We start from the raw sequence: 144,179 nt of genomic DNA on the forward strand, positions 1-144,179 counted from the left end.
GTGAGAGAAAAATAAACAGTATTACTACATACTGAATGGAGTGTAAATTGGCACCATGACTATGAAGAATAATTTTGCAATATCCTTCAAGATGATAGATACAAATATACTTTCACCCAGCAATTCACCTCTGGGAATTTAGCCAACAAATAGCTCTCATATGTGCAAATAGCACATATTATTATGGCAAAATTATTCATGGTAGCTTTATTTGTAATTGTGAAAGACTGGAAACAATCCAAATGTTCAACAATAGAAGTTTGGTTACAATGTTTTCAGTTACTGTTTCTTTTTTTAAATAATGGGAAAATATTGTAGAGCTATTTAGAAAGAGAAATATAGTGGCTTGAACTGTCCTCTACGACAGAGTAGAGCAAGTTACAGAACCATTTGTGTAAAAAAAAAAGGAAGGAAACAAATATATTGATTTTTGTTTTTTTGCTTGTTTATGCATAAAATATTTTTGAAAGGATACCCAAATACCTTAGTTAGCTGGGGTTGCCATAACAAAGTACCATAGCCTAGGTGTTTTAAACAACAAAAATTAATCTTTTCACAGTTCTGGAGGCTGGAAGTCCAAAATCAGGGTGCCAGTATGTCGGGGTCTGTTGAGGGAGAGAGAGTATGAAAGCTCTTCAGTGTCTCTCTTTTTTTTTTTTTTTTTTTTTTTTTTTTATGAGATGGAGCCTAGGTCTGTCACCCAGGCTGGAGTGCAGTAGCACGATCGTGGCTCACTGCAATCTCCGTCTCTCAGGTTCAAGCAACTCTCCTGCCTCAGCCTCCTGAGTAGCTGGGATTACAGGCGTGTGCCACCACACCCGGCCATTCTTTTGGTATTTTTATTAGAGTCGGGGTTTCGCCATGTTGGCCAGGCTAGTCTGGAACTCCTGACCTCAGTGATCCACCTGCCTCGGCCTCCCAAAGTGCTGGGATTATAGGCGTGAGCCACTGTACCCGACCCAGTGTCCCTTCTTCCAAGGGTACTAATCCCATCATGAGGGTCTCACCCTCATCAACTCATCCAAACCTAATTACCACCCGAAGCCTTCATCTCCAAACACCATCACATCGTGAATTAGGGCTTCAACATATTAATTTGATGAGGACACAATTCAGTCCACAGTACCAAGAATTTGATCATAGTAGTTGCTGCTGGGCCCAGAGAGGAAAGCAAGATGTAGGAGAATAGGATTGGAAAGGTGATTTTTCATTGCTTGCTCTTTGTACCTCTGTAATTCTCTGTTTATCTGATATCAACCAAGTGTCCAACAATTCAATTCAGTTCTGACCCTCTGGGTTACCGACCACATGTTCTTGGACTCTCAATAGAAAGTGACATGAGTCTGAAAGAGTTTTTCCAGATAAGACATCACTGGAGGTTATGGCCAGACACGAAGGCAGCATGAGATGGAGAGACATCAGGGTAGGCTATGCAGGTTGAAGGGTAGGCTGTGCAGGTTGAAGGGTAGGGTGTGCAGGTTGAAGGGTAGGCTATGCAGGTTGAAGGGTAGGCGATGCAGGTTGAAGGGTAGGGTATGTAGGTTGAAGGGTAGGCTATGCAGGTTGAAGGGTAGGCTATGCAGGTTGAAGGGTAGGCTATGCAGGTTGAAGGGTAGGCTATGCAGGTTGAAGGGTAGGCTATGCAGGTTGAAGGGTAGGTATGCAGGTTGAAGGGTAGGCTGTGGTGCAGGTTGAAGGGTAGGCTGTGCAGGTTGAAGGGTAGGCTGTGCAGGTTGAAGGGTAGGTATATGCAGGTTGAAGGGTAGGTATGCAGGTTGAAGGGTAGGTATGCAGGTTGAAGGGTAGGGTATGCAGGTTGAAGGGTAGGGTATGCAGGTTGAAGGGTGAGGTGTGCAGGTTGAAGGGTAGGTGTATGCAGGTTGAGAAGGGTAGAATTATGCAGAGTTAGAGAAAGGTAGAGTATACAGAGTTGAAAGGTAGGGTATACAGGTTGAGAGGAGTAGGTATGCGAGTTGAAGGGTAAGGGTATGCAGGTTGAAGGGTAGGGTATGCAGGTTGAAGGGTAGGTATGCAGGTTGAAGGGTAGGGTATGCAGGTTGAAGGGTAGGTATGCAGGTTGAAGGGTAGGCTATGCAGGTTGAAGGGTAGGGTATGCAGGGTTGAAGGGGTGGGGTATGCAGGTTGAAGGGTAGGCTATGCAGGTTGAAGGGTAGGTATGCAGGAGGTTGAAGGGTAGGCTATGCAGGTTGAAGGGTAGGTATGCAGGTTGAAGGGTAGGCTGTGCAGGTTGAAGGGTAGGGTATGCAGGTTGAAGGGTAGGGTATGCAGGTTGAAGGGTAGGCTATGCAGGTTGAAGGGTAGGTGCAGGTTGAAGGGTAGGCTATGCAGGTTGAAGGGTAGGCTATGCAGGTTGAAGGGTAGGGTATGCAGGTTGAAGGGTAGAAGGGTATGCAGGTTGAAGGGTAGGGTATGCAGGTTGAAGGGTAGGGTATGCAGGTCAGCATTATCTGCTCAGGATGGTTTTCTTGAGTAATGGACCACCTGGTGGTCTGAGCAGCAGCAACAAGGCTGTAATCAATTGTCCAGCATTCCTTCCCAGGTGGGACACTCTACAACTTTGGTTTGATATGTAGATTTCCTAAGGGCAATTCCTAATTCTTTAAGTAAAAGGCATAAACATTATGAAGGAGGAGCCACGTCTCATTCCTATTCTATCTCATATATACTTAGGGTTAGTGTCAGATTCCATAAGTTAAAGGACTCAGCCCCACAAAACCGCCCCCACTTCAGATGCTGGTCTTAAGTCATGGGCCACTCATATTTTTTTTTTTTTTTTTTTTTTTTTTTGAGACAGAGTCTCTCTCTGTCGCCCATGCAGTGGCACGATCTTGGCTCACTGCAACCTCCGCTTCCTGGGTTCAAGCGATTTGTTTGCCTCAGACTCCTGAGTAGCTGGAATTACAGGCGCGCACCACCATGCCCGGCTAATTTTTGCATTTTTAGTAGAGACAGGGTTTCACCATATTAGCCAGGCTGGCCTTGAACTCCTGACCTTGTGATCCACCCATCTCAGCCTCCCAAAGCGCTGGTATTACAGGTGTGAGCCACCGTGCCCAGCCCCATATTTCTGACTAGCTGTAGATTGGTGATTGCCATGAATCCCTCCTCAGTTTGAGTATTTCGCTAGAATGTCCCCCAGAACTCAAGAAATCATTTTACTTATGTTTATCAGTTTATTATAAAGGACACAAGTGAACAGCCAGAGGAAGAGGTACGGAGCGTAGAACCCCGAAGAGTCCCAAGAGCAGAGGCTTCTGTCCTATGAAGTTGGAGCCAGCCACCCTCCCAGCACGGGCTGGATGTGTTCACCAGCCCATGAGCTCTCCAAACCCTGTTGTTAAGGGGTTTATATGGAGTTTCTTACATAGGCATGATTGATTAAATCACTGGCCAATGGTGATCCGATTCCATTTCCAGCCCCTTTTCCCTTTCCAGAGGTTGGAGGGTGAAGGTTCCAATAATCTACTCAAGGCTTGGTCTTTCAGGAGAAGAACCTCTATCTTCAGGCTATCTGAGGTCCTCCAGGAGTCACTTTATTAGCATAAACTCAGGTACAGTTGAAAGGGGCTTGTTATGAACAGTAAAAGATGCTCCTATTTTCTCTATCATGCAGGAAACTCCAAGGGTTTTAGGAGCTCTGTATCGTGAACCAGGGACAAAGACTCAGTATATATTTTCTATTATATTTTACCACAGTGCTAATGAAAAGGGGTCCTGAGCCAGACCCAAGGAGAGGGTTCTTGAATCTCATGAAAGAAAGAATTCAAAGTGAATCCATAGAGTGAAGTAAAAGCAAGTTTATTAAGATAGTAAAGGAATAAAAGAATGGCTACTCCATAGGCAGAGCAACCCTTGTGGATGCTGGTTGCCCACTTTAATGGTTATTTCTTGATTATATGCTAAATAAGGGATGAATTATTCATGAGTTTTTGGGGAAAGGGGTGGGCAATTCCTGGAACTGAGGATTCTTCCCTCTTTTGGACCATATATGGTAACTTCCTGATGTTGCTATGGCATTTATAAACTGTTATGACACTAGTGGGAGTGTCTTTTAGCTTGCTAATGCATTATAATTAGTGTATAATGAGCAGTGAGGATAACTAGAGGTCACTTTCATTGCCATCTTGGTTTTGGTGGGATGTGGCCGGCCTCTTTACCACATTATTTTATCAGCAAGGTCTTTGTGACCTGTACCTTGTGCCGCCCTTCTATGTCACCCTGTGACTAAGAATGACTAACCTCCTGGAAATGCAGCCCAGTAGGTCTCAGCTTTATTTTAACCAGCCCCTATTTGAGATGGAGTTGCTCTGGTTTGTATACCTCTGACAATAGTACCTTTTGAATTTTGACCTATGTATACAAACACACACACACACACACACAAGTATTAATACTGAGTAATACTGAGGGTCGGGGGAATGCTCAGACAGAGTTACCCAAGTTCGCATAATTTGCCATGGTGAGAGTTGGACCTCAGGTTTCCTTACTTCTGTCTGAAGGTTTTTTTCCAATATGCTGTGATTACTTTCTCATCTCTTTGAAGACGTTTACTGCTTTCATGACTGAGTATTCTGGTTTTTAATATTTGAAGGTGAATCCTTTAGATTTAGGGGCATGGGGGCCACTTGTGGGAGGTCAATGATGTTTCCTCACATATTAATGCAACTTTTCTCCAATATTCCATGCAAGATATAGTATATAGAGAGGCAACCATGTGTATAATGCAAATTGAGAAAGACTTGGAAACTGTCCCATCCAAAAGTACTCATCTATTAATCTGCTCAAAGAAATGTGAAAGAAAACTTAGAAGAAATCCTACTACTGTGTAGTATCTCTTAAGTAAAATGCAAATATTTCTAGGAGAGGTACTCTTGAAATGGGAGAATTCCCTGGCTACCCTTACAGGACATGCAACAGGGCTATTGCTCATGTGTTGGGTCACCACACACTCAAACCCCTAACAGGAGGGGGAGCACACAGAGGGGCAGGCACAGGAGCTAGGGCAAGTGCTTTGAGGCTCCGGCCCCATGGCAGCATCTGGGGTGGGTGCCTGTGACTCCCAAAGCCCAAGTGGGCATGGCATGTGTTATGGTGTGCTCTTTTAGCTTTGCTGTCCACAGATGGCTTAAGTGTTAACCAGTTCAGTGGATCTTCTGCCTTTTCGCAAGGGCAGAGGGCCAGTGTGACAGCTTTCTGTATCCCAAGCTCTTGTCCAACATCCCGGAAGAATCAGGTCACACACGGACTTGAAGGGTAGTGAATGTGGGGGTTTTACTGGGTGGTGGAGGTGGCTCTCAGTGGGATGCATGGGGAGCTAGAAGGGGGATGGAGTGGGAAGATGATCTTCCCTTGGAGTTCAGATGCTCTTTCTCTTCTCTGCCACACCATTCTGCTGTTCTTCTGCTCTTCTGTTCATCTTCTCATTTCCTTGTCTGCTCATCTGCTTCTGGAGCCTGAGGTCTGTTATATGGGTACAGGATAGGGGGGTCAAAAGACAACTTCTGGGACATGAAAACAGGAATGCCTGTTCCCATTTAGGGCCTCGAGTAGCTAGGCTTGAGGATGGAGCCTTTGCTGGGAAACCATCCTCTTCTACCTAGTATCTCTCCATCTCCTGACTATATCACTATTACACTGTCAACAACTATTATTAACTACTGAAAAAATGAATTTAACAGATTCCTGCCTCCAGGTCAGATTCTAAGAGCAGGCTTCTACAGAAATGGGACAAGCGGTTGATGAAGGGTCAAATTCTGTAAAATATTTTAAGAGATTTATTTTGAGCCAACTTTGAGTGACCATAGCCTATGAAAGAGCCCTCAAGAGGGCCTGAGAACATGTGCCCGAGATGATTAGGCTGCAGCTTGGTTTTATACATTTTAAGGAGATATGAGACTTCAATCAAATTCATTTAAGAAATGCATTGGAGGCTGGGTGCTGTGGTTCATGCTTGTAATCCCAGAACTTTGGGAGGCTGAGGTGGGTGGATCACCTGAGGTCAGGAGTTCGAGACCAGCCTGGCCAAATGGTGAAACCCTCTCTACTAAAAATACAAAAATTAGCTGGGTATGGTGGTGTTGCCTGTAATCCTCGTTCCTCGGGAGGCTGAAGCACAAGAATCGCTTGAACCCAGGAGACAGAGGTTGCAGTGAGCCGAGATTGCACCACTGCACACTCCAGCCTGGGTGACAACGTGAGACTCTGTCTCAAAAAAAAAAAAAAAAAAAAGAAAAGAAAAGAAAAGAAAAGAAAGAAAGAAAGAAATACATTGGTTTGGTCCTGAAAGGTAGGACAACTTGAAGCAGGTGAAGCAGGGGTTTCCAGCTTACAAGTAGATTTTAAAATTTTCTGGTTGGCAATTGGTTGAGTTTATCTAAAGACCCGAGATCAATAGAAAGGAATGTTTGGATTAAGATAACAAGTTGTGGAGGCCAAATTTCTTATTGGCAGAGGAAGCCTTCAGGTAGTAGGCTTCAGAGAGAATAGGTTGTAAAATGTTTCTTATGAGACTTAAAGTCTGTGTTGATGTTAATGCTGGAGAGGTATAATGAGGCATGTCCAACCACCACTGCCCATCATGGCCTGAAACAGTCTTTCAGGTTAAATTTTAAAAGAGCCCAGGCTGAGGAGGAAGTCCATTCAGGTGGTTGGGGCGTCTTGGAATTTTATTTTTGGTTTACAAAGGGATAAAAAATTTTGATTTAAAAAACAAAACACCTGAGTGTGGGCTCAGTGGCTGAATCCTATAATCTCAGCATTTTGGGAGGCCAAGGTGGGAGGGTCACTTGAGGTCAGCAGTTTGAGACCAGCCTGTCAACCATAGGGAGATCTTGTCTCCACACGCGCGCACACAACACACACACACACACACACAAAATCTGAGGATCTTCGTTTTTTTTTTCTTCAAAGACAGGCTCTTACTATGTTACCCAGGTTGGATTTGAACTTCTGGACTCAAGGGATCATCCCATTTCAGCCTTCCAAATAGATGAGACTAAGGCATGTGCCACCACATGCATTCTCTCAGTTTTGCCATCTGTAAAATGAGTGAGCTGGACTAGTGTGTCCTCAGATTTCCTTCCTTCCGAGCTCTGTTCTGGCTAAATGATTTTTCAAATCCCTTATCTCACTTGCATCCCGTGGAAAACCTGGGGAGGGCGGAAGGGCAGGGGAGATTATTTTTCTTACTTGTCAGATGAGGAAGCCAAGATTCAAGAGGTCCATGATCACCAGCTATCTTAATCCATTTGAGCTGTTATGACAAAATGCCACAGACTTGAGTCACTCATAAAAAATCAATTTATTTCTCACAGTTCTTGAAACTAAAAGAATTCAAAGATCAAGGCGGCAGCTGATGAGTTCTCAGTTCCTCTGCTTCCAAGAAGGGGCCTCGGGGCAGCATCCTACGGAGGGGATGAATGCTGTCCCCTCACATGGTGGAAGGGAAAAGAACAAAAAAGGACTGAGTGTTACATGGAAGCCTCAGGGCTTTGATCCCATTCACAAAACATAATCACCTCTTAGATGCCACACTTCTTAATATTATCACATGAACCATTACGTTTCAACACATGAATTTTGGAGGAAATCACTCAAACCATAGCACCAGGCAAGGAGCCTGTTTAGCACGGGCACTGAACTCCAAGTTTAGTGGCCTTTCCACTGTATCATACTCATTCATTCATTTTTTGACTACAAGGTGCTGGGGATGCAAAACCAGAAAGATAAGCCTCCTGCCCTCTGGGGGCTGACACGGGCTGGAGAAAATGAATGCTTAGAGAACCTCATGGTCAGCTTCCTGCTGGAAAGAGAGATAGAGGAAGGACAGAGAGTATCCGGGACAGAGCAAGTTTCCTGGGAGACGCCCATCACTGAAGCTGAACGAGGAAGGATGAATAGGTGTTTGGTATAAAGAAAGGGAGAGCCTGCGCTCTCAGGAGACAATACTTCATCCTTAAGTGGGATACTTAGGGTGCCATGTCAGTCGTCTGTGGTGGACTGCGAGACAGAAATTTTTGGGTAGAGGGGTTTTTCAACCCTTTTCGGATAAGATTGTTTGTCACTACCCTGTTAACATCTGTGTCAGATTTTCAGGGTCATAGGCGCCTTCTAACTTGCTGTTCTGCCATCCCCTATGCGGTCTTTATACAAGAGCTACATTGTGAAAGATTGAAGCTGGCAGACAAGTAACAGGCCATGCCGTAATTACTACTTTGGGTGGTTTATAGTTGGTTTCACTTCCCAGATTATGAAGGGGGATTAGCATTCCTCTTCAGATTGTCAAAAGACTCAGTAACTCACTCAAGTTTCAAAGGCAAAACACAAGAGCAAATTTTCATCACCACTTTAAAAAAAAATGTATTGTGGATACTGCCTGGGCTGAGGGCTCCCTGGAGCAGGGACACGTTGCTTCCAGGTAGCATCAGTGCACCACATTCTGCAACTCTCTGCTTCAAACCCCAGCCCCTTAAGAAATACATTTTGGAAGCACAGCTGGAAAAATTTCTCTGTTGCCTTTCTCAGCCCTGCTCCTTATTTTTTGATAGCTTTGGTCAGTGTCACTGCGAGAAGCAGCTGTCTGGAAGATGTTGCTACTCTTCAGCTCACTCACAGACCTGTACACACACACACACACCTTGCACCTCCCTACTGATGCTGGCAGAACCCGTCTTCTGCTACATTCTTTGGATTTCTAACGCCAACATGTTATAGCATTCAAGGTTCCTAGGCCAAAATTGTATCCATTTCTTGTTTTTTGAAAGAGACTGATAGTAGCTATTCTAGGTCTTACGCACATTCTACAGATCTCCTGTTTTTCTTTTATGCTAAGAGGAAAACATTTCATTCACTGGGACCTTTCTTAATTTGCTACATTTGTTTAGGAACCAATCCTTTCCAAACTGCTCCAGGTAGAGCCCTCAGCAGATGTGCACGTGAAACGCATCAGAGAAAGACTGTGCTGTCCACGGTAAGAGGAAAACATGCATCATTTTGGACGAGTGGAGAGGAAAGAAAAAGAGGAAAAGAGCGAGGAGGAAAGAAAAAAGCTGGAAAGGTCAGACTGAGTCCGGAATTGGTGGGTTCTTGGTCTCGCTGGCTTCAAGAACAAAGCTGCCGACACTTGCAGTGAGTGTTACAGTTCTTAAACATGGTGTGTCCGGAGTTTGTGCCTTCTGATGTTCGGATGTGTTTCCAGTTTATTCCTTCGGATGGGTTTGTGGTCTCCCTCGCTTAAGGAGTGAAGCCGCAGGCCTTCACAGTGTTACAACTCTTAAGGTAGCACATCTGGAGGTCTTTCTTCCTGTTCCTCTTGTCCAGAATTGTTCATTCCCACTCATTTCTACAGGTGGGTTCGTGCTCTCCCTGGCCTCAGAAGCGAAGCTATAGACCTTCCTGGTGAGTGTTACAGCTCACACAATCTGCGTAGACCCAAAGACTGAAAGAACAAAGCACCCAGGCTGCCCAAGGTGACCCCAGAGAGTTGCCACTGCCTGGTTTGGGCAGCCTGCTTTTATTCCCTTATCTGGCCCCACCCACATCCTGCTGATTGGTCTGTTTTACAGAGAGCTGATTGGTCCATTTTGACAGAGTGCTGACTGGTGCATTTACAATCCCTGAGCTAGACAGAGAGTGCTGATTGGTGCATTTACAATCCTCTAGCTAGACATAAAAGTTCTCCAAGTCCCCACTAGATTAGCTAGACACAGAGCACTGATTGGTGCATTTACAAACCTTGAGCTAGACACAGGGTGCTGATTGGTGTGTTTACAATCCCTTAGCTAGACATAAAGGTTCTCCAAGTCTCCACTGGACTCAGGAGCCCAGCTGGCTTCACCTAGTGGATCCTCACCAGGGCCATGGGTGGAGCTGTCTGCCAGTACCGGGGCCCCGGCCGGCACTCTTCAGTCCTTGGGCGGTCGATGGAACTGGGCGCTGCAGTTCAGGGGATGGCGCTCGTAGGGGAGGCTTGGGCTGCTTAGGAGCCCACAGTGGTCGGGGAGGCTCGGGCATGGCAGGCTGCAGGTCCCGAGCCCTGCTCCGCGGGGAGGCAGCTGAGGCCCCGGGAGAATTTGAGCTCAGTGCCGGCAGGCCGGCACTGCTGGGGGACCCGGTGCACCCTCTGCAGCTGCTAGCCCGGGTGCTAAGCCCCTCACTGCATGGGGCCCACGGCGCAGGCCGGCCGCTCCCAGTGCAGGGCCGCGGAGCCCATGCCCACCCTGAACTCGCACTGGCCCTCCAGCTCTGGTGCACAGCCCAGGTTCCTGACCGCACCTCTCCCTCCACACCTCCCTGCAAGTAGAGGGAGCCGGCTCTGGTCTCGGCCAGCCCAGAGAGGGGCTCCCACAGTGCTGTGGTGGGTCGAAGGGCTCCTCAACCACTGCCAGAGTGGATGCCAAGGCTGAGGAGGCGCCGAGAGTGAGGGCTGCTAGCATGTTGTCACCTCTCAAGACCAACATCCTCGCAGACACTCAAGCTTGTAACCTCCTCTCCCCTCCTCACATTTATTTGCCCACCCCAGGGAGTAGGTTCCCAAAGCCTGTCATTCTTCGCCAACATTGAATGAAGCCCTTTATTCTGTGTCTACTATCATCTCTTTAACCTGGATGCTGAATACTAACCTCCCAGAGGATCTTTCTGCCATCAGCTTCTCCACCCTCCTCCACCCTCTGCCACACCCCCATTATCAGACCAGTCTTCTGACAACACCACTCTGGACAAAACCTTCAGTAGCTCCCCACTGCTCAATAGTCTTGGCCTAGAATTCAAAGCTCCCCTTGTTGTGGCCCCAACTTTATTGAGCACTTATCACAAGCCAGGTACTCTGTTAAAAGCATTTAAATGTAATTTGTCCATCCAGAATCCCTTTCCAGGAATGTACTTTCTCCCCCACTTCCTCTCCCACTCTCTGAAGTGTTGTGCTGCTATTGATGAGAGATAAGCATATGATGCAGGCCAGCCAGTGAGAGCATTTCACAGCCTGGCCACAGGCCAGCCAATCTGAGCATTCTACCCTGTGCCACCCCACCGCCACTCTCAGCTTGCTTGCTTTCTTTCTCTCTCTTTTTTTTTTTTTTTTTTTTTTTTTTGAGATGGAGTCTCGCTCTATCACCCAGGTTGGAGTGCAGTGGTACTGTCGTGGCTCACTGAAACCTCTGCTTCCTGGGTTCAAGCTAGTCTCCTGTCCCAGCCTCCCAAGGAGCTGAGATTACAGTCACGTGCCACCACGTCCGGTTAATTTTTGTATTTTTAATGGAGACGGGGTTTTGCCATGTTGGTCAGGCTGGCCTCCAACTACTTACCTCAGGTGATCTGCCTGCCTCAGCCTCTCAAAGTGCTGGGATTACAGGCGTGAGCCACTGTGCCCGGCCCCATCCTTAGCTTTCTGAAATATGTGTAGGTGTGGTGGAGAGGGGGCTTCTGTCTTCTGGGTTTGAAATCTACACAGAGAAGCAGAGAGGAGAAGTGAAGGAGAATGAGAGAGAAAGGGAGACCTGATCACATTGTCTCTCTGGATCCCATGGCGCGTGGGGCTTGCTCTACCTCTGTACTTTACCCAGAGTAAGTCAAAAATGTCCCTTGTTTTCTTCAGCCTGTTTGAGTTAGGTTTGCTGTTACTTGCAACTGAAGCCATGAAAAAAGTGTCAGGGGTGAGCGACGACTATCTGGCCGGTGGCAGGGAGGTAAAAGAATTTACTAAGACAGGCCAGGCGCGGTCGCTCAGGCCTGTAATCCCAACACTGTAGGAGGCTGAGGCGGGCAGATCACCTGAGGTTGGGAGTTCACGACCAGCCTGACCAACATGGAGAAACCCTGTCTCTTCTAAAAATACAAAATTAGCCAGACATAGTGGCGCATGCCTGTAATCACAGCTACTCAGGAGGCTGAGGCAGGAGAATCGCTTGAACCCGGGAGGCAGAGGTTGCTGTGAGCCAAGATCGCAGCATTGCACTCCAGCCTGGGCAACAAGAGTGAAACTCTGTCTTAAGACAGTTGTAGGTAGAAAAAGGCAGATTCATTAGACAAAGTATGAAAATACCTTTCAAGGAAGCAATGGGCAGGCTCAGCAGAAGAGGCATTGACTGCAAGGAAACAAAGGCTTGCTGGACGTTTTATAGGACGGTTCTGGGGCTACAGAGTGCCGCACTCAGTACTGATTAACGCCAAGATTGCAGGGAGCTAACTTGGATTTTTTCGTATCAGTGGAAGATCTGGTGATAGCTGGGTGTAGGAAGATTGTGAGTTATTTGTGCAGCAGGGCTGTGCTGGAGCATATACAAAGGCAGACTTGTAGCTTATCTGCTTCTTTTTGCTTTCCCCTGCTCCCACCAGCCTGACTCCCTTTCCCTAATTAGGACGCCAGAGAGAGCACTTAAGAGGGCCTATGTCATTTGATCCTCATGACCACCATGAGGCAAGACTGTTAGTTCACCATTTAGATGGGGAAGGGACACCTGAGTGATAAGCCAGTGCCCAAGGTCTCACAGTTTTTAAGTGGTAGAGACAGAATTTACAGCCAGGCCTATGACTCTGAGGCTGCTCTCTTAATGATGAGTTCCAAGGCCTTCCAGGAAAATGTACCCGGTATTTCCTGTGTGCCGGGCACTAGGCTAAGTGCCACACACTTGTCCTCTCCTCATCTGCTGCTGTTCCCAGAGTGTTCCACACACCCCTCAAAGAGGCCCTAGGTTTTCCCACATCTGCATCTTTACCTGGAACATGCTCTTTGCCCCACCTCTGTCTGGCAATATTTACTTATCTTTCCAATCTTGGATCAAATGTCGAATCTTTCTGGAAGTCTCCAATACCACACTCAGAAGCAAGTACTTCCTACCTGGAGTCTTAAGGCGTTTGATTTGACCCCCAAGCCAGTCAGCTGCCTTTAAGCGCTGATGACACAGGAACTGGTAGGCATTTCTTAGGGAGAGTGGGGAACTGACAGTCTGAAGTTACCAGATTTAGGTTTTAGTTATTTTGATGGCATCTTGGCAAAACACCACACTTTTCAATAACAAGAAATGCCACTGTCATGGAATGGGCAGTGGCTTTGGGGTAAGACAGGGCTGGGTTTGAATCTGACTCTGCAACTCTAGAGCTTGGGTGACATTAAAAAGATTACCCATTCTCTCTGAGTCTCATTTTTCTTGTCTGAATATGAGGATGAGAGCAGTGTTGATCTTAGAGAGTTGAGAGAAGTCAATGGGATAATGAATGCTAAGGGCTTAGCACAGTGTCTGGTGCCATGTATATATGTTTTTATGTAAGGGATTACATCTTAAACTCATTTTTGCCCCTGCATGCAGAGCAGATGCAGGTAACACACATATTATTAAATGAAGGACCAAATCTTTTGAATATCCCTCCTTTAAACCTTCTCCTAGTCTTTGATAGCAACTGGCCACCTGTAGTTGCTTAAAGAAGCTGAAGAGAATTGGAAGCAGCAGGATAGAAGAGAGGTAGAGGGAAATGGGAGTCAGAAAATAAACATCCTTTTAAGACAGGCCATCATGCCGGGCACTGTGGCTCACGCCTGTAATCCCAGGACTTTGGGAGGCCGAGGCGGGCTGATCATGAGGTCAGGAGATCGAGACCATCCTGGCTAACATGGTGAAACCCTGTCTCTACTAAAAATACAAAAAAATTAGCCAGGCGTGGTGGTAGGCGCCTCTAGTCCCAGCTACTCGGGAGGCTGAGGCAGGAGAATGGCGTGAACCCGGGAGGCGGAGCTTGCAGTGAGCTGAGATTGCACCACTGCACTCCAGCCTGGGTGACAAAGCAAGACTCCATCTCGGAAAAAAAAAAAAAAAAAAAAAAAGGCCATCATAAGAGCAGTGCAGGTGTTCCAGCAAGGCAAAAACCAGGATTAATTTTGTTCCTTAGATGACCCACTTCATTCCTTCCTTTGTCTTTTCTCGGAGGACACTGGGTGAGATGACCAATGACATGGGCTGCATTGTTCCTTTTGGAATTATGCAGCGTTCCCAGTTCAATCTTCCTCATAAGTGGGCGTGAGGCAGTGGTGCAGTGGTGGTGCTGCCATGGTGGTAACAGCAGCTGCCCAGCAGCTTCCTGACCTCTGGGTTGAAACTCTGGAGGTGTGACCTTGAAACCAATACTCATGTTATGACCCCTGACTTCTCCTCCAGTCCTTCCAACAATGTTGAAAGCATACAATTATCTTTCTGATATCCCTTTCTGCTTGAAATACTTAGAGGGGTTTCTGTTTCCACCACTTAGCTCTGATTTATACACATAGCATATAGAAACAAGCATATTAAACATTAGTTTTAAATTGGGCACAGTCACACTCCTATATTCCCAGCTACTCAGGAGGCTAATGTGGGAGGATTGCTTGAGGCCAGGAGTTTGAGGCTGCAGCAAGCTATGATTGCACTGTTACCGGTGGAAGACATCAGAGTTACTGGTGGTGAATCTGTACAGGTCTGCAGCAACCTCAGTTCTTGCTTTTTCAGAAGAAAGAATTCAACCGAGGAGCATAAGGCAGAAAAAGAAACTGAGGCAAGTTTCAGAGCAGTTTATTAAAAAAGGCTTATTTTTTTAAAAAAGACTTTAGAATAGGAAAGAAAGGAAAATTCACTTAGACCCAAGCAGGCACCTGAACGTTAAGTGCAGTGTTGAACCTTGATCCTAGGACTTTACAGGCTGGTCCCTTTCCCGTGATTCTTCCCTCAGAGTGGGCTGCCCGCATGCACAGTGCCCTCCTTATCCTTGGGAGGTGAGCATTCGCAGTGTTTAGGAAGTTGTACACATGCCCATCTGAGGCTTTCTTCCCTTTTCTGGTGGAGTGCCCTCAGAAGGTTATCCTTTGCCATTTTGTCTCTCTCCTTTTTTTTTTCTTTTTTTTTTTTGTGAGACGGAGTTTCACTCTTGTTGCCTAGGCTGGAGTACAGTGGTGTGCTCTCGGCTCACCATAACCTCTGCCTCCCGGGTTCGAGTGGTTCTCCTGCCTCAGCCTCCCGAGTAGCTGGAATTACAGGCATGTGCCACCATGCCCGGCTGATTTTGTATTCTTTTTTGGTAGAGGTGGGCTTTCTCCATGTTGGTCAGGCTGGTCTTGAACTCCCAACCTCAGGTGATCCACCCGCCTTGGCCTCCCAAAGTGCTGAGATTACAGGTGTGAGCCACCACGCCCGGCCTCCATTTTGTCTCTTAATGCACATGCCCAGGAAGTTGTGTCTTCCTAGTGCCTGCATTCAGTTAACGCTTCAGTGCAACAGGTGTGGGCCATCAGGAAATGCCTTCTCCCTGGTGCGGGCTGCCAACGTATCACTTTTAGAGAGGCAATGTGATCATTGCCAAAACATCACCTGACATTCCTAGCGGGTGGGGGAAGAGCCCTCTCCAGCCCCACTCATGCTTGTCTAACTACCTGTAACAGCGCTACTTGCACTCCAGCAGCCCGAGTGACAGAGTGAGACTCCATCTTTTTTAAAAAAAGAATTTTTACAATGTGAGTCAATTTATTTAGAAAATTACAGAGATATGACAGTTACGAAGATGGTCATCAGTGGTGGGATGCTGAAGTGTGGGAAACACTGGTCATATTTCATAATCATAACCAGGTAGGCATTATCGTTACTTTCAAGAGAAAGCGAGGTTAAATGAATCCCTCAGGATTCCATAGCTGTTAGGTAGTGTTTCTGACTCCACAGCTCACTTTCTGAAGCTGGAGAAAGGAGTTGGAACTTGATTTGGTTGTCATCAGAGACCAAACATCAAGTGGCACTGTAACTGCGTCCTGAAGAATGAGTAGGATTTATCCAGTGAGGTGGGGAGGGATTTCCAGGCTGACATGGATAAAGGTGTGGTGGTGTGAGTGGGCACCCTGCGTCTTGGGAACTGATGGAGCCCTGCAATTCTAGAGCAGAGGAGTTGCATGGAAACGTGACTGGAGGTGATACCTGAAAGGTGAGCAGGAATCTAGTCCTGGGAGTCCTTCAAAGCTGTGACGAGGAGATGACACAATTTCTGAAAGCCAAAGAGCCATGGAAGGATGTTAGACAGGGTGACCTATTTGCATGGGAATCTTAGAGAGGTTACTTCATCCCGTGGAGAGCTAGGGCTTAGGATCTAAGCTGATGAGGGAGGGGTGGGCTGAGGAGCCTGTAGGTGTGTGATAAGAACTGAAACTATTTCCCTCCACACAGCTGGCTTTCTACATTGACATCATTTTACTATTTTCCTGTCTTCATTAACATGACTTTACTATTCCAGGAAACTCTTGCCCAGAAAGATATAAGTTACAAATACCTTGTGGTTCATTTCAAGAACTTCCCAAACTCATTTAGATGAATATCAAATGGTTAAGCTTTTCAGTGTAAAACAACAGTTTACTCCCCAGAATCTTTTGAACCCCTTGCCTCAAAATCCCCACCTCACTATGTCCTCCAATCCTAAACTCATATCAAGATCCGTATCAAACCTCATTCCAGCCCCTCCATTGAAATACCTGCCGGGAACCAGACTCCAAAACCTCATCTCCCTTCGTCCTCTGCTTTCTAAACACTGTTAAGACTCTGGCAAGGTTGCTTTCCCTTACTGCTGTGAGACTTGGCTTTATCAAGTAGTAGTAAAACCGCCTTTGCAAAAATTATGACAGTGAGAGAAATCTGATACAGCTGGCGTCATCTTGCTTCTAAAGCCTCACAAGCTGATCCCCTTTGTTAACTTTAAAACAGAGAAAATAACAACCTCTTCCCAAAACTAATCTCCTTGCCCAGGAACTGAAACTGTCTTCGTAAGACTCCTGAAAGTCCCCAAGGTTAGGATTATGGGAGGGGCCTGAATTCTGCTAAAATGTAGGCGTAAATGATTACCAGCTATTGTTTCTTAGCTTGCTTTTCTATAAACTCTTACAGCCCAAGGTCACGTAGCTGGAGGGCACAAGATTTGTAACTTCCCCAATCCCAATTGCTCCTACAGATAACATCATTATTGTCAAAACCTAAAATTGATCTTTGAGGTATTTTTCAGACTTTTGTATTCTGGCAACCAACTGACTCCACCTGGACCCGTGACTCATACCAAGGAACATGACACCCACACAGAAACTCCCATCCAGAAACTAACTCAGCATGCGAAGACACTTTGGACGCTCCTATATTTCATTCCCAATCAATCAGCAGGCCCATTTTAATCATTATTTCTTGATTATATGCCAAACAAAGGGTGGATTATTCATACCGTCCCTTTTTAGACCACCTAGGGTAAATTCCTGACATTGCCACAGTATTCATAAACCATTTTGGCACTGGTGGGAGTGTAGCAGTGAGGATGACTAAAGGTCACTCCCATTGCCATCTTGGTTTTGGTGGGTTTTAGCTGGCTTCTTTACTGTTTTATAAGCAAGGTCTTTATGACTTGTATCTTGTGCTGACTTCCTGTCTCATCCTATGACTTAGAATGCCTAACTGACTGGGACTCCAACCCAGCAGTTCTCAGCCTTATTTTACCCAGCCCCTACTCAAGGTGGAGTTGCTCTGGCTCAAATATCTCTAACATTTTCCCACTTCCTTTTATAAGAGAACCCTTAGTCCTAAGGGTTACAGAGGGATGAAGATCCATCTTCTGTAACTTCATGCTGAATAGGTGCGATGATATTTCTGCCTAACTATTATTAGGGTCTCTTGTATTGGGGGTAGAGAGGAGCTCAGTCAGAAAGGATTGGTATGGCGAGGGTCATTTATAGTCTTTAAGTTCTGACAAAAGGTGATATCCAGAAGATTAATAAGTGTCCAGTTTAAGAGAACATTGTGTAAACTTATCCTGCATTCCTACACATAAGATACAACAGCAATATATTCCACAAGAGTAAAGCTAAATAAGCAATATTATACCAAGTAAATGAAATAAGAAGCCTTTCTATGAACTGGGCAACTGTTGAAACCAAGCTGATATGATATGGGGTTGCTAGATGATTCCAGTATGTGTCCAGAATTAGAGTATTGTTCAAGAATTTTACATTACTCATCCTTCTTGTTTCTTCTGAGCAGCAGCCAGAGATCTCTAGTTGGTTCACAGAAATACGTAGAGTTAATCTAGATTGTAGGGAAAAAAAACCCCTCAAAAACAACTGATGGTGCTAGAATCTAATAACAGGTGTACCATAGTTCTTGAAACATATTTTTTTCTCACTCCAGTCTCTCACTTTTACTAAAGGCAAATCATGGTATGACTGATTTACTTTATTATACTTGGCCTGATTATTTGTATAAAGTATAGCAAGAATAATTATTTTTCACATAGGCTTTTAAAGTTGGCTTTGTTCTATAAGGAATCTCACGTAAGATTTCTTTTTAAAGCTGAGCCCAGCCATGGGTTTGTACCCTCAAATACCTATGATTTGGGTAAATTCCTCTCCTCTTGAGGTCCCAAGATAATCTGGGGCTCTGAGGCCTGTCAGAAAGTGACATTCTTTCCTTACCACAGATCGGGAACCCTATACAGGGGCTGTGTAGACAAGGTATGGAACCCTATACAGGGGCTGTGTAGACAAGGTATGAGGTCAGTTTTCCCAAGGGGCTTTTATTGACTCTCTAAGTCAAGTTTGATTCCTTAAAGAAAAGCATGCCATTCCAGTCAAAACCTCAGTAAAATAAACAGTTTCTCTAATTGTGCCCTGTTACAAATGAAAATAGATGTTTATTGTACTTCTGCAAATAACTATATTAACATAAACTAAGAATACTTACAATCTTCAAATTCTAGAGAAATCAGGTAGAAAGAAACAAATGTGCTCCAAATTTTGTTCACAGGAGTATACTTTACTCAATTGTTAAAAGCTGTAAATAGCTCAAAGGAAAAGTTTTCTTGACTCGGAAACACAAAACAAAGAATCAGCAATTTTTAAAGCAAAAAGTCAAAAATGATTCCAGTCTTCTGTTCGTTCATTCTATTCAGTTAACTCCTGTTCTGCTTGATATTCATGAACATTTCAGCTTCTCATGGGTTTTTTTCCTCTATTGTAATGTCACGATCTCCAAAGTTACCAGAAAACCTACATTTAGGAACATCTTTTAGAATTCTATAGTTGATTATAAACCACCTTCTGAAGAAATTAAAACAAGACAGCAGTTGTCTGTGAATGACAAAAAGTCTTAGGACAGCCACAGTCATAAACACAATTGAGGCCAGGCGCGGTGGCTCATGCCTGTAATCCCAGCAGTTTGGGAGGCCGAGGTGGGTGGATCAGTTGAGGTCAGGATTTTGAGAGCAGCTTGGCCAACCTGGTGAAACCCCGTCTCTATTAAAAATACAGAATTAGCCGGGTGTGGTGGCATGTACCTGTAATCCCAGTTATTCAGGAGGCTGGGGCAGGAGAATCACTTGAACCTGAGAGGCAGAGGTTGCAGTGCCAAGATCACACCATTGCATTCCAGCCTGGGCAACAGAGCAAGACTCTGTCTCCAAAAAACAAAACAAAACAAAAACAAAAACAAAAAACCATGATTGACAAAGAAATTTGTTACCTCTGTGACACACAATAATTTAACATAACAGTTATTACTGATAATGTACACTAAGTTCTACCAGAATTATAGGAGTTTCACATAACTTTTGAACACATACCAGTAAGATATTTATACAAATACAGCCCAAAGAAAGTCAAACATTATTCATATTTGACAATGCTTCCTGTATACTTTTTATGCCAAATAAGCCAAATTATGTTATTTTTGGACTTTAGGAAACCTAATATCTTAAAAGATTAATTAGGTCAGAAAAAGACATAATTTATAATTTTTGTTAAAGAGCAGATCAGTGCTCTAACAAAAACCTGTTGTGCTTTTATTCCAATATCCAATTTATGGAAAAACTAAATATTATTCGTTTAACTTTAGCCAATATGTTCACACACATAATTTCTTTTGCAAGACCAATTTTTCACAAATATTCCAAAGAGTCAAAGAAGCAGTTCATTACCTTAAAGCATTTAGCAAACCTAATATCTGACCTGCCTAATTTAGACCAAATGTCTATATTTTTGAAGATATTTTTATTTTACCAATAATCTTCAAAACCATTTTTATTTCTCAAAGATTACTCAAGTCATGTGAACTAAAAGGCATCACGCTTTTTACTTTTCTGACAAAATATTTGCTACCTAGTTATTATACACCAAAGTTTTCTCATAATGGGAAGTAATTTTTAATACCCCCAAAAGTAAAAAATGTCAGGTAATGCAATGCAAAACAGTACAAAGCCTTAGGTTTTGAGAGGAATCTATCCACTTTTTAATTCCTGAGGTTCCATGAGGAAAACAGGTTTTTCCCAAAGCGGGATCTGTGGCTCCTCCTATGTTTTCCCCGAGGATTTCCAGACTGTTAGAGCTTGAATACACTGACTTAACCACAGTGCTCTTTTAAAAAGTCTTTTTAAATCTCGTATTACCAGACTTTAGCCAGGCCAAATGGCCAAGATTCCTGGCTTTTGAACTTTATCAAAAGCAACCTCACGGGTGAAACCAACAAGTCTTAACTAAAGTTATGGCTTAATCACGAGTCTATGAGGTATTTTCAAAGAGGTAGTCAGCAGTTTTTACAAGATCTAGAATCTCCAATGGTAGCTGAAAGAAAGGAAGATTCAAGAAGGGAAACCAGAAGTTGTACATGGAGGGGAAGAGAATCAACAAATGTTAAAGGTCATGCAGAAATCAAACCAGAAAGGAGTCATCCCTTAAGCTGGAACTGAACCCAGGCCATCGTTGTAAAATGGCAGAGACCAAGAGAAAGTACGGTCACATGGTTACAAGGTCACGCTCCCAAGGACATGAAACAAGATGAGAGGGAAACTTTATCCAGTTTTTTTTTTTTTTTGGTTTCAGAGGCCTGCAGCAAAATTTGTAACTGACAGGTTTGCTGGGTCATCTTGAATAGTGGGTTTATAGGGGTCCTAGGCTTGCATTCTGTCCTAGGGTACCCATCTTTATGACAGAACAATACAGAAAGACACACAAAGCACACCAGATTTGCTACAGTGTAAGATTACCTCACAGATCCTTTTTCCCATTAATCAACACTTTAGAGAAGATAACAGAGATTTTCACCATTCATTCAATCAGTTTGCACAGCAAGAGAGAGGGGTCAGAAGTCTGACTGGTAAGAAATTCTTACCATTTTGCCAGCATGCCAGGCTTCTGGGTTCCCTTTCCCTGAGTGGCCCTAGTGACCTGGCTTGCTGCACCGTAGCCCTGGGGGCCAACCCTCAACACAAAGGAAAACTATCTTTTTCCATTCCGGCGGGAGCAAAATACATGTGACAAAACACAGACATCAGCCACTCTGCTTAGCACCCAATATCAAACTGGCAAGGCTCAGACTTTACCCCAGTTGGCCCCATAATTGTTAATCCAACCTCCAACGAGGAGTTTCAACTTGTGGTCTCTGGGAGTAAGATGGTAGCCCTGGGTAACAGAAAAGATAAGAAAGAGAAAGAAGAGAAAAGGAGTAAAGCATTGTCTGCGGTAGGGTGGGGAAGGTGAAGAGCTCAGAGAGGTCAGAGAAAAACCCACCTATCCCAGCGATGCTGAATCAAAAGTTCAGTTTGTCAGTCACAAAAGGATCTTTTCCAGCAGTTTCACCACCTCTCAGGTTTCCCCCTTTAGGGAGGAAAAAGTTCCCCATGTCCCATGATCCTGTACATGAGTAATTCTGTCACCCACAGCCATAAGCAAAGAGTGCAAGGCACACTAATCCAAAGAAGTAGCAGTTAACATCCTGCAATGCCAAACCTGTTCTTAGCAGAGAGGGACTTTGTCAAGACAGGCCTCCAACTCCCTAAATTTTAGGAAGGACTCTATCTTCCTACGTTGGGCCTTGAACCCAGGTTTGGTCAAGCATCCTTGCCTTTTATTAAGAGGGGCCTTTAAACCTCTCTGTCTGAGGAGAGACTCTAACTCCTCTAAGTTGGGCCTCTAACTCAATCCCATCCTTTACCCGGGTATTCCACCACTTACCTATAGTTAACCAGTCAGTGCTAGTCTATTTCCTTTGGGTCAAGGGTCTCTCAGCAGAGTCTCTTCATGGCTCTCCAGAAAGATGTTACTGGAAAAGGGTCCTGATTCAGACTCCAAGAGAGGGTTATTGGATCTTGTGCAAGAAAGAATTCAAGGTGAGTCTATAGAGTAAAGTGAAAGTAAGTATATAAAGAAAGTAAAGGAATAAAAGAATGGCTACTCCATTGGCAGAGCAGCCCCAAGGGTTGCTGGTTACCCATTTTTATGGTTATTTCTTGATTATAACCTAACAAGAGGTGGATTATTCCTGCCTCCCCCTTTCAGACCATATAGGGTAACTTCCTGACATCACCATAGCATTTGTAAACTGTCATGGCGCTGGTGGGAGCGTAGCAGTGAGGATAACCAGAGGTCACACTCATGGCCATCTTGGTTTTGGTGGGTTTTAGCTGGCTTCTTTATTGCAATCTGTTTTATCAGGAAGGTCTTTATGACCTGTATCTTGTGCCAATCTCCTGTCTCATCCTGCAAATTAGAATGCCTAACCAGCTGGGAATGCAGCCCAGCAGGTCTCAGCCTTCTTTTGCCCAGCTCCTATTCAAAATGGAGTTGCTCTGTTTCAAACACCTCAGACAATTTTGTTTATTTTTTGTAGAGATGGGGTCTCATTATGCTGCTCAGGCTGGTCTCAAACTCCCAGGCTCAAGTGATCCTCCTGCCTTGGTCTCCCAAAGTGCTGAGATTACAGGTGTGAACCACCATGCCCAGCTAATTAAACCGTTTATTTGCTGCAACACCTCATGTTCTTAGTGCATTAGCTCTTCTGGACAGTGGGCGAGACGAACACATTAGGTTGTTACAGTTTGGGTGGTATTTTCTGGGATCTGGACCTGGAGAATCTACTCAGTCAGAGGAGGGAGCCAGCTGTGGTGGCATCAGCACCTGTAAGTCCCAGCTACTTAGAAGGCTGAAGCAGGAGGATCACTTGAGCTCACGAGTTTGAGTCCAGCCTGGGCAACATAGTGAGACCCTGTCTCTAACTTTATGAAAAGAGAGACAGAGAGAGGAAATAGGGGAAGAAGAGCCAGGGAGAAGAAATGCAGGGGATGGCTGGATGTGGTGGCTCACTCCTGTTATCCCAGCACTTTGGGAGGCTGAGGTGGGCGGATCACGAGGTCGGAAGTTTGAGACCAGCCTAGCCAGCATGATTAAACCCCGTGTCTACTAAAGATACAAAAAAAATTAGCCGGGTGTGGCGCATGCCTGTAATCCCAGCTACTTGGGAGGATGAGGCAGGAGAATTGCTTGAACCCAGGAGGCGGAGGTTGCAGTGAGCCAGGATTGTGCCATTGCACTCTGGCGACAGGGTAAGACTCCATCTCAAAAAAAAAAAAAAAAAAAAAAAAAGAAATACAGGGGACATCAACATTCAAAGGCAGTAGGGGAGTCAAGGTAATTTTTCGACAGAGAATCCAACGTTAGCCTAAATTTCATCTAGATTCACAGGCCCTGAAAAGCAGGACTTTGGAATTTGGAACCAGGAGCCCTCAGCTGGGTAGAACACAGTGGGTGCTAGGTAGGGGTGAGGGTGGCAATTAGAAACCAACCCCAGCCTGGCGCATGGTAGGACAGAGGTGATGGGGTGTCTGGAATTGGAGAGAAGTGTGGGAAGCAGAGAGAGAGGGTGCTGAGACAAACTGGACTCTGGAATTTCCCCAGGCAGGCTCTGACTGGGCTCTCCTGAGGAGAGAGTTCAACTTGGTAGCTGGAGCAGGCTCCCTGGGCCAAGGGGAGGACAGGGTGGGGCAGAGCCTATGAGAATGGCTGCAAGACTCTTACTGCAAGAACTCAGTGAGCTGCCATCCTCCCCCTCCCCCACCACACAAACTCCCCTTTCCACTTTGTTGGTGATTTCTTAGCTCTGGACGCTTCGGGTGCATTTATAGCTAACCTTATAATCGAATGCATACTTGTCATTTTATAAGTATAGCTCTGGGTTACTCTTTGCCCATCAATTAACTCAATTATGGTGTTTGCTGTCTGTCCTCTTTCTACTTTCTGGATACCTAGTATGGACCTAGATGTGGTTCCCGGGACACTTTGAATAGAAAGGCCAGGCTGAGATGAGGTTTGGGCCTGGAGGCCCCTTGGACGACAGGACATCAGAACATTTACTCACATGCCAGGGAGTCTAAGTCACCCAACTGAACAACTACGCCTTCCAGATTTAGAAGAACGCACATACATAGTTTCCTCTCAGGCCCCTGCTTTCTCCCCTCCCTCTCCCCCCACCTCCCTTCCACTCACTGGCAGAAATATATCCACCCCGTATTGTGTTAAGATGACTGTATTGTATTTCTAAAGGGCAAGTGTGTTGTTGATAGGCCTTCCTTTAGGAAGCCAAAAGGCTTGCCTGAGTGGTGGGTGGGGTTAGAGCCAGGCGCCCAGTCTTCTTCCATTCATGTGTGGAGAAACTGCTTTTAGGAAATTGCTTACATTTTGTTTTATTATTTCCTATGCTTGGACTATGTCCATTCATTCATTTATTCAACATGTATTTATTGAGCACCTACTATATGTCAAAATGCCTACTCTCGTGGAGCTTGTATTTGAGAGTAATGATATCAGAATGCACATATCATATATGTATTATATATGCATGTATTACATATATATATATAATTAGGTCGAAAAAAAACAAAACCAGGTGGCATGGTAAGGGGCTAGAAAGTGATGAGGACTGATATTTTAGGAGGAGCAGAGAACAGTGACCTGATTGAAGTGAGGAAATAAGCCATGTGGCTCTCCAGGACCAGAAGTTTCAGGCAGAGGAATAGCATGTGTAAAATTCAGAGACTAGAGAGGAAGGTGTTTACTGTGTTTGCTGTCTTTGAGGATGGGCAAGGATGCCAGTGTGGCTGGAGTGGAGCAGGAGTTGAGAAAGAGTGGTAGGGAGGTGGGTCAGAGAAGCAGCCAGAGCCATGGCCGGACTTTGCATTTTGTTCTGAGCATGATAGGAAGCAGCTGAGCAAGGCAGGGACTTGATCTGGATTCTATTTCTGATGAGCACTTTCCTGCTATGTGGGGTGAGGGAGGAAGCAAGGAGAGCAGCTGGGAGAGACAGAGTGTAATAGAATCAGGGTCTATTATAAAGGAAGAGCAACCAGAATTTTCTAATGGAAAAGGATATGAAGTGTGAAAGCAAAAGAGGAGTAGTAAAAGACACCAAGGGTTTTGACCTGAGCAACTCAGGGACAGGGGTGTCATTTACTTAGATGGGAAGTGCTGAAGATGTGTGGTGGAGATGCCGAGAAGGTGGAAGTGTTAACAAGTCTAGAGTGCTGGGGTGAGGTCAGGTTGGACATGTAAATCTGGGGGTCATCAATGTATGTTTTGAAAGCCATTAAGATTGTCTGTAAAGAACCAGATGGTAAGTGTTTTAGGCATTGTCCCAACCACTCAACTCTGCCGTTATAATATGAAAGCAGCCATAGACAATATGTGAATGAATGATCGTGACCATGTTCCAATAAAACTTTATTTTAGAAAGCAGATAGTGGGCCAGATTTGGCCCATAGGCTATAGTTTGCCAACTGTTAGACAAGGTGGTATTACCTAGGTAAATTTTAAAAAGAAAAGAGAAGAACTCAGAGCCTTGGGGCACCCAACACTTAGAAATTGGGAAGAGGAGAGGGATCTAAGGGAATGAGATATAGCAAGCAGCAAGGGAACAGGCAAATTAAGAGATTGGGGTGGCATGGGAGATGTCAGATATTTCAAGAAGGACAAACCAATATTATGGTGCCAATAAACATTGTGAAATACTACATTGAAATGGACAAAAAAATGGAGTGTTCTGTCTAGTATACCTTCAGGGTTATATTCATCTTTCATTGCTTTTGATCTATTTTACAGCTTTGTGAGTTATAGAAAACTGACAATAATGCAAATGATTCTTGTCTATGAAAACAATTACATCTGGTTGAATGCAATTACTTGCACTGGTAGAATTGGTAGAATGCAATTGCCCTGTGAATAAACCCGTTTTGCATCTGTAATCATGTGATGCTTAACCACAAGGATATGTTCTAAGATGTGTGGTATTGTTAGGCAATTTTGTCATTGTGCAAACATCATACGGTGTGCTTACACAAACCCAGATGGTATAGACCACTACACACCAGGCTGTAGGATAGCGCCTATTGCTTCGAGGCTGCAAACCTGAACAGCATGTTACTGAACTGAATACTGTAGGCAATTGGAACACAATGGTGAGTATTTCTGCATCTAAACATATCTAAATATTAAAAAGGCACAGTAAAAATACAGTAAAAAAGATTTGAAATGCTACATGTATGGAGTGCACTTACTTTGAATGGAGTTTACAGGACTGGAAGTTGCCCTGGGGGAGCCAGTGAGTAAGTGATAGTAAATGTGAAGGTTTAGGACATTATTGTACCTGATGGTAGATTTTATAGATACTGTACACCTATGCTACACTAAATATATTTAACACATTTTTCTTTCTTCAATAATAAATTAACCTTAGATTACTGTAGCATTTTAATCCCATGAACTTTTAAATTTTAACAATCTTGTTGACTCTTTTCTAATAATATTTAGCTTAATACACAAACACATTGTACAGCTATACAAAAAAATTTTGTTATATCCTTATTCTATAAACTTTTAACATTTTTAAATTACTTTTTTTTACTTTTTAAACTTTTTTGTTAAAAATGAAGACAGAAACACATACATTAGCCTAGGCTACACAGGGTAAGGTATATTAATATAACTGCCTTCCACCTCTACTCCTTGTCCCACTGGAAGGTCTTCAGGGGCAATAAGATCCATAGGGCTGTCATTTCCTATGACAACAATGCCATCTTCTGGAGCACCTCCTGAAGCACTTGTCTTAGGCTGTTTTACAGCTAAATTTTTTTTTTTTTTTTTTTTTTTTTTTTTGAGTTTCACTCTTGTTGCCCAGGCTGGAGTGCAATGGCATGATCTTGGCTCACCACAGCCTCTGCCTTCCGGTTTCAAGCGATTCTCCTGCCTCAGCCTCCTGAGTAGCTGGGATTATAGGCACCCGCCACCATGCCTGGTTAGTTTTGTATTTTTTGTAGAGACGGGATTTCTCCACGTTGGTTAGGCTGGTCTCGAACTCCCAACCTCAGGTTATCCGCCCGCCTCAGCCTCCCAAAGTGTTGGGATTACAGGCATGAGCCACCGCATCTGGCCTACAGCTAACTTTTTGCACTCTAAAATAATGATGAAGGTACAGTATAGTAAATACATAAACTAGTAATACAGTTGTTTATGATCATTATCAAGTCCTATGCACTGTACATAATTGTATGTGCTATGCTTTTATACAACTGGCAGTACGGTAGATTTGTTTACACCAGCATCACCACAAATGCACTGCGTAATGCATTGCGCTATGATGTTAGGACAGCTATGATGTTACGAGGCAACAGGAATTTTTCAGCTCCCTTATACCCTATGGGAATACCAACATATATGGGGTCCGTTGTTGACCAAAATGTTGCTTTGCAATGTGTGACTGTATTAGTAAACTTATAAAGCTTTCCTTATTGCTTTTGTGTGTGAGGTTCATGAACTTCTTTAAACTGGTTGTAACATCTTACTGGTTCCCTCATTAGCGAGTAATATAAAATCATTTACATGTGTTCATTTTATATTTGTATGTAAGTCATGATTTTACTTTTTGAAATTATTATTTGACAGTGGAGATTGAGTAAAAGAAATATTAAGAATTCACAATTAAAATTGGCAACATGTAGATCATGGTGACTTTGATAAGAGCTATTTTGGAGTAGGAAGTGAAAGACTGATTGGAACAAATTGTATAAAGCTATAATAAAGACACACGGGCACAGGGGTAAATAAATAGACCAATGGAACAGAGTTAGAGATCCCAGAATAAACCCACACATAAATAGAAACTTTATAGATGGCAGAGTTGGTAATGCAGGAAAAGGATGGAGTCGTCAATAAATGGTGCTGGTGCAATTTGTCATCTATATGAGAAAAAAACAAAACTGAATCTCTACCTTGAACAAATCAATCTGTTCCAGTGAATTTAAGACTTTGATATGGTTTGAATCTGTGTCCTCGCCCAAATCTCATGTCAAATTGTAATCCCCAATGTTGGAGGTGGGGGCTGGTGGGAGATGACTGATCATGGAGGGGGATTTTTCATGAATAGTTTAGCACCAACCTCTTGCTGCTGTTCCCCATGTGAGTGAGTTTGGCTTTTAAGTTTTTCTAAGGTATATCTCCAGGAGTTGTTGTGGTATAGGATATGCATATAACACAGCAACTCCTGGAGCTATGCCTTAGAAAAACTCACAAATATGTACAGAGGGACAGTTTATAGCAGTGTTGCTGTTGTAAAATTTTGGCTATAACCTGCCTATCCATTAATAAGAAAATGGTGAAGTGAATTGTGGTTTACTGGGACAATGGAATATTATGTAGTAATGAAAAACAAAGGATTAGAGCTGCATGTATCAATATGGATGAATTTCACAAACAGATGTTCAAGAGAAAGAGCAAGTTGCACAATACATGTTCATACCTAGTTTTCAGTGTGCAGATCTCGCATATTTTTTGTCAGATTTATCCCTAAGTATATTTTTAGTGCTATTGAAAATGGTATTTTAGGCTGGGCCTGGTGGCTCATGCCTGTAATCCCAGCATGGCTTTGGGAGGCTGAGACAGGAAGATTGCTTGAGCCTAGGAGTTCAAGATCTGCCTAGGCAGCATAGCGATACCTCCTCTCTACAAAAAAAATAAAAATAGCCAGGCACAGTGGATCATGTCTATAATCCTATCATTTAGGGAGGCAGAGGTGGGGGTACAGCTTAAGCCCAGGAGTTTGAGACCTGCTTGGGCAATAGAGCGAGACCATGTTCTCTACAAAAAGGGGGAAAAAAGACAAAATAAATAAAAATTTACAAAATTAGCTGGGCATGGTGGTGCATGCCTGAAGTCACAGATACTCAGGAGGCTGAGGTGGGAGGATCACTTGAGCCCAGGAGGTTGAGGCTGCAGTGGGCTATGATCACTCCACTGCAGTCCAGACTGGACAACACAATAAGACCCTATCTCAAAAAAAAAGAAGAAAACAGTGTTTAAAACATTCCAATTTCTAATTGTTCCTTACTAGTATATTGAAATACAGCATACTGTTGTATATTAATCTCATATCCTGCAACTTTGCTAAAATCACTTATTCTAGTAGCTATTAAAAATAGATTCCATCAGATTTTCTCTATATATGACCATGTCATCTGTGAATAAATACAGTTGTATTTCTTCCTTTTCAATTTGAATGCCTTTTTTCCCACCTAATGCTCTGGTTAGAACCCCCCATACAAAGCTGAATAGAAGTAGTGAGAACAGACAACCTTGTCTAATTCCCAAACTTAGGGAGAAAACATAGTCTTTCACATGATGTATACTGTTAGCTGTGGGTTGTTTTTTGGAGATGCCCCTTATGAGATGGATATAATTCCCTTATATTCTTAGGTTGTTCAGTGTTTTTATTATGAAAAGGTGTTGGCTTCTCTCAAATGTGTTTTTTGCATTGATTGGGATGATCATGTTTTTTCATATGGTCTGTTAGTATGGTAAATTATATTGCTTGATTTTCGGATATTAAATCACTCTTTCCTTCTTGTGATAAATCTCATGTGTTCATGATGTACTGTCCTTTTAAAATATAAAGAGACATCCAATTTGCTAAAATTTTGTTAAGAATTATTGTATCTATGTTCATATAGGTATATTGGTGTATAGTTTTCTTGCCTTGTAAGGTCTTTACCTGGTTTTGATATCAGAGTAATGCTGGACCATTCAGTGATTTGGGAGGTATCCCCTCCTCTTCAATTTCCTTGAACAGTTTGTGCAGAATCAATATTATTTCTACCTTAAATGTCTGACTCTGGGGTTTTCTTTCTTTTCTTTTTCTTTTTTCTTTTTTTTTTGAGGCAGGGTCTCACTCTGTCACCCAGGCTGGAGTGCAGTGGCCCAATCATGGCTCACTGAAGCCTCGACCTTCCAGGCTCAAGCAATCCTCCCACCTCAGCCTCCCAAGTAGCTAGGATAACAGGCATGCACCACGATGCCTGGCAAGATGTTTTGTATTTTTTATGGAGATGAGGTTTTACCATGTTGCCCAGGCTGGTCTCAAACTCCTTGGCTTAAGCGATCCTCCTGCCTCAGCCTCGTAAAGTGTGAGCCACTGCATGTGGCCAATCCTGGGGTTTTCTTTGTGGAAACATGTGTTAGTTTGTTTGCATTGCTATAAAGGAATACCAGAGACTGGATAATTTATAAAGAAAGGAGATTTATTTGGCTCATGGTTCTGCAGGCTGTACAGGAAGCATAGTGCCAGCATCTACTTCTGGTGAGGGCCTCAGGAAGCTTCCAGTCATGGCAGAAGATGAAGCGATGCCTGAGTCACATGGTGAGAGAAGGAACAAGAGAGAAAGAGCAGGAAGTTCCAGACTCTTTCAAACAACCAGATCTTGTGTGAACTCATAACTGAGAATTCACTCATTACTGGGGAGGATGGCACCAAGACATTCATGAAGGATCCATGATCCAAACACCTCCCACCAGGCCCCACCTCCAACACTGGGGGCTGCATTTCAACACGAGATTTGGAGACGACAAACATCCAAACCATATCATAAAGTTTTTAATTGCATATTCAATTTCTTTAATAGATGTAGGCCTATTTCTTCCTGAGTGTTGTTAGATTGTATTTTTCAAGGGATTTGTCCATTTTATCCATATCGTGCCATTTCTATCTGGTGTAATTAGAATAGTGTTCATATCAAAATTCAGTTTCTCCATATCTTTTCCAGGTAACTCTCCCTTTGGTGCTTTGAAGCAATAGGGCATCTTGACTGGCTGCCATGGCCCCCACCTTTCCTCCTAGGCTCAGCCCTTGACAAAAGTACTCCTCACTACTCTCTCATCTTCCCCCCACCTTGTATCCCTCTAGCATTCCTCACCTGAAGAACTCAGGCTTTCTTAAGTCTCTTTAGTTAGCAGGAAACTACCTAATTTAAAAACCTGGTCAGGTGCGGTGGCTCACGCCTGTAATCCCAGCACTTTGGGAGGCCAAGGGGGGCGGATCACCTGAGGTCAGGAGTTTGGGACTAGCCTGACCGACATGGATAATCCCCGTCTCTACTAAAAAAATACAAAATGAGCCGGGAGTTTTGAGGCATGACTGTAATCCCAGCTACTTGGGAGGCTGAGGCAGGAGAATCGCTTGAACCCAGGGGGCGGAGGTTGTGGTGAGCCGAGATCGCGCCATTGCATACCAGCCTAGGCAACAAGAGCGAAACTCTGTCCAAAAAAAAAAAAAAAAAAAAAAACCTCTCCAAGCTGTTTATTACTTAAGGGTTTAGTCCTTCCAAGAGTATTTATGTTTCAGAAGAGAATGTCTAGACAGGATTGTGCATAACAAAAGTAAGTCCATTTTTAATGGTGTTATTGTAGGCTCTGTGACAAGTAGGGGAGGGAAGCACTTTGGGAAAAGGACCCTCCTCTTTTTAAAATACTATTCAAGTACAAGTTTGCTCTTATTACTCTTCTGCTTTAAGACTGTCTACAGGGAGTTCCCTTTGTCCTTTGGTCAAAGTAAAATGTTTGACACAGCCTTGCAAGATCCTGCCTCTTCTCCAGCCATCAGACCCAGTCTCACTGCTCTGCTCTGCTGGAGCTCTGTCCTGGCCCTCAAACTGTTGGATTTCTCTGAGAAAGTGATAGTGTGCTCAGATTTTAAGGATGAGATGGAGAAGTTCAAAGAGAGGGCATTTGCTATGGAACTGAGGCTACCAAAGTGACAAAGAGAATGCATCCCGATAGTGGCCTTATAAAGTGGAGTAGCACACTGACAGTGCGACCAGTGACTGCCAGGCTGACTAGAGAAGGCAACTCTCGCTGTGGATATAGTTGGAAACTGGCTTTTCTGCTTCAGCGCTGTGGACCAGCCATTGGCCTTTCTTCCCTAAAGTTCATTCACCTGATACCTTCCAGAAGGAAGGCCACCCCCTGCCTGGGTTGGCCATGTGCCAAACCCCTGCCCACTCCAAAGTGTGGCTTGGAATGATGTGATCTGCTTATTAAAAATCAGATTGCAGGAGGCCAAGGCGGTCGGATCACGAGGTCAGGAGATCGAGACCATCCTGGCTAACACGGTGAAACCCATTTCTACTAAAAATATAAAAAATTAGCCGGGCATGGTGGCGGGTGCCTGTAGTCCCAGCTACTTGGGAGGCTGAGGCAGGAGAATGGCCTGAACCCGGGAGGTGGAGCTTGCAGTGAACCGAGATCGCACCACAGCACTCCAGCCTGAGCAACAGAGCCAGACTCTGTCTCAAAAAAAAAAAAAAAAAAAGAAAAGAAAAATCAGATTCCTGTGCCCCAGGCAAACTGACTCATCAGGGGTGGAGTCTAGAAATAAATTTACATTTATTTATTTTTTATTTTTGTATAGACTAGGTGTCACTATATGATGGTCTCAAACTCCTTGGCTCCAGCAATCCTCCCCCTTCGGCCTCCCAAAGCACTGGGATTACAGGCCTGAGCCACCGCGCCAGCCTAATTGTACTTTTTTTTTTTTTTTTTTTTGAGACAGAGTTTCACTCTTGTTGCCCAGGCTGGAGTGCAATGGCAAGATCCTGGCTTACCGCAACCGCCGCCTCCCGGGTTCAAGCGATTCTCCTGCCTTAGCCTCCCGAGTAGCAGGGATTACAGGCATGCGCCACCATGCCCGGCTAATTTTGTATTTTTAGTAGAGAAGGGCTTTCTCCATGTGGGTCAGGCTGGTCTTGAACTCCCGACCTCAGGTGATCCGCCCGCCTCGGCCTCCCAAAGTGCTGGGATTACAGGTGTGAGCCAGTGCGCCGGGCCTTAAATGTACCTTTTAAACCAAGTTCTGCGGTAGATTCTCAGGCATGAAAATTTGAGAACCATGTTTGTGAGGGGCGTCATGCGGAAGGCCATATATTCTTGCAGCCAGTAGACTGAACCCGGACCTTGCATCCCCACCCTGGGCTCTCTCTCAGTGACAACTTTTCCCAGGTGTCGGGGCTTCCCTCCAGCGTGACGACCCCACGGATACGGTGCCAAGAGCCAGGCTGGCGGCTGGGCGGGCGGGAGAGCGGCGGGGCTGGGGGCGCGGGCACCATACGACCGCGGGCTCCGGGACCACAGCGCGCCGGGGAGGAGGCCGAGGCGGCGGGAAAAAGCCGAAGATACTTGAGGGGACGGAGGGACCAAGCGACGGAGGGAGGAACAGAGTACAGCCTCGCGCTCGTACCGAGCACTGGGACGCGCGGGGAGCGCAGGAGGCCGGGCGGGGAGGTTCGGGGCGGGGCGTGCTACCCGCAGCCCCCGGAGCTCGGCTAACTCTGCGCCCAGTGCACGGCAGCACCATGGGGTCCCGCCACTTCGAGTGGATTTATGACCACGTGGGGCACTTCGGCAGGTAGGGGGCGGGGTGGGGAGGGGGCGCCACGCGGGAGGCGGCGCCAAGGGGTCTGTTTCTTTCGGTTGCGGCAGGGTTCTCGCGCGGCGCTCGCGATCCGAAAACATCTCCACTCCCTCCTTCCCCCGCGCAGTCCGGACACAGGCGTCCAGACGCCGGCCCCGAGCTGGGCTTGTCCCCTAGGACTCTGGCAGCGGGGCCTGGCATGGTGATCAGAGGCGCCGGGCTCGCTCGGGGTGCACCTGTTGCCAGGCAGGTGGGACCTGGGTGCTCTCCGCAGCAGCCGATGCTGGAGGCCCCCCAGGGGCCAGATCGCACGCTTAGGGGGTGCCTGTGCCTGGCGGCCCGTTTCTCTAATCCCTTTTCTCACTTCCCGAGACGGCTGCTGCCCCCTTCTGCCCCGCGCCGCCGTAGGGCCTCCCTCTGTGCCTGGCAGGTATTCCCCAGGGACAACCGTTAGTCAGAGTTGGTTGCCGTTTATTAAAACCTAATATGTGCCAGGTACACTGTACCGAGAGCTTACACACAGTTCTTCATTTGATGTTCACCAGGACCCTGCAAAGGAGGTGTTCAAATCCCTATTTTAGTGATTGGGAAACTGAAGCTGGCGGGGTCAAGGACTCATAGCCAACGCATGGTGGAACCACGTTTTACCTCCGTACACCCTCTTTTCATTTGTCAAATGGATTTAAAATTTTTTAAATTATTCATTCGTGCGTTCATTTATGGACAGAGCTCCTTTATCTGACTCAAGAGTGCTTTGAGAAGAGAGGTAGCCAGGTGGGGGGCCATGCAGCGTGAAGGCCGGAGATTTGGAGCTGCGTCTGAATCCTGGCCTGCTACTTACCTCTGATACGATTCTGGAGATACTTTGTGTCTCAGTTTCCTATCCAGAAAATGGGAATTAGGCTTAGCGAAGAGATGATGTGGTGCTGTACTTCAAGGTGGAAGGTTGTATGCGTTTTGGTTTTGATTCCCAGTGTCTGCAAAAAAGAGCTGTTAGGACAGAGGAAAGGGGCAAGAAGCCCCAGCTGTTCCCTGCTTCCTTCTGCTTGCATCATTGAACGCTGTCTTGTGCCTGGCTTGGTCATAAGCCGTTGGTACGTGTTACTTCCTTTAATTTTCACTACAGCCTGATAAGGTTGGTAGTATCACCCTCTTTTCACAGATGAGAAAAACAAGGTTTCTGCCTAAGCATAAATCTAATACTAGCAGGGCAGAATTGGATGCCATTGGATGCCCATCACCTCCACAGCCCACACTCTCAACCACGATGCACTCCTGAGCACGGTTAGGTGACGGCCCCTCGGCTGGGCCAAGCTCTTTATGTATGATCTCATTTCATCCTTTTGGAAGCAGAATAGCACAGAGGTTAAAAGATCAGTTTTAAGGCTGGATGTCTGAGTTCCCATTCTGGCACTACCACACATTAACTATATGGTCTTGAGCATATTATTGACCACTTTCTTATCCGTAAAATGAGGCTAATAATAGCAGTACAAATGTTTTCAAATAGGAGTAGTGAAAATGTGTATATGAGGACTCCGCATGCAGTTTCTCATCCTCACAGTAACTCAATGAGGTAGGTGGTACTAACACCTTAGGTCCCCTGTGTTTTTTAGGGATTAGCTGAGATAATTATATTAGCTCGCGTTTGACTAAGGTACCCTATCAAACAGATTCCTCAACTGGAAGTTTATAACTCTCCAGTTGAACTGCCCACAGCAGGATCTGTGCCACAAGGCCATTCAGGGGCCCTGACAGGTGGGGCAGCTCTGCCATCCATGGCATGGGGCTCCCTGTCTGTGCCTGGAGCAGCTGCTCATCCATAGTGACAGCTCACTATGGTGAAGAGGGGCCAAATGGGTTTGAGGAGACAGCTCTTAGCTGGCCACCATAATGTATGCAAAAGTCTTATTATTCAGTAAGTTCTCAATAAGTCATGGCTATTATTGTTACCTGAGTTCCCATATTGGTGGTCAGGGTTGACTTGTGAAAGCAGCTTACAGGAGGGAAAAGGGTAACAAACCAATGCTTATACAGTAGAAGGTGGAAACAGTGTGACTGTAACACAGTACCCCATTTTTCTCAGATATTTGTTCTAATTGGTCTCTATTTTTATAAACAGAAAAGAAAGTTATTGTGATGGTTATTTAGTCCTCTTTTTAAGGGAACCTAGTGAAAGTGTTAAGTAGAGCAGTGGTCTCCAACCTTTTTAGCACCAGGGACCCGTTTTGTGGAAGACATTTTTTCCACAGACCTGTGGTGGGGTCAGGGGGATGGTTTCAGGATGAAACTGCTTCACCTCAGATCATCAGGCATTAGATTCTCACAAGGAGCTCTCAGCCTAGATCCCTTGCATGTGCAGTTCACAATGGGGTTCACGCTCCTGTGAGAATCTAATGCCGCGGCTGATCTGACAGGAGGTCGAACTTAGGAGATAATGCTCCCTGGTCACTGCTCACCTCCTGCTGTGTGGCCCAATTTCTGCGTGGACCAGTACTGGTCTACGGCCCGGGGCTTGGGGACCCCTAAAGTAGACAACCCTGATTACCTCTCATTTCTCATTGATCATTTCTTGAATAAGGAAGCACTATTCTAGTCACCTTGAAAAGGGGGAAAACAGGCCAGGCGCGGTGGCTCATGCCTGTAATCCCAGCACTTTGGGAGGCCGAGGTGGGCGGATCATGAGGTCAGGAGATTGAGACCATCCTGGCTAACACGGTGAAACCCCATCTCTACTAAAAATACAAAATATTAGCCAGGTGTGGTGGCGGGCGCCTGTAGTCTCAGCTACTTGGGAGGCTGAGGCAGGAGAATGGCGTGAACCCAGGAGGCAGAGCTTGCAGTGAGCCGAGATCGCGCCACTGCACTCCAGCCTGGGCAAGAAAGCGAGACTCTGTCTCAAAAAAAAAGAAAAAAAAAAAAGGTGGGGGGGAAACAGGATACCTGAGAAGAACTAAAATACCATTCCAGGATTTCTCCTGAAACCATATTGTAGTTCCATAAACTTCACAGCTGAAGCTCCATATGGAAAGAAATTGAGGAGACTGAGATTTAGGCACCTGTGTTGGGAGGACCTGAACCGGGATCCCTGAGTTAGCTGTCCTGGGATAAGAGAAGTGATGGTTTAAAAGTTTAGAGTTGGAATATGGAACCTGTGGCAGACCTTCATGGATGGACAGAGGTAGAGTTTTGTCTTTTGTTTTTTGTTTTTTTTTCCAGTATGTAGTTTTTCTGGCTCTTTTTGGACTTCAGCATATGAACATCATAACATCTACCATTTATATACAGCTATGGTGTGCCATACAGTGCTTTCCAGGTGTTAACTCATTTCATTCCCACAAAGCCCATTGTTCAAATGAGGAAACTGAGGCACAGAAAGGATAAGGATCTTGCTCATGGTCCCTGGTGGTAAGTAACAGGGCCAAGATCAAACCTTGGCAGTCTGGCTCCAGAATCCATGCTCTTAACCACGATAGGCTCCACCAGTTATGCTTTTATGTGGAATGATATAATCTAGGACTGAAAGCAATTTTCTTCATCGGTCACCCAGATTGCATGGGCCCATTGCCTGGGGCTTCTGGCCACCCTTGCTCTCCCTCGCCTCTGGGTTTTCTGCCGATTGTGTTTGTGTGATTCTTTTTCCACTCATATGTCGTATCTATAAGCCTGTTGTCCTGGTGGACCCCTAGGTTGGGTACATGCATGACACCTCTGAGGGCCAAGAACCTTTGTAAAGGAGAGAGTGATGTGTTAGAATGCTAGATGCCTAAGGACATGGGGTTTGCTTTTTCAAGAAGTTATTCTTGCAACAGGGAAAGGGAAATTTGAATTGAAGGAGTGCTTAGGACCTTTCTAGCACATGGAAAGTGTGTTTATGTGAACTAGCATGGCTTGATTGGGGGCCACTTCGTGGTTGTTTTTGGGGTATAAGATATGAGAGTGAGAGAGGCAGGAGGTAAGCTTACAGTCATCTCCATGAGTGTTTTTGTATGTCATACTGCAGAGTTTGGGTATCAGAAGATTACTTTGCAGTGCAGAGGGTGGATTGGAGGGGCAGCAAGTGGGGCAAGGGGGCCAGTGAAGACTTAGATAAGAGCCCAGGTGAGAGAGAAAGAGGGTCTGGACAGTGGGAGTGTGGGCAGGGAGAACCAGAGGGTTTTAGCAGGCGGAGTTGATGGGACCTCTTGGCCCTAAGGCATGAAGGAGAAGTGAAAGGGACCACATGCCCCTCCTAGCCCACCCCATGCCCCATGCCCAGGATTTCTAGTTTGTGTGGGTGATGGTACGCTAAACTCAGAAAGTTACCTTCCAGGTGGGGCAGGCCTAGATACTGAGCTCAGTTTGAGATTGGTTTACCTTGCGTTCCTTGTGGGAATTCCAGGCAGAGGCATCCAGTGGGAAGTTGGGTAGATAATCTGTTGCTCAGGGAAAATGCCCCCTTGTCAATATGGATCAGCTGGCCATCCAGGGCTGCAGTCCGGCTGGCCAGTGCCTTGTGGACAGATTAGGCATGCCTTGGCACCTGTTCCAGCTGTGCCTCAGCAGGGGCGTTGCTGAATACTTTTCCCTCTCCCTGGGCCCTGTAGATAGAAAACTTTTAAATTGATATATTGCATATGTGCAGAAAAGTGTGCACCATAATCTACAACCTGATGAGCTGTCATACAGTGAACACACCCACGTTACCCCCGCCGAAATTATCTCCTCTTATGCCTTCTCCCGAGCTGTACTCCATCCCTGTCCCCCAAGCTCACTACTCTCCTTACATCAACCATACTAAATGTTACATAACTGGGGTAAAAAGCACGTGCCCTTTGGCTTCTTTTGTTCCACACTGTGTTTGTGAGATCCACCCATATTGTGTGTCACAGTAGTTAGTCGATTTTCATAGCTACCTAGTATTTAATGGCAAGAATATTTCACGGTTCATTCATTTACTGTCAACAGACATTTAGACTGTCTCCAGGTTGGGCTTGTTATGAGTTGCCTTTCTCGCATTTGTCTTTTAGGGTACGGTTATGTGTCGCTTAACGACAGAGATACTTCTGAGAAGTTCATCATTAGGTGATTTTGTTGCGCTGCAAACATCACAGACTATATTTACACAAACCTGGATGGTACAGCCTGCTACACACTTAGGCTCTATGGTATAGCCCACTGCTCCTAGACTACAAACCTGTACAGCATGTTATTGTACTGAATACTGTAGGCAATTGTAACACGACGGGAAGTATTTGTGTACCTAAACATGGAAAGGGTATAGTAAAAATATGGTATTAAAATTATAATCTTGTGGGACTACTGTGGCATATGTGGTTCATCGTTGACTGAAACGTCGTTTTGTGGTGTGGGGCTCTACTTGTGTGTGCATTTCGCTGGGTATATACCTAGGAGATGATGTCACAGGTGGTGCATGTGGTCAGCTGCCAGATAGTTTTGCAAAGTGCTTATAAGAAATGTCACCCTCATAGGCTATTTATTGGTTTTTCAGTTGCTCCACAACAATTGTCCAGTATTTTGAATGTCAAACCTTGTATCAGTACATAGTTTAACCAGAAAAGTAGATATCCTGGGGCAATGTTTTCATCTGTATCAGCATCTCCTAGGAAGCTTCTTAAGCTTGTAGAGGCCTTGACTCCACCTTAGACCTCCTGAATCACGATTGCTAAGAGGGGGGCAGAAAAGACAAATCCTCGCTTCAGAGGCCTGCCAGGGTGGGTGCTGTGTTGGGGTGTGTGTGTGTGTGTGTATGTGTGTGTGCAGAAGAGAAAAAGAGACAAAGAGAGGAGAGGGGAAGAGAGAGAGAATAGTTCTGGTGATGACTGTGGGGGTCAGCTATCTGAGGAAGAAAAAACTGAGGCCAGAAAGGTAGCAACAAACTGAAGAAGCTGGTAGGATCTGAAGACTGGACGTCTGAATGGTGCTGGAAATGGGGTCAGTGGGAAGGACGGGGGGAGTAAGAGGGTGGGAGGTCATAGTCAGAACGTGAGCTTTTCAGTGGTGGAGCTGCTCCAGGTGGTGAGACTAGTTAGGGAACAAACTCAAATGCCTCAGGTAAACTTTAGGCAAATTATACATGCTGCTGTTTGCAGGGGCTGTGTTGTCATTTGCTGAGTTGAAATTTCAGGGATGGGAGTCAAAGAATATAAATATGTGCGTCATACATACATGATTTATGTTCTATTTCCAGTCATATTCATATGGGATTGTTATTATAGGATGCTCCTTAGGCCCTCAACAAAATTTAGTTTCAAGAGGCCCTGATTTTCATGCCTCTTATTGCCATGGTGTCTAGTGGGTAGATGGTGGTCCATGATGAGCCACACTGTAATGATCTGGATGGGGTGATTCTCAGACTAGGAATGCTCCTTTAGTTAAAAACTACATGCTACCCTTTCCCTCTGGGATGTCCTAGGAGTATCTATACTTTTGTCATACTTTCACCATAATTTCTTTAACCAGTCTCCTGCCAATGGACATTTCAGTTTTCTATGTTTTGCAGTTATAGACAGTGCTGAAAATGAAATTTATAAATTCACTTTGGGATAGTTGATATCTTTGTGATGTTGACTACTGGTTACTTTTAGGGAAGTCAAGTTTTATTATTATCAAAAGCAGACAGTAACACCCATTAGTGTAATGTCTTTTAGCAAAGCAGAGACACCTAGGTGCTTGATTTTACAAAAAATTAGTGCATATGAACTGTTTTCTTAGGCAAGATTAGTTTTCCATTTTATTTACGTCAGCGATTCACTAAGCAAAGATTTTTTTTGTCTGTACAGTTCAGCTAGCTCACAAACTCTGATGTATGTTGAGATGATTAAATGAGATAATGAGTGTGAACATGCTTTAAAGTATGATCCAATGTAAGGTGTTAGTATTTATTTATTTATCTTCGAGACAGGGTCTCTCTCTGTTGCCCAGACTAGAGTGCAGTGGCGCGATCTTGACTCACTGCAACCTATGCTTCCAGGTTCCAGTGATTCTCCTGCCTCAGCCTCCTGAGTAGCTGGGACTGCAGTCATCCACCACCATGCCTGGCTAATTTTTGTATTTATAGTAGAGATGGGGTTTCACCATATTGGCCAGGCTGGTCTTGAAATCCTGACCTCAAGTGATCCACCCTCCTCAGCCTCCCAAAGTGCTGAGATTATAAGCATGAGCCACTGCGCCCGGCCTGAGATTAGCATTACAGAATAAGCACAGTGACCAAGACAATGCTGAATAAGCTGCTATGTACAGCACAGGCAGGTGTGAACAGAGTAGAGTGGAGAGGAGAGAATTGACTTCTGCTGTGTAAGATGAGGCCCATCTACAATCTGTGCAATAGAAGCAGACTGGACTGCACTGTAAGGTCAAGGAGTCTCTTAAGAGAGCCATTTTTATTGACTGGAAGATGCTTCCTGAGAAAATGCCAGGGAAGGAAGAAACACCTCCTGAATGGACAAGCCTGCTTCCCAAGGGCAGGAGACCCATCAGCCATGACAGGTGCTCACCCCCATGAGGCCACAGGCAATATAGCAACCCCAAGGCTCTGTGGTGACATGGCAACCAGTGCAGGGGCTGGGGACGAGGGATTCCAGCCTGGAGGTGTGAGGGTCAGCACCACTCATCTTCAAGCCAAGATGTTAGTCTGTGGGGTCTTTTGAGCAAGAGCAACACAAGCCTGTCTTCTCAGCCTACTCTTCCTGCCCAACCCCTCTGTCTACGATGGACTGAGGCTGATTTCTTTTTTTCTTTCTTTCTTTTTTATTTTTATTTTTATTTTTTTGAGACAGAGCCTTGCTCACTCACCCAGGCTGGAGTGCAATGATGCGATTTTGGCTCACTGAAACCTCTGCCTCCCAGATTCAAGCAATTTTCTTGTCTCAGCCTCCTGAGTAGCTGGGACTACAGGCACGTGCCACTATGCCTGGCTAGTTTTTGGTGTTTTTAGTGGAGACAGGGTTTCAGCATGTTGGCCAGGCTTGTCTCGAACTCCTGTCCTCAGGTGATCCACCTGCCTTGGCCTCCCAAAGTGCTGGGATTACAGGCATGAACCACCATGCCCGGCCTGATTTCTGATCATTTTACTGCTGGCAGGGACGTGTTAATATTTCCTGGAAAAAACAGAGCTAGCTCCCATTAGCCCATCAAGCACTGGGGCTCCAAGCTCTTCTCTTGGCTGCTCATCCCAAAGAGACCCTAAGAATAGGAATTAGTGTGTTCTCTCTCATCCTGGAGCTAGAAGAACACTACTTACTTCCCACCTGCATTTTGCTTTGTATTTTTCTTTTGTGGACTAGCTAGCTACCAGGGCCAGTGTCACAGATAGAGTTCAGTTTTGAAACTGTGGCCAACATGACCGGCCTGTGGTGTCCTGATAGCCACAAGGCTTGAAATTAATTCCATTCAACCTATTATTTATCTACATGAGGTTCTATGATAAGTGAGGAGTGGTGGCTACATGCCAGCCTGGGTTATCTGTGAGGACTTGGAGAGGTCACTAGGTTGCGATAGTCTCCAAAGCAGGGTGTGTTCACCAGTGGGGGGTAGAGATGATCCCTTGGAGTGCCACCAAAAAAACACCCATTTTATATATGAATGTGTGTATAAAAGTCAATACGTACAAATGGAAGTTTATATTTCCATATACATAATATGTTAATTTAGCATTATATGAATATGTGTGTGTACATATGTTCACTTTATATGTCGACATGCACATCTGTGCGCACACACACTTTTAAAAATTTAACTGATGGGACACCCAGGCTAAATTTTTGGATACACTGGCCTATTGAACATCTCTCTTTACCAGGGTACTGAGCATGAGTCAATTTCAGCGCTGTTCATTTTCAGCCCAAGGTATTCTCTAGCATGCTATAGCCACTGCACTACTGTGTGCTACGGGAGATACGAAAGTGACTGAACCACAGTTTCTGCTCTGATGAGACTTTAGCTCAACCTTTTGTAGGACTTCTGTTGTTGGTTTGGTAGAGAAATAGAAAACATTCACCTGGTGTTCTCTAAAAAAATCAACATAAATAACAGAACGGTACTTCAGCTGCATATTGTGTTCATAGAAGAGAAGGAACAATGGGGACTAGAAAATGCATAAATGAGTGAGAATGGGAAAGGGGGAAGCAAGTAAAAAGACAGGACTGAGAGAAGCTGTCAGTAAAGGATAAAGAGACTGAAAATCGGTATTTAGGTTAGAGGGAAAAAAAAAACGTGGAGAGAGAGGAGTATGAGAGGAACAGGCTAGACCAGTAGGTCTCAAAACGTGAGAGTTCTTGTAGGTCTTTGAAGTCTGCAAGGGCAAAACTTTTTCCTAGCAATACTAAGATATTAGCTGTCTTTTAAAAAACTCTCATTCTCTCATGAAAGTACAGCAGAGTTTTCCAGAGACTAGGTGATGTGTAATAACACATCAGATTGAATGCAGACACATACATGAGAAACCAGCTGTCTTCTATTAATGCAAGTGTTAACTGTGGAACAGTGCCACTCTTCTTACTAATTTTGTTTCATTTTGTTTGGAACACTATAACTATATGTTATTTAATGTTAATATCTAGTGAATTTATTAAATTTAATGAATTACTAAGCATTTAAAAATTTCTCCATTTCCAGCCCTTTTTCTTTTGCCTTAGGAATTGCATTTATTTTTATTTTTGTTATTTTATTTCATTTTAGATTCAAGGGTACATGTGTGGGTTTGTTAAATGGGTATATTGTGTAATGGTGTGGTCTGGACTTCTAGTGAACCCATCATCCAAATAGTGACCATTGTACCCAATAGGTAATTTTTCAACCCTCATCCCTGTTCCCTCTCTTTCTTCTTTTGGAATCCCCAGTATCTATTATTTCCGTCTTTATGTCTATGTGTACCTATGGTTTAGCTCCCACTTATAAGTGAGAACATGTGATATTTAGTTTTCTGTTTCTGAGTTATTTCACGTAGAATAGTCGTTTCCAGCTCCATCCATGTTACTGCAAAGGATGTGATTTCATTCTTTTTTATGGCTGCATAGTGTTCCATGGTGTGTATATATGCCACATTTTCTTTATCCAGTTAACCATTGATGGACACTTAGGTTGATTCTTTGACTTTGTAATTGTGAATAATGCTGTGATAAACAGACAAGGGCAGGGATCTTTTTGATATAATGATTTCTTTTCCTTTGGGTAAATAACCAGTAATGGGATTGCTGTATCAAATGGTAGTTCTATTTTTGGTTGTTCAAGAAATCTTGATAATGTTTTCCATAGGGGTTGTACTAATTTATATTCCTGCTAAGAGTGTATAAGTGTTCCCTTTTCTCCACAGCCTCACCAATATCTGTTATTTTTGACATTTTAATAATAACTATTCTGAATGGTACGAGATGATATCTCATTGTGGCTTTAATTTGCATTTCTTTCATGATTAGTGATACTGAGCATTTTTTTCCTGTTTGTTGGCTGCTTGTATGTCTTCTTTTGGAAAGTGTCTGTTTATGTCCTTTGCCCACTTTTTAATAGGGTTATTATTATTTTTTGTATTAATTTGTTTGAGTTCCTTATGGATTCTGGATATTAGCTCTTTGTTGGATGCATAGTTTGGTTTGCAAATATTTTTCCCATTCTGTAGTTATATACTCTATCGATTGTTTCTTTTGCTATGCAGAAGCTTTTTAGTTGAATTAATTCCCATTTGTCTATTTTTGGTTTTGTTGCATTTGCCTTTGAGGACTTGGTCATAAATTCTTTGCCTCAGCTAATGTCCCGAAGAGTTTTTCCTAGGTTTTCTTCTAGTGCTTTTAGAGTGTCAGGTCTTACATTTAGGCCTTTAATTCAACCTTAGTTAATTTTTGTACATGATGAGAGATAGGTATCCAGTTTCATTCTTCTGCATGCAGCTAGCCAGTTTTCCCAGCACCATTTATTGAATAGGGAGTCCTTTTCCCATTGCTTATTTTTGTTGATTGTGTTGATGGTCAGTTGCTTGTAGGCGTGTGGCTCTATTTATGGATTCTCTATTTTGTTCCATCTGCCTGTGTGTCTATTTGTGAACCAGTTCCATGCTGGTTGGTTACTATAGCCTTGTAGTATAGTTTGAAGTCAGATAATGTGATGCCTCTGGCCTGGCTCTCTTTGCCTAGGATTGCTGTGGCTATTTGGGCTCTTTTGTGGTTCCATGTGAATTTTAGAATAGTTTTTTCTAATTCTGTTAAAAACAATGCTGATTCTATAGGAATTGCATTGAATTTGTAGATTGCCTTGGGCAGTATGGTCATTTAAATGATATCGATTCTTCTTTTTTTTTTTTTTTTTTTTTTTGAGACAGAGTCTTGCTCTGTCACCCAGGCTGGAGTGCAGTGGTGCGATCTCCGTTCACTGCAACCTCCGCCTCCCAGGTTCAAGCAATTCTCCTGCCTCAGCCTCCCGAGTAGCTGGGACTACAGGCGCCTGCCAACATACCCGGCTAATTTTTTGTAATTTTAGTGGAGACGGGGTTTCACCATGTTAGCCAGGATGGTCTCAATCTCCTGACCTCGTGAGCCACCTGCCTCGGCCTCCCAAAGTGTTGGGATTACAGGCATGAGCCACCGCGCCTGGCCCGATTCTTCTAATCCATGAGCATGGGATGTTTTTCCATTTTTTGTGTCACTTCTGATTTCTTTCATTAGTGTTTTGTAGTTCTCCTTTTAGAGGTCTTTTACTTCTTTGGTTAAGTGTATTCCTAGGTATTTTGTGTGTTTGTGTGGCTATAATAAATGGGATTGACTTTTTGATGTAGTTTGCAGCTTGAGTGTTGTGTAGAAATGCAACTGATTTTTGTACATTAATTTTGTTTGTTGAAACTTTACTGAAGTTGTTTATCAAGTCTAGGAGTCTTTTGGAGGAATCTTTGGGATTTTTCTAGGTATAAGATCATGTTGTCAGGGAACAGAGATAATTTCACTTTTTTTTTTTCAATTTGGATACCTTTTGTTTCTTTCTCTTACCTAATTGCTATGTTTAGGGTTTCTAGTGCTATGCTATTTAGGAGCTGTGAGAGCGAAATCCTTCTCTTGTTCTAGTTCTTAAGAGGAATGCATTTTACTTTTCCCCATTCAGTATGATGTTGGCTATGGGTTTGTTATATACAGCTCTTATTATTTGGAGGTATGTTCCTTTGATGCCTAGTTTGTTGAGTTTTTTTTTTTTTTTTTATCATGAAGTGATGTTGGATTTTATCAAATGCTGTTTCTGCATCTATTGAGATGACCTTGTCTTTTGTTTTAAATTTTGTTTATGTGGTGAATCACATTTATTGACTTGCATATGTTGAACCATCTTGGCATCCGTAAAATAAAACCCACCTGATTGTGATGGATTATCATTCTGATGTGCTGTTGGATTCAGTTTGTTAGTATTTTGTTGAGGATTTTTGTATCTATGTTCATCAGAGATATTGGCCTGTAGTTTTCTTCTTTTTGTTGTGTTCTTATCAGATTTTGGTATCATTATGATACTGGTTTCATAGAATGATTTATGGAGGAATTCCTCTTCCTTAATTTTCTGGAGTGGTTTCAATAATATTGGTTTCAGCTCTTCTTTGTACATCTGATAAAATTCAGCTGTGAATCCATCTGGTCCTGGGCTCTTTTCTTGTCATAGTTGTTATATTTTTTTTGTTACTGATTCAGTTTCATTACTCGTTATTGGTCTGTTCAGAATTTCTATTTCTCTTGAGGGGTTGTATGCTTCCAGGAATTTATTCACGTACTCTGGGTTTTCTAGTGTGTGCACTTAGAGATGTTCATAGTAGTCTCTGATGATCCTTTGTGTTTCTGTGTTATCAGTTGTAATGTTACTTTTATCATTTCTGATTGTGCTTATCTGAATCTTCTCTTTTTCTTTGTTAATCTAGCTAGCCATCTAACAGTTTTGTTTATCTTTTCAGAGAACCAACTTTGTGTTTTGTTGATCCTTTGTATGATTTTTTTGGTTTCAATTTAACTGAGATCAAATCTGCTCTGATCTTTGTTATTCTTTTCTTCTGCTAGTTTCATGTTTGGTTTGTTCTTGATTTTCTAGTTCCTTGAGGTGTGGCATTAGCTTGTTAATTTGAGATCTGTCTTTTTGATTTAAGCAATTAATGCTATAAGCTTTCCTCTTAGCACTGCTTTTGCTATATCCCAGAGGTTTTGGTATGTTGTGTCTGTTTTCATTCATTTCAAAACATTTTTTAAATTTCTGCCTTTATTTTATGGTTAACCCAAAAGTCATTCAAGAGTGAGTTGTTTAATTTCCAGGTACTTCTGTGGTTTTGAGGGTTCCTCTTGGTATTGATTTCTAATTTTATTCCACTGTGGTCCAGGAAGATCCTGATGTGATTTTGACCTTTTCTTTTCTTTTCTTTTTTTTTTTTTTGCATTTATTGAGACTTGCTTTGTGGGCAAGCATATGGTGAATTTTAGAGAATGTTTTATGCACAGATGAGAAAAATATATATTCTGTGGTTGTTGGATGGAATGTTCTGTAGGCGTCTCTTAGTCCATTTGGTCAAGTTTGCATAATCAAAGCAACAGATCAAGCTCAATGATCTGTCATCATTGACAGCTTATTCGTGTCAATATGGTATTGAAGTTCCTTTTATATGACTCTTTTATATGACTGTCTATCTCTTTTTGTAAGTCTAGTAGTATTTGTTTTATAAATCTGGGTGCTCTGATACTGGGTGCATATATATTTAGGATAGTTAAATCTTTTTGTTGAATTAGATCCTGTATCATTAGATAATGCTATTCTTTGTCTTTTTAACTGTTGTTACTTTAGAGACTGTTTTATCTCATATAAAAAGAGCAACTCCTGCTCCTTCTTGTTTTCTATTTGCATGACACATCTTTTTACACCCCTTTACTTTAGGCTATGGGTATCTTTACATATTAGGTGGTCTCTTGTAGGTAGCAGATTGTTGGGTCTTTTTTAAAAAAAAATCCATTTTGCTAAACTATATCCTCTAAGTGGAACATTGAGGCTGTTTACATTTAAGGTTAATAATAATATGTGAGGTTTTGTTCCCGTCAGAGTTTTGTTAGCTAGTTGCTCTGTAGTCTCAATTGTGTAATTGCTTTATGGGATCTGTGAACTTTGTACTTATATGTGATTTTATGGTGGCAAGTATTGTCCTTTCATTTCCATGGTTATAACTTCTTTAAGCATTTCTTATAGAACTGGTCAAGTGGTGATTAATTCCCTTAGAGTTTGCTTGTCTGGGAAATACTTTATTTCTCCTTGCTTTGTGAGGCTTATTTGGCAGGATAAAACATTTTTGGCAGGCTTTTTTTTTTTTTTTTTCTTTAAGAAAGCTAAAAATAGGCCCCCTAGGCCCGCAATCTGTTCTGGCTTGTAAGATTTCCACTGAGAAGTCTCATTAGTCTGATAGGATTTCTTTTATGGGTGATCTGATGCTTCCCTCCAGATGCCTTTAAGATTTTTTGCTTTAGCATTAAACTTGGATAGTATGATGACTCTATGCCTTGGTGACATTCATCTTTTATAGCATCTCCCAGATATTCTCTGAATTTCTTGCATCTTAATGTCTACTTCTATAGCAAGATTAGGGAAATTTTCCTGAATTATTCTCTTAAATATAATTGCTTACTTTTTCTTCTTCTCTCTCAGGATTACATATAAATCATACATTTGGTCCCTTTACATAATTGCATATTTCTCAAAGACTTTGTTCATTAAAAGAATTCTTTTTTCTGTATTTTTGTTTTACTTGTTTAAACAGAAAGAGTGGTCTTCAAGCTCTGAAATTATCTTTTCTGCTTGGTCTAGTCTTTTACTATAGTTAAAGTTTAATATATCTATTTTATCTTTCATATCCTAAGTTTTTGGGGGTTGATTTTCAACTTTCTTTTGCATCTCAGTGAACTTTCTTACAATCCATATTTTGAATCCTTTATCTGTCATTTCAGAATTTTCATTTTAGTCAGGATCCATTGCTAGAGAGCTAGTGTGATCCTTTGGAGGTGTCAAAACACTTTGTCTTTTTGGATAGCCAGAGTTTTTATGCTGATTCCTTCTCATCTGAAGGAGCTTGGTATAGTTTGGTTCTGTGTTCCACCTAAATCTCATCTTTTAACTCCCATAATTCCCACGTGTTGCGGGAGGCACATGGTGGGAGATGACTGAATCATGGGGGCAGGTATTTCCCGTGCTGTTCTTATGATAGTAAATGTGTCTCACAAGATCTGATAGTTTTAAAAACGGGAGTTTCTTTGCACAAACTCTCTCTTTGCCTGCTGTCATCCACATAAGATGTGACTTGCTCCTCCTTGCCTTCTGCCATGATTGTGAGACCTCCCCAGCCTTGTGGAACTGTAAGTCGAATAAACCTCTTTCTTTTGTAAATTGCCCAGTCTTGGTATGTCTCTATCAACAGTGTGAAAATGGACAAATATTGAGCTGTTGCTTCCTATTTTTTAATTTGCCAACAGTTGAATGAGACTTTTAAAGTTTGTATTCTTTTTTCCCTTGAGAGTGTGGCTGTAGTATATATTGTGTATGATTGTTTGGCTTTGTTTCTGGGGGCTTTCAGGGGACCAAGGGTCTCTATGGGTTCCTTGGTTATGGATATCATTTGTGTGGTTGCTTTCCCAGATACTGCTTGTTGTAGTGATGTGTAGGGTGTATGAGCTGACACAGTATCTTCTGTAGGGCTAGGAGTGTGGAGGTCTCAAGAAGCTTATCTCATATACTAGCACTGCACTCTTCTGACAGCAGGTTTTTTGTTTGATGATGCAGTTCAGTCTCTAGTCCAGTAAGTGTCGCTTAAGGGTAAGAAGAGCTAGCTCACCCTCAGGTCATCTGATGGTGAGTGGAAACCCCTGCCTTGATGGGTGTGCTGAGGTCTCAGGGGTAGGGGCCAGCAGGGGGCTGCACCAGTTCCTCATCCTGGGCAGGCAGGAACATGATTCACTACCTATCATGCCCCTTTCACAGCACTTGTAGCCCTCAGTTCATATAAACACTGTCCTTTGGCTCCTGGCCACTCCTGAGGTCTGTGAGAATGTTTCTATTGTGGCTACCACCAAAATGGCCTTGGGTCAGAGCCTCTTTTCCCAGTCCAGAACAGTCAGCTCTGTGACTTGTCTGTCCTCTATTGCAGGGACATTGCTACTTTGTGTAGGGAGCAGGAGATGGGCCCTGTTTTTTCTGAAAGATGAGGCAGTACCACCTCACTTTCAGTGGGGATGCAGCCACTGTGAAAAGTGCTAGAAAGCCTTTCTTCAATTGCGTGAGTGCCAGCTCCCAGCAGGGAAAGCTTCTGCTGCATCTACAACAGTGAATGGGTGGAGTAGGAAATAGTCCCCTCTCCATGTCCCTTCCAAGCTACTACTACTGCCCCTTTCAGAAATTGGTGCTGTGCCTGCATTTCCTTTGTCCCAAGGTGGGCTGTGCTCCCTGCTCCCCTAGAAGCAACCTGCACTGAGGGCTAGATTTCTGGGGTTCCTGCAGCTCCCCGGGTCCTGCCAGTCCCCCATGGTTGCCAAAGTCAGAGTGATTGTGGGGTATGTTTCTGGGGTATCTGGTGATACAACATCACAAAGGCTGAGGTTGCTTGGGCAGGGCAGTGGCTCAGAACAGGTGCACAACCAGTATGGTGCCCACCATCTCAGTTCAGGCCTGAGGGGAGTGCCAGCACACCTGCCTGAGTTGGTCACCTGGTATTCTATTCTCAGGAAGTTCCCAAATCACCACTGACAGCATTGCCCAGGGTCACGAAGGCAGACGGGGCTCTCCCACAATTTGGTATTCAGCAGTTTGTTATGGGGGTGAGGTGAGAAGGGATGCACACCTATTTACCCTTTCTGTAAGACTCCAGGCTCCTCAGGGGTCAGTCTGTTTCTTTCTGTTTTCCTTTTCTCTGCCCCAGCTTCTAACTTTGGGCTCTCTGGAAAACCCTGGCTCTCTTTCCTCCTCTCCTTCTCCATTTTAATTTCTAATACATAAATGGAGATAAATATGATTCACATAAAGAAAGGCCTTTTGGAATCTTCAAAATTTGTAAAAACATAGAGGCTCCTGAGACCAAAAAGTGTGGGAACTGCTGAGCTGAGGGATAGTCAGAAGCATCTTCCAGTGAGAGGGAGCATCAGGATGCAGTGGGGTGGGCAGGTCTGCAAAGGAAGAAGGGTGATGGAGATTGCATGTGTCAGTGGTGCAATTTGACCTCAGTTTGATCTGACAGGACCTATCTCCTACCTTCTATTTTAATGGTTTTTTGGGAATGTTGGTGATTGCCTGAACTGATTCCGTTTTCAATCTAAATAATTAAGTTACCTGTTCAAAGGTCTGCTATGCTTCTTAATTTCAGGGGTTGGAATTTTGTGGGGTAATCCAAATTTTATCTGTTCTATCCTGTTGTCCTGTGGGCATAATTGTCCTTATGAGGCAATTTTTTATTTCAGAAAATATGTCGCTGTTGGTTTGAGTCTATACATTTGGAGACTGTATTTTTTAAAATTTTAAATAAACTTTTTATTTTTTGATCATTTTAGATTTATGGAAAAGTTACACCGATAGTACAGCATCCCCATATGACCCTCACCCAGTTTCCCCTATTGTTAACATCTTACATTACCATAACATATTTGTCAAAACTAAGAAACTAATATTAATACATTACTATTAACTAACTATATACTTCATTTGAATTTCACCAGTTTTTCCAAGTGTCCTCTTCCTGTTCCAGGATCCAGTCCCAGAGCACCACACTACATTTAATTGTCTATAGCAGTTTCTCAATCTTTCTTTATTTTTTATGACCTTGACAGTCTTTAGGTATATTGGCCAGGTAACCTATAGATGATTCCCAATCTGGGGTCTTTTTAAAATTATTAAACTAGGGTTATGGTTTTTGGAAAGAAAACAACAGAGATGAAGTGTCCTTCTCATCAGATCATAGCAGGGATACAGCATATCCACATGACGTCACTGGGGATGTTAACCTTCATCACTTGGTGACATTAGTGTTTGCCAAGTTTCTAGGTTTCCCCACTGTAAAGTTACTATTTTTCCTCTTTTCCTGCTTTGTTTTTTAGAAACAAGTCACTAAGCCTAGCCCACGCTCTAGGAGCAAATTGCGGGAATTAAACTCTACTTCCAGGAAAGAAGGAATGTCTATAGATAGTAATTGAATTCTAATGTAAGAAAGATTGGTCTCCTCTCTCCCTTTTATTTTTTCATTCATTTATTTATATGAGTATGGTGTATTGTATTTGTCAAGCTTCTCCAGAGAAAGAGAACCAATAGGATACACACACAGACACATACACACACACACAAACACCACACATACGTACATATATATTAGATTTATTATAGGAATTGGCTCACATGGTTATAAAGGCTAAGAAGTCTCATGACTTGCTGTCTGCAAGCTGGAGAACTAGGAAACCTAGTGGTGTAATTCAGTCCCAGACTGAAGGCCTGGTGTAAGCCTTGGTCTAATTCCAAAAGTCCAAGAACCAGGAGCTCTGATGTTTGAGAGCTGGAGAATATGGATGTCCCAGCTCAAGCAGAGAACAAATTTGCTCTTCCTTCACCTTTTTGTTCTATTGAAGCCCTCAAGCGATTGGAGGATGCCCACCTCAATTGGTGAGGGTGATATTCTCTACTCAGTTTACTAGTCTGCTAATCTCTTCCAGAGATACTCTCGCAGACACACCCAGAAATAATGTTTTGCCAGCTATCTGGGCTTCCCTTAACCCAGTCAAGTTAACACATAAAATTAAACACACAGTATGGATTCATATATATTTATTTTATGCTTTGGGATATACTATGCCATTTATGTTGTTGCTCAAATTGTTTCAGCTTGCAACTGACCATTGGGAACTTTTTCAGATTGCTACCTGGGCCCCTTTCATATGCCCTTATCCTTTTGTTTTTTGAGTATTTCCTTACTTTCTGGTATTATAAGATATTCTGTGCTTATTTTGTATTTTTCTTGTCCTGGCTTTAGAATCAGCCATTTTTTCTGGCTTCTCTCACTGGAGAATGGTATTTAGAAACTAAGATCTGGGCAATGGGTGTGCTTGTTGCTATTGGGATGTCATTGCTTCTAGGCCTTCTCAGTAGATGGAGCTAGGTAATATATGTATATATTCCAACTCACAGATATAAATATATCTATAATTATTTCTATATTTATCCATTTACATATATGTTAAGATAAACATGGTGGAGACCCTTCGAATTTGCTTATGTTCCTTTTCAGCCTATAGACCAGATATAATAATTAGCTTTTCTTCTCTTGCAGATTCCAGAGAGTCCTCTATTTCATATGTGCCTTCCAGAACATCTCTTGTGGTATTCACTACTTGGCTTCTGTGTTCATGGGAGTCACCCCTCGTCATGTCTGCAGGCCCCCAGGCAATGTGAGTTTGGTTGTTTTCCACAATCACTCTAATTGGAGTTTGGAGGACACTGGGGCCCTGTTGTCTTCAGGCCAGAAAGATTATGTTATGGTGCAGTTGCAGAACGGTGAGATCTGGGAGCTCTCGAGGTGTAGCAGGAACAAGAGGGAGAACACATCAAGTTTGGACTATGAATACACTGGCAGTAAGAAAGAGTTTCCTTGTGTGGATGGCTACATATATGACCAGAACACGTGGAAAAGCACTGCGGTGACCCAGTGGAACCTGGTCTGTGACCGAAAATGGCTCGCAATGCTGATCCAGCCCCTATTTATGTTTGGAGTCCTACTGGGATCGGTGACTTTTGGCTACTTTTCTGACAGGTAAAATCAAATATTTAGGATTGTTGTATTAGTGTAGGGTTTATTTTCCTATCTGATTTTCTTGGGAGATAAGGAATTATGTTTAAAACTTGTCATTTTTATACTTCCTGTCTAAATTCCTACCTCTATGCTGATCCATTATTTAGGGATGTATAATGATAAGGATAGGCTCTGAAGACAGTATACCTGGATCCAAATCCTGGTTCTACCACTTATTAACTGTGAACCCTAGGCAAATTGCCTAACTTACCTGCATTTCAGAATCTTTGTCTATTAGCTGGTGATAAAAAATATTATCACTTACTTCAAAGGATTATTGCAAAGTTAATACAGAACAAAAGTACCCTGGGCATATAACTGCTCAATAGATACTTTGAATATTTTCTTCTCTTTCAATAGACTTACTTTTTAATAGGAGTAGCCTGATTCTAAGCAGTATATCTGTAAAATTATGGGCTTGATAAAACAGCCTCTTTTAGTCTTTTTGTGCTGCTGTAACAAAATACCACAGACTGGGTAATTTACAAACAATAGAAATAGAACTATTTCTCATAGTTCTGGCAGTTGGGAAGCCCAAGATAAGGTGCCAGCAGTATTGCTGTTGGGGAAGGCTGTTGTTTGCTTTCAAGATGATGCCTTATTGCTGCATCCTCTGGAGGGGATGAATGCAGTGTCCTCACATGGAAGAAGGGGTGGAAGGGCAACAGAGTGCTCGCTTCAACCTTGAGCCCTTTAGTAAAGGTGCTAAGGGCCCTGCTGTCGTGACTTTATCACCTCCCAAGGCCACCCCTCTTAATACTCTTGCGCTGGAGATTAAGTTTCAACATGAATTTTGGAGGGAATACTATCATTCAAAGCATAACCTGGCCATATATTTTTAAAATTTACATTAAAATGAATATGTAATTCTTAAAATAAAGTTTTTATCGCTGTATGAACATGGACTACACCAAAGCACAGAGATGAACTTATTGGGTCTCCATAGTTGTGAATTTTACAAGCATGTGGTGGGCATTGAGTAGCTAAAGACAACAGCTTAGATCGGAAATCCCTGCTCTTGAGATATACCAGTCTAATGGGGCTGATAAACATGTCAAAAGAAAAATCATAGGGCTTTGTCATGGGCAGGACCATACCGCTCATAGTATGTTCAAAGGTACTAGGTATTAGTGTTTTCATTCAGCAAGCTGTTACACAAATTATCACTTGGGCCTTTTCTGTAGAAATGTGTTCACTGCTTGACTCTTGAAACTCAAAATATTTGCAACTACATGTATGAAATGTACTAAAATACATTTGCTGTATGACAAAAATGGAATATAAATAATGCTTATAACAAGGTCAGAGTACAAAATACATTAACTGAAAATAAATTTAGTTCCTTTGTCTGAACTTGGTATAGTTATATAGACATATATTGAACACTTACAATCACTTGATAGATGCAGAGATGTATATATGTATAATAATATATAAATAAATAAAAATATATTAGTGAAATTATACATATATTTCACTGAAATATATGTAATATATAAATAAATATATATTACACTGAAATATATGTAATATATATAGTTCACTGAAATATATGTAATATATAAGTAAATATATATTATTTATTATTATTATTAAATATATATTATTATTATTAAATATATTACATATATTTCAGTGAAATATATATAAATATATATTTTTATATATAATTATATATAAAATTTATATATAAAATAGATATTTCACTGAAATATATGTATATAATATATATATGAAAGCAAGTTTATTAAGAAAGTAAAGGAATAAAGAAGGGCCACTCCATAGGCAGAGCAGCCACGACGTATATTTTTAAAAGTCCTTGAGAATTTGCAAACCATTAACTGGTATTCATTTGGATGTGTAGCTTGAATTCAAATGACTTGGGAGCTCCAGAAAAACCGTAAGCTAAAAAATTGGTTTGACGTGGTCCATGACTCCCAGTGTCTGTATTCTCTCAGCGGAACTTGTTGAAAGAGACAGCCTCCTTGCACTTCTTGTAGTCTTCTACACTTCTTGCTGGATGTGCCAAGATGGCAAGTCCCTGACCACTTTTTTCTCTGGGTCATTTCTCAGAGCTGTCTATGCAGCCAGTACCTTAAAAGATGAGTGCTATGGTTTAGATATGATTTGTCTGTTCCCACCAAAGCTCATGTTGAAATGTGATCCCCAGTGTGGCGGTGTTGGGAGGTGAGGCCTAGTGGGAGGTGTTTGGGCTATTGGTGCTGTTCTCATGGCAGTGAGTGAATGAGTTCTGGCTGTCACAAGACTGGATTAATTCTCACAGGAATTGATTAGTTCCTGCAAGAGTGGATTGTTTTAAAGTGAGGACGCCCCTCAGGTTTCTCCCTGTTTACATGTGTCTGCTTTACCTTTGACCTTCTCTGCCGTGTTGTGATGTAGCATGAAAGCCCTTGCAGGAAGCCAGTACCCTTGATCTTCCCAGCCTGCAGAACTATGAGCTAAATAAACCTCTTTTCTTTATAAATTATCCAATATCAGGTGTTCTTTTATAGCAACATAAAATTAACTGATATGATGAGATAATGTCCCCTCTCTGCCCCAAAGAGTAGGCTTCCTAACTGCTTGCTACAAAACCAGTGAATTCCCCACATGCAGTGTTCCCCCTCTCTAATTCAACCCACTATCTGTGAAGTGTCATCTGGTTTATTGTGGGACTTGGGGATTAGAGGAACTGAGACAAAGATGCTGTTGCCCTGCTGCTTGCTAATGAAGTAAGTAATGAAGTTCTTTGTTTCTGACCCAACCATCTTGTGTTTTTGCCAGCAGCCCTTAAACAGTACAGATTAATGTATTAACTTAGAGTAAAATAAAATTTAATACTCTTTGTTTACCCTCATCTTGGGCTTGAGAGGATTCTCATAAATTATTTTTCAAGGTGAATAAGTAGCTCAGTGAAAACCAAAACACATGGTTAAAAGGGACCATGAGTGAGAATCAGCAGAGACAATTGGCAGCAGAAGCAGACTTCTGCACAAAAACTTCAAATGCTAGAATTATCAGGCATAAATAACTATTTTTAAAGAAATAGAAGACAAGCTTAAAAATATTGATGAAAACTGGACATTGTATTAAAACTGACATAAAATTGAAGAATACCTAGGACATCTATAGATAAAAAGTGAAATAGGTGAATAATAAATCACCTGGATAGTTTTAACAACCTGTCTTGCACAGCTATAAAAAAATTCATGAAATGGATGATAACTCAGAAAAAGTTATCAATATTAAAGCTCAGAGAGACAAAGAGGTGGGAAATATGAGAGATTAAAATTCATGGAGGCTGAAAAGGGAAAAGATCTGAAATTTATTTAATATTAGAAACTAATCAATGGTGTTTACCACATTAACATATTAGAGAACAAAATTCATACGATCAACTCAATACTTATAGGAAAAGCATTTGATGAATTTCAAAATCCATTCATGATAAAAACTGAAAGTAGAAGAATGCCTTTAACCTGATAAAAGTTTTCTACAATAAGGTTTACCATGAATATCCTAATTGTGAAGTTTAAAATATTAATTAATTTCTTTTTTCTTTCTTTTTTTTTTTTTTTTTTAGACAGGGTTTTGCTATGTTGCCAAGGCTGTTCTTGAACTCCTGGGCTCAAATAATTCTCCTGCCTCAGCCCTCCCAAATAGATGGGATTACAGGCATGCACCACTGCACCCAGCTCTTAATTCTGAAATGTTAAAAACTTTTCCTTTGAAATTAGGAACAGACAAGGATGTATGAAATACGTCTTCTACTTAGCATTGTATTGGATAGTCTAGCCAGTGCTATAAGGAAAAAGAGAGAGAAAGAGGGAGAAGGAAAGGAAGCAAGGAAGGAATAATGATTGGAAAGGAGAAATAAAAAGTCATTATTTGTAGTCATTACAATTTTGTATGAAAAAGTCCTACATATGAGTTGTTAGAATTAATGAGCATTTAAAATTAATTATATTTCTATATACCAGTAACAAATAAAAAAATTTTTAAAATGTCATTGCAGAAGCCTAAAAATATGAAATATAAATGGTTAAATATAGCAAAAAGTGAGGAAGGCCCTCTGTGGAGAAAATTATAAACTTTAAGAATCAGATCATTGAAGTAAATAGATATATCACTAGACAAACAGATTGAGGCTCCTTCAGAGGCTCCTGGAATAGATTTGTGCATTCATAAACCTAAGTATAGACACATAAGGCATTGTATATTAACAGGAAAAGGATCAATCAATAAGTGGTGCTGGGACAGATGTCTAGCCATATAGAAGGAAATATAATTGGATTCATTTTCTAACATTTTACAGTACAATAGCAGTTCCAGAAGGACTAAATGTGCATATGTGAAAAAACAAAACTATACAACTTTAGAAAAATAGTTTAGGAGAATATTTTCAGAATGTAATGGAAGGAAGGATGATTTTTTAAAACACAAAAAGCATTGACTATGAAAGAAAAGAGGGATAAATTTGACTTCGTTACAAGAATTTTTGCCCACCAAAAGACACCATTAAAAGAGGAAAGATATGAATGTGCACACACAAGAGAGAGAAAATATTTACTTTACATATAACTAAATTATTAGTGTCCAGAATAATCAAAGGATTGTTGCTTACATCAATGGGAAAAAGACAACCCAATAGAAAAATGGGAAAAAGATTTTAAGTCACCTCATAGAAAAGAAAATCCAAATGGCTAATGAAAAGATGAACTGTCAGTGATATATAATCACACCATTTACTTTTGACCAGTTGTCAGAAGTCAAAAGTCTTGTAATGCTAAGTGTTGGCGAGGACATGGAGTAATAGGATCTCTCATCCTGCTGGTGTGAATGCAAATTAAGAATCCAAGTTGGGTTAACCTTGAAGACTGATTTGGTATCATATAGAGTTGGTGATGTGCACAGGCACATGCTCTGGGGCATATACCCTGAGCATGCTCTTGCAAAGGTCCACAGAGGTACATGCATAAAAGTGCTCCCACAACATTGTTCCTAACAGCCCTGCACTCTGAACAACCCAGATGCCCTTCAGTCGTCTCATGGACACATGTATTATAATATATTCTTACAGTAGGATATGTAGGCATAAAAATGAATGAGCCACAGCTACATGAAACAACATAGATGAATCTCCTATACATAATGTTTGGTAAAGGAAGCAAGTCACAAAATAATACATGTGGTATTATCCTGTTATAGAAAATTTAAAATCATAATAGCAAAACTAACCTATACTGTTTATAAACAGTAACCTGTATTGTTTAGCATTGCTTATAAAAGTTGTAAAGTGAAACAAAAAACAAGAGATTGTCACCAAAATTAGAAAAATGTTTCCTCCTAGAAAGGGGAAGGGGATTTGTAGTCACAAGAGAGTTGCAAGAAGCTATCAGGAGGCTGGCAATCATCTCTTTCTTGCCTTGGGTTGTGATTTCTAGACATTTGACTTTTTATTATTCTTGAAGTTGTATATATTTTATGCATTGTTATATATGTATAAAATATTATAATAAAAAATCAAAGAAATAAGATCTGATCCCACCCTTAAGGCGCTAACAGTGGAGAATATAGACTTTTAAACAGGTAATTTCAATGAAATGTGGTAAATGCTTTTGTTTTTCTTTTTCTTTTCTTTTTGAGAAGGAGTCTAGCTCTGTTGCCCAGGCTGGTGTGCAGTGGTGTGATCTTGGATTACTGCAATCTCTGCCTCTCAGATTCAAGTGATTCTCCTGCCCCAGCCTCCCGAGTAGCTGGGACTACAGGCATGTGCCACCACACCTGGCTAATTTTTGTATTTTTAGTAGAATAGGGGTTTCACCATGTTGGCCAAGCTGGTCTTGAACTCCTGACCTCAAGTGATCTGCCTGCCTTGGCCTCCCAAATTGCTGGGATTATAGGCATGAGCCACGGTGCCCAGCCAGTAAATGCTTTTAAAATAATAAAAACTCATATTTATGAACACTTTATTATACACTAGGTACTATTCTAAATGTCTTATATATCATCTAATTATTTAAAGAAGTCTGAGAGATAGACACTATTGTCCCCCTCCCTTTTTTTTTTTTTTTGAGACGGAGTCTTGCTCTGTGCCCCAGGCTGGAGTGCAGTGGCGCGATCTCGGCTCCCTGCAAGCTCCGCCCCCCCGGGTTCATGCCATTCTCCTGCCTCAGCCTCCCGAGTAGCTGGGACTACAGGCACCCACCACCTCGCCCGGCTAATTTTCTTGTATTTTTAGTAGAGACGGGGTTTCACCGTGTTAGCCAGGATGGTCTCGATCTCCTGACCTCGTGATCCGCCCGCCTCGGCCTCCCAAAGTGCTGGGATTACAGGCTTGAGCCACCGCGCCCGGCCCCCCCTCCGTTTTTTTAACCAATAAGGAAGAGGAAGCATAGAAAGTTCACATGGAAAATAAGGGATGGAGCTGGGATTTGAGCCCAGGCCAGCATCCCCAACTACTGCATCACACTATTTCTGAATTTCTGCTGTGAGACCCCAAGAGATGATCAATGGAAGTTGTCAGATAGAGAAGGCCCCCAAGGGAAAGGAATAGCTTTGTGTCATGAAACAACCTGGCATGTTCAGAGAATTGTGGGAAAGTCAGTGTGGCAGAAGTAGAGAAGGGCAGATTGTTAAAGGAAATGACAAGAGACAAAACCACAATGGGGATTATTTCATTTCTAGGAAGTGTGGGAGGTGTACTGGTGTGCGGTTAGGAAGACCAGCTGGGAAGCTATTGGGATGAATTACGTAAGAAATGGTGAAGACTTGAGTGAAAATGGGAAAAACAGGGAGGAAAAGATGAAGACATATTTGGGAGGCATTTCTAAACTGACAAAATTTGATGACCAATATGCAGGAGGGTGCGGAGGAATGTATTAAGGTTTAGAAGCCTGATGGAAGGGGATTTTGCTAACCAGTTCAGGACATACTAAGGAGAGAGCAGCTTTAGAAGAGAAGGGAACACATTTGGATATATTCCAATGAGCTTGTCCTATCCCTATATTAAGAAAAACAAAGTGAAGATGTATTCAAAGTTAATACCAATTACAACAGCAATAAGAGATTGCAGCTCTACAGGACATTAAAGTGGAGAAGAGCAACTGGGGCCAGATGGTGGGTGGGGAGTTAATAGCCTATACTTAGGAATCCAAGCCAGGGAAGTGGATGAAATTGCAAGGGCAGAGTGTGCAGCAGAGGACTTTAGGGAGTGCCAGCATTGAGGCAGGTGGGTCATCAAGGAGGTACAAGCGGAACCAGATGAGTGGGATATTTCGCAAGCCAAGGGTAGGCACAGTCAGTGGCACTAGAGAGGACAGCCAGAAAGGACCAGGAGAGGCAATGTGCAGGTCCCTGGTGACTGCAAAGTGAGCTCAGAAAAGCTGGTTGCACCTGGTCATCATTGGCTGAGGAAACAAGTAGGAGTTGAGGAAAGAAATATTCCCTTCCGATAAATCTGTCAAGGGAGGAAATGCAAGGTGGCTAAAGGAGCAATGGAGTCAAGAGAAGATTCTTGTCTTTGGTTGGAGGTGATGAAAACTGAACGGAAGAAGTCAAAGGAGAGGGAAAAACAAAGGAAAAAGAAGTGATGGGTTTCAGAGGAAGTGGGAAGAGGCACAATCCAATACAGAGATTGCAAAATGATATTTGGAGAGAAAGGGGCATGTGTCTTCAGAGAGGCAGGAAGAGAAGGCTGAATGCAAATGCAGTTCGTGTTGGTAAGTGGACAGAGCAGGAAGTTGTGGGGCTTCCTCTCTGATGGTTTCTGTTCTCTGCAGGAGATGGCCATTTATCTACTGAGAGAGAATACACTGGAGGTGGGAGAGAAGGTCAGGCAGTGATAGGTAAAAATAGTTGTAGGTGGCATTCAGGGCTAAAATTGAATTGGGGAACATTCATATATAGGGCCAATAATCCCCACTAATGTGCAAAGAAGCAAAGAAGGCTGAAGTGTGAAGAAGATGACGGTTTCTTGTTTATTTGCATATCCTCTGCTGCACCAAGCAAATCTGATGGTTGTAATCTCCAGACAATATCCTTTTGCCTTAAACAATTTGTCAGAGACAACCCATAGGTGGAAAATATTCACAAATTATATATCTGATAACGGCCTAGTATCCAGAATATATAAAGAGCCTTACAACTCAATATTAAAAAAGCAATAGACTAATTCAAAAATGGGCAAAGAATTTGGATAAACATTTCTCTAAAGAATATATGCAAATAGCCAATACGCACTTGAAAAGATGCTCAACATCATTAATCATTAGGGAATTGTAAATAAAAACCACAATCAGATACTACTTCACAGCCACTGGGATGGCTGTGAAAAAGGCAGACACTAACAAGTAGTGGGGAGAATGCAGAGAGATCGAAATGCTCATACATTGCTGGTGGGAATGGAAAAATGGGGTGACCATCTTGGAAACCAGCTTGGCAGTTCCTCAAAATGTTACATATAGAGTTACCATATAACTACCATATACAGTAGTAGGAATTTAACTACTAGGTATATACCCAAGAGAATTGAAAACATAAGTTCAAACAAAATCTTGTTCATAAATGTTCAGAGCAGCATTATTCGTAATAGCCAAGAAGAGGAAAATGAGCGATCAACTGATGAATAGATAAATGTGGCATATCCGTAGAATGGTGCTACTCAGAGAGAAAAAGGAATGAAGTGCTGATACATGCTACAACACAGATGAAGCTGGAAACCCCAATGCTAGGGAAAAGAAGCCAGACACAAAAGGCCACATATTGTTTGACTCCATTTATGGGAAATGTCCAGAACAGACAAATCTATGGAGACAGAAGGTAGATGAGTGGTTGTCAGGGACTGGAGGGAGAAGGGAATAGGGAGTGGCAGCTCCCGGGCACAGAGTTTCTTTTGGGAGTGATGAATGTATCCTGGAATTAAAGAGTGATGATGGTTGCACAACCTTGCAAATATACTAAAAACCACCAAGTTGTCTACTTTAAAAGGTTGAATTTTATGGCATTTGAATTATATCACAATTTAAAAATCTGTCAGAAATAGTATTTGTTTTTTAAACAAAGAGATGCCTCTATCAATTATGAAAAGATAGGGCAAGTAAGCACATTATTCTAGAAGTAGAAGGTAGGAAGGCCTCTGTTTTTAGAGGGGCTTGGCAAGAGCCGTCATAGCCTTGGTGGACAGAACCAGCCTGGCAGGGAAGATGATCCCACAGGCAGCCAAAGTCCTGGAAGGGAGAGGACAAATTCTCCTCTCTCTTCACCCAATCCCAGGTTAAGGGGTCCTGCGGGGATGACTCAGAGTGATCAGGTATGTATATTAGCAACTCAGGTAGAGGTCTCTCCACTGAACAGCTGGTTTTTTAAAGAAGCCATGGAACTTATGTTTTGCTCAAAATAAATAAAAGAAAAACAATCAATACATAAGCTATTCAAGGTGTATGGGTAAGCCTATCTTTTATGAATTGGAGTGGATGTTTAAACTGTTACAACTCTACCTTCCACTGTGTGACTCTTATTTTTCAGGCTAGGACGCCGGGTGGTCTTATGGGCCACAAGCAGTGGCATGTTTTTGTTTGGAATAGCAGCGGCGTTTGCAGTTGATTATTACATCTTCATGGCTGCACGCTTTTTTCTTGCCATGGTGAGTTGTGTTTTTTACCTCTTTAATTCCGCTGCAGTATTTTCATAGGAAATCTTAACTCTCTTCATTTTGCTCATTTAAGATCTAGTGAGCGAGATCAAGGACTAATCTTTGTCCACTCCACTGCAGAAATCTGTCTACAGTATACCAATGCCTTATGTTTAGAATGGAACTCATTAAAGTGAAAAATTGTTGCTGGCTAGGCAGAAGTGTGTTTGCCTCTGTGTCGGGCATGTGGTCCACATCTCACAATTACTGAGGCATTATTTTATTTCTGAGTAATTATATTGGTCTAGTCAGGGCCTGTTCCCTTGAACAAACAGACACTTAAGGTGTGTGGTTAAAGTCACTTGTATAATGTACAAGAAGAATGAAAACAGGAAGGCATTAGGTCCTTATGTTACCAAAAACAGGAGTTTAGTGGAAAGGGCATGAGCTTGAATACCAGCTTTGTCATATATTGGCTTGTTAATTGTATGACTTTGAGCACACTCATTATCCTCTTTGAACCTTAGGTTGTAGTCTGTAAACTGTCCATGTTATTATTGTTATTCTTAGGATTCAGGGAGATTAATTATAAACAACCGCAGTACAGCACCTGGTTACAATGGTAACTGTTACTAGAAATGGACTGGCCAGCAAGGAAGCTGTTTCCATGCTCACTGAGGCTTCCAGATAGATTTCTAACTATCAAACAACAGCAGCGGTGATTTTCGGTTGGAAATCACTGATCTAGGATAATAGAGGGAAGTTTCCATCTGGAGGAGGAGCTTGTGATCTTGCTAAACGCAGAGCAGCAGGTTGGATGGTCTGAGGGTCCAGAGAGAAGCAAAGGGCTTCAATCTCTCTGCACCCCCTCAGAGAACAAGATGGGGTGTCAGTTTTGGAGTCTTTTTTGATGGATAGAAAGGGTTTCTAGCAAACCGTACAGATGGCCAAGGATAAGGGAAATGCATAAAGATAAATCTAGGAGACTAGAAGGTGTTGTACCTCATCAAAAAATAAATACATATATTTAGGAATGTAAAGAGTTTTAAATACAAGATAGCAACCAGTAGTTCTGTTTCCACAGAGGACATAACTCTGTGACTGTACAGTGAGATTTCATGAGAGAAACCTTCTGGTGGGACTGAAGGTTCCACAAAGGCACAGGTACTGAGAAAGTATAAAGGTCATCTTTTGGAAGACTTAAGAGGATATTTCTGAAAATATCTGTTTCAGTCTTGCAAAATACCATGTGTTGGTTTCCAGACCCAAGGAAACAAGGCCACACCCAAAGAATACATCTATGAAATGTGGCCTTAATTTTCTGTGACTATTTCCTTTGATGTTCATGGGAAGTGGATTTGTGGTAGAATTCTGAGGATGGGAGATGCAGGCAGATTCAATTACTTAACGCATTTACTGATCTGCCTACAGAGTGTAATGCTAAGTAAACCAGACTCAGCTGTCTCAGTAAGTCTAGTAGGAAAGGCAAGACATTGATTAGCCATCTTCAAAAATAAATAAAATGTTGACAGTGAGGGCATAACAGCAGTGGGTCTGGAGGGTTCACCAGGGTCTGGAGGGTCAAGGGCTTCCTTGTTGTGAGAGATGGGTGAGAGAAGAACATTCCAGCAAAGATAGAAGCAGATGAAAGGGCCCTGAGATTAGAAAGAAAAGCTGAATGTCTGGAGAATAGAGAGGAGGAGAGACGCATTGATAAGGCTGAAGAGGTCAAGGCAGTTAGGTGGGGCTTTGTAAGATTGTCAGGATTTTGCTCTGTCTCCTAAAGGCAATGGCAATGCACAAAGGGAATTCTGGGAATTCTGGCTGCTATGAAGGGGTGGAATCCGAGAAGATGTGAGGAGTAGAGTATTATCGGTGGAAGGGATGGGTGTGAGTGGATTCACAGTGTTTTGGAGTTAGTTGTATATGGATTTTCTGAATCCAATGACAGAAGAAGTTGTAGCTGCCTCATGAGAAATAATTAGCATTGAAAAACCTGACAGGGACAAATATTACAGCTTAATTTAACTGGGAAATTTATAGTATTTGAAAGTTATCACAATCTTTGTTTAGTGTAACAGCATCACTTACCAAAAGCGACTTCTGGATTCTTGGATATAGGGTCCCGATGATCTGAGTCTTCCATTACAAAGTTGCACAGAGAAATAAAAGCTGTTGTCATAAAAATGTTAAACTGATTATGAATACATTAGTACTCATCGAGTACCTCCCTGCCTCCTGCTAGTGTCAACCCTTTCTGACAGTAGGAATATTCTTGTAGGCCACTTCTGTGTGACTGTCTGATGCAAGGCGAAATTGCAGTTATTACAAGGGACATGTGTTTACAAAAAGTCTTTAAAAGCAATGAGGGAACATGGGAACACTGTCTGAATCTTGCCCACAAGATTTGGCCAGTTGGGATTTGGCAGAGAGAGACCTGTTAACTTTTGAAGAAATTAACATCTGCAAGGATAATCACATAGTGAGCCTTTGAAAGAGTATGATTCAAATATCTAATGATTAAGAGAGGCCTTTGGGGAAATCAGTGGTGCTCTCGAATAATTTTACAAAAATTAACTTTATGATTTGTGCTGTAGAAGTCAAATATGAAATAATTTTGTAGAAAAAATTCTTAGCCCCCTCCTCCCAAAAAACCATCATTGGACTCATTCTTTGTTTATTCCAAGAATGGTCACATATTATATTCTAATCACATATTGTAATCTAATTTTTATTAAAGATAGGCATATTTTCAAAATAAAGTTTTTCCCCAGTTTTCCTTCTTGTGGTAAAGTACACATAACACAAAATTTACCATCGTAACCATTTTCAAGTGTACAGTTCAGTGATATTAAGTGCATTCATTCTGTTGTGCAATTATAACCACTGTGCATCTTCAGAACTCTTTTCGTCTTGCAAAACTGAAACTCTGTCCATTAAATAATAACTCTCTGTTCCCTGTCTCCCTAGTCCCTGACAACCACCATTCTACATTCTTTCTCTATGAGTTTGGCCACTCTGGTACCTCATGAAAGTGGACTCATACGATGTTTGTCTTTTTGTGACTGGCTTATTTCACTTAGCGTAATATTCATTGTATGCGTAGACTACATTTTTCTTATATATTCATCTATGGACAGACACTTGGGGCGTTACTTCCACGCTTTAGCTGTTGTGAATAATGCTATGAGCAGGTGTGTACAAATATCTCTTCCAGACCCCACTTTCAACTCCTTTGGATATATACTCAAATGTGGAATTGCTGGATCATGCTGTAATTGTTTTTTAAGCAATCGTCATATTGTTTTTCCTAGAGGCTGTACCATTATACATTTCTATCACACATTACACATGTGTTCCAGTTTCTCTGCATTCCCGCTAAAACGTGTTATTTTGGTGGTTGTTGTTTTTTTTAATTAGCCACCCTAAGGGGTATGAGGGGGTATCTCTTTGTAGCTTTGATTTGTGTTTCTCAATGATTGGTAAACATTTGTATATCTTCTATTTGAAATGTCTATTCAAAGCCTTTGCCCATTTTTGAATTGCATTGTTTGTGTTTTTGTTGTTGTTGTTGGGTTTTAGGAGTTCTCCATAAAATCCCTTATCAGATATTTGATTTGCAAGTATTTTATCCAGTTCTGTAGGTTGCCTTTTCACTCCATTGATAGTGTTCTTTGATGCACAGTTTTAATTTTCCTGAAGTCTAATTTGTCTACTTTTCTTTGTCGGTCAAAATAAAATTTTGATTAAATCTGTTTTTCTTACCACTAGTTAGCGTAAAGTTTTTGTCTCCATTTAGCAATTAGGATTTAACAATAAGGACCTCCTGGATACAGATAACTTGATGTGTGCATTTACAAGGGACTGAGAAATACATCCACATTATAATGGAGTATTTCGATGAAACAAAAGGCAATGTCTAACATTTATATCATAAATAATCTCTAAAGTTTTGCCATTTTGGGCGGGTATGATGAGGGAAGATGAAAGGACCTATAAGAAAAAAAAAAGATAGATAGGATTGAATGTCATTTTATATATCTGATAGGGGTTTCAGAAAGCAAGTCTTTGTCATTTTCCTTTTTGCCTATATATGATTTGCAATGGGGTCAGACTCCTCAATAGTTATAAATGTGATCTTGAATATAGATCCCTATTATTTGTTTTTCAGGTTGCAAGTGGCTATCTCGTGGTGGGGTTTGTCTATGTGATGGAATTCATTGGCATGAAGTCTCGGACATGGGCATCTGTCCATTTGCATTCTTTTTTTGCAGTTGGAACTCTCCTGGTGGCTTTGACAGGATACTTGGTCAGGACCTGGTGGCTTTACCAGATGATCCTCTCCACAGTGACTGTCCCCTTTGTTTTGTGCTGTTGGTTGCTCCCAGAGACACCTTTTTGGCTTCTCTCAGAGGGACGATATGAAGAAGCACAAAAAATAGTTGACATCATGGCCAAGTGGAACAGGACAAGCTCCTGTAAACTGTCGGAATTTTTATCACTGGACCTACAAGGTCCTGTTGGTAATAGCCCCACTGAAGTTCAGAAGCACAGCCTATCACATCTGTTTTATAACTGGAACATTGCGACAAGGACGCTTACCGTTTGGCTAATTTGGTTCACGGGAAGTTTGGGATTCTACTCCTTTTCCTTGAATTCTGTTAATTTAGGAGGCAATGAATACTTAAACCTCTTCCTCCTGGGTAAGTAGTTAAAGTATATTTAAATTTGGGAGTGAAGTGAGATTTCTACCATTTGTGTGTGTGTGTGTGTGTGTGTGTGTGTGTGTTTCTGTGTGAATTTGAGAAAAAGAGTGTGTTTTTAATGGACCTTTTAAAACCAAGAACAATATTGCCAACCATATTATTATGATATCTCTTAGCGTTATGTTGTAACACATGTACATATGAGGGGACTTCAACCAGTTCATGGAAAAATGGAATTAAAAGATAAAAATCTAAAACATAAACTTTCTCAACATGATTGCCGTCAAGGTCAAGACATTTTTGTAAGACATCAGCCATTTAGTCCATCCCTGAAGAACTGAGGGTCCTGAGAATGTACCCATGTCAGTGCGATCTTATTTACACTATTAACTGAAGAAAAATGGGTGCCGCGTACAAATTTTTTAAGATTAGGAAACAGAAAGAAGTCAGAAGGAGCCACCATGAGAACCGTAAGGTGGCTGCCTAGTGATTTCTCATCAAAATTCTTGCAAAATTGCCCTTGTTGATGAGAGGAATGAGCGGGCACGTTGTCATGGAGGAGAAGGAATCTCTGGTGATGTTTCCCAGGCATTTTTCTACAAAAGCTGTGGCTAATTCTCTCAAAACAGTCTCATCATAAGCAGATATTTTCATTCTTTGGCCCTCTAGAAAGTTAACAAGCACAATGCCTTGAGCATCCCCAACAAACGTTGCCATGACCTTTGCTCTCAACTGGTCCACTTTTGCTCTGACTGGACCACAGCCCTTCTTGGTAGCCGTTGCTTTGGTTGGGCTTTGTCTTCAGGATCACAGTGGTAAAATCGTGTTTCATCTCGTGTTAAAATTCTCCAAAGAAATCCTTCAGGATATTGATCCCACGGGCAGTTTAAAATTTCCCTGGGTAGTTCTACCATTCTCTGCAACTGATCTGGGAACAACTGTTTTGGCACCCATTGAGTGGAAAGTTTGCTCAACTTTAATTTTTCAGTCAGAATTCTGTAAGCCAGACTAATTGAGATATCTATGGTATTGGCTATTGCTTCTGCTGTTAATCTTAGTCCTTGTCAATTAGGGCTTAAACAAGATGTATTTTTTTCCTCAGTGTGGATGCTCTGCCCCGTGGTCTTCATCTTCAATATTGTCTTGTCCTTTTCATAAGGCGTCAGTGATTTCACCATTCTTCCACCCAAGCTTCACCATAAATTTAATGTTTGTTCTTGCTTCAATTTTAGCAGAATTCATGTTGCTCTAGTGGGACCTCTTTTCAAACTGATATCTTATTCTTCTGAGTGCCTCAAACTAGCTCCTCTTCAGACATGTTCTAAGAAGTTAGTACAAATTTCTTTTAGTGCAGAAAAAAATCTGAAGACACTCGCATAGTTTTTTCATAATATGCACTTTCCATTAACTTTTTTTTTTTTTTTTTTTGAAACAGAGTCTTGCGCTGTCGCCCAGGCTGGAGTGCAGTGGTGTGATCTCAGCTCACTGCAATATCCGCCTCCTGGGTTCAAGCGATTCTCCTGTTTCAGCCTCCTGAATAGCTGGGATTATAGGCACATGCCACCATGCCCAGCTAACTTTTGTATTTTAGTAGAGACGGGGTTTCACCATGTTGACCAGGCTGGTCTCGAACTCCTGACCTCAGGTGGTCCGCCCACCTTGGCCTCCCAAAGTGCTGGGATTACAGGCATGAGCCACAGTACCCTGCCATCCTACCTTTTTGAAAACTCCTTGTATTTTCCATTTGAAAAAAATGCATCAGAAGAATTTAGTTCCTCCCTTTCTGCCTTCTCTCCTTGCTACCTTTTTCACACCAGTCCTTAACCCAGAGCTCTTCCCAGGGGTAACTTCTATAATGTTTGGGTTGCACCCTTTCAGATCTATTTCTGTGCATTTGTGCCGGGCATGGTGGCATGTGCCTGTGGTTCCAGCTACTTGGGAGGCTGAGGTGGGAGGATTGCTTGAGCCCAGGAGTTCTGGGCTGCAATATGCTATGCTAATCAGGTGTCCACACTAAGTTCAGCATCAGTATGGTGACCTCCTGGGAGCAGGGAACCACCAGGTTGCCTAAGGAGGGGTGAACTGGCCCAGGTCGAAAATGGACCAGATCAAAAGTCCTGTGCTGATCAGATCTGTTTCTATGCATTTCCATATATTTGTGCATATAAATGTTTTATATTTTAACATAAATGAGATCACTCACTATATATTGTTCTTTGTAAGTTGCTTCCCTTTTAAAATTTAATATGCCTGGGCTATCTGGCATCTCTCAACCTTCAGGTGTCCTTAATTTATAAATTTTAGTTGGTAAAATAACTTTTAAACACATGCAACTATAACTTTTGTTGTCATACCTGTTTCATTTTAATGGCAGGTTAAATCACTTTAGATAGCTTGAGATGTGACTCCTAGCATAAACCAAATTTGAACTGAAATGTGAGAGAAATATTAGAAACCTCTTTTTATCCATCTAGTCTTAACTCCTGGTTATTTCCATGTAGGCTGCCTGTATTTTATATGATCCTCAAAACATCTTGCTTCTAAATTTTTTTTTTTTTTTTTTTTTTACATAAGAAAGTGGCAGTCTTTTATTGCAAATATGCATACACTCTCGGACGAGGTTCTCTGGTCCTCAGGTGTGGGGGGCCAGGGAAGTTGCACTTCTAAATTTTTATACATAGACATCGTGCCATCTCATTAAGGTGCTCCGATGACACATCTAGTTTTTTTTTTTTTTTTTTTTTTCCTGATTTCCTCAGCAGACACCTCTGCTTTTGTTTATTATAGCTCAGCAGGAATTATGAGAGAAGTCGTTTTAAGAAAAAAAGATTTACTCTTTTTTTTTTTTTTGAAGCAAACTAACAAGTTTATAGAAAGAGCTTGTCTTAACTTCAAACTCATGCTCTATGACAATTTGAGATGGTGCAGTATCCCTAGAACAGAGTGGCCAATGGTAGGTGTGTGGAGTGTGGCTGCGGAAGCTTAGGAAGGCTAGAAGTTTAGATCTTCGTGACATAGTTTTTTACTTTTGCCAAAGACATAAATTCTCGAAAAACTGGGCAATCTCATAAATACAAAAATGTTTCCAAAGACAAACGCACATGGTTTTATATTATCTACCATTTTGGATTTTTCACGTCAGTACCCTTCCCACTAGTATTGTTGCAGATGGGTGCTTCTGCTCAATAGTTCTCTGCTGTGAAATTTTTGAACAAGTTTTTATCTCCTGAGATGGTCTGGGCCTGGTGGGAATTTGGGCTCTGGTTTTGTGCCATTTGCAGGTGCGAGGAGGATTATGAGCATTAGAGCATTTCACAGGAAACGCTCATCTCCACTGCAGTGAGTTTGAAAGTGGCAGGGCTGGCTGCCTCGCAGGGATCCTTAGAGAGTTTCTAAAGGCCCTGGAAGTGAGGAGAGGGCTGCTCATGCCTTTTGGGTAGTGGGTTAGAAGGCGGGGTCCCCTTATGCAGGCGGGTGCCTAACCTTATAGAGGGCTGCTTGCTCAATGACAGGTGTAGTGGAAATTCCCGCCTACACCTTCGTGTGCATTGCCATGGACAAGGTCGGGAGGAGAACAGTCCTGGCCTACTCTCTTTTCTGCAGCGCGCTGACCTGTGGTGTCGTTATGGTGATCCCCCACGTGAGTTATCTTATGTTTTATTTAGCGAATTGTTAGTTATACTGTGACAGTTTGATGGGAAGAATTTAGCTTATTACAGTTAAGTATGAAGGTCAATTCAGAGTATGATTTGGACAGAGTATGTAATATTTAAAAATATGTTTTCTTTAAAACATTCTCTTTCTCTTTCTATTATATAAGTAATATATGTTCATTTTAGAAAATTTAAGGAGAAACACGTAAAACAAAACAAAACAAAACAAAAACCTAACCTGGGTGCAATTACTCACACTTATAATCCCAACAACTCAAGAGGTTGAGGGTAGGAGGATGGCTTGAGTTCAGGAATTCAAGGCTGCAGTGAGCTCTGATCACACCACTGTACTCCAGCCTGGATGACAGAGTGAGACCTCATCTCAAAAAATAAAAAATACAAAGTTCATAATCCCATTTCCCAGAGATGACCAGTGTTGTATTTTGTAAATGAAATAATCATGTGTGAGGAAAGTTGATCACACTTTCCAGCATCATCATACTGAACATTCACTCATTTATTCATTCAACAAACATTTATCCACCATCTTTTATGTGCCGGGTGCTGGGAACACACAGCGCAGCAAGTTTCCATCAGTGTAACAAGAGAGCATATGGGACCCGTGTGTACTCTTTTGTCTAGGGTGGTCGAGGATGGTGTGCCTCTCAGAGGAGGTGACATGTGATCAGAACCCTCAATGAGGGAGGCAGCCATGGAGACATCTGAAGGATCTGAGTCAGATATTCATGACTGTTAGAGTTTCAATACACTGTTTTTCATTGCAGGAGATTAGTAGTTTCCAGTGTCTGGTATACATACACACCCCAAGGAGCTTGTTTTGAAAAACAGTTTCTTAGTGAGAAACACTACCAAGAAATTCCTGAAATGACTTCCACATTCCTATATTTTGGCAAACTGCATCCCCGCAAAATACCTCTTGCATCCAGAAGTGCTTCCCCTCTTCCCAAAAAAGATGTTTTCAGACCTGTATTTTAATTCTTGATTTGGAAAATGTCACTATAACAGTACTTAAAATATTTTATTTAATGTTCTCCTGTGATTATATAATCATTAAGCAATAGTATATCAACATTTAGAGCAGAGCATTTTAAGTTTTGCATATCGTTTGAAATTTCATTTAAGCTAACGAGTGACTTCCTTTTATAGTAGCACTTTACTTAATGATTAGGATCGGTGAGCCAAATATTTTATGTAATGAAATTTCCAGGCGATTGATACCAACTAACTGAATGCAATAAAACTACTCAGGACAAGGAGGTTTCTGCTAATTCGAGGGAACTTCATCCACACCTTTAAAAAAGTAGTTTGCAGTTAATAGTAGTTGAGTAGATGACAGCTGCCTTTAAGTTGGTGAAGAGTTGGGGAACACCAGAACCTTTGAGTTCTACAGTAAAAGGGAAGATGAAAAAGAGGAGATTTCTAGAAATAGAGCATTAACCCACAACCACAAGTATCTCCCTTCCAATAAATTTTTCCCCAAATGATAAGGTCAACACAATACAAATATTAATTTAATTAATAATTGTTAATTAATTTAATTTACAATTGTAATTAAGGTGACATTAGCTCTTTAATAGAGGCATCCCAGCATCTCAGTGACTTAACATAAAGGATGTTTGTTACCTGCTCATAGAAAGTTCCATGTATTTGTACCTAGTTGGCCAAAGCGGGAGTGGTGAGTGGGTGTTTGGGTCCATGGAGTCATTCAGGGATGCAGACTGACAGAGGCACTGCCGTCCTTAACACATCAGCCCCAAGGCCACCCTGGGTCTCAGCGTCCAGCTGGCAGTTGGGGGAGGAGGGAGATTTCAGAATACAGGGTGTATTTGTTAGTTACCTTTGGAAGTGGAACATGTTAGGGAGAATAAAAACCCAGGTGGAGATAAAGGTTTTGCTGTTGAGGAATGTATCAGCCACAAAGAAACAAATGAACAAAAAGTCTGTACTAATAGTTCAGTTACCACCTTCAAATTATTTTCTGAAGATAATTTATAAGCCAGGGATTACTGCCACAAAGGACACAATTTGTTTATTTGTTTTTTTCTAAAGTAAATAGATTAAATAGGTACAAGATCTCACTCTGTTACCCAAGCTGAAGTGCAGTGCTGTGATTATAGCTCTCTGTAATCTCGAACTCCTGGGCTCAAATGATCCTCCTGCCTTAGCTTCTCCAGTAGCATGTACCATCATAGGCATGTACCATCACACACAGCTAATTTTTTTGTTTTTCTGTAGAAATGGGGTCTTGCTATGTTGCCCTGGCTGGCCTAAAACTCTTGGCCTCAAGTGATTCTCCTGCCTTAGCCTCCTAGTGCTGGGATTACAGGTGTGAGCCACTGGGCCCGGCCCACAATTTGTTTGTATGGCTCCTTGATTCATTCTGCTGGATCGGTTCCAGAAGGAGTGGGGAAATTCTTGGTGCCACCAGCACTATCTGGGCGTGTCTCCTTCCAAAACAGTCTTCCCAACTGGCTTTTATCACAGTTCAAACCCTTCAAAGTGGATGGGGAGGAGAGACACTAAAACTTTCCTCTACGTTTCATAAAGATGAAAAGCTTTCTCAGACTGTGAGTAGAGTTTAATATATTCAAACAGAAAAATAAGGCTCTTCATTGTTCTGAAAAAATACTGAAGGAATTAGAATGTTTTAAGTAGTGATTTTAAAGATTTTATATTTTCCTTTAAAAATATTACTTGTGATGATCTATTCTGCTAAATTTTTTTCAGAAACATTATATTTTGGGTGTGGTGGCAGCTATGGTTGGAAAATTTGCCATTGGGGCAGCGTTTGGCCTCATTTATCTTTATACAGCTGAGCTGTATCCAACTATTGTAAGGTAAGGATGAATTATTTTCTGGTTGTTTTCCTGTTATCTTTCACTTGTGTGTCATTTCATTGTATTTGGCCTTTAAATGTAAATGCTTCTTTTTCATAGACGTTACCTGGATCTCTGAGATGGGAAAATGACATGCTGATACTAATTTTTAGTCTGAGGCTTTGTACCATATTAGCGAGGATATTAAACAAATTATTTTGAAATATCACTCTATTATTCCAAAAACATTTTAAGTTTCAAGTACCATAGACTTCCACTGAGTCTCTGTATTGACTCAAAACTAATTTCTCAGGATGTGTCTCTCCATGTTCTGATGCCAATTGTGTTAGTCTGCGTGGGCTGCTGTAACAAAATACCACAGGCTGGGTAGCTTAAACAATAGAAATTTATTTTCTTATAGTACTGGAGGCTGGAAGTCCAAGAACAAGGTGTCGGCAGGTTTGGATCCTCCTGAGGCCTCTCTCCAAGGTCTTCAGGTGGCACCCTCTTGCTATGTCCCCAAGGGGTCTTACTTCTGTGTGCACCACTGATGTCCCTCCCTCTTCGTGTAAGACACCAGTCATATTGGATTAGGGCCCCACCCTAAAAGCCTCATTTTAACTTAATCACCTCTTTAAATACCTTATCTACAAATGCCGTTACATCATAAAGTACAAGGGGTTGCGACTTCAACACTTGAACTTTGGGAGGCACAACTCAGCCCATAACATCAGTAATCATTGGCTCCCTGAGATTACCTCATCTGGAGGTTCTCAAAGCTGGCAGCTCATCAGAGTCATTGAGGCATTTCATAAAAAATACCAGTCTTGGGTCCTTACACCAGACCTGCTGGATCAATCCAAGAATGAGACTCGGGATTTTTTTTTTTCCTTTTTTCGAGATGGAGTCTCCTTCTGTCGCCCAGGCTGGAGTACAGTGGTGTGATCTCGGCTCACTGCAAGCTCTGCCTTCCGGGTTCAAGCAATTCTCTTGCCTCAGCCTCCAGAGTAGCTGGGATTACAGGTGCACACCACTACACCCTGCTAATTTTTGTATTTTCAATAGGGATGGGGTTTCACCATGTTGGTCAGGTTGGTCTCGAACTCCTGACCTCGTGATCCACCAGCCTTGGCCTCCCAAAGTGTTGGGATTACAGGCGTGAGCCACTGCACCTGGCTGAGACTCAGGATTTTTAACAAGTCTGCAGGTGACTTCAAGTTTCCACCCCACCTCTTTGGGAATGTCTGATGTGATTCCCACTGATCTGGGAACCTCAGGAACTTTCAGGCTTTTAAAAAGCTTTTCCAAACACATTTTACTTGGAAACTCTTTATGTGGTGAAGAGGACAGAGGTCCTTTATGGAAGCTCTGTTGGGTACCTGGAATCCCCCCAGTGCTCCTGCCTTCTTGCTCCGGGGGGCTGCAGCAGAACTTCCAGGCCTTAACAGTGCATCCTTTGTAAACCACAGTTCTTGTTGCAGCCCTGTGTCTAGATAAGACAGCTGAGAGCAGGGAGATCAAGTACCTGGTGCAAGACACACAGCTGGGACCCCAGCTAAAAAGGGAAAGGATCCTTTCTCTGATTCTCCATTGGATTTTTTTTTTTTTTTTTTTTTGAGACAGAGTCTCACTCTGTTGCCCAGGCTGGAGTGCAATGGTGTGATCTTGGCTCACTGCAACGTCTACCTCCCAGGTTCAAGCGATTCTCCTGCCTCAGTCTCCTGAGTAGCTGGGATTGCAGGTGTACACCACCATGCCCGGCTAATTTTTGTATTTTCAGTAGAGACAGAGTTTCACCATGTTGGCCAGGCTGGTCTCGAACTCCTGACCTCAAGTGATCCACCCTCCTTGGCCTCCCAAAGTGCTAGGATTACAGGTGTGAGCCACTGCGCCCGGCCCATCAGACTTTTTGACTCTTTTTTTCAAAATGATCCTGTATTTTAAAGTGTAAATAGTGATTAGGGTCACACTGCTGCCAAGAGATGCTTGTCCCACAGATCTCCCTCTGTGAAATTCCGTAACAGTTTCCTATCTGCAGTCCTCCCTTAAATCCTCCAAGTGGCATTTTCCTAACACCTGCTTTATCAATAGAAGTTTTCATTTTCTAAGGGAAAAAAATTGTTAGTGAGCTTGGATAATTTCTTAGCCTGTTAAAGACCCAATCTTAATGGCAACAAATAAACACACAAGATATTAAGGTTTTTCACAGGAAACTTTAAAAAAAATCTAACTGCTCCGCTAGTGGGTTCATCCCTTTTAGGAGTATATTATTTGTCATGTGTTACAAGTGTGAAAGGCAAGTGACTTTCTGTAGAGATAAGTCCATATAACACCAGCCCAGAGATGCCTCCTCCTTGTCTCCACAAGCAGGAGGGATGTAGGACCTGGAAAATCCATTAGTCAAGAGATAGCATAACTCGTTCCCTAGGGATTTTCCATGCCCACACACCTGCCTGCTGAAAACGCCAGGCGGCAGCCTGCGGACCATGGGATTTTAAGTAAGTACATTTGTGTTGGCTGTAGATAGATTAATGGATATCTAGATGGATGGATGGATGGATGGATGGATGGATGGATGGGATGGATGGATGGATGGATGGAAGAATGGATAGATAGATAGGTACACACATATATCTAAGAAAAAAGTTTATCAGACTAATATGTGACCAGGGGTATAGAATAGCAGAGGAATAACTCCCTACGTAATTGTCTATTAGCCAAGTTGTCTGAGAGTAGAGTTTTTCTTCTTCCTCCCTACTTCCCCTCTAGGTCACCCAGAGTGCTTGGGAGAGCAGTCTAATAATAAATACATCTTCTGTCCATTTTACAGGTTGTGGAACTGGGATTCACACAAGATTAGGGTCATGGTCAAAGGCACCTGGCTAGTCAGTGACCCATCAGAACTCAGATCCACATCTTTTGGCCCTTTTGAATATCCAGTGAAATACATGAGAATTTTTATGGGAGACAGTGCTTAACATTAGCAAGGGATGAGTTGCTAGCGGTAGAGCTTTAGTAGCAGAGGGGAAGAAGGTATTTTGGGGTAAGGGCTGCGTGGACTCTCCTCAGATCATATTGTGAAAGTGGCAGCCCTGTGCAGATGTACAGTAGCAGACAGGCAGAATAACAGATTACATTCTAGCGCTTACAGGTTGACAATGGTGGAGACTAGTTGAATGCAATAGAGAGTGAAGTTGCATAATTGCAAACTTACGTTGTGGCTTTGGCTCCCTTGTGCCTGACCCAGGGAAGAAGTCGCTCTAAATCAGGGAGAATATCTTTGGCATGTCCTATGGGACCCTTCTGGCCTCTCAGGTGGATTTCTGCTCAGCCAGGAAAAGCTGCAGATTTTCCCAGTTCAAAATTCAGATTGGACCAGATCCATGCAGTGCCTGGCACATATTAGACTCTTGACACACATGTGCTGAGTGAATGCATGTTATACGCGAAAACGGTGACAATCCAATCAAATAATGTCAATGTGCATTGCAATTATGAATGTTGTAGTATTTTTTAAGATCTTTTTTGTTGGCTTGTTTGTTGGTTTACAACCTCAGGTACATGACCTCAAAAAAATCCTATATGTAAATATTTAATACAGGAAATCTTTAACCAACTCTATGAGCTCCCTAAACACCCTAACACTGCATGCACAACTTTACTTATGTATGATTTCTTTCTCAGAAGAATGCCATACTTTTTATCAGTTCTTTATAAATGTGTGTGACCCAGAAAAGATGAGGCACCATTAATTTGTAGAGGTACTTACTCACATAAAAGGACAGTCTTTCCTTACTAACATTCTATACATTTTCCTTAAGTAACCTATAAAGAAAAGCACATTAAGATATTCCTTGACTCTAAAAAATTGAAATAGAGTAGTCCACAGGTATACGACACTTTGTTCTCTGAAATTCCCACTCCCTACCTGAAACAAATTCCTGCTGTAGAAGACCTTATTATTCTCAATGTTAGGCTGGATCAATACACATAAGGGCCTCACCTGCACAGCAGATGAAGAATGGCTTACCTCCGCACTCCTACCTTTTTTTGTCTTGAATTGTCTTGAATTATGTGCACGCTTGTATACACCACTGTTTCACACAATGTAGGTATTGTGATTTTTGAAAAATTTTAGTAAAATTATTTTCAAGCTTACATTTTTTTATGGTCATATGTTGCTTAATGATGGGCATACGTTCTGAGAAATGCATCCTTTGGTGATTTCGTGGTTGTCAGAACATCATAGAGTGAACTTACACAAATCTCGATGGCTCAGCCTGCTACACACCCAGGCTGCGTGGCACGGCTTATTCCTCCTCGGCTGTGACCCTCCACAGCATGTTACTGCACTGAATACTGCAGGCAGTCTGACACAGTGGTATTTGTGTATCTAAACGTATTGAAAGATAGAAAAAGTCGAGTTAAAATGTGCTATTATAATCTCATGGGGCCGCCGAGGTTGACCAAAACGTTGTAATGCGTTGCCTGACCACCCTTATCCTCGTTGGGGAGGGTGGGAAAGGAGCTGCAGAAAGCAGGTCCCTCAATCCCGGGTCACTTGCGCCTTACTCGTCTCGGCCTCTCTCCTCTGTTTCCAGGTCGCTGGCTGTGGGAAGCGGCAGCATGGTATGTCGCCTGGCCAGCATCCTGGCGCCGTTCTCCGTGGACCTCAGCAGCGTTTGGATCTTCATACCACAGGTGCGCTTCAGTTTGCAGACCCTTCCCGAGGCGACACCGAGGCAGTTTCTAATTGCCTATTAGCGACTTCTCTGTTGTTATTTATCAAAAGCCAGTACATCATTTCCTAACGGGGTTTGTAGAAACAACCCCCTTACCAACAGCTCGCCAGTCGGTGAGTAGGGTGGTGGCTGCTTTGTGATTGGCTGTTGGTGGCCTTCCACCACCGCTGAGCTGTTCATTACAACTCTGCCTGCCACAAAAGGGCGTGTCTTCACCCTTCCCTGGAAGCCAGGCCTGTCCCCACCCCCTGGCCTGGCCTTGCCTCTGTGTTTCCACTGAGTTCCTGCTGGGCAAGGCAAATTCTGGGAGCTGCCTGCTCCAAAAAGATTCTGTGGTGCCTAATGGAGAGGGTTAGGAACCCATGGTTCTCGGTTGACCCGAACCTGAGGGGCTCAGTTTCTGGCTCCAGCAGTGTGAGCCATTTGCCTGGCTTCAAAGAGTAAGAGCAGGGACACTTAGTTTGCAGATCCTCAGGTAGGGGCTGAGAGGCCGGGAAGGCACGTGAGCACTGCTGCACCTGGTGGACTCTTCTGCTCAGGAAGAAGATGAGGGATGAGTGGAGGGCAGGTGTGACTTGCCAGCCCGCAGACCCTCCCTCTCCCTCCCCTCCAGTGCCTCCTGTCTCTTTTCTGATTGCCCCTTAGATAAACTCAGTCTGCAGGATTTCCTCCCGGCCTCCTCCCTGCCCCCTCTCCTCCCGGCTCCAGGCACGGGTTTCCTCCAACCTCATGGACATTCTCCCTGGACGTCTCACCACAAACTCAATGTCTCCCAAGCAGAACTGGCCAGTGACACCTGTCTCCCACTTTTGGTTAAGGATAGGTCAGTGGCTTCAAGCATGACACTGTGGCATCGGCTTCTTATTCATCCTGTTCTTTCATCACCAAATCCTCACATTCTCCTTCAAAACCACCCCTGCACACCTGGCTCCAGTGCCTCCCAGTCTTCTCCTTGCTCTTCATCCCCCACCCCGTCTGGGTAGCATAGAAGGCACCACGGCCATGACCCAGTGCCCCTGTCAGCGTCAGAATAAAAGTCCAAACTAAGCGCTATCCAGGTCCTTTCCTGACTGACCCCTTGCCCAGCTCCCCTATTCTGTTCCTCATGCAGCTTCCCCTCCTCTCCACACTCACCCCCACTGCAAGAGTTCCCCTCTCCTCTCTGTCCCGTCCCACCTCCTCCCCTTCCATGCCACTGCCCAAACAACCCCTCCAAAAAGAGCACTTCTCTCTCATGTTTTCTGTTAAGTAGCCTTCCAGGTATCCTCTTTCCAGGAGGCCACCCAGATCTAGTGACCCCGCCTCTCCTTTTCTCAAGTGTGTCCGTACAGCATTCAGTGGGTGCCTCTTCCACAGTTGCTGTCGCAGTGTGGCTTTATCATTTGCACGTGTGTCTTCATCACCCCAGTCAGGCTGTTGTGCTTTGCAGAGCAGGACATTCTGCATCCCCACAGCTGGCCCCAGCCGAGTGTTTCTCTCAGCTTGTGTGCCACCCATGCTGTTATGCACCTGCTATTTTAGATCAAATAGATTGACTTTTGGAAATTAGGTTTGTCCTAAACAATAATATCAGTGAGGTCATGGGTGTTATACTAATTATGTGTTTTTCTGAAAGACACCAACATAATCTCACAAGTAATAAAACAGTGCTTGGCATCCCCCGGAGCTGCCTTGTACACACAGCAGGTACACATACTGCTCTTCCGGAATCACTGACTTGGCATGAGTGTCTCCCGCGTCCCCGGAGCTGGCGCTCAGGAAAGCGCTTGGATGTGCCATTGGGGTGTTAGAGCCCAGCCTCTTTCTCAGGCTGACTCTGAGGTTAAGAAACCATATGGGCTGTGTGGGAGGTGTTTCGGGAGAGTCTACCACCCTTTTTAGGTCATGAACTTTTCTAGAAGAATCTCCTTTGTGCTAGCACTTGTTTTCCTTATTTTTTTTTTAAAGATAAAATGGAAAAGTGTTTATTAAAATAATAAGGTGAAACATGCAAATATAAAATAGATAAATTTATAAAAGCTAATTACCAAAAATAAAACCAAATAAATATTTTTTAATGGATATCTTTAAGGCTCAATTAAGGACTACGGACTTAGAAGGGATCTCTAATTTTATTTAACAGATATTTAAACAAGCTCCTTTTATTTTTATTATTTTTCTGAGACAGAGTCTTGCTCTGTCGACCAGGCAGGAGTACAGTGGTCTGATCTTGGCTCACTGCAACCTCTACCTCCCGGGTCAAGCGATTCTCCTGCCTCAGCCTCCCAAGAAGGTGGGATTACAGGCATGTGCCACCAAGGCTGGCTAATTTTTAAAATATTTTTTAGTAGAGACGGGGTTTCACTATGTTGGCCAAGCTGGTCTCGAACTCCTGACCTCAGGTGATCAGCCCATCTCGGCCTCCCAAAGTGCTGGAATTACAGTCATAAACCACCATGCCCTGGCTACACAAGCTCTTTTTTAAAGTGCTTTACAAAAATTAGTCTTCATGTAATGCAGATGCTGTTATTCTCTTCATTTTACAGATGAGGAGACTGATGGACAGAAAGTAATTATTAGCCCGGGGTCACACACCTTAAAGGTGACAGAGCTGGGATTTGAACCCAAATACCATGCTCCCTTGCCTTTTACACAAGGTCCAACAAACAATCTATACAAAAACGAGCACAGAGCAGTCAGCTCCTTGTCCAGCCTGGCCCTGAGTAGCCCGTTCCTTCTCTAAGACAGTCTCTGGCCGCAAGGTGTGGTGTACATTTGTGGGAGTAGTCTGTGAATGTGCTTCCTTTGGATCTAATGAGTATTGCCTATTGTTTGTAATGAGTCAAAAAAAAAATCAAATTTCCCATTAAACTTGTTTATGAATGTCAAACTGCCTGGGGAGCCAGTGTTTCATATAAACATGGAAGATGTTTATATTTTCCCTTTTGAAAAGAGGCACATGAAAAATCACTCGTTCTGATGCTTTTATTATCAAGCATTATTTTCTAGTAATCTAAAAAAGGTGGACACGTTAATTAGCTTTTTGTGTGTTCATTAACTCATTTGGCAAACGTTGACTGAGTGTTGGTTTTGAACTAGCCACCCTGCTAGGTGCTAAGGAGCAGATGAAAGAAATAGCCTGTCTTGAGGGACGTCCAGTCTGGTGGGAAGAGCAGGAGAGCAAATCATCACCAGCCCCGAAGAGAAGGGCTGGAGTGGGGAAATGCCAGGTGTGGTGATTTAAAAGATACAACAGTGGTAATCATGGAACATTAAGAAACATCTTGTTTTTCAATATATCATAGCAGTAAGGCAGGAGCGGTGGCTCACACCTGTAATCCCAGCACTTTGGGAGGCCGAGGCGGGCAGATCACAAGGTCAGGAGTTCGAGACTAGCCTGGCCAATATTGTGACACCCCATCTCTACTAAAAATACAACAATTAGCCAGGTGTGGTGGTATGTGCCTGTAGTCCCAGCTACTCGGGAGGCTGAGGCAGAAGAATCACTTGAACCTGACTGCCTGATTAGTCTTACTACCAAGCTAAGAATATATATACACACACTGCATATATATGTTGCATATATATACACCGCATATATATATGTTGCGTATATATATACACCGCATATATATGTTGCGTATATATATACACCGCATATATATATGTTGCGTATATATATATACACACACACAGAGTAATGAGAGCTTACATTTAATTTCATCCTCTCAACAGTCGTTTGCAACAGATACTATCCTTTCATCCATTTTACAGAAAAGGACTCTGAGGAGCAGAGAGGTTAAGTAACTTGTCCAAGGCCACACAGGTAGCAGGTGCCAAGTACCCAGGCAATATGCATATGGAGATTATAAATGGGTCAAGAACATTTCTTTTTCCTTACTTTTTTATTTTTATTTTTATTTTTTTGAGACCAGGTGTCTGTCACTGAGGTTGCAGTGCAGTGGCGCAATCTTAGCTCACTGCAACCTCTGCCTCCTGGGCTCAAGCGATTCTCCCACCTCAGCCTCCCAAGTAGCTAGGACCACAGGCACGTGCCACCACACCTGGCTAATTTTTGTATTTTTCGTAGAGAGTTTCACCATATTGTCCAGGTTGGTCTCGAACTCCTGACTTCAAGAGATCCGCCAGACTTAGCCTCCCAAAGTGCTGGGATTACAAGTGTAAACCACTGCACCCAGCCTTTGAGAACTGTTTTTGTTTTTTTTTTTGTTTTTTTTTTTTTTGAGACAGAGTTTCGCTCTTGTCGCCCAGGCTGGAGTGCAGTGGCGGGATCTTGGCTCACGGCAACCTCTGCCTCCTGGGTTCTAGCGATTCTTGTGCCTCAGCCTCCCAAGTAGCTGGGATTACAGGCATGGGCCACCTCACTCAGCTAATTTTGTAATTTTAGTAGAGACGGAGTTTCACCATGTTGGCCAGGCTGGTCTCAAACTCTTGACCTCAGGTGATCCACCACCTCAAGCCTCCCGAAATGCTGGGATTATAGGCATGAGCCACCATGCATGGCCCTTTGAGAACTTTTTGTTGAGGGAAAATAGCCAGCAAAAAGGAAAAGGTCAAAAATCTGTGAGAAGGAGGTTGGACCATGGATGGAGGGAGATCTCTGAGGAGGAGGTGAGAGGCGATAGGGTCTGGGGAGCGTGAAAGGATCTGCCTGGCCGGAGGAGGGAGGGATGGGAAAGGGGGGACTTATTTCGATGTTTGGTTTGGGGTTTGTGGGCTTGTGGGGAGCTGTCAGGGGAGCAGGAGTGAGGAGGAGGTGGAGAGGTATGATTTGTTTACTGCCTGACTAGTCTTACTACCAAGCTAAGAAGAAAAATTCCATTCTGTTCTGGATCTTCCATTTGATTCTATTTTGCTTTTAGACTTACTCAGTGTTTTTCAGACCCTGACTTAGGGCTCTTCTGGGGTTTCTAGATCACTGGATATACTTGCCATGTCTTGAGAGACCAGAAAACGTCTTTTAAATTCCTTTGGAATGTCACTTGTAATTCCGCTACTGCTTCTGGGTTAAGCTTACTCATATATTTCTAAGAATTAGGTTATCAGTGCTCTGCAAAACAAAATAAAAGACTGCCTTCCCAAGTCTCGTCTGTTATGGATGTGATCTGGCATCGCTTCACATTTGCTCTATGTATTTTATGATTCTCATTCTCAGATGCTATAAACATACCAAGCATGTAGATTTATGAGAAAAGCCATACCTTAATTTATTTTTATAGGGTCTTTCCAGCAAATATATTTTGCTAAAGGAGTTTAAATTAAGTAAGGATGGATTGTGTTTTTACAGATTGCATGAGATTTAGCTCTGTTAATAAAAACCACCCAGCATCTTCATGATGATAAACAGAGAATAGATATGCAGACTTTAATTTTTAATATGACCTGCATTTTTAAAAGCAAATGCCTTGGCGCTAGTCTAAAAGGCTGCCTTTTATGTGCCAAAACCTGGAAAATAAAGAAATCATACCGAACTGTATAGGAAATTATATGGATCCCTCCCCCATAAAGTGGCAATTTGTTTTCACTGCCTCTGGTTAGCTTCCCCCAAATTCCATAGATTCCGGTTGATTGAAACCTGTTTTCATTCATTCATTCCCTATCATTTACTGAACTCTGATAGTGTACTGATTATTGGGGCAGGGACAGGGTTGACTAAGACACGCGTGGCATGTCCTAACCCAGGGCTCAGTTGCTTGTCTCCTCCGCAAGACTCTGGGGTCTGGAAAGATGGGGCAAGGGTCTTTTTTTCATTGTGACCACAGCTCCTAGGACAGCGCCTTCAGGAGTAATAATGCAGACAGTAGCTGGCAATTGAGTAGGCGCTCCACGGTGGCTCATGAATGAATGAATGAGTGAGTGATGAGATTAAGCCTCATTGGTGATGAAAAGAACTCGAAGTCCAGCACAAGTAACCAAAGGGCTCACTGAGTAATCACAGTGACAACTGTTATGTCAAATTCAATTGCATTACCCTCTGAAAACAGTTAGGAAATTCTGTTCTCCGAAGGGTGTGTTCCTTTCTTGATGTGTCACTTATCATTATTTTTAATTCCTTCTAGTTGTTTGTTGGGACTATGGCCTTCCTGAGTGGAGTGTTAACACTAAAGCTTCCAGAAACCCTTGGGAAACAGCTGGCAACTACTTGGGAGGAGGCTGCAAAACTGGAGTCAGAGAATGAAAGCAATTCAAGCAAACTACTTCCCACAACTAATAATAGTGGGCTGGAAAAAACAGAAGCGATGACCCCCAGGGACTCTGGTCTTGGGTGAATAAATGTGCCATGCGTGCTGTCTAGCACCTGCAATATTATTTACCCTAATGCCTTTGTATTAGAGGAATCTTATTCTCATCTCCCATATGTTGTTTATATGTCTTTTTAATAAATTTTGTAAGAAAATTGTAAAGCAAACATGTTATAAAAGAAATAAAAACTAAGATGAAAATTCTCATTTTAAAAAACTGCTTTCTTATTGCTGCAAAACTATTTTTCCGCATTTGCTTTTTTTGAGACTGAGGCCCCGCTCTGTCGCCCAGGCTGGAGTGCAGTGGCCGGATCTCTCAGCTCACTGCAAGCTCCGGGCCCGGTTCACGCCTTATTCTGCCTCAGCCTCCCGAGTAGCTGGACTACAGCGCCCGCCCACCTCGCCTCCCCGGGCGGTTTTTGTATTTTTTAGTACAGACGGAGTTTCACCGTGTTAGCTGTGGATGGTCTCGACTCCTGACCTTTGTGGATCCGGCCTGCCGCCTCCCAGTGCTGATTACAGGCTTGAGCCACCGCTACCGCCTCCGTGATTTGTTTCTTTCTATGTCGTTGATTCTCAACCTTTCCCCACCACCCCCTACCATGCATGCCGGAGGGAGTTCACCTATTTCTATCCCACCGGTGCCACCCCTCCACGGCTTCCCAAAAGAAGGGGGCATGTGAGAATGCTTTTCTTTTGACAAAGCTCCTTGCAGATTCTATTTCTGATATTTTTTCCCCTCTTATGAAAATCATAGCTCTAAAAACAAGTGCTATTCAGAAATGCCCTCTCAAAAAATGCTTACCTTCACAATTAAACCATAAAAAAATCAGAGCTACGAAAATGATGTCTTGCTTCCCAGAACCTTGAGCCAAGAAGGCTTGAATGTGCAGACAGTCGTGCTTGTGTTTGGTCCAGATAAGGGACACATACCTGCCAGTGTCCAAGAGTGAGCTTTCTAGTCTGGTGTCCTTATTGTCCCAAAGTTACCAAATTCTCCCTATAAGTCTCCTTTACAGCCCAGAGAGGCCATGACTTTTTAACCCACTGCAACCTTTTTCAGTTGTCAGATCATCCAGGAAACTGACTTTAAGCACCATCTGGATTTGTTGCCAGTGTGAAAATGTTTGTAAGTATTCTTGCCTTTAAAAAAATAATTTACATGAAGACTTTACTCCTTTGTTTTTTTACTATACATTTTTTCCCAACTCTACTTGAAACCATAGTCTTTCAAAATTTTTCAAAAACATTAATATCCTGGACCCTTCAACTGCAAATTATGTCATCTTCTTATCTGTGGAAGAATGCATTTCAGATTTACAGTCAGTTTCCCGTAGGTTTTGGGTTTTTCCTTACTGTGGTTTCATCGTAAGTTCATTTTTTGTTGTTGTTGCTCTTGAGATTTTGCTATAGGGTGGAATGTCTTATATCCTGCATTTGAATTGGTGAAATATTAGCATTATCGGCAGAGGCAAGTAAAAGAAGGCAGTTATATAGATGTTGTGAGTTTAAGAAGCATTGCCAAGGGGAAAAAAAGGAGGGATTTAACCTGAATTATTGACTTTTTATATGACTTTAGTTCCCTGGGTAATTGCTTAGTTCTTCACTTGGTCTTTCCATTAACAAAGGAAAAATAAAGCCAAAAACTTTTCTCCCTTTATAAAAGAAAATAACATATATAGGAGTTTATGGAGAAAAAGGAGGAAGACATTTCTTGAGCTTTTCTCTCATTTCTTATTTTGTCTCTTTTTTCTTTTCCCTCAGCCTATTTTTCTACTGCCATTAAAGTTCTTCCTCTTAGGTAACATTTGATTCTTTCTTTCTTTCCTTTTTTGAGACAAGGTCTGGCTCTATCCCCAGGCTGGAATGCAGTGGGCTTACTGCAACTTCCGCCTCCTGAACTCAAGCGATCCTCCCACCTCAACCTCCCGAGTAGCTGGGACTGCAGGCACTTGCCATCATGTCCAGCTAATTTTTGTATTTCTTTGTAGGATTTGTATTTTTTGACAGGATTTCACCATGTTGCTCAGGCTAGTCTCAAACTCTTGAGCTCAGGTAATCCACCCGTCTCAGCCTCCCAAAGTGCTGGGATTACACAGATGTGAGACACCAGGCCTGGCAACACTTTCTTGACTTTACTTTTATATTCTGTTAGTTTGTTTAGGTGATCATAGCAAAATACCACAGACTGAGTGGCCTAAACAAGAGAAATTATTTCTTCATAGTTCTGAAGGCTGGAAGTTCCAGATCATGGTGTTGGCACGGTTGGTTTCCTCTGACACCTCTCTGGCTAACAGCTGGTTGCCCTCCTGCTGTCTTTTAACATGGTCATCTGTTTGTGTATACACACCCCTGGCTGGTATCTTTCCCTCTTCTTTTAAGACCATCTGTCATATTGGATTAGGGCTCCACTCCAATGACCTCATTTTAACTTAATCACCATTTGAAGACCTCAACTCCATATATGGTTGCATTCTGAGGGTTGAGATTTCAACATATGAATGTTGAGGCATTTCTTTACATTTTTATTGCCCACTGTCTTTGTCAGTTTGGGCTGCTATTCAAAAAATACCACAAACTGGTTAGCTTAAACAACAGAAATGTATTTCTTACAGCTCTGGAGGCTGGGAAGTCCAACATTAATGTGGCAGAAAAGTAGGTTTTATTCCAGGGCTTTTTCTCTTGACTTTTAGTTGGCTGCTATCTCACTGTGTGCTCACGGGACCATTTCTTTGTGTGCACAGATGTGGAGAGAGAGCAAGCTCTCTGGTGTGTCTCTTATCATAAGGGCATAATCCTGTACAAGGGCCCCACCCTCAGGACCTCATCTAACTCTAATTACCTTCGCAAAGCCCCATCTTCCAATACCATCACATTGATGGGGGGTAGGGCTTCAACATATGAATTTTCAGATCATGACATCTACATATGTGTGACTGTATCAGTCAACATCTAGTCAGGAAAACAGAAAGCACCGGAAATAATTCAAACAGAGAGGAATTTCATGCATAGTTAGTTATAAAAGTGCAGGAAAAACTGGTGGAACAAAATGGAGAAGTTACCTAGGGATCAGGAAGCCACTACCATGACTGGGTTGGGAGCCCACAAGCCTGCACTTTCTGCTTTCACCGCTCAGGCTGAAACCACATTTCTGCTGCTGACCAGAAACCTAGGAGCCCACATCCCCCACTGATTCTACTGAAACTGCCTATTATGCTTTCAACTGGAAGGGGTTGAATTTTTAGATTAAGTTGGGGAAAATTCACTCTTTTTTCTGGTATTGACTCTTCTATCTGTTATCATGGATTATCTCTCTCCATGTACTTGGGTCATCATTAATATCTTTTAATGAAGTATAAGTTTCTCCATAAAGGTTGTACATGTTTTTTGTTATATTCTTACATGTAAATTTCCATTATAATTAGAAATGAGAAGTTTCTAATAATTATATTTTCTGACTGTATATTGCTGGCATAAAAGAGATTGATTTTATATGTTGATTTTGCATCCATCAACCTTGATTAAAGTATTTTTAATTCAAAAGGAAAAAATTTTCTTTACTGGGGCAGGGTGCAGTGGCTCATGCCTGTAATTCCAGCACTTTGGGAGGCTGAGGCGGGTGGATCACCTGAGGCCAGGAATTTGAGACCAGCCTGGCCAACATGGTGAAACCCCATCTCTACTAAAAATACAAAAAAATTAGCCAGGCATGGTGGTGTACACCTGTAAGCCCAGCTACTCAGGAGGCTGAGGCAGGAGAATTCCTTGAACCTGGGAGGCAGATGTTGTAGTGAGCCGAGATCTCACCATTGCACTCCAGCCTGGGTGACTCTGTCTTTAAAAAAAAAAAGTTTTTTTCTTCTTTACTGGAAGAAAAATTAGGCTTTTTGTTGTAAAAGTTCACAAATGCGTATCATGCAGGAAGCCAAACATACTTTGTTCCTTCAGCATTTCTTAATAGGTGCAGCCTTCTGGTTTTATACTTGGAAAATGGTGATGATCTATAATAGTTGGAACCTAGCTGTAACACATCCGATCTGTCTCTGATTGCAAATATTTCAAAGAGTACTTCACCATAGCATTGGAATGATCAGAGAACAAACCACATACAAGTAGGTAAACTTCAAATAGGTGACCTTGTTTCTCAGTTCTGTGTCACTGAGGTTCATGCACTAACTTGACTTTGACAGGCCACAAAGTGTGAGAGGCAATGGAAGCCTGGAAATAAAAAAGCCCTGGCTATAAACTTCCTACTTAAGCAAACCAACCTCTCTTTACCTCAGTCTTCTCATTTGGAAATTCAGGATTATCATACAATGTCCCTCTGGGAATGGGAAGATTAAATGAAATAATATATCAACATCATTTAATGCCCCTCTGCACAGCCCCGATATTTTACAAGGCTATTTCTCCATTCACTGTATGTGATTCCACCCACATTAGGTGTCCTGTCCACTCTTGGTCTTGCTCAGTGGGCATGGGGGCCCCGTCTGTCAGTGCTCCACATGCTGTCGCTGTCCTGACTGTGCCCTACCACATGCTGTTATCTTCCCTCATGGACTCTGCAGTTTAGCTACCTGGAGATACCTCTGCAGTTTCTCTTGTGCTCTGGTGGTTAGTTTCCATCCGTGATAGCTGCAGGAAAGACTGTGAAGCTAATGACGCATAAACTTCAGGCCCCTTCAGTTGGACAGGCTCCTGTGATGGAGCTTAGTAATGGATCCCACTTGGACCTCAAACTTTCACAGAGTCCTATAGAATTTTGCAAAGTAGATCTAGTCCACTTGTCAAGCTGAGACCACTGTCTTTTTCCACTTGGTTTTTCCTTCTATCACATTCCTCCTCTGTCACATGGCATCAAAGTGGTCACAGGCATTCTTTTCTTTTGTGACTTTGTATTTTTTTCCTCTAAAGAGGGCTCTTGAAACTGTACAAACTTCAGACCCCATAAAAGCTGAATCCGTCCCCTGAATCACTGTTAAAAGGTGTGTTGTTCAAGCCTGTAATCCCAGCACTTTGGGAGGCGAGGCCGGTGAGATCAAGTCCAGGAATCAGAGTTATCCTAGCTGACCGCAGTGAAACCCAAATCTCTACTAAAAAAATACAAAAACTAGCCGAGTGGGGCAGGCGCCTGTAGTCCCAGCTACTGGGAGGCTGAGGCAGGAGAATGGTGAACCGGGAGGCGGGCTTGCAGTGAGCTGAGATCAAGGCACTGCACTCCCAGCCTGGGCGACAGGCAGAGACTCCATCTCAAAAAAAAAAAGGTGTGTGTTGTTAGGAGTTCACCCCTCCAAAATATGCTCTGAATATACTCAATTAAATGCTCTGTTCTGAGGGGCCCACCTGTGTCCTTTATCTCACTCCTATCAAATATGTAATGAAAACATACTAAATGCAAAACGGTGTAGGCAAGGGGGTACTTAATAAAATCTTTTACATGGTGTAGAGGAACATTTCTTATCGAAGATGGTAAAGTTGACTATAGCGGCCAGTAATGGCAGCTACAGCAAGGGCATATCTGGAAGTTTGGATGTTTGTTGTTTTACCTGAATTTGCCAGAAGTCAGTGATGGCTGCTCTTTTTATGTCTGAAGTCTACAGTGCACCAGCGTTTCACTGACAACTGCTTGTTCTCTAAGTAAGTTAATTTTTTAAAAATTCCCGGCCTCTCTCTGGGTTCACCTATGCCAGTTGGTGTCAGCCATTCTGCTGGAATTGAAGATCTGAAGAACACCTTAAGCAATTCCTGGGAAAAAGATCCACTGTCAGGGATTTTACCTGTAGCAACAAGTTGGGGGAGCAGGTGGTCAGCATCAGCATGCTACCTGATTCTTGATTAGTTAGCAGTTTCAGGGAAGCAGTTCAAAAGTACACCAACCCACTCTGGTCAATGTCTAACTAGAATTCTCTCTAAAGCCAGGTGTATAATCTCATTAACCCTGTGAGGATGATTTCACTGTCCTACTTCCCTGCCCCAAACTGCTGCACACATGGGAATCCCTGGCCCCTGAGCCTGGTATCTTCAATAGTCTTCCAAAGAATACAGGCTTAGGTCCTGCATTTACTGGCCACGGACACACCAGCAAAGCTAACACCCCGCAAGCCAAGAACACCCATGGGGAGCACAGCAGGAGGGGGAGGGTGGCTAGGGAAACCCTAAATGTGCTGCAGAGGTGAGGCCCTGGGGACCTCTGCAGCCTAAGTAAGTTTAAAGGTCTCTGAAGAAGTGTTGGGAAGATGATGAAGCCCAGCTGCCCTGCAGTCTCAGGGAGATCACGTCAATTCTTTGGACCCCAACCACTCACCTGGATAGCAATAACACTAGATTCTCCCCAGGTGGTTCCTGAGGTCCCTTTTAAAAGTCATCCTCAATGATACCTAAATCAATTTTCCCATCCATTTTCTGAAGGACCCTTCACTCAAGTCATAGTGCTACAGCTCTGTGTTTAAAAAAAAAAAAAAAAAAAAAAAAAAGGTTTATTAGTCCTATCTGTATAGACTCTGCACTACTACAGAGAAGCTTTCTTTCTGGGTTTCACTTCTGAGTATGTTCTCCTCTTGTTGCTTTTCAGGAAAACATAGAATCCTAACATGTGCCAGGGGAAGAAAGAGCCTTCTCAGATCTCTTCCGTGGCTCCCATTGCTTTTTGCACACGGTCTTGCATCCTAGCCAGATTTCCAGCACTTTCACACCCTGGTCTTGCACAAGCCTCCACATGAACCCCCCACTCTTTCCTCAGCTCACTTTGAACTTCCTGCCTCTGGGGCTTTGTCTCTCCAGAGATTTTTCTCCCTCCTCTTCTTTGTCCATCCAAATCCCACTGATTGTTTGGGGCCTTCCTCACTTCCCATTTATGCTCCTGGACCGGCCACTGGAGTCCACCATACTCCTCTCTCTCCTGATCCTTCACAGCACCTGCAGTAGGTGCTGTTGGTTAGAGGACAATCTTATTCTGCCTTGTTTCCTTTCTTGAGGGAGAAAACATCTCAGAAGTTCTTAAATCTTTTATAACCCTTGCAGTATGTCTTGGACAAAGTGACTGCTCTGTAAATGTTTGTTGATTGATTTTTTATAGTAGGTGCTCAATAAAATATGTATACCACCTGTGATACTGGGAACTATGTATTTGGTCTTCATTCCCGTTTCCTTACATATGACTCCTAAAACCCTTGGAATTTCCAGAGTGATAAGATCGTCTTTTGTATGCTAATGAGATATCTGGTGGCTGGGGCCCCCTAGTAAGCTTCAGGATGGGAGCTGGTCATCTGGAAACAACAAGACATGATTAGAGAGTGGGGACTTTCAGCCTTATCCCCAGCCTCTGGGGAGAAGGAATTGAAGGTTAAGTTGGCCACTAGTGGCCAATGTTTTAACCATCGTGCCTACATATTAAAGCTTTCATAAAAAAAAGAAAAACACGACAGTGTTTGGGGAGCTTCCAGATGGCTGAATACGTGGAGCTTCCTGGAGGTGGTGCCCCCAGGGAGGACATGGGAGCTTCTTGTCCCTTCCCACATGCCTAGCCCTGGCCATCTCTTCCACATGGCTCTTCATCTGTATCCTTTGTAATATCCATATTAATAAATGGGTAAAGGTAAGCAAAGTGTTCTCTTGAGTTCTGGAGCCACTCTACCAAATTGAACCATTGTTAATTGAACCTGAAAAGGGGCCTGTAGGGACCCTGATTTTTAGCCCATCAGTCAGAAACCCACAACCTGGGGCTTGTGATTGGCATCCGAAGTAGGGTAAGTCTTGTGGGACTGAGCCCTCAACCTGTGGGATCTGACACTCTCTCCAGGTAGCTGGTGTTAGAATTGAATTGAATTAGAGGACATGCAGCTGCAGTGTCTGCTAGGCAATCTGCAGAATGGGATGCTTAGTGTGTAGGGAGACAACCCCCACACACCCAGTCACAGGAAGTGTTCTCTATTCAGTGACTGTGACAGTATTGAGCATAGCCGGAGAAAAAGCTGCTTTCCCGCACCACCCCCGCTCCGGCCCTCAGACCACTTTACAAAGAATTGGACATATCTCAACTTATCAGAGACCTACAACAGCTTGCAAGGGATTCTTAGTTCATTCTTGGTTTTCAGGTGGGCAATCAAACCCAGAAGTCAGGTGATTTGCTCAAGGTAAAATGCAGATCTCCTCACACCAAAGTTTGTGCTTTGGTTAAAAGCTTGAGCTTTGGCCGGGCGCGGCCAAAGCACAGTAATCAGGGCATTGGAGGCCACATGGTACACTCCTGTACCATGGCTCACTCCTGTAATCCCAGCACTTTGGGAGGCCGAGGTGGGCAGATCACCAGGTCAGGAGATCGAGACCATCCTGGCTAACGTGGTGAAATCCCATCTCTACTAAGAATACAAAAAATTAGCCGGGCGTGGTGGCGGGCACCTGTAGTCCCAGCTACTCAGGAGGCTGAGACAGGAGAATGGTGTGAATCCAGGAGGCAGAGTTTGCAGTGAGCGGAGATTGCGCCACTGCACTCCAGCCTGGGAGATGGAGCGAGACTCCGTCTCAAAAAAAAAAAAAAAAAAAAAAAAAAAGAGCTTGAACCTTGACGTCAGATACCCAGACTGATTTTACCATTTAAGAGACCCTGGGCCCCTTTCTTACTGTCTTAGTCTCAATGTACTCATCTATAGAATGGGGATAGTGATAATAGTACCTACTTCATAGGGTGGTTGTGATACTTGATGTCATACGTGTGTCTAGCACGTGGTTAATGCTAAATATATGTTATTGAAAATCTTATTGTCACTATTTTGACACATGACACTGCCTCCCTGTAAACAAACTTGTTAACCGATGCCTAGAGCTAAACCTCATGCCTAGAGCTCAGTAGACACTCATCAAATATTGAATCCCTTCTTTGAATATGTGGGCTAAAGCAGCGATCCCAAATCCCCAGGCCACAGACCACTACCGGTTCGTGTTCTGTTAGGAACTGGCCTCACAGCAGGAGGTGAGCCGTGGGGCAGCAAGTTAAGCTTCATCTTCATTTACAGCCACTCCTTATCATTTGCATTACTGCCTGAGCTCTGCCTCTTGTCAGATCAGCTGAGGCACTAGATTCAATAGGAGCACAAATCCTACTGTAAACTGCACACACAAGGGATCTAGTTTGCATGCTCCTTATGAGAATCTAATGCCTGATGATCTGTCACTGTCTCCCATTACTTCTAGAGAAAACCATCTAGTTGCAGGAAAACAAGCTCAGGGCTCCCACTAATTCTACATTATGTTGAGTTTTATAATTATTTCGTTATTTATTACAATGTAATAATAATAAAAATAAAGTGCACAATAAATATAATGCACTTGGATCATCCTGAAACCATATCCCCATCCCCAGTTTGTGGAAAAATCGTCTTCCACGAAACTAACCCCTGGTGCCTAAAAGGCCGGGGACTCCTGGGCTAAAGAATCATGTGGTTCTATCCTAGATTATCTCCTGAATAGTGCTTCCAGCTCCAATCAATCAACAACATTACTCAGCCCTCACCCCCTCCTTATTGCTTCCTCACCAGCTGACCCAGCAGAGCCAGGCACCCGGCTAACTGTGGGCAGCCAAACGAGGTTGGAAGTTGGACAGGCTCACCTATTATTCACCATACCTACAAATCAGCTGGAGAAAGCCCAGGCTGGCAGCCAGATGGAGGGCTCGCGGGCCAGAAAGGGAAGGGCTTGGCAGAGACAGCACCATGGAGATGACAGGTTGAGGTCACTTGCTCCTTTCTCCAGGGCAATGGATGACAGAGACAGCTGTGCAGGCCAATGGAAAGGAAGACCAGGGGGAATGTCCTGAATCAAGTCACCAATGGGAAGCAGTTTCGCTTTCCCTCTGTCTCAGGGCACGAGACCAGCCAGGCACTGCAAAACAAGTTTTGGTGCCAGAGACTTTGGTGGCTTCCAAGACTGCTTTTTCAGAGACAGGTAATTGAATTCTTGCTTTCAGCTGAGGGGTCGTTCTGCCCGTGCTCTGGGAGTTTGGGGGTGTGAATAGGGTCAGGGGACAGTGATGGACAGGCCACTGTGCCAGGACACACCACGTTGCTGGCTCACTCTCCTCCCTGGCAGCTGGTTATTCTTAGCCACAGATTGCTTGCTCTTTCAACTTAGTTGATTAGAGCTATTTTGAGAGAGTTTCTGGACATGGGAGGCCGATGTGAAACAGCGAAGCCAGTAAGGGCATCGGTGGCTGCAGGGCTGCGCTCCTCAAGCCGGACCCCACCAGGCTGCTCCAGCCTGGGCCCCTTCCCTTCTCTTCCCTCAGCCCTGGCAGGCCCGCTCTCTCTCAGCTGACCAGCCCACTGTACAGCAATCAAATTAATGAATCAAATTAACACAGAAATGCATAGACTGCTCGAGGAATAGGAATAACACACTAAATTTCATTGGAGGGTTTTAAAGTCTCATAGTGTGAGAATCTTCAGAACTGGAAGAGAAAGCAGAAGCCACTAACAACCAAGCCCACGTTTCTCCTGCCAAGAGCCCGTGCTGAGGAAGCTGCCCTCCCTTCCAGAGGAAAGGTGAACCTCTGTGTGTGGGTGGCCATGGTTTGTACCATGTGGCCTCCAGTGCCCTGATTACTGTGCTTTGGACAGAGAAGGGCAACTATGCCAAAGTCGATTCAGAGGCTGGTTGAGCCCAGCAAGCTGGCCTGGTGCTAGAGTTTTCTCCAACAGGGGTGGCAATGACCAACTGGGACAATTGCATTTTCTCTCTCTCTGGAGTTTAAACCTGAGCCATACAGAGAGTGTCAGAGCAGGAACAGATGGGGAAAGCAAAGGCAGATGGGGAAAGCCAAGAACAGGGAAGCAAAGTGCGGGGATGCTGACAGTGGAGCAAGGTTCCATGGGTGAGGGGTGGGACACCGGATGCCAGCCCCAGAACACCCCGCCAGGGCTCCGGGATGTCTGTCCCCTGTATTTCCATTCGGATTCTCCCAAGGAGCCTCCTTTATGAGACCACCTCACTAGGTCTCTCCTATTTACCACCCAAAGGAGCAAGTAATCCATTTGTTCTGTGTTACAGATGAGGGAGTGGAGGCTAGGAGACCACGGGCTGCTCCTCAGGTTACAGAACCAGTCCAGGACAGAGAGGGAACTGGTGACAGTGGCAGATGGCAGAGGAGACTGAGTTCAGCTGCTGGAACTTTCTGTAATGTCCTTATTATTAGAAACAAGTTTGTAGACAGAGTTGAATTTTGAGTTGCTCATGGATCATGCCCCTCACCACTGCTCCTCAGGTAGTTCTGGGAGCAGAGACTACAGCTCTGTGGTTTTCCATCAGCCTTCCCTAGGTTGTGCCTATAGGGAAAATGGTTAAGGAAAGGGGGATGAGGCCAGGCACGGTGGCTCATGCCTGTGATCCCAGCACTTTGGTAAGCTGGGGCAGGCAGATCACAAGGTCAGGAGTTCGAGACCAGCCTGGCCAACATGCTGAAACCCTGTCTCTACTAAAAATACAAAAATTAATCTGGTGTGGTAGTGGGCACCTGTAATCCCAGCTACTCAGGAGGCTGAGGCAGGATAATTGCTTGAACCTGGGAGGTGGAGGTTGCAGTGAGCCGAGGTCTCGTCACTGTACTCCAGGCTGGGTGACAGAGCAAGACACCATTTCAGAAAAAAAAAAAAAAAGGAAAGGGGGAAGAATGTTTAGAAAACTCCCTCCAAATGCAGACCTACTTACTGGCTGGGTGTTCTAAAGGCAAGTCCAAGCCAGTTTTGTGCTACTCTCTAAAAGCCCATGGACACCTTGTTGCCCATACCCCAATATTTAATGGAAAGCAAGCTTATAGGGATACTCTCTTTATCCCATAAGAAACACCAATAGGCTAAGTCTTATTCCAAGTGGCTGAAGACCTAAGGAAAAAACTGTCAAGGCCAAACTTTGTCTGGTTGGGAAAATCCTCAGAACAAGGTGTATAGTCCCCATTTCCCTCGTCACAGGCCCATGGACACAGCACGGATTGCAGTTGTCGGGGCAGGTGTGGTGGGGCTCTCCACAGCTGTGTGTATCTCCAAACTGGTGCCCCAGTGCTCCGTTACCATCATTTCAGACAAGTTTACTCCAGATACCACCAGCGATGTGGCAGCCGGAATGCTTATTCCTCACACTTATCCAGGTGAGAGATTTCAGCTCCTCTATCAGATACAGTAGATGTCAGATAGAATGATGTTAGTGGAATTCTGTTGACAAAGACAGCTGGCTATAGATGTAAGTGTAATATGCAGGGGTTTTTTTCTTTTTTCTTTCTTCTTTCTTTTCTTTTTTTCTTTTTAGACAGGGTCTCTCTCTGTCACCCAGGCTAAAGTGGAGTGGTGCAATCTTGGCTCACTGCAGCCTCGACCTCCTAGGCTCAAATGATCCTCCCACCTCAGCTTCTCGTATACCTGGGACTACAGGTGCACACCATCATACCTGGCTAGTTTTTGTATTTTTGTAGAGACAAGTTCTTGCCATGTTGCCCAGGCTGGTCTCCAACTCCTGGCCTCAAGTGATCCATCCCCCTTGGCCTCCCAAAGTGCTAGGATTCCAGCCGCCATGCTTGGCCGTAATGTGCGGTTTTAACATCCTGTTGGTTCATCTCTTAGGACAGCCTCAGTTATGCCGCAGGACAGAAACAACCTCCAAATCTTAACAGCTTGAAAGACAAAAGTTTGTTCTTGCTCACACTACATGTGGATTGAGCATCAGCAAGGGGCCAGCTTGTCATCAGGGACCTAAGCCGATGGAGCAGATGTCATCCTGATTGTCATCAGAGCTTGTGCCCAGGGATGGAGGGGCGGGGACCTCTGAGGTTCTCACCTCTGTGATTAAACACTTTACAGGAAGCAACTTTCAACGTTTCTGATGATGGCTCATTGGCAGAGTAGGCCACATGTCTCCACACTCAGCAGGAGGCCAGCAAGTGTAATTCTGTAGTTCCCAGAAGATGGATAGCAGAAGCATGCGATGAACAGCACTGACGACTACATGATTGGCGGCTCTCTCTTTCCACTGATAACAGTAATGACTGTCAAGTCAGAAATTACTTGTAATGGAGCTAAAATTATCCTAACTTCTAAGCCTGTATAAGACCAATTATCAGTACGTTTGTAATTAGTCAATATGTATTAAGGCCTGAGATGCATGGATTTGTTTTTTATTATTATTATTTTTAGACAGAGTCTTGCTCTGTCACCCAGGCTGGAGTGCAGTGGCACGATCCTGGCTTACTGACTCCCTGCAACCCCACCTCTGAGGTTCAAGAGATTCTCGTGCCTCAGCCTCCTGAGTAGCTGGGACTACAGGCATGTGGCACCACGCCCAGCTAATTTTTGTATTTTTAGTAGAGACAAGGTTTTGCCATGTTGACCAGGCTGGTCTCGGACTCCTGACCTCCCAGATTGCTGGGATTACAGTCATGAGCCACCATGCCCCACCAATGCATTGATTTTTGAACATGTCCATGCATCCTTTCCTTTCCATATTTTCCACTTGAAATGGAGGAGGAAGAAAATAGCATTAAATAGAAACCAAAATCACGTTGCAGTAATGAGATACATACTCACTGTCCCCATTTCCTCATTTCCACTCTCTTTTTCCTCTTTAATTTTATTTTTTTTTAATCAAAGTTATATATGCCCATAGTTTAAACCATCGAATAGGTTACAACATTGATTGCAAACCCCAGCAATCTGGAATATAAAAATTGCCCTGTCCTTTTAATCTGGAAACTCTTGTTCTTCAATTTAAGAAGCAATCTTTGAGTTACTCAGTTGTTAACTTCCTCCCTTCTGAAGTCCTTTTCCCTCTTTCTGGAAATGTTAATATGCTGGACCTCCCAGACTGGTCCTCCAATTCTTTTAGCTTTCTCCCCCTCCTGTTTATCTCTCTCTGTTTTACTTTCTGGGAGACTTACTCAATTTTATCTTTTACCTTGCTATTGAATTTTTTATTTCTACTATAACATTTCTAATATTCCAAAGCTCTTTTTTGTTCTCTGAATTTTCCTTTGTTATAACATCTTATTTGTGTTAGAGGGTTGCAATGTCCTCTCTTATCTTTATGAAGATACTAATAACAGTTTTTAAAAACTTTCTCCCTGAATAGTATCTGTGTATCTGTCATCTCCAAACTGCGGGGTGTTTTTTGTTTTTGTTTTTTTATTTTCTCATTTTTCATGATAGAGGTTTTTCTTGGCCATGTGGTATTCTTTACCAGCCTGCTGATGTTTATGAGTGGGACTCTGAAGAGCAGATGGGAATTTCTCAGTGTTTGCGTAGGGCTTGTTGCCAATGAGCTCACTGGAGTAAGAGGGCAGGGCCATTTATTTGGGGACATCTGTGAGACATCACAGTTTAAGTTTTTCTTCTTGGGCAGGTCATGTTTCCCAGGGAAGAGGCTTCCATGTCCTGCCTGGGGAAGGTGAAGGCCCGGATGCCAGCTGGCATTCTAGAAGGTGACAGGGGAAGAGGCTGGGGTCCTAGCATCCAGTTTGCATGTATTTCCTTAACTCTCCTGTTTTCAGCATGGCATCCCTGCCTGGTATTTTCCAGTCCAACGACCCCTAAGAAAGAATAGACACATCTTTTATTAGGGTGGTAATGGCAGGGACCTTGGCATTGCAGGTGCAGGAACTTGGCTGGTCAGCTCCTGGGAACTGCCTCCCAGGAAACAAACACGGGCACCTGGTGTGTCCACCAGATGCCAGCTGATATAGCTTGGCTATGTCCCCACCCAAATCTCATCTTGAATTGTAGTTCCCATAATCCCTATATGTAGTGGGAGGGACCTGGTAGGAGATAACTGAATCATGGAGGCAGTTACCCCCATGCTGCTGTTCTCATGATAGTGAGTGATTTCTCAGGAGATCTGATGGTTTTATAAGGGGCTTTTCCCCTTTTGTGCAGCTCAGCTCTCATGCTTCTCTTCCTGCTGCCATGTGAAGAAGGACTTGTTTGCTTCCCTTTCCACCATGATCGTAAGTTTCCTGAGGTCTCCCCAGCCATGCTGAACTGTGAGTCAATTAAATCTCTTTCTTTTATAAATTACCCTGTCTCGGATATGTCTTTATTAGCAGCGTGAGAACAGACGAATACACCAGCTTACACTAAGTGCTTTTCTTTTGATGAGAGTTCTTGGGACCATTTTCCAGGCTCTCCTTTGCCTGCATCAGGCCTAAGTGAGTGTTCAGAAGGCTGCCAGTTAGTCATGGAATCATCCCTCAAAGAGGGTCGCTCATCTGAGGGTCCATAGGGCCATCGAGGCCCGAGTTCTCTCTTTGGCCAGGTGGCTGGGTCTCCTGGACCAGGGTTTTTCTCTCTGTGGTGCTACTAGATAAAGACTTGGTCTTCTCTTTGGGTTTCTTTCCTACACACTATTCAGACAAGCCCAGTCATAACTATCTCCTGTGCTCATAAATGTCAATACCATATGGAGACCATGCCTGATCTGTAGGGTTGTTGTGGGGATTAAATGAGTTGACATATGAAAAGCATTTAGAACAGTACCTGGCACATAGTAAGCACTATATCGGCATTTGCTGTTGTTCCCACCATTCCAGCTATAGTTCTGTTTTAGCAGCACTTGAGCATGAATTAGGTCACCAGGCTTCCTAGACCCACTGTTAGGATGGGAATTGTCTGTTCTTTGGGATGACTTCTGCAGCATGTGAATCTCAGTCGCTATTTTGTTTGTAAGGTTTGGGATGAGAACAGGGAGTTGCATTTTGGTACAACCTCACACACTGGCATAGATTGTTGGGTAAAATCTATTTGTGGTCTAATTTAGTTCCCTCTGCAGCTTATTTTTTATTTATCCCTTATTTCTAAAGCAGCATCCCCAATGTGAAATTTTGGAATATAATGTTAATTTCACATGGGCACATGTTTAAAGATGGCAGTACAGGTTTGCTACTAAAGAAATATTTATTGGCTCTATAACAAGCGAATTGTCTGAAAATCCCGCTACTGACATGCCTTCAGTGACCTGGGGGCTTTGCCTGGGAAGCAGGATGTCTCCAAAGGTCTTTCTATCTGTTCCTTGAATTTCAGGGACACCTCTCCAAGTGAAACCAACTTAGCATCCTCTCTGCCTCAGTTCCCTCGTCTCCTCTGTGGCTTCCCTCATAGCAGCCCCTGAGGCTTATTGTTCCCTGGTCCCTCACCTAACCCTAGCCACTCTCTCATGATCCTTCCACAAGAATCAGACGGCCACATACTTCAGCCACAGCTGGATTTGTCTGTGATTTTAGGTCGTTCCTGCTATCTCTGTGCCTACACTGGACACTATTATTTTGAGGCTTAAACCTCAAGGCCTCTTGTTTCCTCCCCAACAGGCCTGGCACTTTTCCAAAAGTTGTGTCTGGGTCCAACCCCATGTGCTCTGGCAGAGGTGCCTGGGGGATGGTACAGTCCCTACATGCCCCTGCTGGCCTCAGGAGTGCTACTCTGGCTGGCACCTGATTCCATGGTGTGGAGGGTAATGGCAGCCCCTGCTGGGAAGTCTGGCCTGCAGGGGGCTCGCCTCCAGCATGCAAGCTTTGTTTTCTTGTACCAGGATGCAAGCCCCTGGGACTCCCCATCGAGGTGCAGTCTGTCCTCTGTCCTGGTTGGCCTGGTCCCCACAGACCTGCCCATGTCATCCACTATGTTTTCAGCCCCCAAGAAAGAGGCCCTCCGTCCTTCATCCTATTGTCTCAACTGTGTGGCCAGCTGGATCCCACAGCCATGAACTATGCTCTGCTCAGGTTGGTTACAGACCTGCTAAGGACCTCTGTAATATACCTAGTACCAAAAACCACCTTCCAGCTGGCTCGCATACCAGGTTTTGACCTTATTGGCCTGTTTTCCCTCCATTGATTAATCATACGAGCAGATTTGGACAGCGTGTGTCAACATGCAAACCTCTTGTTGCTGACACATCCTCTGCCACAATGTGGCACTTTATATCAATATTCCTCCCTGCTTCCTTATTTTATTTTTGCCTCCTTAGTTTTTTTCCAAGTTTCTAGCAAGGAGCTTATTTGAAGCACTGTCATTATCATCATTTTCCTTTCTGTTCCACTTTGCTTTTCTCCATGATTACAGACACACCCATTCACACGCAGAAGCAGTGGTTCAGAGAGACCTTTAACCACCTCTTTGCAATTGCCAATTCTGCAGAAGCTGGAGATGCTGGTGTTCATTTGGTATCAGGGTAAGTGAAGAAATTTGAAGTTATTTTAGAATGTAGCATAATCTTAACAGGCATTAGAGTTCAACATAAAATATTTACTGAGTACCTGCTGTGAGCAGAGTGCTGACTTTGATGCAGGAGGATTCAGAAAGAGCATTATAGACTTTACCCCAAAGAACGGAAGAAAGGCAAGTTATGGTATTAGACTTTTTAACAATAAACAACAATCACAGTTTCTCATCACAGATAGGATTGATTTTGGGTTTCCTCAGAGACCATGCAGTGATTTGCAAATTTGGTTAAAAAAACATGTAGGAGGTAAATGCTGGGTTTGGGTGATGTGGGGATGGTGCAGCCGATGGAAAGCAAACAGGTATGATGCTGGGATGGCTGCAGAGACCTAAGGGATAGGGACTTCTTATTTATTCGGTCTCCTTGGAGAAAATTTCCTACAAAAGAAGGAAATTTTGTAGGTCACTAAACTTGCCTTTTGAAGTGCCATTTGGAAAAAAATATTTCTGAAACTGTTAGCACACTTCTATTTCATTTTTAATGTATAATTTCAGTAGGCATGCATAATTAAATGAAAATTTGAGAATAACTGCTATTTAACATTTTTATTAGTAAGACTAGCACTTAAAACATGACATCTTTTAATATCTTCCTAAACTGAGATCACTTAATCTTCTATCACTTTCAATTTACGTCTCAGTTTCATCATATGACATAACATACATGTCATTGGTGCATATTACACATGTAACATACATGTGTTAATCTGTGTGATAACAGTCTTTCTGCGGCCTTCTGAAAAAATGTGTCTTACCTCCTCTTTTAATATCAGGCTGCTCACTGACGTTTTCTGCTAGTCTAGTGTATACACTTGCATTGGGTGAATGTCTACCCTTTTCTCTTCTTGTTTTTCCTGACCGTCACAAACACCAAGACGATGCTGACGTCAGTAATTTCCCAAAAGCCCCTCCCCAAAGTAGTAGCTTTGCTTTTCTATCAATCTATGGATTGATTCTTCTGTATAAGTAAATCTAGAGCCAGTTGGTGAGCCAAGTAGAAAAAACATTCTCTTTGATTTATGGTTATACTATCTTTGTCCAAAACCAACATAAGCCAGTCTAATTCACAAATTTTGGCTCTAAGTAATTTTTGGAAACAGCCATGTCCAAAATTCAAATGCCCTGTGCATCTTTGGCATAAGTATATAGGCTTATTCATCTATTTATTCCTTCAAAACAACATATTCAGCATTCTTCAGTATCAGGTTCTTTCTTAGGTATTAGGGATATAGCAGTGAGCAATTTAGTAATACTGCTTGGTATATAGTACATGCTTGACAAATATGTGTTGAGTTAATTTTTAAGGAAGCCAGACACAGTCCTGCCCTTATGTAGCTTATGGTCTGTAGAGAATGCAGTAAATCAAATGAGTTACCAAACTCACTGGGGGCATGCGTTACCAAAAGGAAGAAGTTAGGGTGCTATGGAAGCATATGTCTGGAGAAGAAACTTGCTCTGGGAAGTGATGAGAAGCCATCCAGATCAAAGAGTTTCATCCAAGACGGTCAGGAAGAGTGTAAGTTAGTCTGGCGATGTTGCAGAGGTGAAGTGGGGGCGAGGCAGGGTGGGAGACGAAGGAGACAGCATTCCAGATGGAGGAAACAGCATACACCTAGCCCTGAGTCTAGGGCAACTATGGTGTGTGGGAGGGACTGAAGGAAGTCCAGAGAAATGGGAAGCCATTGAGGGAGTTTACACAGTGAAGTGACTGGTCATAATTGCATTTCAAAAATATGTTTTCTATAGTGTGAAGAATAGATTTGTGGGAAGAGATGATGATGAGATAGATTGGGTGTGGATAATAGAAACAGAGAGTGGATGGACTTGAGAAATGCCTAAGAGGAGATTTGATAGGACTTGTCAGTTGATGGTGTGTGAGAGGTGAGTAGGGAGAGAGAATCAAGGATGATTCTTGGGTTTCTGGCATTAGCACCTGCATGGATGGGTACCATTTTCTGAGTTAGGTAGGATTGGGAAAAGGGTGGATGTGTGTGCGTGTGTGTGTGTGCGTGCGTGTGTAAATGCATGAGACTTCTAAGTGGACTGATCCAGTGGGGAGTAGGTAACATGGGTCTGGATCTGTTTTTGGAGCTCAAGAGAGAGAATGGACTGGAGATATAACCTTCTAAGTGCTTAGGACTGGAAATGTAGCCTTCTAAGGTCTGGCCTGTAGGTTGTGGTGAAGATACGGAAGAAGGCAGTCTAGCCCAGGGCAAGAGTGGGCCAGCACAGAGCCCCGCAGTAAAGGACATTTGTACCTTCATGGGGACTGCTCTGAATCAATTACCTAGAGATATACACATTCTGATGTGGAAATTATTAGCAACTATGCACAGCACTCAATTATTTTCCTTGCTATTTTTGAGCAATGATGATTTATAACTTTTTTTTTTTTTTTTTTTTTTAGGCAGGGTCTCACTTGTCTAGGCTGGAATGCAATGGTCCAGTTCAGTTCACTGTAACCTCGACCTCTCTGGGCTCAGTTGATCCTCCCACCTCAGCCTCCCCAATAGCTGAGACTATAGGCTTGTGCCTCCACACCCAGCTAATTTTTGTAGTTTTTGTAGAGACAGGGTTTCACCATGTTGCCCAGGCTGGTCTCGAACTTCGCCTCGGGTTCCTAAAGTGCTCGGATTACAGGTGTGAGCCACCATGCCTGGCATTATAACATTTATTCATTTACTGATGAAAACAACCCAATATTACAAATCTAAACATTTGCATAGCAGCTATTAGTAGTACTATTACAACCTTCTTGTTAACAACCAAATCTAGACAGGAGCTTTTTAGAAAAGGAGTACTAAATTCCATCTTATAAAGCATGTTACTTTTAAGATGTTTTATTTGCCCAGTCACCAACAACTGCTATTTAGCTACTGAGTTATGTGAACCTAAGAGAATAGTAAAATAGATCATTTTCTCTTTGTATTTATAGAAACTAAAATTTTTAAATGCTCTAGGCCAAGTGTAGTGGCTGATGCCTGTAATCCCAGCACTTTGGGAGGCCAAGGCAGGCAGATCACTTGAGCCCAGGAGTTTGAGACCAGCCTGGGCAACATAGTAAGACTCTGACTCTACAAATAATTTAAAAAATTAGTTGGGCATGGTAGCATGCACCTGTGGTCCCAGCTACCCGGGAGGCTGAGGTGGGAGGATTGCCTGAGCCCCGGAAGTTGAGGCTACAGTGAGCCATGATTGTGCCACTGCACTCCTGCCTGGGTGATGGAGGGAGACTCTGTTTCAAAAATAAAATATAATAAAACAAAACAAAATAAAATAAATAAAAGCTCTAGAGAATGTCACGTGAAGTTTACTAGAAATATGTTATTTCACAAATTTCAGGAAAAAAATTTCACTTAATATGTTTGAGTTGGCAGATATTTCAGAGCACGCCTACTGAAGAAGTGCCATTCTGGGCTGACGTGGTTCTGGGATTTCGAAGGATGACTGAGGCTGAGCTGAAGAAATTCCCCCAGTATGTGTTTGGTCAGGCTTTTACAACCCTGAAATGCGAATGCCCTGCCTACCTCCCGTGGTTGGAGAAAAGGTCAGTTGAAATGCTCCCTGCTATTTCCTTATCTGTCATAGCCATAAATCACTTCGTAGCTATTCATAAAATACATACTGAAAAGTCTCTGCCATCTCTCAGAGCTCTTTTACATTGCCTTGCCACTCACAAATGGCTAGTGCTTTGTAAAACAATCTGAAGACAGTGTTTGTGTCACAAGGACTAAGTCACACCATGCTTCTAGTAATTTGTCTTCTATGTTTTGGTGTGTACTTTGATGCCTGACTTATTCCCTATCCTTCTTGCCCCAGGTAAAACCCTCTTACTGAAACAGTATCTTAGTTTTCCTCATCTGTAAACTGGAACAGTTTGGAGAATATATTTCTAGCTATAAAATGATATGATTTACTCTAATTCTTTGGATGAGAGAATCTTTTGCTTATTATAAATTATTTTTGAATTTTTTCTCAGTTGTGGTAAAGAAAAAAAGTTTCATTATTTCCTTTTATCTTAAATAAGAACTCTGAAATTAAGGACCTATCCAAATTATGCCACTGCTTCCTCACTAAGCTCAGTCTGTGATACCTTGAACTTGCATTTTGGCTTACTTTTCAGGACTTTCAGGAAACTAGTACCTGGTTTCCAGTTAGGAAACACATCAAGAGTATCTCCATTTGAGATACATCAATAAATCTGTCTTTAGTTTAGTCTGGACTTGCAGGCATGTTGAGAGTTGTGAAACACTGATCCTTTCAATTCCCATAGGTGTATATTTTGGTAAATAGGAGCGATGTAAATTATTGGGTAATGTTGGGAAAGTGACTTGAAGTAGGCCGGGGCAAGAGTGATCTGGTACCAGATGTAGGTTATAGGATAATTGATTCATATAATTCAAGAATTACACAACTTTTTGTTGAACACTTACATATAGCTGGCATTCTGCTAGAAGCTGCTCAAAAAGAAAGATAAAATATGATTTATTGTAAAAATAATTTCATGGTCAATTGGGGATGACTGCGTGTGTATGTGTTTGTATATTAATTAACAATGGCAGTAACACGCATAGTAAAATAAACTACAGACTTATGCAGGTTGGAATGGGAGTAGAAAGAAGAAAGCCTAGACCTGCTAGGCACAGGTCAGTGGCATCACAATCTAGTTTTGTAGCTTTTCAAGTGCTCTTCTCACTTTTACCTCTTAGCAATTTATATGGGACATTTTGCTTCTATAAGTCCTAGTTTCATAAAACCCATGCCCTTTTGTGCCTTGTTCACTGGCCCATAAACCACTGTTTAAATGCCAAGTTTGGACTTGTCTACATCAGCTGATAAACGTATATTTTGAGCTATCACATGATGGAGTTGCCCACTAGCCAACAAGCAAATTTTAGCAGCATCTCCATCTTTCCTGTGTGGCAATAGTGTGTATTGTTGAATTTTCCCCCTTATAAAAATGACTAGAAATATAAAATTGGAAGCATTGATGCTAGTGATAAGCAATTGAGGCATCATATAACTTATCTTAATAAAATCCAGAATAAAATACAATAAAACAAAAAAAGTTAGAACATGTGGAAAAAGGCAATAAAATAAAATAAAATTTAGGTAAGTGGAAATTATTAGGCATGGCAAAAAATAGTAGAGTTAACTTTAATGCAATGCATAATTTTTTAGATTATGACCCAAAAACAGCTCAAAATGGAAGAACATGTACAAAATATTGTATATAAAAGGTGAGGTGTCATTAAGGAGTTTAACTTTTTTTGGTATTACTAGTGGTTTGGGTGTTGAAGTTTCATTATTACCCCCAAGTCCATTGTGTGGCTTTCTCATCTTGGATTTTTGTCTTAAGGATCAGTAAGGTTTCTAGAAAACTTGGCTGGAGCCCTGTGGTCTCCAGCAGATCAGAAAGAGGCAGATGAGTGAGAACCTAAGAGTGTTGTTCTCCCTCAGAGACATGGTCTAGGGCTGATTAAGGGCTTTCCTGGGTGGGGACAGCCAGGGGTATGTGTCAGGGATGGTAATTGAAAGAGAGCTAAGGGAGGTAGACAAACTCTAATAAACTCTTCATACAGATTCCTAACATTTCGCTTCATTATTTTTGCTTTCTTTTTACTCCTTATACATATTTTCTTTCAGAACCATTTGAAAGTAAGTTGCAGTTTTCCTCTTGTGGCTCAGGCTGGAGTGCAACGGTGTGATCTCGGCTCACTGCAACCTCCACCTTCCGGGTTCAAGTGATTCTCCTGTTTCAGCTCTCAAGTAGCTGGGATTACAGGTGCCCGCCACCACACCCGGCTAATTTTTGTATTTTTAGTAGAGATGGGGTTTCACCATGTTGGTCAGGCTGGTCTCAAACTCTTGACCTTAGGTGATCCACCCGTCTTGGCCTCCCAAAGTGCTGGAATTACAGGCATGAGTCACCGCGCCTGGCCCCAGGTTTAAATATTTAAATACTTGTTCTCAGAACAAGGGTATCCTCTTACATAAACATAGTAGTATAATAAAATCAATATCATTATATTGACACAACACTAAAATCTATGGACCTTATTCATATTCTGCCAATTGTCCAAATAATGTCCACATATAAATATAAATACACACAACCCATAATTTTTTCCAGTCCATGATCCCATTGCAGTCACACATTGTCTTCAGTTGTCATGTCTCTTTAGTCTCTAGTCTGTCTTTGTCTTTTATTACATTTACAAGTTTGAATAGTACAGATCAGTTGTTTTGTGTAATAGAATGTCCCTCAGTTGGGGTTTGTGTGATGTTTCCTCAGGATGGGATTGAGGTCCTGCATTTTGGGAGCTTATAGGTAATCAGGGAAGGGAATGCATAGAAGTAATGTTGAATACTTATTGCATCATAGCAGGAGGCAGACGATATCAGTTTATCCCCTTATTGGGGCTGCTAACTTTCATCACCCAGAATGTCAGGTATCTCTACTGTGAGGTTACTGCTTTTTCTCTTTGTAATTACTAAATATTTTGTTGTGACATACCTGAGACTATGTAAATATCCTATTCCCATGAAATGAGTTCCCATGGAAGTAGTACTTTCACCTACAAGTTTTAGTATCCATTGATGATTCTTGCCTGAACTATTTATTACTGTGATGTTTGCCAAGAGATCATTTTATAACTCCATCTACATAGTTTGCTTTCTACTGCAAAGAAGTTTTCCTTTTCCTATATTTATTTATATCAGCATGAACTGATGGATACCTATTTTATTCAATGAATTATAATTTACTCCCTCTAATTATTTTGATGTTCAAATTGTCCAAGATTAGCTGAGTAGGAGCCCCTTCAAAGTGCTCTTGTGTCTTTTTGATATGTTCACTTGATATGCTTTTTTTTTAAAGCACTTTTTTACTTTGGGGCACAACAAAATTCCACACACCCCAAATTTTGAGAAGAAAAACGTTTTCTTTTCATGAATATTTTCCACCATCTTTCCCTTAACACAAACCGGATGCAATGCCACAATTTAAATTTATGAATTCAGTGAAGAAAGAAATCATCTTTTCTCTTTTTCCATTCTCTTCTCCTCTGTCCCCTGAAATTTTCACTCTGTTGCAGTGTAAATCCTGATTTGAGGTGTAGCTAAAGAATACACCCAGCATCAGACCCACCTCTACCACAACCACCAGGAAGGCCAAGTTGACATTTAGGATTTCTAGATTCCTAAGAGTGCCGCATCTTCACATGGCAGCAAGGGGGCCCAGGGGCATGCCAGGAAGCACCCACCCTCTTTCCGTATCTTCCCTGAAGACAGTTGTCCTTGGCCACTCCTTGGGCTCCGGGGTGCACACAGTGGCACAGTCTGCCCCTGGGAGGAAGACAGTGCAGGCCCTGGAAAAGGACAGGGAATATGGGGCACCTGGGTCCCCAGAAGACGGGCTAGAAGTGAAGGGAGAGGACTCTGGCTGGGTGCATGCCTGAGCTCCACACACTCAAGAAGAAGGGTATGGCTGGAGAAGGGCCAGAGCGGGGTCCTCTGGTTGACCAGCCGAAAGAAGGTGCGGCTCAGATGAGCCAGAGTAAGTTTTGAGTCCTAGTGATAGCCTTGAGCTTATGAGTAATCAGGGAAGGGGGTGTGAAGCTTTCTTCACAAACTTTCTTCACCCAAACTTCCACTGAAGCATTGGCTCTAAAGTCTAGAGGTGAAATGCAAATGCTTACCTCCTCCTGGGAGAGAGGGCTCATTGCTTTCATTTTGCTTTAAGGGGCAAATTGTTGATAAGGCCCTGGGGAGATAAGGAGAGTTCTGATGGGGCAGGGAGGGGGCGTGAAGGCCCAGGGTACTTGAAGAGGTGTCACTGTGGGAGGGAGCAAAGGCAGGGACGCCAGCCTCCCCCCCAGCACACAGTCACCTCCTCTGAGGAGTCCTCATAAGTCTCCCAGTTGGCCTGGTGCCGCCCTGCGTCGTGGGCAGTGTCTTCCTCTGCGGGGGCTGGGGCTCCCCACGCGGGACGGTGAGTGGGCGCCAGTCCCCGCCCCGGCCCGCTCCTGCGCACCCTCCCGGCTCCCACTACTCCCGGCAGCCCGCGTCATTTCCACACCGAACCAAATACTATCTGAATGATGTCTTCTTCCTGCTTCCAAAGCATCGCCTTCTAGAAGACAGGCCCCGGAGTTCCATCATCGCTGTGTTTTCAGGCCTGACCGCTGACTGCGGGAGGAAGGCTTAGGTCAACCCTGCCACCCCGTCCTCAGCTGCGGGCTTGCGGTCGGCATTTCCCGCCACTTAAAATGACCCCCGCCAGGGGGCTTCAGGCCGCAGGGACCGCAACGCCATCGGCCTGAGACCGGCGGGGGCGGCGGTGCCTGGGAATACGCCGCCTCCGGGCTGTGAGTCGGTTATCGGCAGCGGGGAGGAGAGGACCGAGGGCTGCCCTTGTGCCCCAGAGTCCTGGGGAGACCTTCTTCAGTCCGTTTGTTTGATACGCGGGCCCGCCAGGAAGGCGGCGGAGACGTGCGTGCCTCAGACAGAAGGCACGGGGTGTGCAGCGGCGGAAGACTTCGGCGCTTCTGCTTCTCAGTCCCTGGTACCCCTGAGACCTGGCTCCCTCCTGACCCCGGTGTGGGGCCTCCACAGACAGCTCCCGATGGCCCCTGGCCATGCAGATTAGCTCCCTGCAGCCCGGAGCCTGAGTCCGACCAGGCTGGTGGAAGAACAAGGCCACGTGTCCCCTTTCCTCCCGCAGGAGGCTTTGCAGCGTCGGACTCCTCTCAGCCCAAGACGGGCCTTTCAGGGCGAGCACTTCAGGCAGGGTGGGCGGCAGGGCCACGTCCCGGTGAGGGAGCGACACCTGGGCCTCACTCTGGGCTGCCGCCCACTGACCTCCTGCCAGGCGACCCCGATGGGACGCCACACAATCTCTGCTTGTTCCTCACACTCAGGGTCTATTTTGTTGCCACCTACGCCTCTTCCACACAATATGAGTGTTCAGCCTTCAGTGTTCTCACTCAAAAATAAGCATTTTCTCAGCAAGCCACACAGCAATGGCTTCAGCCTAAGCACGATTCTTCTGAAATAATACAAACTTCCACAAAAAATGTTTTTGTACTACAAATTAGATCGTTATTGTTTTTCAAAAGATAAAAGAGATCATCTCCTTCTCCAAAAAAAAAATAATAATAATAAAACAATAATGCCCAATAATATACAGAACAAACACAAACAAAAACCCCACAGAGTCTGAGTCACCTATGCAGGTCATATTTTATATCATATTCTGCCAGTGGAGTTAAATTCTGCTGCTTTATTACTGGCTCCTTCCAGGAAATGAATCAGCGAGGCATTAAGTCTTCCTCCAGGCAGCCCATCTAAATCAATCCTCCCCGAGGGACCAGGATTGTGCTGCCTTTGATGACATTCAGAAAACTGGGTGGCCCATTTCTGTGCTGGGCCGTGGTAACATGGACACACTTATCTCTTTCCAAGAGGCCATGCCTTATCCTGTGTCCCCAAGGAGGCCCCATGCTGACCTCAGCGCTGACCTCAGCACTGACCACACTGAGCTAGTTGCCTGGTACTTTCCCTGCCCCGCCTCTGATTAGGCCTCTCTGTAACTTTCTCTGGGAGAGTCCTCTAGCGCCCATCTTTTTCTTCTCCTGTATCTTGTGTCTCCTGCTCGGCCTGACTCACAGCAATGCCTACGAAAGAATCTGGCTTCCTTGGCACCATCATTAGGCCCATTAGACAGCCGTGTCTGCCCTGGAGCTCACCAGGAGCTTGTCCTTTCCCCTGTCCCCCCTTGTCGTTGACGGGCTCTCCACATCACAGCCCCTGCCTCCCTGTTTAGTGCTAGCTGAGATTCCTTTCTTGCCATGGCTTCAGCTTCAGTGGAGTATGGGAATTGCCTCTGATTCCAAGAGCACAAAGGGGATGAGGGGACTCTTTGCTCCTGGGAGGTCGAGTGTGTGTGTGTGTGTGTGTGTGTGTGTACATGTGCATTTAAGATTTGCTTAGTGGACCCTTGTTTTCCTCAGGGGCACAGCCAACTCAGTTAACCTCCTTGCTGAAACTCCCAGTGAGGTGAAGGAAAGGCGCTGAGGATGACCATCCTCCATGTTTGTGAATCAGGCTGATGCAGTCCAGCAGAGGGCTAACTTAAGCTTGGGGAAATGGACGCTCTTATGTTTTAGGGTGATGACCAGAGGATGTTAGGCTGGGGCTATTTCATGAGTCCTGCTTCTTGAGTGCCCCCAACCCCATTTCCTCATGGGAGGTTGGGACAGTGGTGTTCTCTCTCTCTGGGATGAAGTCTTGCTCAGTTGCAAGAAGCCCCAAGAGGAAAGTCACCATGCTTCTTGTACCTCCAACCATGTCACCCCAAACTTGCAGAATAACTACCTCATATGGTCATAAAAGCAGCCTGGTAGGCACTTGGTCACCTAATTTAACATCTGACTTCTGGGTACAGTTTCCTCCTATGCATTGGTGCCATCTTATGCATTGCCCATGGGGTACATAATAATGACTGGGCATCGCTATGTGGTTGCATTACAACAGCATGAAGGTGACCAGTCTCCAGGCACATTTAATGAGTTTTCCTCTGGGATCCAAGGCCTGGGAGCAATGCAGCACAGGAAACCTGACAAGGGCTAGCCACTAGGATAGCTTAAGAAGTCACTAGGCACAGGTTGGACTTTTATCAGTAGCTTGACCAGCCGGGAACCCTTGGAAAAGAAAAGACATTTGCACTTATTGAATTCTTGCATAATCGTCGTAAAAAGCATGTAAGCTAGGCACTCCTATCCCTAGGAAACAATTTCAGTGAGTTTTAAAAATTTGCTGCAATCCCAAGGCTGACAGATTCTCTTATTCCCCCGAATTACGAAAATAATTCTGCGTTTTAATTAATTAGGATATCTGGAGCACAGAACATAATGTTCAAATATTAACACATGGAATCTACAATGTAAGAATCAAAAAACCCCACAAAATGAAAATAATGTTCAAATAATGATCAGTTAAAACTTTTCAAAATTGAAATATCATCCTTAATGAAACATAAGTGACATACAGGTATGGAGGAGGGTAAGAATACTCATAGATGATGCACTGGGTCTTGCATTTTACAGTAGCATGAAAAACCCCTAAGCACTTTTAAAAAATAAAAGGTCTTTATTGAGCAGCTATAGTGTGTTAGGCACAGTGTTATGCTTTTTCCAGATGTTGTCTCATTTCATTTTCACAACGAGCCTAGGGAGTCAGTATTATTACCCCCATATTATGAATACGGGATTAAAGCTTAGAGAAGGGGAATAACTTGGCCAAGGTCATATGAATCGTAAAGGGTAGAGGCCTCCTAAGCACTTTTTAAAGGTGTTTTCTTTGTGTTCACCTTTTGAAAGATTATAAACACACTGAAACGTGTTGCTCAGTATTACTACAAAACTCCAATTTACTCTTCTTTCTATGCCGATGTTAAGGTGAAAACCAACCTTTACAGAGTTATTTTACCTTTAAAAACATTGATCTATTACTGTATGTTTAAGAACATAATTTAAGTTTCTAAATTCGTTGTTCTTACCGATAGAGCCAAAAAAAAAAACCTGTCCCCATAAAATTTGCTACATTAAATACTTTTTATGTATGAACAGTTTTACTTATAAAACAAACAAACAAACAAACACAACAGTAGCTCCAGCTTCATTCTCTGTCTTTTAACTACTTTTAGTTACACCAAAAAGTAATCCATTGGCTTTATTGGTTCTCCGTGGCCCCAAAGTGTAGATGCTTGCCCGATTTTTTTCTTTGGTTTGCTTGTCTCAGGTAAACAACATACTCCCTTCCTTGGATTTTTAGAATAAAAAGCAACCGAATTTAGGTTCTGTTGTTTGAAGCACTGATGCTGGCAATGCAGCTTGCATTTAATAGGAAGTGCGTTGCAGGTTCATGTGATCTCAGAGCAAGCGGAACCTCTGAGTTCTTCTTGCCTCCTGAGGGTGCTGGACAGAGTATGCCTCCCCAACAAATATTGTTGAATAATCAAATGAGTCTATCCAGATGGGGACTAAACTATTCTCTTGAACTACTAGGATGACATTTGAGGTCTCAGAGGGAGGGAGACTTAGTGATGTATTTCCTGTCAGAAGCTATTCTTCAGCTGATGCAGGAGAATGAAGAGGATAGCTGGCTACAGGCTCTGATGCTGAATATGAAGGTTGAGCGATTATTATTGGTTTATTCCAGATAGCATTGAGGAGACAGAGATATTCAGACGACCATCAACCTGAGATTTTCCTTTTCCTTCCTTCCTTCCTTCCTTCCCTTCCCTTCCTTCCTTCCTTCCTTCCTTCCTTCCTTCCCTGTTTCTTTTCTTTTCTTCTTTTCTTTTCTTTTCTTCTTTCTCTTCTCCTTCCTTCCTTCCTTCCTTCCTTCTTCCTTCCTTCCTTTTCCTTCCTTCTTCCTCTCTTCCTTGCCTCTCTCTTCCTTCTTCCTCCTCCTTCTTTTTCTTTGAGATGGTGTCTTGTTTGTCTCCTAGGTTTGAGCACAGTGGCGCGACTGCTTGTCTCTGGCACCCTCCAAGTTCAAGGATCTCTTCCCATCCCGCCCTGAGTAGCTGGAATTACAGGCGTGTACCACCACGAACGTGAGGCATTTTCTAGGAATGCAATTCAGCATCAGAAGGCCAGTTTTCTGCTGATCTTAATACAAGTTTCAATTAAACTTTCCAACCGGGAAGTGGGGTGGAAAGTTAGAATCACTTCAAAGAGTCCCTCCTTGCTAAGTTAAAATTAGTTGTCAAACCCATGCCATCATTGACCACCATAGCCACTGCAGAAATTTCTGTCTTTTCTTATTATTTTCCTTCACATTAAATCTGTTTATCTGGCCTTGAAAGTAGATAGTGCTCAGAACTGCTGTGATGATCACTTCTGCTCTCTCAGGGGCAGGCAGGATACAAGCACTCTGTCTCCATTTTCGAGGTCAGCCCTTCCCAGTTTCTCCCTGAAACGGCTTGGATTGCAGCAGTCGGAGAAAGAAGATGCCAAAGTTGTGCCACCCTGTATTTTTCTCCAGACAAAAAGAACCAAGAGGATGTGTAAGATCGGCGTGGTGAGTTGGCAGGCAAGCAGGAGACCCAGGAGAGCCGACGGTGTAGCTCCAGTCCAAAGGCCAGCAGGCTTGAAATCCAGGAAGAGTCAACGTTTTTGTTCCAGTCCAAAAAGAGGAAAAAGCCAATGTCCCAGTTGGAAGGCAGTTCAGCAGAAGGAATTCTTTCTTCCTTGGAAAAGAGTCAACTTTTTTGTTTTATTCAGGCTTTCAACTGATAAGATGAGGCCTCCCCACATTAAAGAAGGCAATTAGCTTTACTCTGCCTACGGATTTAAATGTTTTTCTCATTCAAAAACATTTTCTGCAGAAACGCACAGCGTATGTGTGACCAAATATCTGAGAACCCACAGCCCAATCAAGTTGACACATAAATTAACCATCACAGGCCCAAACCAGGATTTCATATTGTCTTTAGTATTGGCTAACACTTACTTCCAGTCCACTAGGTATGGGGCACTTAGCTGGGTCATAGGGATGGTAAGAAACATAAGATACAATCTCTCCCCTTGAGGAATTCGTGATTTATTGATAACAGTCCTCTAAAATGTATTGTGATTGATGACTGTTCAAAGTAGTGGCCATTATTTTATTGGAACCTCACAACCATCCTGTGAGACAGGCAAGGGAGGTATCCTCCCCACGATGCAGATGAGGAAACTGAGATTTGGAGAAGTGAGGTGAGTTGGCCAAGAGCTCAAAGCTAATGTGAGGCAGAGCTGGGACATAAAGCCAGGCTTTCTGATTTCACACCACTTCTCCTTTAAAACTTAGTCAATTCTGCCAAGCGTTTACACTTCTGTCTGCCAGTTCCTCTGTCAGCCCTTGAGGAAGGGCACTGCCACTCACACCCTTCTGGTCCCTCTTAGCAGCGCCCTGCATGCAAGCATTCGGTCTGCATCTATTGAACAGAGCTGCTGATAGTCTCTTTCTCTATTCTACAAGTGACCTGTGAATAAGATTACACGTCCTAGAGGTTATTGTTTATTGGGTAGACTTTCTGTTTTGTGAGATTAAAAAAGTTCTGGAGGCCGGGTGTGGTGGCTCATGCCTATAATCCCAGCACTTTGGGAGGCAGAGGCACGTGGATTGACTGAGCTCATGAGTTGCAGACCAGCCTGGGCAACATGGCGAAAACCTGTCTCTATCAAAAATACAAAAAATTAGCCGGGCATGGTGGCACATGCCTGTGGTCTCAGCTACTCAGGAGGCTGAGGTGGGAGGATCACTTAAGCCCAGGAATTCAAGGCTGCAGTGAGCTGAGATCATGCCACTGCACTCCAGCCTGGGTGACAGAGTGAGACCCCATCTCAGAAAAAATAAAAATGTTCTGGAGATGGATAGCTCATATGGATGGTGATGATGGTTGCACAACAAGGTGAATGTGCTTAATACTACTGAACTTTACACTTAAAAATCATCAAAATGGTAAATTTTATGTTATGTGTATTTTACCTCAATTTAAATAAAGACTACAGGTACTGGATAAGCCATTTCTTTTCATGATTGATATAGTTGGTCCAAAAAACATAACAATTACCAATCACAGCTGCCATTTAGCTCATCAGCTACAAATATTTTGTGTTCTTCTCGTGCTAACACACTTGTAGACATAAAGCTGGTGGGGATATGACCCCTGTATCTTTTAGTTAGGGAGACCAGACTAATACAAAGGAGCATGCAAGAGTTAACAATATGAGATAAAATGTATCAAATTTAGGTGTTAAATAAGTAGTAGAAATAAGAAATGCTTGGACATTTAAAATACCAAATCAACTTGGCATTTATTCAGCATCTATAACAATATAGGAATTCTACAAAATTTTAAAAGGGCAAAGCATATAATTACCTTTGTTTTGAACTTTCAAGTGGTTTCCATTTAGATTCAATTTTAGAAATCCCCAGTTCCTAGGATGTGAAGCAGTTGATGGCTAGAATTTGGCCTGATTGGGCCCTGGAAGCTCCTGGGGTGTTTGTTCATCAGATGATCGCCTAATTTTTGTTCCTGGGTTCCTTTTCTTTACTTCCTAGAAGTAGTTGATCAGGATGCTGACAAAGGTTCACTTCATGACCTCTCTTCCATAGGATAAAAGGAAGTGGAGGCTGGATGCTCACTCGGCGAATAGATGACCTGTGGGAACTTTATCCGTCCTTCGACATCGTGGTCAACTGTTCAGGCCTTGGAAGCAGACAGCTTGCAGGAGACTCAAAGATTTTCCCTGTAAGGGGCCAAGTGCTCCAAGTTCAGGCTCCCTGGGTGGAGCATTTTATCCGAGATGGCAGTGGGCTGACGTATATTTATCCTGGTACATCCCATGTAACCCTAGGTGGAACTAGGCAAAAAGGGGACTGGAATCTGTCCCCAGATGCAGAAAATAGCAGAGAAATTCTTTCCCGATGCTGTGCTCTGGAGCCCTCCCTCCACGGAGCCTGCAACATCAGGGAGAAGGTGGGCTTGAGGCCCTACAGGCCAGGTGTGCGACTGCAGACAGAGCTCCTTGCCCGAGATGGCCGGAGGCTGCCTGTAGTCCACCACTATGGCCATGGGAGTGGGGGCATCTCAGTGCACTGGGGCACTGCTCTGGAGGCTGCCAGGCTGGTTAGCGAGTGTGTCCATGTCCTCAGGACCCCCATTCCCAAGTCAAAGCTGTAGATGACATAAAATGACAGCAAATAGACTGAGAGACTGTTGATCAAAGCACAGAATAGGTTCAAATGACTTTTCCACTGCATGTAAGTTTAATTAGACATTTCTTTGTTTTCAACATTAGAAGTGGTGTAACATGTAAGCTGAGCACAGTGGCATGCCTATAGTCCCGGCTACTTGAGAGGCTGAGGCAGGAGGATCACTTAAGCCCAGGAGTTTAAGTGCAATCTGGATAATATAACCAGACCCCACCTCTAAAAAACCCAACAACAACAAAAGAAATGATGCAACATGTAGGCTTCCTTAGGAAGTCTACCATTAATGACATAGGGCATAAAGCTCTATTTTTTGTTAAAAATACTTCTTATAGAGTAAAATTTCTTTAGAACTGATGTCCAAGGACCTATGCAGATTTATATGAATGTTGGAAGCTACAGAGATTTTGATATCATTTGGCTTATAAATCCACAGGAAGAGATAATGTATGGAAAATACTTAAATCACTGTCAATTGTAGAGCTGCCCGTGATCTTCATAGGTTATAGCCAAGTCAGCAACATAATTCCTCTAAATAAAATTACATGGTGCTCACACAATGCAGGATTATTATGTTTAATTGAAGACAAAGCATGCTTGCTCCTAGTACTGGCGGCAACCTTTTCCTCCCCTCAGCTGGTAATGATGGTAGGAGACAGAGATGAAGCTGCCTGTGGATGTCATATCAATTCACTAGCTGCCTGGGGTCAAACACCTAGGGGTTGTACATTCCATTACTGTAAATGATTGAGAGCTGGTTTGCGGTATGGTTGGCTTAAGCATTTTTGAAGATGAACAGCATGTGCAGCCAAAGAACTAATTTGCTAATTAAGGTGAAACAATCATTCTGAATGAAATATAATCAGAGTATTCTGCAGTTTGTTAAGAAGTTTTGGGGAGGAGGGGAATGTGTCTCACAATAAAATGAGTTGGAATTGTGGAGCTAAATGAATTGAACCTGTTTTTTGACTCAGGCCTATTCAGAGCCTTTAATGTGTGCATGTGTAATGTGAATCCTCTAGAGAGCTTGGGTGGATGGAAAAGGATGTGCTGGTATTGAGGCAAAGAGGCTTGAGGAGGCTGGGCACGGTGGCTCACACCTCCAATCCCAGTACTTTGGGAGGCCGAGGTGGGTGGATCACCTGAGTTCAGTAGTTCAAGACCAGCTTGGCCAGCATGGTGAAAGCTCATCTCTACAAAAATACAAAAATTAGCTGTGCATGATGGCGGGTGCCTGTAATCCCAGCTACTCAGGAGGCTGAGGTAGGAGAATCGCTTGAGCCCGGGAGATGGAGGTTTCAGTGAACTGAGACACACCATTACACTCCAGCCTGGGTGACAGAGCAAGACTCCGTCTCAAAAAAAAAAAAAAAAAGGCTTGAGGAGAAATGGCTTTAATTTTAATTTTTGGGGAAGATGACTTCTGTTAAATGATACAGTAAATTTTATTTTGGACATCCTGAGTGAGATATAGGGTTGCCAATGAAGAAAGTGTGGGAAAGAGAAAGCTCTCAGCACAGCTACAGCTTTGCTGTTGTGTTCATTCAGAACTTGCATATAATTTTGTTGGCAGAGAACATTCTGCTGGTAGACAGCGAGAAAAGAGCCCACCAGTGTTTTATGCAATCAGAATCATTCCTTGCAGTATTAACGTTCTCAAGTAAAATCAAATGTGGGCTCTTTTCTATAGACTTCCACCAGGGGGTGGTGTTGTATCAGATTCAGATACATTGGTACATTCAAAAATTTAGAAATGACTAGAAATAAAAGATGGATACCAGGTATATATATAGCGTGTGTGCTTCTTTTGAGATTTTGGAGTTTATACACCCCAAGTGCAACTCTTCTGAATTCTAAGTATTTGAGAAATGTATAAGTTTAGACAGACTGGAAACACACATATGTATCATACATAATCTGTGAAAAATAAAAGGTTATGATAAAATGGCATTTTTTAAAGAAGGAAATAATTTTTTAATAGTTAAAAATAAAAATGAAGGCCACGGTTCAGAATAGGTAGAATTTCTGTCATTTTGAGGCAGCTTTAAGTGTACTCCTTTGTTCACTGTGCCTGTGGTTTAGATCCTGTGGCATTTTCATTGCGTGTGGTGGCTCAACTTCTATGACCTTTGCCTATTTGCTACTCTAGTTCAGCTTCACTCTGCATTTTATATTTCTAAAGTGCAACGCTGCAAGAGTGCAAGATTGGAGGCTTCTTGAGAAAGTGGTTGTGGCTGCATGCCCTGATTTCATTTTCACTAATTGCTAAGTATTTGTTTGCAGCGTCTCTGAAATATTATTCATTTCGGTCAGTAGCTGCCAACCTGGGCTGCACCTTAGAATCACCTGGGAAGTTTTTAAACAATGTCGACGCCCAGCACTGCTTTATGAAATTAGAATCTTTGGTGGGTGAGGCGGAGCTGCTGCATCAGTGTTTACTTAAAGCTGTCCACGAAGTTCTGAGAGCCAGGGCTGAGAACCACTGAGCACTCCTTCCCTCCTCTCCTTCTAGGCCCCCGCTGCTAGCATCACCATTATCCTTCCCTTCCTTCCCCACTAACTTGGTGCATGGAGCTCAGAGGGATGTGCTCACTCAGGCAAGTGTGTCCTTAGGCACTTCTGGGCAAGCTGGCCTAGAAGAATTAGCTGTCTCCCAAAGTAGCTCTTTAGAAATACTGGAACCACCTTGCTGGCTATCGGTCAGCTGCTCCAAGACAGCTATCTGTCTTTATCTGAAAGACAAGAGACTGAGTGTACAAATGGACAATGGCTAGACCACATATAAAAATAGAACTCTGTCCCACGAGCTGCAGCAACCTGCCCAGGAAACCAATTCCCTTATCTACAATAAACAACACAGGAAGCCAGCCTCCTATGTGAGTATATCAGACTTGCAGGAAGCCAGATTGCTATCTCTAGAAATAATCCAGAAAGATAAACAATAACTTCTGTAACAATTCGCACAAAATGGCCAGGACTTGATTAATAACTGACAGCATCCCTAATTTTTGCCCCTACCTCTAATTTAGAACAAATCAGAGAAAAAAAAATATTTGCCCCCACTTCTAACTTAGGACCAACCACATAGGATGTTCTGCTTCCAGTTAACTTGCCTACAGTGTCCCCATGCCTATCAGGACATATATGAAGTCTTCTCTTTTTTCTGTTGTGAAGCTTTCTCACCCCTCTGCCTACCTTTGAATCTCTGCCAAATGTAAGTGTGTAAGTGTGATGGGCTGACTCCCTTGCTATAGTAAAATCTAAAGAAATAGGCTTTGCCTTTCTCATTTGACTGGTGTATTAGTCAGGGTTCTCCAGAGAAACAGAACCAGTAGGACATATGTAGATACATAGAAAGAAATTTCTTATGAGGGTTGGCTCACACAATTCTGGAGGCTGAGAAATCCCATGATGTGCTGTCTGCACGCTGGAGGCCCGGAAGCGCTGGTGTAGTTCTAGTCCAAGCCTGAATGCCTGAGACCCAGAGGAGCCAGTGGAGTAAGTCTGAAGGCCACAGTGCTGAAATCCAGGGGCAGGAGAAGACAGATGTCCTAGCTCAAGCAGAGAGCAAATTTGTCCTTCCTCACCTTTTTCTTCTATTCAAGCCCTCAACAGATTGGATGATGTCCACTCACATTGGTGAAGACAATCTTTTAACTTACTGATTCAAATGCTTATCTCTTCCGAAGATATCCTCATATATACACCCAGAAATAATGTGTTGCCAGCCAGCTGGGCACCCTTAGCTCAGTTCATTTGACACATAAAATTAACCATCACAGCTGATCTTCATTTACTTCAAAGATTTCAATGTTTATATAAGTTGAGGTCTTCCTGGGTAATCGGTGCTACTGCCTGAGAATAGACTGCTTTATTTTTTCTTTCTTGTTTTCTGTTTCAGAACATCTTTTATTTTTTTCTGAACATGAAGAACAACTGATTTCCTTCTTAAATCTCTGCTTTCAAGTGTCTGGCCTTTGTGGCTGAGTGTCTGCCTGCTGTGTCTGTGACCCGGAGGAGCGAGGCTGCTTTGAGCCCTGTCAGTGCCAGCGTGTATTTCTTCTGCAGGCAAAGGTTATGCACAAACTTCTACGATTTTTTTTTTCAACTTTTGGGATTTTATTTGCTTAGGAAGAAAAAATGTTAAACAGAAAGGCCATAGCCCAGTTGGACACAGTTGTATAGAAGAAAGGCTATTTTTAAAAATGACATATATTCTTCTTTTTATTGAATAATGCATTCGAATCAACTGATATTTGAACCAGTTTTTCTCAATCAATTAAAAGCTTTTGGAAAAAAGGAAGAAAAGGTTGGTGGAACATGTGTCCACTGGGAGTTGTAGTTCTTAGAAACCTGTTCCAGGACTTACATAACTTGTCAAATATTTGAAATAAATGTAGCACTTTTTTTTATTTCTCTCATTTTTCTTCTTAAGGGTGTGAATGATGGAGGCACATTTGAAACCTGCTTCCTCAGGAGATCATTCACTCAAGAAAAGCCAACTGAGATATTTAAGTGGTCCCTTTCTTCTTGAAAAATCTCAGCAGTTTTCCACCAGGCCTGGGGGTTTTATTATCTTAAGTGACTTTGCTGCCTATAAATCACAGCCCTAAGTAGCCAAAGGGAATGCGTTAACCAGATCTCTTATAAATATAACCAATGTTTCTTCCATTATTAGCAGAACAATTGACTTCCATCTACTCAGGGCACCTGTCAACCTGGCCTGCAGCCATGATTCCCACAATTCCACCTGCCAGAGACTGTTCCCCTTGAATTATAATTTTTTTTTATCCTGGTGTGTGTTCTATGGTAGGAGTCCAGGACCCAATTTTTCATGTATCCCAGTATTTCTCTTCCTTGCAGATCCAAGTCATCTGGCAATGGAACTCAACCATTGTGATTGAAACTCCACAGGGTCTTCCTGCTCTGCCCAGGACTCCTTTCCTGGGAAATCTACTCAGACCTGGAAGATTCACTGTGTAGGCAGTATCCCTCAGGCCCTACCTCTCTGGTCACAGCTGATTGGATCAGAGGAAACTGTCACGTTTAGGCCCCATTGCAGGTAACAGAAACCCCCTAAATATCTGTTTAAACAAGGTGGGCATGTATTTCACTCACATAAAAGAAGCCTCAATATAGGCAGTTTAGGGCTGTTGTGAGGTCTCCAATGGTCATCAGTGATCCAGGCTCCTTCCAGCTCATACTATGCTATCTCAAGGTTGTGGCCCTCGTGCTCACATCCAACATGGCAGTCAGAACTCCAGCCATCACATCATTATATCCACCCTCCAAGGACACTTCCTGGAAGGTTCACATAACACCTTTGCTTGTATTTTACTTCATAGGATTTAGCCCCAGGGTTACACTGAGATTCAAGGGAAACTGGGAATGTAGTCTTTTGTCTTGGTGGCAATGTAAAAGTCAGGGTTTTAGTAGGCTCTGCAAAAGTATCAAACTATAAATTGAGTTAGGTCAGTGTTTGGGCTCAGAAACTGAAACCCCAGAATATGGCACGTTGACATGCTGAACTGAAGAAGTCTCAAGGTCTGTCTGACCTCCTCTACCCCATCCTCTGTTTCTCCCAAAGCACAGGATGCAGCTGTTCTCTGAAGTTCCCTTATCTGCCTGAAGTCCAAACCACCAAAGAAAAAATCAATTACCTCTGGTACCTTCCCTGAGTTTTCATCAACTGAACTCATATGACAGGAAGAAAGACTGAAGTCTGTCAACACACCTGGACAGACTTCTGTCACAAACCATTGGCTGCTCTGCAGACCCAACAAACTTTGTCCCAGGCCATTATATGTTCTTTCAACCCATTGAATTCCCCTAAAGATCATTTACAACTCCACTAAAATCATCCACACTTTCCCATCTTCCTTTCCCCTACGAAGAAGGGTATAGAACCATCTATACCCCCATTGAATCGTGGGGACTCACTCTGATTCACCCCTGTGCACATTAAGAAATTTGTATGCCTTTTCTCCTATTAATCTGCCTTTGATCAGTTGATTTTCAGTGAACCTTTAGAGGGTAAAGAGGAAAATTTCCCTTGGCCCCTACACCAGTCACATTAAGAATTTGTACTAAGGATTTCCTGGTGATGGTAGGCTCTGGAGACGTGTAGACTGGGGCTTGACAATCCAGGTTGTTTAGGTTTACACAGTGGAAGCCAGGCAAGAGAGAGAAAGAAGAGAAAAGGCAGAGATGGAAGCACCAGGGCCCATGTACTGCTGGGGAAGCAGTGAGAATGACCTCAGTTCTGCTCCAGCCCTATTTCTTATCTTCTGTCTCACTGGACAGTCAATTCTATACTCCTCAGAAACCCCACATTAAAAAAAAATGCTTTTAAAACAATTATTGTTTTAAGAAGGTAAAAAAAAAAGTGGGAGCTGAAGAATTTCAGGTTCCCAACAAAATAGTGGCTTTTTCTGTAATCATTTCAATAATAAGAATGCTTTTTATAGTTGTAGAGTAAAATCTAAACATCACAGATCAAATCCAGCATTTAGCAACTTTTGCTTAAAAATCTTATCCCTTCTTTTCCTATCACTAACATGATATTTTACAAGTCTTTTTCTCCTTTATTGTTATAACCCATGGTTAAGATAAATAAGGTCAAAGCTACCCAAACAAAGCCTTTGCATTGCTCAGGCAACAGTTTTTTGTTTTTTGTTTTTTTTCAATTGGTGCTAGCTTCTAAACATATTATTAGTTCCTAGTCAAGATCTTGTTATAACCAGTGGTGACCTCAGTAACGCAGATTATTTTCTTTAATTAATAGAACTGAGTTATGGCAATTTGTGTGGCAAAACTTCTATTTTAGGAGTAATGCCTATATTTAGTTTCTTGTTCATGGATTCTATTGGGGGAATATTTTATCATAATCCTCCTTTTTCCTTGAGCCCATTAAGTGGATTCTTTCCTTTCAACCAAAAGCCCTGTATAAGTCAATTTTTAAAAAACAAGTGGATCACTGTGATGGGAAAGCAGAGTTCAACTATCCACTAGACCAAAGGTCAGCAAACTGCTTCTGTAAAGAGCCAATGGTAAATACTTAAGGTTTTGCAGGCTACACAGTCTCTGTTGCAACCACTCAATTCCTCAACTTCACCATTGTAGTCTGAGAGTGGTCATAGACAATGCATAAACAAATGATCATGGTGTGTTTCAATAAAACTTTATTTAAAAAAACACAGGCAGAGTACCATATTTGGCCTGAGGACTATAGTTCACCTTATATTAGACAATAAGCTCTGTGTGGTCAGGGAGATGTCTGATTTAGCACTTTATAGCCAGCTCAGGCACCAAGCCTGGTACTTGATAAACATTTGTTGAATGACTAGGTAAGTGAACTATTAATGCAACATCAATGGATAGATTATCCCAATTTAAATTTGATTTTTTTAAAAAAAGCAAGCCCCATTCAACAAGCTCTTGTTTTGGCCTGCTGATTGATTTTCCTTAAAACTGTAAAAATCTATCTACTACTAAAATTTCACAGCTTGAATATACCATTGAGAATACATTCATGGCCTAGATTCTCAGGCAGCTGAATTATCAAACCAGCTAGAAGGAACAGGCTGTAGAAAACTTTCTTGGGAGCAAAGCCAGCATGTGTGTGCCTTCACCCAGGTCTGCATATCTTCCTGGCATTACTCTACTAAGCCATGAAGCAGGGGCCATGAAGTAAGGTAAGAGGGCCTCTGGTAAAGGAGCCCCTGAAAGCCATGTCTCTTCCCTGTTTTTATGCCTTCTGCAGTCTCCAGGCCTGTTGTACCTGGGATTTGGCTACTGCCACAAGAGCAACAAGATAATAGATTTTTTTTCTTTATTTCTTCTAAAAAAAAGTCAGTGCAGAACTTGCAGGTTCGTTACAGAGGTATACGTGTGCCATGGTGGTTTGCTGCACCTATTGATCTGTCCTCTAAGTTCTCTCCCTTCAACCCCCACCCCCCAACAGGCCCTGGTGTGTGACGTTGCCCTCTCTGTGTCCATGTGTTCTCAATGTTCGACTCCCACTTATGAGTGAGAATAGGCAGTACTTGGTTTTCTGTTCCTGTGTTAGTTTGCTGAGGATGAAGACTTCTAGCTTTATCCAAATCCCTGCAAAGAACATGATCTTATTCCTTTTTATGACTGCATAGTATTCCATGGTGTATATGTACCACATTTTATTTATCCAGCCTATCATTGATGGGGGGTTGGTTCCATGTCTTTGCTATTGTAAATAGTGCTGCAATAAACATACATGTGCATGTGTCTTTATAGTAGAATGATTTCTATTCCTCTGGGTATATACCGAATAATGGGGTTGCTGGCTCAAATGGTATTTCTTGTTCTAGATCCTTAAGGAATCACCATACTGTCTTCCATAATGGCTGAACTAATTTACATTCCCGCCAATAGTATAAAAGCCTTCCTATTTCTCCACAGCCTCACCAGCATCTGTTGTTCCCTGACTTTTTAATAATCGCCATTCTAACTGGCATGAGATGGTATCTTATTGTGGTTTTGATTTGCATTTCTCTAATGACCAGTGATGATGAGATTTTTTTCATGTTTGTGGGCTACATAAATGTCTTATTTTGAGAAGTGTCTGTTCATATCCTTTGTCCACTTTTTGACAGGGTTGTTTTGTTTTTTCTTGTAAATATGTTTAAGTTTCTCGTAAATTCTGGATATTAGACCTTTGTCAGATGGGTAGATTGCAAAGATTTTCTCCCATTCTGTAGGTTGCCTGTTCACTCTGATGATAGTTTCTTTTGCTGTGCAGAAGCTCTTTAGTTTAATTAGATCCTATTTGTCAATTATGGCTTTTGTTGCAATTGCTTTTGGCGTTTTTGCCCATGCCTATGTCCTGAATGGTATTGCCTAGGTTTTCTTTTAGGGTTTTTATGGTTTTGGGTTTTATATTTAAGTCTTTAATCCATCTTGAGTTAATTTTTGTATAAGGTGTAAGGAAGGAGTCCAGTTTCAGTTTTCTCCATATGGCTAGCCAGTTTTCCCAGCACCATTTACTGAATAGGAGATCCTTTCCCATTGCTCGTTTTTGTCAGGTTTGTCGAAGATCAGATGGTTGTATATGTGTGGTGTTATTTCTGAAGTCTCTGTTCTGGTCCCTTGGTCTATATGTCTGTTTTGGTCCCAGTACCATGCTGTTTTGGTTACTGTAGCCTTGTAGTATAGTTTGAACTCAGGTAGCATGATGCCTCCAATGTTGTTCTTTCTGTTTAGGATTGTCTTGGCTATACAGGGTCTTCTTTGATTCCATATAAAATTTAAAGTAGTTTTTTTCTAATTCTGTGAAGAATGTCAATAGTAGTTTGATGGGAATAGCATTGAATCTATAAATTACTTTGAGCAGTATGGCCATTTTCATGATATTGATTCTTCCTATCCATGAGCATGGAATGTTTTTCCATTTGTTTGTGTCCTCTCTTATTTCCTTGAGCAGTAGTTTGTAGTTCTCCTTGAAGAAGTTCTTTGTATCCCTTGTTAGCTGTATTCCTAGATATTTTATTATCTTTGTAGTGATTGTGAATGGGAGTTCATTCATGATTTGGCTCTCTGTTTACCTATTGTTGGTGTAAAGGAATGCTTGTGACTTTTGCACATTGATTTTGTATCCTGAGATTTTGCTGAAGTTGCTTATCAGTTCAAGAAGCTTTTGGGCTGAGATGATGGGGTTTTCTAAATATAAATCATGCCATCTGCAAACAGAGACAACTTGACTTCCTCTCTTCCTGTTTGAATACCCTTTATTTCTTTCTCTTGCCTGATAGCACTGGCCAGAACTTCCAATACTATGTTGAATAGGAGTGTTGAGAGAGGACATCCTTGTCTTGTACCGGTTTTCAAAGGGAATGCTTCTAGCTTTTGCCTAGTCAATATGATATTGGCTGTGGGTTTGTCATAAATAGCCCTTATTATTTTGAGATATGTTCCATCAATACCTAGTTTATTGAGAGTTTTTAACATGAAGTGATGTTGAATCTTATCAAAGGTCTTTTCTGCATCTATTGAGATAATCATGTGGTTTTGTCTTTGGTTCTGTTTATGTGATGGATTACATTTATTGATTTGCTTATGTTGAACCAGCCTTGCATCCTAGGGATGAAGCCAACTTGATTGGGGTGGATAAGTTTTTTGATGTGCTACTGGATTTGGTTTGCCAATATCTTACTGAGGATTTTTCATCGATATTCATCAGGGATATTGGCCTGAAGTTTTCTTTTTTTGTTGTGTCTTTTCCTGGTTTGGTATCAGGATGATGCTGGCTTCATAAAATGAGTTAGGGAGGAGTCCCTCCTTTTCAATTGTTTGGAATAGTTTCAGGAGGAATGGTATCATCTCCTCTTTGTATTTCCAGTAAAATTCAGCTGTGAATCCATCTGATCTTGGGCTTTTTTTGGGTTGGTAGGCTATTAATTACTGCCTCAATTTCAGAGCTTGTTATTGGTCTATTCAGGGATTTGACTTCTTCCTGGTTTAGTCTTGGTAGGGTGTATGCATACAGAAATATATCTATTTCTTCTAGATGTTCTAGTTTATTTGCATAGAGGTGTGTATAGTATTCTCTGATGGTAGTTTGTATTTCTGTGGGGTTAGCGGTGATATCCATTTATCATTTTTTATTGTGTCTATTTGATTCTTCTCTCTCTTCTTTATTAGTCTAGCTTGTGGCCTATCTATTTTGTTAATTTTTTAAAAAAATCAGTTCCTGGATTTGTTTACTTTTTTTTAGGGTTTTTTCATGTCTCTATTCTTCAGTTATTCTCTGATCTTAGTTATTTCTTGTCTTCTGCTAGCTTTTGGTTTAGTTTGCTCTTGCCTCTGTAGCTCTCTTAATTGTGATGTTAGGGTATTGATTTCAGATCTTTCTAGTTTTCTGATGTAGGCATTTAGTGCTATAAATGTCCCTCTTAACCCTGCTTTAGCTGTGTCCCAGAGATTCTGGTATGTTGTCTTTTTGTTCTCATTGGTTTCAGAGAATTTCTTGATTTCTTCCTTAATTTCATTATTCACCCAGGAGTCATTCAGGAGCAGGTTTTTCAATTTCCATGAAATTGTGTAGTTTTGAGTGAGTTTCTTAATCCTCTGTTCTAATTTAATTGCACCATGGTCTGAGAGATTGTTTGTTATGGTTTCTGTTCTTGCATTTGCTAAGGAGTGTTTTACTTCCAATTATGTGGTCAATTTTAGAATGAGCACCAAATGGCACTGAGAAGAATGTATATTCTGTTGATTTGGGGTAGAGAGTTCTGTAGACGTCTACTAGGTCCACTTGACCCAGAACTGAGTTCAAGTCCTAAATATCCTTGTTAATTTTCTGTCCAGTTGATCTGTCTAATATCGACACTGGGGTGTTAAAGTCTCCCACTGTTACTGTGTGGGAGTCTCAGTCTCTTTGTAGGTCTCTAAGAACTTGTTTTATGAAACTGGGTGCTCCTGTAATGGGTGCATATATATTTAGGATAGTTAGCTCTTCTTGTCAAATTGTTCTCTTTACCATTATGTAGTGCCCTTCTTTGTCTCTTTTGAACTTTGTTGGTTTAAAGTCTGTTTTGTCAGAGGCTAGGATTGCAACCCCTACTTTTTTTTTTGCTTTCCATTTGCTTGGTAAATTTTCCTCCATCCCCTTATTTTGAGCCGGTGTGTGTCTTTGCATGTAAGATAGGTCTCCTGAATACAGCACACTGATGGGTCTTGACTCCTTATTCAATTTGCCAGTCTGTGTCTTTTAATTGGGGCATTTAGCCCATTTACATTTAAGGTTAGTATTGTTACGTGTGAATTTGATCCTGTCATCACAATGCTATTTGGTAATTTTGCACACTAGTTGATGCAGTTTCTTTGTAGTGTCATTGGTCTTTATATTTTGGTGTGGTTTTTGCAGTGGCTGGTAATTGTTTTTCCTTTCCACATTTAGTGCTTCTTTCAGGAGCTCTTGCAGGGCAGGGCTGGTGGTAACAAAATCCTTCAGCATTTGCTTGTCTGTAAAGGATTTTATTTCTTCTTCGCTTATGAAGCTTAGTTTGGCTGGATATGAAATTCTGAGTTGAAAATTATTTTCTTTAAGAATGTTGAATATTGGCCCCAATCTCTCTGGCTTGTAGAGTTTCTACTGACAGGTCCGCTGTTAGTCTCATGGGCTTCCCTTTGTATATGACCTGGCCTTTCTCTCTGGCTGTCCTTAACAGTTTTTCCTTCATTTTTACCTTGGAGAATCTCATGATTATGTGTCTCGGGATTGAGCTCTGTATGTTCTCTGTAATGGTGTTCTCTGTATTTCCTGAATTTGCATGTTGGCCTCTCTTGTTAGGTTGGGGAAGTTCTCCTGGATAACATCCTGAAGTGTGTTTTCCAGCTTGTTTCCATTCTCCCCATCTCCTTCTGGTACTCCAGTCAAACATAGGGTCAGTCTTTTTATAAAGTCCCATATTTCTTGGAGGCTTTGTTCATTCCTTTTCATTCTTTTTTCTCTATTCTTGTCTGCATGTCTTATTTCAGTAAGGTGGTCTTCAAACTTTGATATCCTTTCTTCCACTTAGTCAATTCAGCTGTCGATACTTAACGAAGTTCTTGTGCTGTGTTTTTTGGCTCCATCAGGTCATTTACGTTTCTCTCTAATAGACCGGTTATTCTAGTTAGCAGTTCCTCTAATCTTTTATCAAGGTTCTTAGCTTCTTTGCATTGGGTTAGAACACACTCCTTTAGCTCATTGTTGTATTTATTACCCATCTTCTGAAGCCTGCTTCTGTCAATTCATCCATCTGATCCTTCGCCTAGTTATGCGCCCTTGATGGAGAGACACTGCAATCATTTGGAGGAGAAGAGGCACTCTGGCCTTTTGGGTTTTCAGCATTTTCTCATTGATTCTTTCTCGTCTTCGTGAGTTTGTCTAGTTTCAGTCTTTGAGGATACTGACCCTTGGATGGGGTTTTTGTGGGGGCCTTTTGTTGTTGTTGATGCTGTTGTTGACACTTTCTGCTTGTTTGTTTTTCTTTCAATAGTCAGGTCCCTCTTCTGTAGGGCTGCTGCACTTTGCTGGGGGTTCAGTTCAGGCGCTATTGATCTGATTCGCTCCTGTGCCTGGAGATGTCACTCAAGGAGGCTGAAGAATATGGAAGATGAGTGCCTTCTCCTTCTTCTGGGACCTCTGACCTTGAGGGGCACCAACCTGATGCCAGTAGTATCACTCCTGTATAGGGTATCTGACAACCCCTGTTGGAGGGTCTCACCCAGTTGGGTGGCATGGGGAGCAGGACCCATTTAATGAAGCACTTTCTCCCTTGGTGGAGAAGGTGGGCTTCGCTTCGGGAAACCCACTCGTGTGGGCTTCCCAGATTCCTCAGAACTACCAGGACTCCGGAGAGGCTAAGTCTACTGGTCTGCAGAGATGGGGCCACTTCTCCCTCTAGGGGCTCAGGCCCAGAGAGATTCAGATTCTGTCCCTGAGCCTCTGGATGGCGTTATTGGAGATTCTGCAGGGAAGCCCCGCTCAATGAGGAAGGATGGGTTAGACCTGAAGAGGCACTCTGGCTGCAGACTGCCACAGGCGGTGTGTTGGGCTGTGGGGATAAGTCTTAGGACCAAACCATTCCGCCTCCCTGGCTCCAGCAGGGGAAAGTGCAGCCTGGAGGTGTAGAGATGGGTGCCGCCATTCCCCTGCCCAGGAAGCTTAGCGTGTTAGGCAGTTGTGAGTCCCAGTGCTGGCTGCTGCCCCGCCCCTAAAGAGCTCAAAAGGCTTAGACAGCAGGCAGCCGCAGCCCGCAGCCCGCAGCCCGTGCTGGTCACTCCTCCCTCAGGGAGTTTGGTAGGCTTAAGCAGATTCCAGCTGAGAGGCCGTGAGAATCTGCATATTCCAGGGTTGGGATGCTAGGCCCCGGAGCGTGGGTTCGTGAGTGAGAACTTCTGATCCGTGAGTTGCACAGTTCTGTGAGAAAAGCAGTTTCACCTGCTAGATAGACTGCTCACTCATTGACTGCCTTGGCTGGAGGTGGGAGGCGGTGAGTGAGGGGCCCAAGGGTTCCCCTTCCCTGTGTGGCTCTCAGGGGAGCTGCCGCATCACACTGCTCTTCTTTCTCTCTGTGGGTCACGCTAGCCTTCTAGTCAATTTTGATGACAGAACCTGGATACCTTGGTTGCTGATGAAGGATTCACACACTTATTATGGCTTATTTTGGATGGGAGCCTCTGAGCGCTGCTGCCTCTAGTCAGTCATCTTGGCCCCCAAGATAATAGATTTTTAAAAGTCACACCTGTGTCAGCAAATTACTTTGGCCAGAAAGCCTTCTGGTGAGGCTGTTGGCTTGTCTCTGCCTGGCCCTTCCCACACTGCCCCAGGGCGCTGCTGTCTACCTGGCCCACCAATAGCCCTTCAGTATGTCGGATCTTCTCCAGGGCTTGCCTTGCCCCTGCACTCACTCAAATACAAGTTAACTTCCTTGAACAAAATCCTCTGGACCAGGAGTCTTCAACCCTGACTGTGCATTAGAATCACCTGGGCAGCTAAAACCAACCCAAAACCAACCAACTGGACAAGCTAAAAAACATACGCAGGCCCACTGCCAGACCAAGAGAATTATACTCTTTATGATGCAGATGGCAAGTATTAGTATTTTTTAAAAATCTGCTCCCAGCCCCACCTTGGTAATTTTAATGTGCATCGAGGATTGAGAACCACAGATTTAGATTTCCAGCCCTGGTTATACATTAGACTCACCTGGGGAGTTAAACATATACAGGTGCTTAAGCTCTATTCCAGACCTCACAAATCAAAATCTCACAGGGTGGGAACCAGGAATGTCTATGTTTGACAGCTTCTCCAGGAGCTTCCTGATGAACAGCTAGGGCTGAGAACCAGGCCTTAGGCCATGCCAAGAGTATACTGTTATAATGTGGACCTGGGCATGGGCATGCTAGAACCTCAGCCACCTGAGCCTGTGGGGAGGAGAGAAAACCTGGGCTAGGCCAAAAGATGGATGGTGTTGCAGCCCTCCAGCCCAGGTCCGAAAGACCTCTGACCCGGACACCCACCTCAGTCCCTTGGCCAGTGCTGTCCAAGCCTGGCAGTGTAGGGGACGCCCAGGACCTTGAATCAGTCATGGCATTGTATTAGTCTGTTTTCACGCTGCTGATAAAGACAAAACTCAAGACTGGGCAATTTACCAAATAAAGAGGCTTAATGAACTCACAGCTCCACGTGACTGAGGAGACCTCACAATCATGGCAGAAGGTGAAAGGCACATCTCACATGGTGGCAGACAAGAGAAGATAACTTGTGCAGTGAAACTCCCCTTTATAAAGCCGTCAGATCTCATGAGACTCATTCACTATCACAAGAATAGCATGGGAAAGACCCGCCCCCATGATTCAATTATCTCCCACCGGGTCCCTCCCACAACACATGGGGATTATGGGAGCTACAATTCAAGGTAAGATTTGGGTGGGGACACAATGCCTAACCATATCAGACACCAAGGCTGGCATGTGGGAGGCCTGAGCACTTACCAGCCAGCAGGGCTGAGGCCAAGCTTTGCAGATCTGGCTGATCTGCTACCTGGGGGGTTCTGGTATATCACTGGTTTCTGTGCCAGAAATAGGATCCTGTGTTGAACCCCATCTCGTTTCCCTGAGAACTTGAGCCTCTGCTTAGATCTCACCAACTCCTTCCCTCTTCCTCCCCAGAAGCAGACTTGCTTCTTGTGCCTGAGAAGCACCAGAAGAGATTTTAGAAATATACCTCCTACGTCCTACTATCTGAAATTCTGATTTATTAAGTCCGGAATATGGCTCATGATTTAGGATTTTGAAGTTCTTCAGGTGATCATGATGAAAAAAAAAAGCATTGGATATTTTGCCTCAACCTAGGATCTAGTCTTCCCTCCCACATTCCTCCTCCCCCTCAAACACTAGGAGCTCCTTTTCCTTAGAGCCACCAATTAGACTGCTTGTCTAAATAACCAGTCCTGCTGAATTACTCATGCTCCCTTCTCCCTCAATCTGTAGTTTACCCAAGGTCCCCCAGACATGATGCCATAGGATTTTTTTTACCTCCTTCCCCCATTCCTGTCTTCCTAGATTGATCAAGTTTTCTTTTAGTCCTTCCCCTCTCCACTGCCACTAGTGAAGATGTTATACTTCACTCCTTCCCTCTCTCTCTTTCTCTCCCTTCCTTTTCCTTTCTCCTTTCCTTTTTTCCTCCCTCCCTTCCTTCCTATCTTCCTTAGTAGTTAACCTAAATATTTAGTATGCATACTTGACTTAAAAGGTGTAAAGTTGACCTCATCATTTTCTTCCCGATCAGTATAAGAATCTTAGAATACTGTAATCCTAAGCATCTCTCCCATCTTTTATGTTATTGTTGTCTTATATTTTGATTCCACTTGTTTTTAAGTCCTCCACATTTGCTATTAAGAATTTTAAAGGCTGGGCGCGGTGGCTCACACCTGTATCCCAGCACTTTGGGAGGCCGAGGTGGGTGGATTACCTGAGGTCAGGAGTTTGAGACCAGCCTGACTAACATGGTGAAACCCCACCCAGAATCCCAGCTACTTGGGAGGCTGAGGCAGGAGAATAGCTTGAACCCTGGAGGTGGAGGTTGCAGTGAGCTGAGATGGTGCCACTGCACTCCAGCCTGAGCAATAAGAGTGAAACTCCATCTCAAAAAAAAAAAAAAAAAGAATTAAAAAACTACTCAGATGTAGCCACACATTTGCTTATATATTCATCACTTCTTGTAGTTAACTTCTGCCTGAGTTCAACATCCTTCTTGAAGCGTAGTCTCCTTTCCTCAAGGGTCCATGACTGTTAAACTCTCTTGGTAATTAAAAATGTCTTAATTTTGACTCCATTTCTAATGACAGGTGAGCTGTGTATGAACTCTGGGTTTGAAGTTATTTCCCTCTGCTTCTTGAAGATGTTATTCTGTTTCTCTGGCTCCCGTTGTTGCTATGGAGAGGTGTGCTGTAAGTCTAACCGTTGTCCTTTGTAGGTAATTGGCTTTTCTTCTCTGATTGTTTTGAAAAATATTTTACCTTTGTCTTTGGTGTTTGTTCTGCAGTTTATTTTTAAATAATATGTCTAGGTGTGGATTCTGTTTTGCTAGACTGCTTCTTCAACCTGGGGATTTAGGCCTTTATTATTCTAGAAACTTTTCAGCCACTATTTGTTCAAAAATGTCATCTCTTCCTTTCTCTCTGTTCTCTCCTTCTGGATCTCCTATTAGATCTTCTCCAGGCTGCATGCCTATTAATTTCATGTTTTAAAAATCTCTACCTCTTTGTGTTCCATCTGAGTAATTGCTTTAGATTAATTTTCCAGTTTTTAGTCTGTCCTTGCCTGGGTCCAGTCTGCTTTCTAACCTATCCAATTAGTTTTACATTTCAGTGATTGTATTTTAATTTTAGAAATTGTATTTAATTGTATTTAAATTCTATCTTTCTTTTTTCATTATATCTTATTCTTTTCCTCTGGTATCAATTATTTCTCTTATCTCCTTAATCACTTTGAATATACACATTCTATAATCCAGCATTCAAAAAAGTTCTAGTTTGAAATTTATTCTATTATCTCAAGACTTTGGCCAGGGTAGTAATCTTCCTATTTGATTTATGTGGAAATTAATACATATGGTGGATTATGTCTTCATGTATTTTGTAATTTGGGAGTTGTGGGACTATCTTCAGCTGATATTTTCTGCTGTGGAAATCCTGTAGCCTGGGTTGGGGAACTGTCTTTCCAGAAAAGTTTTGAATTGACTTCTGTCAACACAATCACCAATCTAAAACCAGTTTTTATATTGATTTCTCTTTGGGAATTTCTGCATCACAGGAGATGCCCAGAATCCTGGATTGAGGTAAACTTCTTTGAAATTTCCTTCAGCAGATAGATAGAGGTTTTATGATTCTCCTCATAGATAGGCCCACACTTCACAGGTTTCCCATGCATCATGTAGGGATGTCATTTCTAATACTTTCTTTGTGCAGCTTCAAGTCCTCTTCCCTTGAACCTTTCCTGGATATTGAAACCCAAACTCCCAGGCATGTAGCCATAAGGTCATTCTCTGCACATGTTGCTCTAGTATAAACAATCATTTTGAGAATAGGACAGCGTATATCCAGAATTAGAAAGAAAATGATTTCTCTAATTCTGCAGGGACATAGTTCTACAAATATATACCTTTGATTTGTGAAACAAGACACTTCCATCATGCTAGGAAGCTTTCTTCAGTCTCTACAATCTACTCCATTCCCTCCAGCAGGGAAAGGGGCTTCTTTGTGATTCTCACTGGTGCAATTCCAATATCTAGTCAGTGCTTGGTACACAGTAGGTTCTCAACCATTATTGTATGATGAAAAATGACCAACAGGTTAATATCTACAAGACTGAGAGAGTCCTTACGAGTCAGTAAGATTTAAAAAAGGGCAACCTGATAGAAAAATGGGCAAATGATATGAACAAGAAGGTCACAGAAGACCAGTCAAGTGACTGACACATCTGTGAAAATATGTCCCATGTTACTTTTATTTAAATAATTATAGTTCAACAATGAGATTTAATTTTCCACTAACCAAATCAACAAAGATTATAAGGAAAGTTGATTTCCAAGGGTGTGGAGAAATAGACATTTATAAACTATAGGTGAATGTATAAATTGCTTTTTAGAAGGAAATAGTCTCAATTGTTTTAAAAATTAAAAAATATTTGTTCCCTTTGACCCTATATTTCTCTCCTAGTAATTTATCCTAAATAAATATTGGTACATCTACATGATGGAGTACTTGCAATCATTCAAAACACTGTAAATCTATATGTACAAATATGAAAATGTGACCAGGATATGCTAAGTAGAGCAAGTTGCAAATAATGATGTACTCTAATGTCTTTTTTGAAAAACTATTAATAACAACGTATAAATATTTACATTTCATTGTATACCAAAGGAAAATTTGAGACATATCCTCAAAATGTTAACCTTGATTGTTTTGGAGAAGAATTGTGGGAGATGTTTATTTTCATCTACATATAGATTTACCGTGATTACATTTTGTGTTATAAAGGGATGTTAATTGTATAATTTTTTAAAAGAATAATATAAAAAAGAAAAAGACCTACTGTTTTTGGTATTTAGGAGGATACTGGGGACTTTGCCCAATAGTTTCTCTGGGAGGTTGCAAGTGAGAACCAAAATGCAGGAGATTGAGGAGTGAATATGTTGTGAGGAAATGAAAATGGCAAACATAGCTCTTTCAAGAAGCTCATCTGTTGATTCCTACAGGAAGCAAGGTACAGGGAGAGCCATTTCAGATGGGAGAGACTAGAAAATGCTCAGATGCTGAAGGAAACAGACCCCAGGATGGGAGAAAAGGAAGATCCAAGCCATCGAGGGTTAATGTGGGCAAAGGTCAAGGGACCTTGATGTACAGAGTCCCTTGGGGAAGGCAAGGGAGAAGATGACAGAGAGAACTCTGTCATGACAGAGAGAAGGCCAGCAAGGGGAAGTGGATGTAGGCACGTTTGTAAGCATGGGTAAAGGCTCTGCTGGAGGTCTTATCTATAATGACCTTAGTTATTCCCTGTAAAGTGGGAAGCAAAATCATTTGCCGATAATGGGTGGGATACCGCAGGATGGAGAAGGAGTTTGAAGAGAAGAGTGAGGTTTTAGAAGAGCCATATGAAAGATATCTGACCAGGGACACCTGAAATTGGTCACCAAGTAATGCCTGGAAGTTGGTGATCCTAGATTGGTGGTGCCCCAAATCTGCAAAACTAATTAATTAATTAAACAAACGCATATTTATTAAGTGTCAGTGGTGTGGTCAGCAATGTTTTCAAACAGGGGGAAAGAGTGATGAATGAGATAAAAGTCTAGTCTTCATGGAGCTTATATTCAACGGGGGGAGACACCATACGTAAGTACATACCGTAATTTGAGGTAGTGGTGAGTGCTGTGAAGAAGAAAACGTTATTTTTAATAGAGAAAATTAGTGTCTGCTATTTCACATAGAGTGCTTTAGTTGGGCCTCTCTGAGCAGGTGGCACTTGAACAGAAGCTTGAGTGAAGTGAGGGAATTATGATCTATGTGAATATCTGGGGAAGGACATTCCAGGCAGAAGGAACAGCAGGTGCAAATGCTCTAAGAGAATGAGTGTGTTTGGCATGTACAAGTAACAGCGAGGAGGCCAATACAACTGGGTGCAATGAGCAAGAAGGAAGTGGGAGAAGACTGGGTCAGAGATGTAGACCCAGGTCAGATCCTGCAAGATTTGGGGCCATGGTAAGGCTTTTGGATTGTGTACTAAGCACAATGGGAGGCTGTTGGAGAGTTGAGGATAAAGAAATGATATGATATCATTATTCTGGCAGCTGTGTAGATAACTAATTGAAGATGGGGCAAGAAAATGAAAAGAGAGAAAGCAATGAGGCAGCCATTTCAACAGTCCAGCAGAAAGAGGAGAGTGGGTTGGCCTAAAGTGGCAGAGAGGACAAGAAGTGGCTGCATTCAGCATGTATTTTGAAGGTTGGAATTATATAATTTGCTAATGGATTAGATGTGGGATGTGAAAATTAAAAAAGGAGGTAAAGCTGACTCCAAGGCTTTTGGTCTGAGCATCTGGATGAATGAAGCTGCTATGTTCTGAGATGGAAAACATTGAGGGAGGAGAAGGTTTAGTGAAGGGGGTGGGAGGTACAAATAATCAGGTGCCAGAGAAGCCATCACCACCATTCAGTTCTCAGTGCCTTGGAACCATGCAGCCCTGTAATCAGGGCCAGGTTAGTCTGCAGGCAGACTAAAAAGCACCCAAGCCCAGTGACTTCAGGGTACTCAGAATATCCTCTGTTTCCTGACTTTACTGCCCTAAAATTTCACCTGAAATTCTATCTGTTATATGTAGCGACTTTTAATAGGAAGAGAATTTCCTCTCCATTCTTCTCACTGGGGGTAGGTTGTGGGAGAGAATATACAAGGAGACTTCAAAAAGTTCATGGAAAAACAAAATTAAAATATAGAAAATATAAACTTTATTTGTCATCAGAAGTTTTGTCAAGTTCAAGGCACCTTTGTAAATCATGATACAGCCATTTAGTTCACCCCTAGAGAACTGAGGGCCCTGGGAATTTACCCATGTCAATGCAATCTATTTTACATTATTAACTGAGAAAAAATGGGTGCATTTTATACATTATTTTTGAAGATCAGGAAACAGAAATAAGTCAGAAGGAGCTACATTGTCCTCCTAAGTCTAAGGTGGATACCTAATGATTTCCCATCAAAACTCTGCAAAATAGCCCTTGTTTGATGAGAGGAATAAGTGGGAGCATGGTCATGGAGGAAAAGGACACTCTAGTGACATTTTCCATGGCATTTTTCTGCTAAACCTTTGGCTAAATTTTTCAAAACACTCTCATCATAAGCAGATATTATCATTCTTTGGCCCACTAGAAAAATGCCTTGAGCATCCCGAAAAACCATTGCCATGGCCTTTCCTCTTGACTGGTCCACTTTTGCTTTGACTGGACCACGACCACCCCTTGGTAGCCATTGCTTTGGTTGTGTTTTGTCTTCAGGATCACACTGATAAAAGTGTGTTTCATCTCCTGTTACAATTCTCCAAAGAAATGCTTCAGGATCTTGATCCCACTTGTTTAAAATTGCCGTTGAAAGTTGTGCCCATCTCTGCAGCTGATCTGGACACAACTGTTTTGACACCCATCAAGTGGAAAGTTTGCTCAACTTTAATTTTTCATTCAGAATTCTGTAAGTCAGATCAGTTTTGAGATGTCTGTAGTGTTGGCTACTGTTTGTGCTATTAATCGTCTATCCTCTTCAATTAGGGCATGAACGAGATTAATTTTTTCCTCATAAATTGACCTGGATGGTCTGCTGCTCTGGCCTTCATCTTCAACATCGTCTCATCCCTTCTTCAAAAGAGTTATCCATTTATAAACCGCTGATTTCTCTGGGGCATTGTGCCCGTCGACTTTTCAAAAAGCATCCATGATTTCACCATTCTTTTGCCCAAGCTTCACTGTAAATTTGATTTTTGTTCTTGCTCCAGCTTTAGCAGAATTTGTGTTGCTCTGATCAGGGCTTGTTTAGACTGATATCTTATCCTTCTTAGTGCCTCAAACTAGATCCTGTTCAGTCATGTTATAACAAGCTAGTACGAGTTGATTTTGGCGAAAGAAACTTTTGAAATTTATGCGTAATTTTCTCATAATAGGCACTTTTTATGAACTTTTTGAAGACCGTCATACATGAAGCGTGGAGAGGGACGGTGTGTCAGAGTCTGAAGGAGGTCCATGAAAGGAACAATGCCTGAGAAGGCACAGCTCTTCAAGCAGACACCAGTGGGTTTACAACTTAATGTGAATGTGTTGCAGGTCTCAGCTGAGAGTTGGCTTTGATAATGTAGAATTGGAGATGAAGAGGGTTGTTGCAGTAAAAGGTGGAAATGTTTGGGAAATCCACATATATTGGGTCTCTGCTCAGGTCAGAAGAGTTTGTTTCCAAGGGGTGGTGATGTGCTGAGCACAGAGGTATAGGAAGGTACGTTTTGTTGAGGGTGAGCCATGCCTATACCCATTAAGGCTTATGTGAAAAAGTAGAAAATACTGACATGTACAAATGTAAAATGGGTATATGAACAGTAGGCAATGCATTTGCTAGTTCTTATATTCGGAAGGAGACAAAGGAAAATGTATTTAGAAGAAAGGATGTGAGGGAGTCACAGGGGAATACTTTCAATCCTAGACGAGGCAACGCTGCTGAGATTTCTCTGTTGGATAACCCAGGAAGGGTTTGTAGAAACTATGTGGTTTTGTTTTATTTTTTCCTTTTTGTCAGTCATATATTAAATACTTTTGGGCTATGAGTGGAATGATTTAAAAGAGCTATTCAGAGACAAGGGAAATGACTGCTTGATCAGCATAATCCTGGGCTTTTAATGGGAGAAGGCTGAGATGGGTTCATTACGACTATTTTAAGCTTGCAACAAAGGGGTTTATCCACAAAGCATTTCTGCAGGCTTTCCTAGGAGAATTAGAAACTTTCACAACTATCTAATTTTAATCTTCCCAACATCCTTGTGAGGTAGGTAAGAAGGAATATTTTTACACTTTTTTTTTTTTTTTTGTTAGCAGATCATAAAATTTCATGACAAGTATTTTCCAAAGAAACCATGTGGGGCCAAAGTGCAAAGCCAGTCAGAGAAGTCTGTCTTCTAAGAGCAAAGCTGTTTTTGTTGCTGAAGCATTTTGTTTAGTGTGTACTTTCTACTTTCTATTCTGACCTTATGGCTGTTGATGCCCTTCAATATAGTAATGCAGAGTTTAGCATTGATCACCTTAGTTATAAAGGCTTCCTTATGGTTTTAAGAGTAAACTGTGCATAGTGTGTGTGTGTGTATATATATATATGTGTGTGTGTGTGTTTGTGTGTGTGTGTGTGTGTGTGTATATATATATATATATATATATTTTTTTTTTTTTTTTGGCCAGACATTTATAGGTTTCAGAGTTGCAGAAAATTTCTCTGATACATGAAGCTGTTGAACCTTGGAAGCAATCTTTTGTTCAGCAGCTCAGAAAGCCTTTCCTGGAACATGAACTGCTAATGAAAGGCAGACATTTTTTTTAAGTCATTGCTAGTTATTATCTTCATACTTCTTATTGTCTGAGGGGAGAACTAATTCTATTGATCTGCCCAGCTAAGTTTTACCCGTCAGTAACAAAGACTTAAGTTCTAACAATGGTGATGGATAACAGACAAACACAGCCAATTTATCCTGGGTTGTTAAACCTGAAACATAATGAAACTTTCCCCCTTTGTTTAATGTGGGATTTGAGGCAGACTACATAGAAATAGTTGTACTTCATTAAAGCATTATGGTCAAAAAGATAAAGACCTTTGTGTTAAAGAGGGTTTCTATGTTTTAAAGAGATTTGATTGCGACGGGTTATGGATTTAGCTTTCATTTTTATTTCTTATCAATGAAAGTTTAGGTATCTCCTTTTCACATTTAATTTGTTAAAAAAGCTCAGGGCTGGAAGACCCCTGTGAAGTCAACGCCCTTTTGCTGTTAATCCAGAATTAGGCAACCTGAAGGATTTAACTGGTCATATTGTAATGCTAATGCTCACCACATCCCCCATTATGCTGAAAATGAGTGCTGGAATATGATGATGTGGCTTGTAAACAATTTTCATTATCATCCACTAAACTTAGGAAGGCTCTAATCTAATGTATCAAATGTACGAAATCAAGATTCCCTTGAAATTTCGTCAGTGTAGCTTTTAAGTGCTTCAAGAAAGACACTTTACACGTACATTGTAACATTGCTATGAGGCTATTCTTGGTGCATTCTGTGAGGCTGCAGCAAAAAGTGAGAGGATTTATTCTGAAATAATTATGTTACATCATTATCTAATTTTGTATAAAGAAAATGCACAGTTGGGCAATGGCCACTTTATTTTGTTAAATCTCTACGTTCAAAACTTATAAAATTCTATAAGTTTCTAGGAGAATGTTCTATGGTAAAGAAAGAGACTCATTTCAGTCTTTGTTGGTAAGAAACAGAGAAAGGCCTGGAAAAAGTTCTTATTGGCTTCAGAAGGTCTAGAATCAAGCTTTTTCAATGTCAACATATCTGATGTTTTATGTTTTACAGTTTGGTACTGTTTTATTTTGAAGAATATAAGGTGGGGGCCTGGGGAGTACCACAACCTGCATTCTTGGCGTTCATGCAGATCTTAATGAGGTCCTACTTCAAATTATGCCAATGTCTTCTGCTCAAAAACCATCAGTGACTCCCCATGGCCTATTTAATGCAATTCAAACTCCTCAGCCTGCTCTTTTCCAGACCTACCTAGAAACCATCCCATTTCCATGGGAGGGCTCATCGTGTTCTTTTCAGGCAGAGAGAGTGACAAGTTTCAGAGGCAGGAAAGCACAGCCGGTGCTGGGGTACAATGAATGAGGGCACCTGAAGGTCAGGTTCACATACACCAAGTTCAGCATTGTGGATTTCTTGACATCCTCTGTTGCATCCTCTATTCACTGAACTCCTCTCTGTGCCAGAGACTGGTACCAGCAGGGAGGCAAAAATTAATAATTCACCATCCACATCCCACCCTGCATCTTCTGTGGGACTTAGGCTGGTAAACAGTCACCGCAGAGGCAGCTACGTGCTTTGACACCTGGTGGGTCCAAAGTTATAGCAATAATGGGAACTTGTTTCCTGAATTTTACATACTCTTTCCCCCCATTAAGGCAGAATTTAAAAACCACAAAGACATTAAAATAAGGACTGCTGCTATTAAAAACCTTACCAGTGATCTCATAGTCAGTGGTTGAAGCAGCTAATGTGCACACGCCGGCAGTAAAATAGCAAGACACAGACTCTTCCCCACTCTTCTTTGTCATCCATCCTACAGGGGCTTTTCTCCTGGCTGCCCTTTGTGATAGGGAACTAGTTCTCTGTCCTTCTCTCTTAGCAACAGCAACATTCTTGCAGACAGCATTTGCCTCCCTCTCTGAGCAACCACCTGAGTCACTGGGGTGGGAGAGGCGGGTAGCCCCTGGCCTTCTGCTCTCTGGGGAGGAAGCTACTCTTGTCTTTAACACTAGAAACATTCTTGAAGGAGGGATGGGTGAAGTGTGCTCTGCAATTGGATTTGTATCGAATACTGATGGTGCCAACTCACAAATGATCAGGGCTTAGGCTATTCCAAGGGGCCAGTGATAAGGAATCAGGTGACAGAGCTGGAATAGTACCAAGAGCATGCTTTGAAGAGAAATGAAGTGTGAAGTGAGCAGAGAAAACAGGAAGAGAAAGGTGAAGGAGAGAAAAGTGGTGTGGTTACATGGCACACAAACCCCACAGAAAGCAGAGATGAAAGGAAGAAAAGAGCTGTTTTAGAATAGCACAGGTGGAAAGGGAAAGGATCCACTAGTTAAATTGGACCAATGTGCTTTTCTAGAACTAATAGGAACCTTAGTGAGATACT

General features: G+C 42.7%; 2 protein-coding genes across 7 annotated transcripts; both read left to right on the forward strand.

The window, feature by feature from the left end:
* Window positions 1–33,418: 33,418 nt before the first annotated feature.
* SLC22A16 (solute carrier family 22 member 16) lies at window positions 33,419–85,355 on the forward strand. 4 transcript variants are annotated; one of them, XM_021937983.2, is made up of 9 exons: window positions 33,433–33,533; window positions 52,825–52,942; window positions 53,039–53,304; window positions 62,869–62,986; window positions 67,146–67,677; window positions 71,193–71,320; window positions 74,082–74,191; window positions 78,772–78,871; window positions 84,972–85,355. In XM_021937983.2, exons 1-9 carry the CDS (start codon window positions 33,481–33,483, stop codon window positions 85,179–85,181), a joined length of 1,635 nt encoding a protein of 544 aa, XP_021793675.1. In that variant the 5' UTR covers window positions 33,433–33,480; the 3' UTR covers window positions 85,182–85,355. The 4 variants fall into 4 exon arrangements, with proteins under 4 accessions (XP_009204542.1, XP_021793675.1, XP_009204543.1 ...); XM_009206278.3 differs by having other exon boundaries at window positions 33,419–33,533; window positions 52,825–53,304; XM_009206279.4 differs by lacking the exon at window positions 33,433–33,533 and adding an exon at window positions 33,642–33,785 and having other exon boundaries at window positions 52,825–53,304.
* A 9,458-nt stretch (window positions 85,356–94,813) lies between these two features.
* Window positions 94,814–119,110, forward strand: DDO (D-aspartate oxidase). Of its 3 annotated transcripts, none has more exons than XM_003898313.5 (5): window positions 94,903–95,093; window positions 97,112–97,287; window positions 102,236–102,344; window positions 105,765–105,941; window positions 117,566–119,110. In XM_003898313.5, exons 1-5 carry the CDS (start codon window positions 94,978–94,980, stop codon window positions 118,131–118,133), a joined length of 1,146 nt encoding a protein of 381 aa, XP_003898362.2. In that variant the 5' UTR covers window positions 94,903–94,977; the 3' UTR covers window positions 118,134–119,110. The 3 variants fall into 3 exon arrangements, with proteins under 3 accessions (XP_031523363.1, XP_003898362.2, XP_031523364.1); XM_031667504.1 differs by having other exon boundaries at window positions 94,987–95,093; window positions 105,772–105,941; XM_031667503.1 differs by lacking the exon at window positions 97,112–97,287 and having other exon boundaries at window positions 94,814–95,093.
* The last annotated feature ends 25,069 nt before the right edge of the window (window positions 119,111–144,179 follow it).

Source organism: Papio anubis, chromosome 6 (assembly GCF_008728515.1).
Source record: "Papio anubis isolate 15944 chromosome 6, Panubis1.0, whole genome shotgun sequence".
Taxonomy (NCBI): Eukaryota; Metazoa; Chordata; class Mammalia; order Primates; family Cercopithecidae; genus Papio; species Papio anubis.

Excerpts from the sequence above, each read along its gene's own strand:
- DDO (XM_003898313.5), top strand. The coding sequence starts at position 94,978 with ATGGGAAGCAGTTTCGCTTTCCCTCTGTCTCAGGGCACGAGACCAGCC. Across the intron at positions 102,345-105,764 it reads GGTGTTCATTTGGTATCAGG|TTGGCAGATATTTCAGAGCA; the intron begins GTAAGTGAAGAA and ends AATATGTTTGAG. Across the intron at positions 105,942-117,565 it reads CTCCCGTGGTTGGAGAAAAG|GATAAAAGGAAGTGGAGGCT; the intron begins GTCAGTTGAAAT and ends TCTCTTCCATAG.
- SLC22A16 (XM_009206278.3), top strand. The coding sequence starts at position 33,481 with ATGGGGTCCCGCCACTTCGAGTGGATTTATGACCACGTGGGGCACTTC. Across the intron at positions 67,678-71,192 it reads CTTAAACCTCTTCCTCCTGG|GTGTAGTGGAAATTCCCGCC; the intron begins GTAAGTAGTTAA and ends GCTCAATGACAG. Across the intron at positions 74,192-78,771 it reads CTGTATCCAACTATTGTAAG|GTCGCTGGCTGTGGGAAGCG; the intron begins GTAAGGATGAAT and ends CTCTGTTTCCAG.